The 141,735-nt window shown below is 49.1% G+C and overlaps 3 protein-coding genes across 6 annotated transcripts; 1 reads left to right on the top strand and 2 right to left on the bottom strand.

Annotated features, from left to right (window-relative positions):
- The first annotated feature begins 41,775 nt into the window (after positions 1 to 41,775).
- On the top strand, positions 41,776 to 74,736 carry PAFAH1B1 (platelet activating factor acetylhydrolase 1b regulatory subunit 1). Of its 3 annotated transcripts, none has more exons than XM_086624899.1 (11): positions 41,776 to 41,817; positions 58,178 to 58,389; positions 60,844 to 60,928; positions 64,154 to 64,228; positions 65,233 to 65,439; positions 67,379 to 67,547; positions 69,757 to 69,859; positions 70,633 to 70,861; positions 72,346 to 72,447; positions 73,064 to 73,220; positions 74,522 to 74,736. In XM_086624899.1, exons 2-11 carry the CDS (start codon positions 58,358 to 58,360, stop codon positions 74,593 to 74,595), a joined length of 1,233 nt encoding a protein of 410 aa, XP_086481025.1. In that variant the 5' UTR covers positions 41,776 to 41,817; positions 58,178 to 58,357; the 3' UTR covers positions 74,596 to 74,736. The 3 variants fall into 3 exon arrangements, with proteins under 3 accessions (XP_086481025.1, XP_086481026.1, XP_086481027.1); XM_086624900.1 differs by lacking the exon at positions 41,776 to 41,817 and adding an exon at positions 41,990 to 42,073; XM_086624901.1 differs by lacking the exon at positions 41,776 to 41,817 and adding an exon at positions 55,278 to 55,294.
- A 7,673-nt stretch (positions 74,737 to 82,409) lies between these two features.
- Positions 82,410 to 120,031, bottom strand: CLUH (CLUH binding protein of NUMT mRNA). 2 transcript variants are annotated; one of them, XM_086624723.1, is made up of 26 exons: positions 120,018 to 120,031; positions 106,206 to 106,402; positions 104,464 to 104,635; positions 104,159 to 104,302; positions 103,828 to 103,955; positions 103,041 to 103,195; positions 101,542 to 101,667; positions 99,682 to 99,829; positions 98,847 to 98,939; positions 97,599 to 98,293; positions 96,248 to 96,465; positions 95,493 to 95,597; positions 94,286 to 94,386; positions 92,211 to 92,363; positions 91,511 to 91,573; positions 90,581 to 90,825; positions 89,760 to 89,844; positions 88,934 to 89,087; positions 88,495 to 88,634; positions 88,307 to 88,387; positions 87,554 to 87,679; positions 86,938 to 87,059; positions 85,433 to 85,526; positions 84,549 to 84,683; positions 83,193 to 83,266; positions 82,410 to 82,763 (listed from the first exon to the last, which is right to left on the bottom strand). In XM_086624723.1, exons 2-26 carry the CDS (start codon positions 106,386 to 106,388, stop codon positions 82,595 to 82,597), a joined length of 3,909 nt encoding a protein of 1,302 aa, XP_086480849.1. In that variant the 5' UTR covers positions 106,389 to 106,402; positions 120,018 to 120,031; the 3' UTR covers positions 82,410 to 82,594. The 2 variants fall into 2 exon arrangements, with proteins under 2 accessions (XP_086480849.1, XP_009983526.2); XM_009985224.2 differs by lacking the exon at positions 120,018 to 120,031 and adding an exon at positions 111,748 to 112,636.
- A 7,029-nt stretch (positions 120,032 to 127,060) lies between these two features.
- On the bottom strand, positions 127,061 to 139,919 carry CCDC92B (coiled-coil domain containing 92B). The gene is made up of 4 exons (XM_086624819.1): positions 139,875 to 139,919; positions 133,819 to 133,972; positions 129,660 to 129,707; positions 127,061 to 127,728 (listed from the first exon to the last, which is right to left on the bottom strand). Exons 1-4 carry the CDS (start codon positions 139,917 to 139,919, stop codon positions 127,061 to 127,063), a joined length of 915 nt encoding a protein of 304 aa, XP_086480945.1.
- Between the last annotated feature and the right edge of the window lie 1,816 nt (positions 139,920 to 141,735).

Here is a 141,735-nt window from a genome sequence, read left to right as displayed (position 1 = left end):
TGTAGATTTTTAAGCAGGCAAAAACCTGACCCGTTGTTTACAACAGAACAAGGAAATGCCGTGTAGCAGCTGTGGACTGCAATGAGCTGCAGGAAGTGCTTCTGGAATTGTTGATAAACAGTGGGGGGAAAAAGGTCCATCCAAAGTCCATAGGCTATGTGCTAAGGTCTCCTGGGCCCGGAGAGAACTGAACACTGACCATTTCTTCCCAAACTATCATCTGTGATAAAATATCTGCTCAGGACGATAGAATTCCATCTACGAAACACACAGCGAAATCCAAGTGTTCTCCCCTGAGAGCTGGATTTGCCCCTACATTGCTTTGAGTCACCTCTTAAGGGTGTTAAAGTTGTGCCCAGTAAAAGGATTCTGGAGAAGAAAGCTGCAGAGCGACGTGGACACACCAAACCAGCCATGCTTTCCTGCCGAGGAACCGCGAGACCTCAAGAAAAGGGTTAACCCAGAATCGTGGCACAGTTTGGGTTGGGAGGGACCGTTCGAGTCATCTCGGCATCACCGCCCTGGTGCAAAGGCGCTTCCGTGGCAAAGAGAGGGGCAACCTCACGGTGCTCCGCAGCGCGGTGGCCCCGGGGAGCCCTGGGGAGCCCCGTGGGGAGCGCTGGGGACCCCCCTCCTCTCCCGGGCGGTGTTCCAGAGGGATGGCGTTCCCAGCGCTGGGACCCCCGCCCGCACCCGCAGGCCCCTCGCCAGCGGGGTCTCCGCAGTGCCGGGAGCCGCCGGCAGATGGACCCCCCCGCTGCCGCATCCCCCCGCTGCCGCATCCCCCCGCTGCCGCATCCCGCCGCCGCCGCCCCCGGGGTCGCGGGCCCGGCCAGCCCGCTCCAAACTGCCCGGGGGCGGGAGCGCGCCGCGTGTGCCCGGGCCCGGGCCGGGTGGTCCGAGGGTTCTCTACAAACAGCCGGTGTGGCACCTGCAGCCTGGCTGTGAGGCGGTAATTAGCGTCCAAAGCTAATGAGAAATAGCGCTGAGCGTAATGCGATAAAAGCTTTCTGTCGTCCTCTGTTCCAAAGCCATCACGACGGCAGCACCGCCGCACACTAATAATATTATTTCAACTCTGCAAACGTTTCCGGACCGATCAGCCGATCAGGTCACCATCTCCAATGCTGTATCGCCGTTCTGCAGGGATACAGGGGGGACAGTTCCTGTCTGAGGCTGCTAAATTCATATAGGAGAGATGGGTGCCTGTCACGTTAGCCCTTGTCTGTAATGCAAACCCACTAAAAGCTGTGTAAGGCTGTAAAATAAAACCAAACCAACCAAATTTGAAGGTCCCTTCCAGCCCTAACCATTCTATGATTCTATGATTCTATGAAAAGAGAATGTGTCAGAAAGGAGGATGCAAGAGTCAGGGTGAGTGAACCTCATCTGCTCAGGCAACGGAGAGGGACGTGTTGTGTAAAACAGGTCTTGACTCACTAAGGAAGGTATCCGCTCGCAGAGAGCCGGTGCCGCCATTGGAGAGGACACCGGGGCTCTCCCCGCCGGACGGAGCGGCTGAGCCCAGCTCTGGGTCCTGCCCTGCACAGCACTGGCCGCTGCCGTGGCCGTGCAACCCCTGCCTGGGAAGTGATCTCCACCCCCGTCTCTGCCAAGCTAAGGGTGGGCAGGCGCAGTCGGGCAGGACGCGAAGCGCCATGAGCAGCCATCTATGTCCTGCACCCAACAGTCACTGCCAATGACCCCAGGGTAAATGCCAGCCTCAGGCACGGTGTCAATGACTGCATGGTGTAGGGATAAAGGCTGGTGTAAAGCCCAGTTTGCCACCTGGCATGGTGCGACTGCAGTTACTGGGAGTTTTCACACCCCAGGTCAATCATTTGATGGATGGAAGCTGGTGTGTTTATGTGAGATTATTGCAGTGATGCTGAATAGCAGCACTGGGAGTTGTTCAGAGCAGCATTTCACAGACACCAGGCTCCTCTCTGGGGAGGCCACGACCTCTGAGGGACGCAGAAACTGGTCTAGAGAAAATGGGAGGAAAAATATTTGCTGCTCCCTGCAAGTTCATTTAAAGTGAGGACTCAGCAAAAGAACACTTAATAGATGTTTCTTGCTTTTGATGATTTAACCAAAGCTGACCCAGCACAAGAGGATCAACACATTCTGCCCTGTTTGCTACAGTCAGTAAAGATGCAGAATATTAAAAATATTAAAAATAAAATTAAGTTGTTAGAGAAATTACATACATATCATGAATGTCTGCACATGACTCGAACCCGTACAGCAGTGTGTTAAGCTCTCCTGAGACAGTCTCTGCACAATGACAGTGCAGACACCCAGTTAAATAACTTCTGTGCCAACATGCTATCTTATTTTTAAATATATTTCATAATATATGTTTGTGAAAACAGAAGTTTTTGAATGGCACAAGCCAATTCAATTTGATGAAAGTTCTGAAAAAGGATTTTATGTAGATTTATGATCAACATTTGCATGGTTCATAAAAATACAATTTTCCCTTTCTGTCTCTATGTACTCATGCTTGTGCGGAACATTTCTGTATTGGAATATATGGCCATATTAAAACAGAACAATAGCAAGAGCAGGTTTTAAGGAACAGCAGCTCTAAAAATCATGCTTTGTGCTTGGAGGAGGGTGACGCTATTGGACACTGTAAAATAAAACCTCAGCAACATGACATAATGTTAGAAAGCATTTTAAAGCAGACACTGAGAAGTAAGACAGTTCAGTTTGCCTGTATCTCAAACCAGCCGTTGTCTGCACCTGCTCCGAGCCCGGCCAGAGCAACCAAACTGCCACGATCTCGTTCAGGAAGCAACGTGCACAGAAATTATTCAACACTCCAAAATCGAAAAATCAGTGCTCTCCACTGCATAATCCAGCTTAATATAACAACTAGAAAACCAATTTATGAGCAATTTTAGATTAGGTTTTCCTACAAAACCTCAAGAACTGCAATTGCAACATGGAAGAAGAGGAAGAGCCTTTGCCTCCCGTTACACACGTATCCCACTCTGTAGGATACATGCTGAGCTGACAGCACACGCTGTAACCCCCAGCGTGGCTACGTCCTAACCCTCCTCCCCCTTGCAGTCTAATTAATAAGGAGCTCTACATAAAATGCTGACATAAGACTTTCGAAACGTTCTCACTCCCTGAAGTAGTAGCACTGTTGCTGCTCGAGCCCTCGCACACCTCGGCGGCATTTGTACATCTCAGGGGGATGGATCACAAAAAGGGGGAAGCAGAATGCCGTGTCTGCAAGCTCCAACCTGGGCGGTTTACTGACAGCTGCCTCACTGCAATCAGTGTGAACAGCAGACAGACAAGAACGGTAAATTCATCTGTGTTCCCTCCAGTACCACGCATACTAACAGGGCTTAAATAATTAATACTCTGGCTTATGATGTACCTTTCACCCCAGGATCTCAAAGCACTTTGCAGTGTGTGGGGATGGATTTTTATTTTGCTGGAGTAAATAGGGTAGGGAAAGATTAACTGATTGACCAAGGTCATGCTGTGTTAACATTTTCTTTCTGCTCTACCATCTCACTGGATAGCTGCTGTGACCTTGCAAAGCTAGAAGGCGGCTGCATTTTAAAGCTAACAATGTAAAGATAATCTCCCTTAAAGTGTACCCTATGTTTGTGATTAGGCAAAAGAAAAAGCTTCAGAAGAATTGCTGGCCCTGTGAGTGTTCACAGCGTTCTCCGCGGTATAATAGCTGGAATTTTCAGCAGGGCCTGAGAAGTAGATGCAAAGCTCCTCCTCTATTTCAAGGAAAGATGGTTACTCAGCATCCCTGGGCTCTGCTGAAAAATCAAGCTTGTGTACCTATGAAAGTTGCCCAGTTAGAAAAACTGGAGTCATCAGGTGAGGCCATGGAGGATATCCCAGCCCATTCCCATGGAGGTTTGATTCAGGAAACTCAAGATGCCACCACAAAGCCATGAATCAAGTATTTTAGCAATGGACACTGGTCTGTGGGAAGGAAGCCATTTGGGATATAGCTGTTAAATCCAGGCTGACGATCTAATTTGTCAGTAAAAGACAAAATGGACTAGTAGATTAAAAAAAAAAAAGGCTTATCACCACAAAGGCACTCAGGAGCACGTGTTCTGCGCTGGCTGGCTCTGGCCTCTGAACACGTCTTCTCCTTCCGCCGAGCCGTGCCCTTGCCAGCTCCGATTCCCTTACGACAACACGGCTGCTCTCAGCAGCGTCTCTTCCAGACCCCTCTGTCCAGTTTGTCCCATCAGCCCTCACAAGTGCATCTGGGCTGCGTGCCCTGGTCTGTGTGCGTGCCCTGGTCCACCCCGCGGCACGGGCACAGCAGCTCATGCCTTCCGCTGAGCAGGCGAGCCGCCGTGTGCCGGAGCTGCTGTGTTCTGGAGCCGCTGTGTTCCTCAGCTGCCGTGTTCCGGAGCCGCTGTGTTCTGGAGCCGCCATGTGCCATGTGCTGGAGCCACCATGTGCTGGAGCTGCCGTGTGCTGGAGCTGCCGTGTGCTGGAGCCGCCGTGTGCCGGAGCCACCGTGTGCCGGAGCCGCCGCGCTGCCCTCCTGCGCAGCCCAGCTCCGTGGCCAGAGCCGGCCCGATGCACGCCGTGTTTTAGCTGGGCTGACATCCCCTCATGAAGCAGATGATAAACTCAACTTATTGCCAAGGATTTTTCAAGGGGATGAGGATGTTGTGACGTTCGACTGTTTTTCCTTGTGGCCCTAAACCGATTCTGCAAAGCCGTGCTGGCCTCCAACGCCCACCCGATGAGCTCAGACGAGAGCAGTGGGCTGCCGAAAAGGAGCCACTTGACTTGGCAGGGAAAGAAAACAATCTTTTTTCTCTGCGCGGCTCCCCCAGAAGTGAGTCAGTAGGCCTGACGAACAGAAACACAAGTTGCCATAGAAACTCGCATGCCTTCCACCAGGAGGAGAAAAAAATGTAGGGCAATATTTCTGCTTAGCTGGCTCTTGCTCGTGTTCCTGCCTCGCTCCTCAGCCCGCCGCGGCCCAGGGCTGTGTGAGCGACTGGCGTTTGTTTTGCCCCCAGTTGAGAAGGGCCTTTGCCCCCAGCGCCTCAGGAAGCTGCAGCTTCGCGCGGGCACACACGTGTGCACAGCCGCACGCGGGCACACGCAGGGACAGGGACAGGGACAGGGACACGCATGTCGGCTGAGCTGGCGCCAGGGCTGTTGCTGGGTGGCTGCGAAGGAGCAGCCCTGCGGCTGCAGCAGGCGATGGGGAGGGCAGCGTGGGCAGGGCTGGGCACTGCCCCCGGCCCCGCACCACAGACCCTTCCCAGACAGCATCCTGGCACCGCACCGCCTTCACACCGCGAGCCTGGCAGGGAGGACGGGAAGAAGAGCAAGAGTTAACGGGTTTGAAATGAAATGTTTGTTCGGGTTATTCCAGCCCCCTTGATGTAAGCAAACCCCTCCCCTCTGTGCTGCAGGTTTCTCACCCGTGAAACACGGTGAGCCTCAGCGGGGGCAAACGCGCGCGGGAAGCGTGCGGAGCCCTCCGCGGCGCTCCGAGGGAAGGGGCTACGGGGCAGCTCAGGCGTACGTCTGCTCACCCACGCGTCTTCCCTTTAGGCAACCCCAGCAGGTACCACTGGAACTCCTAATGGCAAACCCAGAGGACCGAGCCGGTAGCTGCAGAGCCAGGCGCCGGCCCAGTGAGATGCGCCCTCCGTACGCGGGCCGTCGCCCACGAGTGTCTTTGCAAATGGTTTTTACAGTTGAATAGAAATGATCACTGCTGAACTATTATTTTGTTCCCTGAGTGTATGTTATTGTTAGGTTTTACTTTTAAATGGACACTGGGAAAGTTGCTTTACTTCCTCTCTTGCTCCTGTTCTTGCAGATTGCATAAAGGACAAATGGCTGCGATATATTCAGTGGGCTGTTACGCTTTAACTGGACTACAAATAAAAACAATTTATAAAAGGTAAGAAAATCCACTTTTCCCATATTTTTACCTGTAATCTTTTGTGACTCCCTTCTAACGTAAAAAACACAAACAAACAAACAGAAGAGACATTTGAAACTGCATTTGGACACAGCTGAGCGCACAGCCCAGACCAGTGTAAAACCCAGTGCACAGCTTTTGCCCAGACCAGTGTAAAACCCAGTGCACAGCTTTTGCCCACTGGATGTGACCCCGCAGCGGGTTCTCAGAGCTCAGGATAACGCAGCGCTGAGATGACAGACAGCTGCCAGTCCTGGCATCCATCAGGGGCAGTTGAAGGACAGTGATCAAAATGATGGGGAGAGCATATTTCTCCAAAGCAGGGCATGTCCCCCAGCCACCAGGAGCACAGAGAGGCTATTTTTCAGTTCAGTTCAATAGTCTCCAGAATATATATGATCAGGTGCCTAATTTAAAAAGCTGCACATTTTAAATGAACAGAGTCAGGATCTTGACAGCTGGAGAGGCAGGTGGCGGGTGGTAACACCTCTCCTTCTAAAAGGTCTTTTTGGCTTGGGGGGAGGAGGAGAGCATCTTAATCTGTAAGTGATCTATGTCATTTGAGCAGTGATGTGACTGTTGGGTTTAATATGATTTTCAAATCCCTTCAGGTAAAGACATCTTAATGCAATTACCTACTGATTGCAAATGAAGAAATATCCATAAAAACCAAATTCCTATGACACATTTACTTTGAGACATTCTAGCAGGAAAAGTTTTCTTTATGCTGTGAAATAATGAGTGAAACAAGAATAAAGAACTAATGGAACTGTTTTATTCTTCAAAAAACAGTAGTCTGCAATGGCACAGAGCCCTCCTACCCCAGTAAGAGCTATGTAAAATGATGGCTGCATGGATTTGATTCCTGATAAGGGTGTAAATGAAAGCAACGTTCTTATGATGCTGGTGTTACTGCCTGGGAAAGAGCCAGTGGTTCCCACTTCCAAATGTACTTGCTCATCCCCTGTAACCGACCTGCTTTGAGTACTCACCACACTATAAAAATCATGTAATTCATTTTTAAATGTAAAGATACAAGCCAAGTGCCAACATTGCCACCAGCATGGCAGCTGGCAGCTGTGGTTCACCCCAACAAAAGGATTGCCGTGGCCTGATAGCACAAGCACAGGCGTAGCTGCGATTGCTCAGGACATGAACACGACTTTTGAGTGTAGATTTCACAGCGAGTACAGCGTCAAGGGCCACTTCATGGGAGCGTAACTGCACATTCACACAACTCCACGGCTTGGAAACTCGACCAGTATGCCCCATCACACTGATGCTGCTCTGCTGGCAAAAGCGGGCAGCTCTGCCCCCTTGCTCTGCCAGGCTGCAGCAGCCCTGCTGCCCCTTGGAGCCCGGAGCCGCCCGCGTGCCGGCAGGCTGTCCGCACAGCTCCGCAGGGTTCCGTACTGGATCTGCTGCGGCCTTGGGAAAGGGACTTGTCACCCTCTCTGTACTCTGCCACCGTTTGTTTTGATGCTGTTCGTTTTTTTCTACCCCGAATGCTTGTTTTCTACGAGATCTGCCTGTTTTAGTGATACCCACACTAATGCCCTCCCCCATCTTTTTAATAGTCACTGTAATATAAATAGTTAACCATCACTGGGTCTTTTACATATCTGCTTTGGGAGTGGAAGAGTCAGAAAACTTATTTTAGAAAGAAACATCACTGTCTGGGTTTAACAAAAGTAGAACAAAATTCAAGAGAAACTTTGCCATGTTTTCACTGGGGAAGCGAGAGCCTAATTCTGTGGCTGCCACTCTGCTGGGTTCAGTATGTGGGACACTTCCCTCTGGAAGGAACAAGTAAGATAACGTAGAGTTAAAAAAATAAAAGGCCTAAATTTACTACAAGATAAGAACTTGAGAGTATGTTAAAACTCAACAATAGTTTGTAGAGGGAAGTTGTTTAAAAGTGTAAAATGTCAATATTGAAGAACAAATTTCTTCCAGTTTATATTGTCCTGTTAAATAATGTTTGAATGATGGGAGGTTTGATAACGTATGTGTAAATACAGCATGAACTAAAGCATGATGTAACACCAGCAGCTCCAGCACTGCTTTTCTCGCAGGCTGGACGTTTGCCAGTTCTCATTCCTTCCTCCCTGTGCGCTACAGCAGCTATTTCAGTGCCTGGGCCCTGGGCACTGGGGCACTAAGTCCCCCACGCCCAGGTGATGCCACCACGCCGTTCTCCCACAGCAATGCCAGCTGTGGCTTCCTGGCAGAGGAGAAGTGGCTCAGGGCCCTTCTCAGGATGCTCCTCACTCCACTCGAGAAGCTGGCTCAAGCAAAGCTGCCCCCCCGCCGGCAGCTACCGCTGATGAGGTGAGGTGGCGTGAATCCGCTGAACTCTTTTGACCTAAGAAGATCAAAATTTTGCCAACATAAAACCTAATCCTGTAAATAGCAACGTGTAGCGATTCGCTACCCTGGTTCATCTCTAGGGGCAACTCGCATGTGACTTCAGTCCCTTACGTTGAGTTGGCTGAATTCATACTGACATCTTAACCTTAAAAATGGAGCTTGCCATTTGGAAAGTATCAATAAATCTTAAAAAATATAAAAACCATGCAGAATTACAACTGAAAAATCTTTTGTTCAAAAGGAAAGCAAATCTTTCTCATCACGGTTCTAAAAGGTGAAGGAGGAATGTGATGTCTCCGAGAGCGCGGGCTCCAGCCAAGCAAGGAGCCCTCATTTCAAGCCCAGGACTATGACCGTGAGGTCAGTGGCAGTGCTAAAGCTGAGTCCATGCTCACTTGCTAAGCTGAGGTAGATCTTGATTATTTTATTGCTTCCCACCATCTTCCAGGAAAAAAAAGAAAAGTTTAAGGTAAGAAGTGAGAGTCCTCTCTCCATCTCAAGCTCTCTGCTTACATCAAGGTATTACTTCTCACCAAAATAACCCATGAAGTCCCAAGGTTTAAGTTTGGCTAGAAGGCTTTGCAACAGTAGATGTAGAAAGCAAGTAATGCTACTCAGGCATACAGACTAGGGTTGTGTTTGCACTCAAAGCAATAGCACAAAAGAAGAACCACGACAGAAAATTTCTGTTCAAGAATAAGTAAGAGGTAACCCACTTCCCAACGTGCTGATTTTAAATGCTGCTCTCTGTACTGAAGTTACCAGAGTTACCTCATATCCAGAGCTTTACATGTTGAAAGGAAGAGAGATAATTGGTGACTGATCAAAAATTTCTGCCTGGTAATTTACAATCATTTTGGGGCAGAATTCCTGTGGAGAGGAAAACCAGACATCGGTGGGATGATAAATGATAAAAAGCTCCTGTGGAGGCAGTTCTACATTCACCCAAATCTCCTGTAAAAATGCAGCAATCTCCAAAGACTCATAAACCTGCTTTTCTGTAACGGAGCCCCGGGGTCAGAAGTGTGCATCCTTTGTGTACCACAGAAAGAGACAGTAACACAGATTTTTGCCTCCTTTCCACGCTTTTACCGCCAGGCAGCCATTGCGTCCCTCCCACGTGCCGGCGTTTTAAAGCCGCTGCATTTGCCAGCAGTAGGTGATGGATTTTAATAGTGTGAGTCGCACGAGTAAAGCTGCTCACCTACAGAAACCTGTGCAGAACGACGAGGCCGTCATCACCGGGAGGAAGAGTCCTCCCGTGCCCAGGCAGGCACCGCGCGCTCACCAGCCTCCGCAGGGGCAAGGCAGACATGGCGGCAATACGGGTTGGAGGGATTGCACGGAAATACTCAGCATCGAGACGAGAGTATTTCAACTTACATTTTCTGTCAGCAGAGTTTGGATTTACACAGCAGCATTATTTCATAGTTATGTATCTTTCCAGGTGGCCTCATGCCCAACAGCCCCGCACACCTTCAAAAATCCAGAACTGGAAAAGAGCGTTTCTTCCACGCATGACTGTGGGACAGCGCTCAGAAAAGGCAACGTTAATCTCGCAGATACTGATTTCTCACCATGGCTATTTTTACAACAGCAATAAGATTAATGAAGATTGGTGATTAACCTAAATTGTTCCCACTGGAAGGATCAAATAAGCACTGCAAATATACGTGTCCCTCGCTAGAAGGTGATTTGTCCCCCCCAGCCACGCTGGCTGATGCTCCTGCCTGGCGTGAAGGGCAGGGAGGTGCCGCCCAGCAGCTGGTGTGCTGCGCCATTCCGCAGGTCTGATCCCACAGGTTAGCTCCTAAATCACCTTTCACTTGGGACAAAAGCAACAGACGGCACCCTCAAAGCTCTAACTGTGACTTTACGTTTACGTGTTTAGGTCAGGGAAAGGAGCCAGTCCTGCCTTCGTTGGCCAACACGGCCTGGGCCATCAAAGCACCGCCGAAGTTGAAACACAATGACTAACGAAGCTCACGCTTTGCTCCGGCTAACGAAAAAAAGGCATTCTGCACATAAATGATCTCTGCTACTGGCGTGGTGTCACAGCATCGATCCAGGGAGCCTGCGGCTGAACGGAGGCCCAGTTCTGCTGGGCACTGTCCAAACACTGCGGCAGCTTTTGCCAGCTGAGGGTTCCCAGCCCGCACAGACCACGCAGACCGAGGGAGTGATGCTCTTCCAGATTCACCACGCAGTGACTTGCCATGGTCAGAGACCTGAGCAGACCCAGAAATCCAGGTTTTTCCTGCACTCGCCTGCCCTGCGTGCCCGTGCTCTCCTGTGTACTGCCACACTGCGCTGAAAGCTCATGTCTCTGTGTGGTTGCATTTACTGGGCTGGATTTAACCATCAGTGTTCTGGGTACCCAAATGTCTTTATAATATTCAGAATTAACAGGAAATGTTTCCTGATAATGCAAGGCATGCTGAGCTAGTGATTTCAACTGTTTTTAATAACCCTAGATCAATTTTTTCTCCCACTTGCTCCAGATTTGAAAGCTCAATTAATTTTGCGCTACAACTCCGTCTATCATTTCAACCACATGTGGCAGAGCGAGATTTCATGCGAGACAATGGTTAATTTTTGGTATCTTCTGCTGCTTAATGACAGGTGTGCTGTCCTAAATAATTAGCTTTCAAAAAGGGATCCCCTTAACCCTTCTCTACAACTGGTTAGTGATCTCAGTTTTACTTCATTAAGCTCTTGACAGCTCAATGTACTCACATCTGTTACTGTTTGGTAGTTTGATTCCAAGAACACAAATCGCTTCAAGAACTGGCAACGAATTCATTCAGGCTCGGGGTGCTGATCAAAATCCATCTGTTTACTAATCAAAAGCCATATTTTAATCACAGAACAATAGTGGTGTCAGCAATATCGTAACTTAGACTTTCTCTCTGCCCTAGACACGATAGGTAGCACTCTTCGTTTAAGTTGCATTTATTTGCATTTGATATTTAAAATGCAAGTAGCCTGATAGTCAAGCACTTTAATACAGAATTTAATCACTCTGCTGGCGCTGGACTAGGTCATCAGGCATTTTTCACCTACAGGCTTAACCTGGAAGTTTATTACTTTTTTTTTTTTTAATTCCAGATAAAACCTTGGCCTAATAAATTATCCCACCTTATTCATCATTTACCAATAGCAATGAACTCAGCTCTGCACTCTCTGCAGATCCATGGCTATCTCCTCTTTACGCCTGGGATACAAACACGACTTCCAGGTGCCACAGAGACCGACTTCTCCGGCTGCGTGTACACGGGGTGAGTCACGAACACGCTGCGTTTCGTACACGTGTTTCTCCATGGACAGGAGGAACTGGACTAGGGTTAAGTCAGGTTTCCCGTATACAAACAGACTCCTGCCTGCAGGTCACATACTTTGTTTTGGAAGCTGGAAACTCTACAACGAGTAAAGCAGGAACAGAAAACGATCCTGAAGGACTGGACTCTATCCCTGGCAGCTTTTCTGTTCACTAGTGTGATGCAATTCTTTTTGCTCCCAGTGAAGTTTCAGGTCTTGCATTTTAACAGATGTACTCCCATTATAAGAAAAATAACAACAACAAAAAAGAAGAAATTAAATAGCTGTAGGATACCGAGCTGGGTGGTCTGATCCAGCACACTATCCAGTTTCTATTACATCAGTCACTTCTAATATGATTCTAAATTACATCAAGAGAGGAAAAGAATGTGATGAATCAAAATATGGCTTAAGTTTCTAATTATTTGTTTCTATGAAGTAAAATACTTTGCCTCCCTCAACAATGCTCCAGCTGACTCATGTCTGTGAGAGTTGCCTGTAAAGCTCAGGTGACCCAGGAGGGATTAACAGAGGAACTGCAGCTTCGTCGGATCCTGAAACTTGGGGAACAACCCACAGTAAATCTAGGCAAACACCACAAGATCCAGTCTGAGGGAAATGAGAGAGAATCTCAAATTTCAAGATGTTTGGCTTAGCCGAGGAGGGCTGAGGAGACACCGAATTATGGCGGGGAGGGTCGGGGTAGATAATATTTCATTTGAATTTGAAACAGGGAGGATGTTTTTTCTGTACAGGTATCACAACATCGAACCTCAGCGGACACCACAGGCAGTTTTACAGGTTCACAGCAACTCCAGAAGATTGCCAAAATGAGAAATAGTAGTTTGCACTGCGAGAGTACTCACCACTGCAGGCAATCGGGTGGATAACGCACATCACTGCAACATCGACTGGAAAACAGGCTGTGGCTGGGTCTCAGCAAAGCAGCAGCTGCATCGGACCCACCTCGGATTCAGAGCATCTCAAAAAAGGTCCTGCTGAGATGGACACCTGCACGGGAGTGGGTGAGGCAGGTGACAGCTTGTGTGGGAAACCCAGGCCCAGGGAGTGCTCTCGGCAAAGCTGCCCTCTGGTCCACTCGGGTTGGGGAGAGAAGGTAGATGAAATGCTGAGTATTCCAGTTTCTTTGGGACAACAGATGGATGTGACTACAACACAAGACAGTGACTTTTTGGCTCTTCATCTTCTCAGAAAAAATAAAACTGCAGACCACCAAAACTGATATGGCACCTCAGAAGAGAGACAGAAGAACAAATGGAAAAATAGTAAGTGAGACTGTGAGGACGTTACTGACTCGTCGCAGCCGCGCTGCAGAGAGTCAACTCAAATGAGGGGACCTGTAAATTTATTTTCCAAAATGCAAGTCCTAAAGAAGGACTTCTACTGCACTATGTGACAAATCAGCATAAGGCTGTATGTGTCAGCTTCTAATTGCAAGGGGCATTTTTATTTTAAAAGAGCGGGTGAGAGGACTGTAAAATTACACTGTGTCATTTCACTGTGATTCCTATAGCACCGTCAACGGGTGGCAAGAGTGGTCAGAGGCTATTATTACAGGATAATCACTTCTTCAAATGAGAAAATCTGCAGACGATAGGCAGCATAATTCCCCATGGAATTCATTCTTCTGGGCGGGCTGCTGTCCTTGCAGCAGCTTAGCTAATTAAGGGAGTTAAAAGTTACCCCAGAGGTCCTCTAGAAAGAAGACTTGGGGAAAGGCAAAGGGGAGGGAATAGTTCTAGACTAGAAGAAAACTAGGTCAGGTAGGTCAGAAGACACTGACAAAATCTTTGTTGATTTTTGGATGCATAAGAAAAATAAATAAGGATCTGCATTAAGTTTCTCCAGGTTTTTACATATTTGTTTATCATGTCTGCTATCTGGGCCGTTAGCACGTAAATGTGCTGATGTTCTCCGTTGTTAGTGTTTCAAAGAACACAGTGAAGCAGTGGGTGCACAGTTGTGAAATACTATGAGCGCATTCGATAGCTGTTATGAAAGATAAAGCAAGGACTAGTGATAGTGCCTAAACCACCAGATCGTGTAGCCGCGCTGCCAAAGTGGCATCAGAGACTTGGTTTGCATCTGGAGTGCACGCCGAGAGGCCCGGAGCCAGCCAGACGATGCTTCTGTGCAGGCTCAGCAAGCCAAGAACATGTGGGACACAAGGTCTAGACTGGATACAGCAGTTTAGTGAGCATCTGCTGGGAGGGAAGCTAATCCAGGATTATACCAGGCTGTTCAAATTGCACATGCTTTGAGAGCAAGAGAACACACTTGTAGCAGGTGTTGTCATGATGAAATTTTCTGTATGCACAGACTAGCTGAAAATGTTAAACAGAAACACGTGTGTGTGTGTGTGTGATGGTTGAGAAAAAGAGCATTTGCAGTTCAGAGAGAAAGTACAAAGGTATTTCAATTCATCCGAAAACACTTGCATTTTTCAAATGGTAAATTTGCATTTCTATGCAGAGCAAACACACAGGGAACTGCCAGGCAGGTTTAACTGCAGATTTAATTGGTTCGAAACCAAATTTGCTGATTTCTTGCCCTCATATTCTAGTTGTGGAGTAGCAGTTTCTCACTGACCTCACTCACAAACAGCTCCTATGCTTCAACTAAGGACACTTACTCTGGAATAGCTGTTCCTGAAGAAATGTACCCTTATTCCCGCCAAAAGCAGGACTTATAAGCTCTTATGATGTACGTTAGGTGACGTGAAGGGTTCTGGTGGGATTTTTGATTAAATTCACAATATCTAATTAGATCTACTATCTACTAGAAAATTTAGTCCTGAAGAGGACAGTAAGAATTATGCCTGTCCATAAATGTCCACCACATGTAAAATTCTTAATCATTATTAATAGGAAAAAATGTCAAGTAAGACAGCTGGTATCAAACACTGGGTCAGGAGTACTCTCTTACAAAAAAATACCAAATATTGAAAATAATACTTTGAACAAATTTGCTATAAGATTGAGGCAAACTATACTTTCCAGAATTTTCTAGCCAACACTACATAATTATTATCCCCTCGTATGCAGCATGAATATTTCAATGTGTATTAAGATGAATTGCATTGTACTGATTGAGCCTATGTTAGAATCAAACTCCATTCTTCCTGAGATGATTTCCAAATTGTTGGGTAACACTAAGCAGCTGCGAGTCAATGCCACAGCTATTTTTATGTGAATTACAATAAATGTTGCAGTTAAGGATACCTAAGATTATAAAAGTATAGTTTAAAAAAATCAGCGATTCAATAATTGTCTTAATTATGGGTATGATGTCTGAAAACACTTGACTACTGTATGGCCAAAACCAGCTGAACATATTTGTCAACTGAGATCATGAACCTGCAAATTGCAGTGCTGGACAGAGTTCTCTAAAGTTGGCACAGAGCTCCGTAGGTGCAATGAATTGCAGCACTGAAGCCATCAGTGAATTCTTGACCCTATGAAAATCCACAAAGTTTCGACACTAATTATAGATTTCACCCATTATTTTCCTTGATACCAAGTAAGTCAGTAAGACCCCAGTTTGTTCGTACCTGAAAAGAAAAGCCCAAGGGATTTTACAAGACGTTTAACCTCTGACCACTACGTTAAGGCTTCAAAACAAATGTAACTCATTTGCTCAGGGATGACAGATTAATAAATTGTTCCACCTCATTATCCCCGTAATACCTGACGGCAGAGCTTAGAGGAAGTCTGGCAAATGACACAGGCCAAAGGTCGGTGCTCCTTTTCAAAAACAAGATTACGAACCTTAATACAAATATAAATGATTCAGTGGATTTCGAAGAAGACGGTCGGAATCCTGGTTTGGGCTCAGACGACACTCGCCAATGTAAAAGCCGCCCATCCAGCTATAAGGCCTGGCGCCAGGGACAAGAAATGGAAACTGTGATTGATGCGACCGTCTTTCCCACTTCTGTCTCCGTGACCGTCACCCGCGGCCATGCCGGTGCTGCCAGGCAGCCCTGCGTGCCAAGGCCGGCCGGGGATCTGCACCACCGAGGCAGATTGTGTCCTGCTGGCAGTGAAGGTGCCACAGCTGGGCGACTCCAGGGCTACCAGCAACCACGACAGGGCGTCTCCTTGCTCTGGGCCGGAACATCAATATAAAATAATAGAGAGAACCAACAGTGGATGAGATACGGTCCTGCAATTCCAGAAGCGTGAGGCAGGATGAAGACTCTCCTGAGTTAAGCTTTAAAATAAACCTAATTTTAAATGGTTTGCTACTACAAAACATGTAAGGTAGGTAAAAATTTAAAAGTTTCTGTAAATAAAGATGTCATGTAGAAACAAACATTCTGTTCGACAGCAAACGCCTCTGTTATCCTTATCCAAGCACCTGGCATTTCCCAATGTTGCTATTTTGTTTCTCTCTCTGCTGAATCTTTTAAGCAGGAAGAACTGCTCTGGAGAAAGAATTACAGTAGGAAAGGAACACTATAACCATCACACTCAGTCATTAATTCATAATGTCACTTGCACTGAAATATTACTTGTATTTCGCCTCTTTTTTTCCAAAGGTCTTTAATTCTTCCTCGGCAAAGGGATGTTATTTTTGCTGTTCAATTACATTTTAACCATTCGATCAGATTGAGCTATATATAAACGTAGGGACCCTTATTTCAGATTCCCTTACTCAGCTTTTACTTCCTGAAGAGAAGAGCCGTGTTCCAAGGTCGCAACTGATCAGTCTTGACCTGTGAACCTTGAAAGTGTAAAGTCTTAATATAAATGTATTACTCTACATAGTCAAGTGAAATGAACTCTGAATCCACGACAAATAATGAACTGAATTTTTCTGATTTTACTCTTCAGTTGCTAATTAAGCACTTAACTGTGAGATCTGTTAACTCTTTGGTGCTCTTTGGATAAATTATGTGCCTATAAAACCAGTGAAATCACTCGGCCCTTTGAGCAGGTGTGATGGAAGTACCTTTTCATCAGGTATTTTGCAAAAGATTTTGTGCTAAACCTTGAGGGTGCTTGTGGCAGAGCTGCCACAGGCTTGCTCCAGCCTCACGGAGAGCATCTTCTTAACAAGCCTTAAGGCTTGTGCCTAACAAGCGTTTAAGGCTTCCCATAGCATTGTGGCAATATCTTTATATTACTGGTACCATTCTATATTTCTGGTAATATTTGTTAGGAATTAAGCCACAAGACAGAGGCAAGTGAAATAGAGTGATTTTAGAAGAAAAAGTTTTGCTAAATGGATAGTGCCATCGCAAATTCAATTACGCAACAAATAAACAAAATAAACCAAACTAAACACAAGTTTGAGGGGGAAAAAACTTATTTCCTTTCAGTGGCATCACATGAAGTTCAGCTTCTTAACAGAAGATACCTTTTTTTACATTCATTAATATGAACTTCTGGGCTGTGTCTCTCACGCGTCTTTCTGTAAGAAAGCCTGCTCTGCGCGGCGAGGGAAAGCCGGTGCGAGCGAGATGCTCATGGGGAGCAAAACCAAGTCGTGTTTCCAACGCCCGTTGCAGACAGGTGAGATGATCAAGCACCAGTTCACACTTCAAGTGCCTTCAGTACAGTCTCATTTAAGGGGGTTTCCACCATGTGACACCAATGCTGCTGGTGGAATTACCAGTGAGGGGAACTGGGCTTCCAGAGTCCAAGAGAGATTGGAAGGGAGAGGAGTGGCAATGGCTCTGCTATGGACAGTATGAACAAGAAAAGACAACATCTATGTTCGGGTCAGTCTTAGAAAGCAGATTTCTCATCATGTGTGCGGTTCACTGGCAGTCTCTTAGAAGAAAAGGAAGTGTATCACAAAATGGGACTTACATCACCTGGCACTTACAAGTTAACCCGAAGACAGTAAAGTCAAAACAAATTTACCAGGAACTTCTTGTGATTGCAACCAGGGCTGGACACGTTTACAGTTGTGACAATGCAATTAGTTGTGCTCAACAGACACCGCGAAATCATTTTCAGAATACATTAGGACAGTCTTGCACGGGTGTTTTCAGCAAGTAGATACCATATTTCCTGCAGATCTGAGGCCCGATGCAATTGAAAACATAATAAATCTATTTTATCCTTAATCATTCATTTTGAAGTACTGACAGGCACATTAGGCACTCCTGTCTAAAATTAGTTCTGTTCATGCTGGAAGCAACCATTTATTCTATCAAGCTATACGCATGCTTAATATCAGAAGACTTGTTCTGGGAGATGTTGCCATTGTTGCGTGACGTTTCTCTGAAATATCTTGTCCCATTCCTAGGACGCAGCATTGCTATCGTAATTAATGTCTTAAAGCCCTGTGAATGGTACGTCATTAAAATTTCCTTTAACCTGCAGACTGCCCTGGGAAACAAAACACAAATCCGCTCTCAAGAAACTAAGCAATGAAATGAAAGGGTGGGTGGTTTAGGAAATGCCAAACTTGGACCCCATCGTCGCATTTTACCGGTAGGAAGGGTGCTGCAGCCAGCACAAATGAGCAACGGATTCTTCGCCCATGGTGCCCCCACGGTTGCAGCAGCCAGTCTGCCCAACGGCGGCTCCAGCTGCCGTCTTTGGGCTCAAGGCCAGGAATAAACAACATCTCAGTAACAAATAAAATCCTCCTCTGTGCACCTAGTCTGATCGGATGCTCCAGGGGCACAGAGAAACCCTAACCCTGCTTATGACACTGCGCTACCAGTTCCACCAGTCACATTTTCTTAATGTGGTTTCCTTCTAAAGGTTTTGGAGGACTCATAAGGCCACGAAAAAACCTTCCACATTTTAAACCACTACTGCTCTTGCAGCCGGGCACATTCCCCAGTGCCTAGGCAGCTCTCAGAACAGCCATCAGCTCCGCTTATGTCCGAAGTGCTCACGTACTTCGTAAGACTCATTTAGAGAGATAAAGTGAGATTTTTAGACCAGGTGTCAGTTTGAGTCCAACGCTGCCCACCACCACAGGAGAACACACAGCGATTCCTCCTCTAGACACTGAGCAACTTCACTGCCATCTTCCCAGAAGAACAAGCATGAAGGTGGCAAGTTTTTGCCAGTCACAAAAATCTTGAAGGTGACATGTTACATATACTTACTATGAACTCCATCTGATCTAAACCAACATAAGCTCATCGCTTCTGGCTGCTCCATTTGAAATGATTGTTATTGTTCCTGTGGTTGGGTGGACCAGCCACTGGATGTCACCACTACTCTGAATACATAAACCCAAACAGCATTTGTTTGGCATTAGAAAATTTTTAAAGACAGGATGAATCTGAACACACTAATAGCAGTAGTATTTTCAGATGCTGAAAGTCTCACATTTCTGCCAAGTACATGGTATAAGAAGTGCCCGATTTTTTTTTTTTTTTCTTTTTTGGCAATTCATTCATGAATCTGATAGCAACTCATGTTCTCAATTTCACTCCTCTCCTGACATTAAATTATGTCCTCTGCCATGTGCTAATTTCTACAGAGAACCAGCACGCAGACCCCAGCACCCTGCCAAGTGTTCCCGAGTTAGCCCCTCTGCATTGCCATTGTTCCCAGGGATGAAAAGCCCTTTTCCACCCCCCCGGCACAGCTCACTGTCTCCCTCCCACGGACAGCCCATACAAAGACGTGTCAGAGCTGGGTGGCCTCCAGCTCAGACCACTGATGCCTTCAGAGCTTCACTTCCAAGTTTGATTCTCTCTGACCAAAATGTGTCCAGAGTCTCAGCTACAGAAAATGTCCCAAATCAGGAGCTGTCAAGATACACCACTGAATTAGGAGAGGAGAAAAGGAAACTTTAATTCTTTATCTCCTAAAACCTTGAAGTGTCAAGTATCAAAGTATGGAAAACTAAGATAAACTAAACTAATGTTCTTCTTTGTAGGATTAAAGGCCAGAAGATCTGGTTCTCCAAAGGGTGAGAAAAGTTGCACTGGCAAAGTGGTTGTAGGGTGTTAGCACAACCAGCCAGAATAAGCACAAAATCACTGAATAGGGTACAAGGTAATGGAGAATCTGAGCCAAGGAGCGTAGAACAAAAATGGAAAACACAGAAAAATAATAACAAAAATGATAATAAAAAATCTGACTGTACCAGTTAGATGATGTGAATCTTACTTTTATAAAACTCCATTCTGGCAAGGTTCCAACTATACTGCAAGGAGAGCCAGTCACAGGCAGCACAGAACAGAAACCTGAAACACCAGCCACTAACTCCTTTTCATATAGGGACAGAGTAGTTATCCTGGAGCAAAAATTGACTGTAATTCATTTTGCCTGGGGTGGAAATCTGCTGTGAGGACATACAGAAACACTCAATAATGATGCTTAGGACCAAAAAAACCTCTCTTGAACATCTCACCAAAGGCAACAAAACAGCCAGTGACAAAATCACATAAGAAAACTATCTAGACAAAGTTCTTTTTCACATAAAAACTAGGGTTTGTTTTGGAAATTAAGATGAACTGGTGATAACTGCTTTTAAGTCTCTGATACACAACTAGAATAAATGAAGGATGAGGATGAAGTGAGGATTGAGTCCATTTTCCTGTATTTCCGTGCATTTATTTCCTACTGTAAAATTAACAGCATGATTTTTCAATACTTCGTCAACCTAAAATACAAAACCATTTAATTACCCATCTGACATTCTATGAATCCACTTCACGATAAGCTCTTTATCTCACAGAACACCACCCTTCAAGAGCAGGGCTCATAAAAGGGACTGCCAGCCAGGGCAGGAGCCCCGCCGCTGCAAGGTCACCTTCCAGCCCTCACTGCGGCGACGGTCGGGTTTCTGCGCGGCCGCCGCGACGGCCGCCTCGCCGCCCTGCCACTCGCTCCGCTGCCAGCGGCCGCTGATGGCAGCTCAAAGCTCCTCGTGCTCCAGGAGCATCAAAGAGATCTCTCCCAGCAGCTCAGAGCAGATCGATGACAGCTCTGCTTAGCCAGATGTGCACAATGTGCCGTAACACCGAGCCGAGTCTGGCTGCGCGTGACAGGCACTGAGACAGAACAAGAGCAGCTTCACACCACCAGTACATCAGAGAGGTGAAGAGAGGTATTTGAAGAAAAGATATTTGAAGCCAGTTTACTAAAAAGGATGACTGAGTCATTTTACAATTATTTTAAATAATTATTTTAATTAATTAGATTGCTTAGAACCAATACTGGAATTTTAACACAGGTATAATCACTGTAAATGACATTAAGAGCTTGTCTACAGGCAAATTGCATTGCTCTGATTATAATGGGATTGTTAAAGCTCAGCAAATCCCCAAGTCCAGATAGAGTTGACATAACTGAAAAGGAAGGGAAAGAAGTTACACCAGAAAATCTAAACCATCTTGGATTTACACCGACACAGCTATTTCCGTCAAAAGAACTGCTAACTAACCAAAACAACCGGGCTTGAAGAGAAGCAAGGTGTACATCAGCCCCGAAACGTGAAGCTGCAATGAAATTTTGCTACGTTTAAGCTTGAAAGAGAAGCTGAGCAAGTGCCATTGACGTTGCCTTTTTGTGCCCCTGCAGGTTGCACAGCACCTTGGAACAGGAGATCTGAGCACATCCAAGTCCAAGGGGGCAGCTTTGCAGCGTGCAGACGTCCGACCTCTCCGGCCGGAGCTCCGAAGGGCGTCAGTGCTCAGCAGCACGGCCGCTGCTGCAGGGACCGAGAGCGGCGATTCTCCAGACACGCTGAAGACTTTTTAATAATAGCTTACAAAACATACAGAGATATTTCTCTCACCCCGAAAAGTCACAATAACTTCTAATCTGACAATCCAGTATCTGTTTTGGTTCCCCTCTGACTCCTAAAGGAAGCGAAAAATAACAAGCCCACAGCAAAAGGTACACATGAATCGGTCAAGAAAAGAAGAAATTACAGCACACCAATAGTTCCTAGAATCACGATCCCTTAGCCAGGGCTCTGTTTGCTCCTTTACAGGAATTGGAGCATGCTCCACTCGGCCTCTCCTCGTGACCCTCCAGTCCCGCAGGGACCCTCGGGCACGGTGAAAGACGTGAGCCTGAGCACCAGCAGGCGTGCGAGGAAAGCAGTGGCGAGTTGCCGGTAAGCACGCTGCCACCACGGGAAATCTCCCTTCTGCAAACGCTCCCCTAGAGTAGAGGAAACAGATTTACAAAGTAATTTTAGAGAAAGCCTTTACAAAAAGTCCTGGCCACTGGCGTTCACGGCAAAATTCACACTTCCTTAAGCGGAAACAGAAGCGAGTTCCAATCAGTAACTACCTGCACCAGGTTCTGTCTCAAAAGCTGAAAACCAGAACTGTCAAGAACAACTGACCTAAATATTCAGAAATTACTTAGTGACTGTTAGTGAATCTATTTTTGAGTGGTTAACTGCAGACTTCTCAAAGAAACTTGATCACCAGAGATAAAACTTTAACAAGACAGCACCTTGTAATGTATTTCAGTTTGAGGCATGTAGAACCACCAACCACTTCAGCGAAAAACTGGGTCAGAGTTATCCCCATCTTCCCCAAAGTGCTGTAAAACCAGATTTTAGTGTATATATACTTAAATTAATGTATAATTATACATTTATCTATAATTTTGTATTCTACTTAGCAGAGATGGCAAAATATAGTAAGTGCTGAAACCATTTTGGATGGTATTCGCAGAGAGACAACAGTAAAAACACCAACCACGGGGCATTTCTCAATAGATAAAAAATCTGTATTGATTAGTGAGTCAAAAAACCCTCTACAATTCCTAACGCACTAGGCAGAGACAGGGATACTTTGTACCTATTAATTAACAGGTACAAGATGCAATATGGATGTAAATAAATACATTTATCTGTTATTTATGGTTGCACAGATCTGTAAATAAGAAAATCGGGATAAGCAAAGGTGTATTATTTTCCACCAATATTTCCAAACTGCTTCATTGTATTTCTACCATATGTTCATATGTAGAATCTTAAATTAAGAAAATTTAAGCACAGCATGCCTTTAGTGGACTACATCCTCAGTAAGCACAACTCAGCAGGGAGTAAATCACGGCTATTTGTGCTGCCTGCCAATGGAGCCCTAGATTTGCTGTAAGCATTACGTGTGCTTTCATATTTCTTAGGCAGCAGCCTGTTAAGGTTCCATTTTCCAATGTTTTTCATCAATAATGCCTAAAGGTGGCATGCTCACTAAACAATCTTGCTAGGAACAACACAAGATAAGACATAAAAGACATATTAGATTACCCAGTCCATGTCTCCAAATGCAACACAAATAAAGGCGAAACGCTTTGGGGTTTGTCGCTTGCAGCACGCAACGGCTTTTCCATTACGCTTTGCCTGATCGTTTGCTGGATTTCTGCAGAAAAAACGAGCGCTAGGACGGACGGAAGGAGCTTGTCTGGAGGCCACACTGGGAGCTGGGAAGCAGCAGGCTGGTGTTCCGCTCCTGACTTGCTCCAGCACCGCACCGGGCCCTTCCTGCCGCCCTCCACCCAGCTATCACTACGGGCGGTTCAGCTGCCTTCTCGTGCAAGTCTTACAGAAACCAGCTATGACATCACTGCTACGACATGGAGTAACTCACGTTACTGCTGTAAGTAAATCCAGGGCCGCAAAACGGGATGGGGTCTTCTAATGTCCTACGACACAGCCGAAGCGCGTACATTCCTAAATAGGACAGTGGTTCCCACACAAATTACAGGACCCGAAGTCGCTTCACACTGCAATTTAAATTTTAAATGCATTAATAGCGATTGCTGCTGCCTCCCAGCTCCCCACCGGCAGGAGGGGACATGCTGGTTCTTACAGCCTGCGTTCTATTAGCCCTCCCAGCGACAGGCTCCATTACTGTGGCCCACCCCAAAAACCATGACTATAATAGGGTTTTTTCCACCCAAACTTGTCATATTTTTGCCGGTCTCTTCCTCGTAACTCAGAGTCACCTGGAGGGATTTCCTCCTGTCCTTCCGTGCTCCACAAGAAGTTTACTATTTATCCTTCAGCAAATCTGAGCTGCACTCCTTTCCCTATTTATCTCCCTCATTCCCCGCTCGCCGTGTTAGCAGCTGTAGTCCTACACACCTTCGTTTTTTTCTTTGTTCCTCTGTACTGTGCTCTCTACTTTCTGGAGCACGACTTTACGGTGGACACCGACCATGCCACTGAGTGCAGAACGAGTGAAGGCACCAGGGGCCTTGGAGGACATGGGAGTGCTGACAAGGAACAATCACAACATCAGGGCTTTGGACTGCAAGGTCCCCACGGCGAGACGCCTGTGCATCTGCGCACCTGATGTGCTACGCACCTCCAGATGTTACACGCGTACGGACAGAGAGGCTGGCTGCTCTCGGCTGTGCTGGGAAGAAGCATATACTAATATTTCCCAGATGATAAGTACTATTAAAATTATGATCACTGCCATTTCAGGAGTGCTGCAGAAATCATTTGATGCTACGAAAGTATTCTGAAGCGGAGAAGAGCTAGGTATTATAAATAAGAGTTCCCTAATTCCCAGTACGAGTATGTCAGTAATAGCACAACAAACAGCTGGGCTAGAAGAACATGGTGAAGCAAAACCAACTAGATGAGTTTCATTTTCTTTCGGTGAGGAATTACTCTTTACATTTCTACTACACGAGTCCACAGAGTTGGCTTTGAGCTGTGAGCTCCTCAGGGCAAGGTTTAAATTAAGTCCTCTTCTGCTTTTTTCTTTCCTTTTCTTTTTCCTTTTTTTTTTTAATCGGGAAACTATTTATATGAATTTCAGGCTTTATAATCTTCTCCAACCCACTGTTCAAAAATAACAAACAAACAAAAGAATACCCAAAGCTGAATGTTGACTCTAACCCCCCTTTTCCAGCTTCCTATTTAATCAGCCTTGTGGCATATTGGAAAATAGACCATTTAGTTCCACTTCATTATTTTGGGGGTAAAAATCTCTTACAGTCAGGCTTAAAGCATCTAAACACCTAAAGCCATATTCTAATCTGTAAAGCACATGGGTGTAAAACAGGCAGGCAATTTTTCATTTCCTTGGGGCAACATTGTTCATGGTGACTGGCAGAGGCTTTCTGTGTTTCATCAGGCCCTCACGAGCACAGTGCCAGGCGCATCCAGCCGCGCTCGCTGCATCAGGATCAGATTATGTGCAACGGAACGTCCATCCTGGCAGATAATGGATATGTGGCTGTCAAGGGGGGCAACGGAGGGACCAGTGCGAGGAAATCTGAAATGGCTGGCAGCACTCTGAGAATATACAGGGCTTAACATGTCAAACGTGCACTGAAATCAGCATGACTTTAGTAGTGCTGCCAGCGAAAGCCACCCGCAACCAAAGCAAATAGTTTTACCCTTAAAACACCTTGCAAAATACTCCCTACTGCCTGTCCAGGAGATAGTCGCCTGCCTGCAGTATGGATTTTGAACCACTAGAGAAGAGAGGTTCATGAGAGGTTCTTCTAACCTGGAGAAGACTCTCATCCTCTTGTGGTAAAAAGAACCCACAAAATTCTACGGTGTCTCAGACATTTAGGAACAGGATTATATGATCCCCTGTGATGGCAGCTGACTGGACTCAATTACAGACAGTCCATTCCAATGGTATGTTCCTTCAGCAGATTTTCAGTTGGCATCTGAGAATGTGAGATTGTTGATAAACAAGCCCCAAATTACATTAATGACAAAGTGATAATATCTTTGAACTTCTTTTGGTTTGGTTCTTTCACATGTTGTTCATCAACATTCTACTATCAAAACAAACAAATGTAGATATGCCTGATGATGCTGGTAAAAAACATCAATAGAGATTGAAGAATTAATTAAAATGGAAAATCATTCTCTAGAGAAGGATCTGTCTGGAACTATGACAATGAAACATGCAAAGCTGAGTACTCCTCCCTCTGCCCTTTTTCTCTGACTGTCCACTGCCTTTATCCATGCATGCTACTACATGAATTAACTGCCCTTAGGAAGCTGACATGAAAACAGCCTTCTGGTCCAAAATGATGGAGGTATTCTAAAAGCAGTTACATTAAAATATAAGAAAAAGGCATGAAGTCCTCATTCCTTTATATTTCATGAAAATTTGAAGACAAGACAAAGATTGTGAAGCATTTCTAGACCTAGCCAGCAGGCAAAAACTTGTTATTTTGTTTTTCAAAATCAATTTCAGGGACTAAAACTGCTCTGCTTGTTCATTGTGTACCAGCCAGAGATTATGGACATCCTTAGGCTTGCCGGCGTGGCTGCGGGAGCGTACCACGGGGCTCCGTGTGTTTGGTGACAGAGGCGAGCGGAGCCGGTTGGGAAATTATCATGCCCTCTATTGAGAGTCTGCGCCCTGCCACGGATAATCAACCCCTCCACCTAACAAAGCCTTTTCTCTCTCCAAGTCCTTTGCACTGAAAGACCATCTCCCTCCTGCTTGCGTCCGGCTGAAGGGCGGTCGGTCGGGGAAGAGGGGAGAGGTGGACAGCGGGGTGCTCTGGACGCCAGCAGGGTGTCCGGGCGGGTGATCTTTGCAAGCTGCATGCCGTTCGCAAGCCCCAAGTTGCTCTGATCTGCAGCAGACACGGTGCAGCGCATGGTGCAGCGCAGAGCCCGCCTGCTGCTCCGGCGGCTGCGGAGCAGCACCAGCGGGAGAGGCCGATTTCGAACCACGGACACGTCAGCAGGACACAAACCCCACCTCCGCGCGCGGCCCGCGCCGGATCCCACGGGCAGGAACGCCGCAGACACGCGCCTCAGCGTAATTGTTGCCATCGCAGCTGCGGCGGAGACAGGGGTGGGGAGCGGATGATGCAAGGAGCTTGGCTGGCATCGCGCGCAGCGATCGCCAGCCTGCACCCTCTCGTGAGAGGCGAGGAAGTGCTGGGATCCACCGGAGACAGCCCAGCTGTGTGCCATCCCAGCGTGCGCCCAGCTGGGAGCACGGAGCCACTGGGACACCCGCGGCCACCCCCGGGAGCGCGGAGCCACCGGGACACCCGTGGCCACCCCGCCGCTGCTGCACAGCCCTCCGGCCCCGCTCCGCCAGCCCACCCTGCCCACCCAAAGCTTATTTACTCCAACACCACTGGTCCTTAGTCACTGATTTTCAGAGCTCATTCCAAAGAGTAACTCGATGGCCATAACGTCCCTGGCCTTAACCCTCTTTAGCAGATAAAGTGGATAATTAAGCATTGTTAGCTCCGTTTTGCAACTATGGAAACTGGTGAGAGAGGCTAACACAAGGGCACAGGGCCACTCCGATTAAACCTGGGATCGTAATACATCAGTTACTAACTCTTCACATCCAAAAATGCCAGCAGGATAGTTCATTGCTTTTAAGGAGTTATGGATCAAAACTGCTATTCCTGTCTTATCACTGAGAAAACTAATACAGAGAAATATGACATGATTTAACCGAATCAAGTATCTGAGAACTGGAAACAAGCACTGATATTTTGTATTTCACGTCTCAGGTGAGATAACTACTCTCTCTTTCTAAACAACCTCTGTTTGATGTAGTTAATTGTTCCTATATGCACATCCTTGCACTAACGTATAATGAAGCAGCCAGAAGTGACAAATCTGACACCCTGCCTGTGGAACTGAGTTTTAAATGTCATTATTTGTAGCTGCCTGGGTACAACCACAAGACCCCAACACTCATTCTCCATCAGAGTTTACTTGTGTTAACTGCAGCGACGGCTCTGCGACGTGGGACGAGCCTCTCCCCGGAGAGCCCTTCCCTGTGATGATGGGGAGTCACTGGAGACCGTAGTCGGAACTGCTCTATCCTTCAGGCTATATATAGCTCTATTCCCATAAACGATTATCTCACTTTTGGCCAGTTGGCTTGCTTCATTCAAAAGTGTTTATCCTGCCCTAACTGCCAGCCTACAGGTGGAATGCTACTTTCAGACTAAGGGAGGCTTAAAGAGAGATGAATTTTTAAATGCTCGTTTTTGTCAATACCTTAGTACTCATGCAAGATACTAAAAACTGAAGACCTCTATTTATTCACAATATGGGTATAAAACTGACAAATTTTCTCTACTTACATGTCTCAACATGATTTCTAGGGAGTGGAAAAGACTTCAAACATTTGTGATTTTTGGTGTCACTTCTATGGCAGACCAGTAAGGCTCAAGAGAAGACTACGTGCACTTCAGGTAGGGACCTCCCGACAGTCACCAACGTGGACAACAATTCTGCCAACAAACATAGGATCATTTGAACTATCAGATTCACTGGGCCATCCCATCTTCCAAATGCTGGTTGTCTTCCAAAGCTTTCTTAGGAAATGCATGATTATACCCATATAATCACAACAAACGTCGAATTTCATAGTTCCACTTAAATCTAAGGAAAATCTGTGACAGATTTAAAGAGTGGAAAAAGTAGACGCCCTAAGTAAAGTGTATGTAACAGAAAGCATCTTACGAAATCCACTGAAGTGAAAAAGCCTTTAAAGGACAATTGTCTTTATTAAATGTTAAAACAGTATGAAAAACAGAGTTCCAAAACTGCCCTTCTATCTAAAATTCGTGTTGAGGACTGAGTGGAGGATCCTTTTTTGTCAAGTAATTCGGGTATAATCAGGTGAGATCCACCTGTGCCACGATACCCAGGACCAGACACGGACCAACATTCCCTAAATTGGGTTAACCCTCAAATACAGTTCGGAAATTAAAGGACTTTGGTAGTTTCTTTCCACTATGGACAGACCCACCACTGACAGTATGGCACAGTTCTGCTCTTAAGCACTGAGGAAGTGCTGCAAAAGAGACATCCTGGAGACATCCAAAAGATTTAGACAGCTTTATTGCTTAAAAAAACCCAAACCAACCAACCAAAACAACTCGAAGCAAAGACTCAAAACCAGAAAGCTTCCTAGAAAAATTAACGGCAGCTGGACCTGACACAGGGACTGGACTGGTGGTGCAGCGATGCTCCCTCTCCCTGTCTCAGAGCTGCCTTTCCACTTGGCTCCGAACCAGTGTCCTTGTTAATTGGATGCTGAGCAATGGAGCTGGCCACCTGGCACCCTGTCTGGCTCCAAGCTGATGATCAACTCACTTGGCAGGCGAAGTGGGGAACTGGCCACCTGGCTAATACGAGGGCCACAGCATCTCTGACGCGCTGACTGCCAACCTGCTAAGACATTTTTTTATTGTGAATACTGACAGTAACTTCTCTCTTCTGCTCTGTTCGTCTTTCTCATCACAACTCGTACGCCCACAAAGAAACACCCAACTCGTGATCCCCTCCTCTCTTTACTTGCCTCTGTCTGCTACAATGGATAAAGACAGACTCCTGCCTTAATTGCTAAATGAGAATAAAATGAGCTTCTCACCTTCTCCTCCAACTTCTTTACATTATTCCAAGTTCCCTACCCCCACTCTATCCTGTCGTGCTTCCCAACATCAATCTCAGTACTCCAGATTAAAATTTGTATTAGCTGATGAGTTTCACGATAATTTTTGAAAGGTGTAGTTTGTTGTGTATTTTTTCATTAGGAAAAATACTGGCAAAAATTAAGAACAACATCGAAACAAAGAACTGGACAAGAATAATGTGAAATCAGATTCATGCCCGAGGGCTAGATTCTGCACTTGCCTTGCACCCTGTTTTATTATTAGCACTTGCAAAACCTTAGTGAGAAAGGCCACAATTCTGATTTGATTTTTTTACATTCATTTTGCATATATGTAAATCACTCCACAAGGAGCAAGGCAATGAGAAATGAAGAATGAAGTGCACAAGAATACATCAGTAAAGAATTCCAGAGTACTGTCAGCGTCACACAGTGAAACATCCCAAGTTATGCTATGAAAATTAATTTTATTACTTCAAGATCTTAAAGAGAAAAGTATGACAAGTGCTGAGATTTTCTGCTCCATTTCAAATGTACTATGATGAGGTTCCACAATGTTTTAAGCTGGTCTTGGGATACAGTAAGTAGCTAATGCCAAGCTCTCACATCCATTAACGATCTGAAAATAATGTACTTTGTTAATTGCAATCACTGTACAAGAATTAGATCAGTGATTGGAATCGGGCTATATTCATTCTTGGTGGGACTTCGTTAATTGAAACAAAAGATTCATTTGCACCTTAAAGGGCCTGCTCCAGTCGACTTGAAGGGAGGGAGGGGACTTTCCCTAAGCTTAAAGAACTGGATCAGGCTCAGAAGAGGTAAGGTGTCCCAGGGAGTGGATCTTCTGAATTCTTCAACAGCCATAGTTCTACTGAAGTTAATAGAAACATTTTGGTTTATCCAAGTGGAGATTATGGAACTTTTTCTCTTTTCATTGCGTATTGCTTCAAGTATTGGAGGGCAGTAAACCATGGGTCTAATGCCACAGTTTAAGCCAGAATAGCTCGGCACTGGTGCTGAAAGAAGCAGCCACGTGCTTCTCCATCTGCTCATTTTTACGCTGATACAGCCCTTTGATTCGTCCTAGCCGAAGTTTTCATGACAGCTAGGTGACAGCTCACGGGCGCAGAGCTCCTTCCAGCGCACTCCGCTGGCTCGGCTCTCTCTGACCTGACAGTGCTTTCTGTTTTTCTGACTGGCAACGCATCTCATCGGCAAGGACCCATGTCATTTTTTAATCTTTAGCTGGCAGAGGGCTGCTGAGGCTGAGCAAGTATGACTGTTGTTGCCAAGTGTGACATTTAGCGTTGCCAGTGATTTATTTGCCCCATCTCAGGTGTTGGTGGGATACATGTTGCTGTTTGCTAACAGGCTTCGAAGACTTCTGGCTGTAGACAAGGATGATGGGAATTGGGTGGCAAGGGATTTATTACCAAACCTCAGCATTTGGTACTATCTTAGTAAAAGCCCTCTTTCTGTGACTTAGCTGTCGCAGCTAACACCAACGCGAACTGAAGCCGAGCGCTGCCTCGGCAGTTGCCCCCGCAACTTGCAAAAGCCACTGAGCTGCTCCTTTGCACCTCGCCAGTGCCCCCTCGGCTCTTCTTTGGTGCCCACAGAAAACAAAGCAGTCATTTCTTGGTTCTTGGTCACAGCACTGACCAATTAGTAGCCTGAAAGCAACTAAATTTTCCTTTCCTGTAAAAGGCTGTTTTTCTTTAACTGGTCTGGCGGTCCAGGAATAGCTCTGTGCTCTCCAATACATACAGCACTGTCAGTACTGACAGCTAATGCTATCAAGGTCTTTTCCTAGAATATAGGGATTAACTCACCTCATCAAAATGTACACGTTCTGCACAGCACAATGCAGTACTGCTTCAGGACAAATACTGAAGCCAGCCAAAAGATACTATGTTCTGTGAGCACCACGATGATCCCTAGCTGTCCTCTTACTTCCCTGTATCCAGATTTTTATAATCTTTTTAGATTGGTATGTAGATATCACAGCACTGAGCACTTTTTAAAACCTAAAATAGACTACATTAGCTTAAATTTCTAGGTAGTAAAGAAACTCAAGAGGAGAGAAACATAATTAACTTGGAGCATGGAAAGATTCCCTGGTGGGAAAAACACCCTGAACTAAAAAAAGTAGTTTGTACAAAGCACCTAGCAGTGAACGCAGAGAATCTGGCAGATGTACACTCTGAAGACTGATGTCTTAGGTTGAAGGTGGAAAGCTTTTTCTTTAATTTTCCCTTGAGCATTTGTTCTTAAACATTTCAAACTTATCTGATGATTTTTTATTTTTTTTTTTTTTATTAAAATGTAATCATTGCAGTTTTCAGTGCTTGGTCTCTTTCTATCAAGAAAATTAAAAGAAAAGCTGTGTTGCTGGAATAGCCTACAGGTATTTGTCTACATTCAAAGAATGCCTCTGAGAGCTGTGCTAGCACATGGAGCCAGTTCTGCTCACAGTAAAATAAAAGGTGAAAGCATCCTGAGCATCAGCAGACGGGGAAGGGAGGAGATGGAGAAAGCAGAAGTCCGTACAAGAACATCAGGCCCTCCAAAAACCAAACCACTTCTCCCAAATGATTCAGTGTTTTTCCCTCCTAACTTATTTTTTCTTTTCAACTCACTGAAGTAACTCTCAGCAGTTTCTGGGCTGCTTAATTTTTTTCTGCTTCTGCAACAGCCTCTGTGACTAATGGCAATTGCACATATATTTGCTTCAGAATCGAGCTCTTAGACTGGTATTTATCAGCTAAACCTGACAGTACTTAAACCAAAACAAAGGATATTTCTTTCAGCATCGGCCTGATGAATTCTAAGTCCTAAGAAATAAAAGTTCTAGGAAATACTGCTATGGCAAGAAACAACTTTGCAAACCCAAACTTCTTTTATTTATGCAATTCTCAGTCTCCTGCTGACTGGTCAACATATTTGGCTGGTTCACATCCTTCTGAATAAATCCTTAAAAGATGGAAATTGTGTGTTCGTTTTTGAAAAATTCCAGAGTAGCTCTGTAAATACAACATTTCGGAAGACTACTACAGCTTGGAAGTGTTAGATATAGTTTATGTCAATAAATTTTCTTTATCAGTATGTCTGAAATCTTAGGAGATACTTTGCATTGTCTTGTGCCACGAAATGACAGAACTGTTGTAACTAGCATATCCTTCACAGAGCCTGCCATGAAAGTGAAAAAGCTGCCATAAAAGATAAAGAGGTGAATACAGATAACACAATGAAGCCTGGAAATGGGACAGAGAAAATTCTCCAGGCCAAATGGAAATCTGCTGGGATTCTGTAAATGAACCAAAGAGGAGTTCATTCCCATTTCTTAAAGAATTAGTAAATCAGTCTCAATTAGAAATTCTTCTTAATTCCAAATAATAATTGTCATTATTTATTAACACTATTTCTAACCAAGGATGTCACTGTGCATTAAAATGGCAACAAACTGAACCTCCCAACTGCAATTTTTATAATTCCAGTCTCACATTTTGTTCCCAGTTAGACCTGTATATCATTACTGGATAAACCAAAAGGAGTAATGTAAATAATGTAAAATAAACGGTAAACACTCTGAAAATCATGTTCTGTCATCTGCTGACACCACTCTGTCCCAGGTCTCTTTCAGTCATACAATAATTTATTGAATTACAAAACTATTCAATAAAACATTCTATTTCCTAACTACAATCTGATCTGAGTGCAGCTCTAACAGAAACCAATGGAAGTTTTGCCTGCAAATTGTTATGTCAGGGTAGGATGCTAATATTTTTGTCTTCAGATAAAAGTTCTACTCCTTTTTTTCATAGAGAGCTCTTAAAATCATAGAACTCAGTCTTTATCAATTTTTTAGGTAACACAGTAATTTAGTGAAATTTAGAGTTTCCTATTTGGAATGAATACAGAAAATACAGCAGAGAGTCCGGGACAATTAATCCTTTCCAAAGCATTTTTAACTAATTGTGCTTTCTAATCTGGCCAAAAAAGTCACGTCCTGAAATTTATCTTTTTCTAATGATATATATGAACATAATAACGCCACTGAGGGCACTGACTTATGCTTGGAACAAATAACACAAGTGTGCCCAAGGTCTGAGAAAGCTCTTCAGCCAGTGGAGTGTGAATGCACGTTAACTTTCTGCTACAAACATTACGGACCAGTTAGATGATCGATTCCACCACAGTCACCTAGAGCTTTACCACTAGTTTTGAAATAGATTTTTTCCAATACTTGTTAATACTATTTTTGTGGTGACATTTATTGAAGCATAAACATTAACAGACTTCAAAAACATTAATTAAGAATGCTGGCATTTAAAGTATCTTAAGAAGCATTCAAAAGAGGTTAAATGACTTGCCCAAAAGGAGTTATTGAGCGAACAAAGCATGGGACATCACAGCGTATCAATGTTAATAGTTTGAAACTTTTCCAGAAACGAACAGATGTTTCTTCTTTCTACCATTTTCCTCACTATTCAGAATCACAGTTTCAGCTATAAGGGATTAACTAAAGAAACAAATGTATTCCTGTACTGCAGAATGAACCGTTTCACTACCGCCATTTACGGTTCTGCCCTTCCACACGGGGAGCAGCGTGGCACCCCAAGAGGAACGGCAAGCACTACCCCACTCTGTCTCCTTCCTGTCTGTTTGCTGTCTGACAAAAGTTTTAAATCTCAGATTTTTTCTTCCATTTACAATTTTCAGTACATTTGTTAGGAAATACCTACTACGACAGGCGAGACCCTAAGTGGTCCTTCTTCACAACCCATTTTAGGTGACATAACACGAACCACAGATGTTCTCCGGAGGAAACAGTGGTAAAAAGGCAAGCTAAGGCTACTGCTTCCTTAGGAGATATGCTGTGCAGAACAGCCGAATTCCACTGAAGTATTTCATTACCAGCTAGCACAATGCTGAATCACAGCACAACTAACGAGTCTAATTGCATTCAGAAAGTTTCCTTTGAAGAATGTGTCAAACATATAATTTGATTAGGGTGTGTGAGTATCTGTGCATGGGTTGCTCATGGTACATTCTTGTGTATGTGAATCACAAGGCATTGTGAGCCACCTACCTCTGGCAGTCGGGAAGCTGCAATACTCCTTCCCATTAGAAAGAAAAACAGCCCAGCTGGAGCATCTTTTTAAAAGTTGACAACAGCCTCAGCACGCATCTATTTTAATCCCTAAGCCTTCTAGTTAGACCACTAACATTCCTGACGTTACTGAGAAATGATAGTTACAAATCTGCCAATCTAAAGGAGAATTTTAATTTTCTGGCAATAATAAATATCCTAAAAGTTAAAAAACGAAGCATCAGTATGGCATTTAAAATTCTGAACCGCTCTAAATTTTGTAAAATATTGCTGATTTTAACAGGGGAATAGATTGTCAGTCTATTAAAGTTTGGAAAAGGTTTATAACAGATTGTACATCAGGAAAAGAGCATTAATTTTCCCTTTATGAGGTCAGTATTTCTGTTCAGGCTTATATTTTTCTTTAGAAGACATGTAAGTTTACAAATTATCTTTCAAGTAGCTACTGCCCAGGCTTCCTGCATACCTTAGCCTCTACGTTATAAACCTCCTCTGTTAGCTTGCTAATAACTTCAGCGGCGAAGTCCATCATCCTTCTGGAGAAGCATCAACTCAGTCTTCAGGCCAGCTCAGCGTCTGCTGCACCTGACTGGAACAGTAAGATGTTGTGTCAACAAGGCACACAAGGATTACTAAGTCAGTAACTGCTGATAAATTTCTTTACAACAGCCACAAGTTACAGTTCTATATAGCTCTTTCCATTTCCCACCTCTGGGATGGAAATGACTTTATGAGTAACATCTGTCTCTAGTTTTCATGACTCAGCTAAAGATACTTGTACCATTCAAGCTGTACTGGGAATGCTGCAGCATCCTCGGGGCAGGGGCTGTACTTCCCTCTTGTTCTACAATATCTTGAGCAACACATTTCTGCTGTAGCAGCAGAATCTGGTGATTCTGCAAAAACAAACTAATACATATGGCTGAAAATGATTTAGAGGAAGAAGCAAATCCCAGATTTCTGTGTGTTATGTATAAACAATAACATTACAAAAGCATGAAAAATAACACTATAACATCTTTGGATGTCAGGTTGAGTGCAATGAAACTACCCTTTGCTGTGTGACAATCATGCAACAGGCAAACTGGCATTCAGCTTTGCTGGCAGCGCATCATCATTTCAAGTGAAAAGGAATAAAGTGAAAGGAATTTAGAAGGGGGTGGATAGTGTCAGCAGTAACAACATACATGACTGCATATTACTATAATTAGCAATGGAATTCAAAGAATTAAAAAAGCAACATATTTGCTTTGTGTTTAACTGTGTTTTTGACTCAGCAGCAATCCCATTGATACACTTGGCAGAAAAGTTTACGTCAGTCTTTCTTAAAAGATAAACCCCTTGGAAGGAGAAATGCTGTGACCAAAGGTAAACACTTCAATATGAAAGGGGCCTTAAAAACCCTCCAGAAGGCAGTTTAATCCAAATCTGGATAACTATGGATTAAGAATACATTGATGTTAGTTTGTGCTCTCCTCCTTCAATGCTACTGCCTCATGCCAATGTGCTTTGGACCATGTTCCCAACCCCGACACTGACCGACTCTCACGTTACAGCAGCTTTTGGACTTCAGTACATTAATTTGTGAAGCAACCTCACTCGGTACGTCTGACAACTTGTATAGTTACTCCTGTTTCATTCTGAAGCGAGATTTCTAAAGGTTATGGGTGTGATGAAAAGTGATGCTGAGGTACAACAAAGGCTTGCGCCGACGGTACGTCAAACTTCGCTTAATTGCAGCTGCGATACGCTTAGAAATAGATCTGTATGATGGACGAATGATTTATCTGAGCCAAAACTTCTCCATGTGCATTTGCAGCAGTTTTCCGTGCAAACCAGGTACTTCTGCACACAAATTACCCTAGTTAGCTACAGGAGTCTATGATGACCTAATCTGCACGTTCAGCTGTAGTACACCTCTAAGTTAGCACGAAAACTGTGCATCTTTTGCAGCAGAAGTCCATGCCCAGTTAGACTGAAGGTGGATCTTTGACTCTCTTTGCATCGCTTTACTAGAGTTTGAATTGGGATGTACACGTTGCTGGCATTTACTTTAACTCATAAAAACATTTTGAAGATATATGCAATAATTTGCTGAAAATATTAAAGAAATATTTTAAAAATAAGTGTATCAATCTTTTGAATGAATGTAATTCTCATGTAATTTTTAAGAATTTGGGAACAGAAAACATCTTCTTGCATGGCAATAGATACCTGCAACTAACACTCTTGTGATAAAAACTTTGTCAAGGTTGTTATACGCAAAACTTGTTTGCAGAGTGTGACAAAAAAGGATGCTTTCAATATCTTACTGCATGGGACAGAGCAGGCACAGCAGACACTTATTCCCTCGCTGAAATGCAGAACAGGCAGCAGAGAAATTGTGACAACCAGCGAGCCAGGCTTACAGCTGTCAGACAAAGCTGTACTTCAGAGGTGGGCAATCAGGTTTAGATAAGGTCTCTGTCAGGGTACGGCCCATAAAACCAAAACTGGTAAGCTGCTGAAATGCTACTTGTACCTGGACTTTCATCCTGTGGCTCCAGGAAAAGGAGTTGCTGGGCTAACACGTGAGTTTAAAGAAGGAACCAGGTGAAAATAATATCCATAGGTACAGACTACTGAGTCAAGGTACAGAAAGATAACGTGGCTGTGGTTAGGGGCAAAAACTGTTCACAAACTACACGGGATGATCGGCTAAGTCGAGAAGCAAAACGGAATAAACACAGACATGTGAACTTCTGCTGGCAAAAATGGAAGATTTACTGAGAATTTCATTTTCTTCACAATAAATTTGAAAATGGGTTCACTTCAGTAAAAAATTCTACTGTGAAGGGTGACGACTTTGCATAAGGCCAAAGTTCTCAGTCCTGAAACACATCAGAGATGGGATTTGTTCATCTTCTCTTCTTCCTAGTGCTATTAAGAAGGTTGAGTAGAGAGGGAAACAGTTACACATGGCCCCTTCCTTGTGTAGGTGATGTACAGGCAAGGCCACAGGAACACTGGAAGTAGGATTTCTAAAATCAGAATATACACTCGAAAGGAATCTGAAAGCTTCTGTGCTATGCTTTGTGTTGGGAACACAACGTGTTCCCAGGTATAGGTATTTTCTCTCTGGTTTGGTTGCAAAAAATAGTATTTTTTTTCAGTATCTTTAGGTTAAACCCCAAGTAGTATTAAAATTCAAAACTATACAATGGCAGACACTTTTGCACGTGCTTCCATCTCTAAAACCAGCAAAGTGGGTGATTTTTCAGTTTTGGAGGCAAGTCTGGCTTGCGCCACAGAGAAGTCACTATTTACTAGTGAACAAGAAGATGAGGAAATTCTCGCCTCATGGGATTTATTCCAAGGACAGGGTTAATGACACAGGCAGACATGCCCACTGACTCACTAAATCGAATGGCAAGGCGCAGCCAGAATTTAATTCTCCTTTGGTACGTGCCCAGGCATCTTGTCACGATGGCATTTGTGTCACCAGAATTTCTTCCTGAGCTCAAACGGAGCTGATCTCCCAGTTCGGACCCGCGGAGGCGTTTCCACGCAACTCCCTCTCTGCAGGCCGGGCACCGCGACGCGCTCGCGACGTGTGGATGAGCCGATTACCGCGGTACGGGCGCTGCGGGTGTTCTGCTACATCCATACGCGCACGCGTGGAACATGAATGACAACTGTCACTCATGGGCAACACAGGCACGATCAGCACAGGGGGTTCCCGGTGTTTGGCGGAAAAACGCCTCCCAAGGCGTGATGTGACATTTCCAGATACGTTTGTCGTAGACACAGCTGCATGTGCCACCCCATATGTTGAAAACTAGGCTGAAGAAACCTGGCTTGCTCTGAAGCATGGCTGTGCAAGTTGTAAACATTTACTTCAGGAGTATCCTGAAGAAAAACTTGAACTTGGAATCAGAAGGAGCTACGCAATTTGGATCTGCACATCCCCACGGAGGCGGAGGGTATGTGTTTTCTGCTACCAAGGCGCACGATGGCAATCAAAGAAATTATCACAAAAATGGGCTCTGAAACTCCTCATAGCTCAGCTGTGCTGCGAGCTGGGATTTCTTTCCCATCCCAGTATCAAGCAATGATATTACCAGGCAGGGCAGCTGTAAAAGGAGAATGAAATACCTGTGTCATAAAAGCGTTGGGAAAATTCATTAATCTGTGAAACGGATTTTATTTCTTGGGTAGATGCTAATTATCACTTGGAGTATGCACCCCAAAATACTTGATATTTTAGAATTTTGAGAATGTCAAAGCAGTTTTGCCCGCTTTGCAAACAAACTGAAATAAAGCAAACATAACTTTAAAGTACTATTTTAAAGTCTTACCCTAAATTTCAGGCCCTGTTTAAGCAGATATCCTGCTCACTGGTGGCAGTTAAGGTAATGAGCACTTCTAGAGAACCACAGGAAGGCTGGCCTGCTCCTGGCTCCTGGGAAGGATGCGGAGCAGACCCTCTGGGATGCCATGTTCAGGCCCAGGAAGAAAGATGCCTGGAAGCAGCTGGCACTGACTGACCAAGGGCAGACTGGGCCTAAGGTGCCCAACCAGCCCGACGTTCTGCGTGCAACCATCGGCTCTACAGACACGGGGAGAGCTGTGGATGCTCTTTACTTCGACTTCAGCAAGGCTTTCGACATGGTCTCCCAGTACCGTTACGGCCAAACTGGTGAGACATGGACCGGACGAGTAGACTGTAGGGGTGTGGGGGAAACAGCTGCACCATCAGGCTGGAAGCCTTGGGATCAGCAGCTCCAAGTCCGTGGGCCTTCGGGATGGGAGCTGCATGCACAACAATGTACCTGAGCACACCTTTCTGAGTAATTAACCTGTGTGGGAAGGGGCTCACACCCTTTATTCCCAGCAGGAGTGGGAGGCTCTAAGCTACTTCCACGTCTGCCCGTTTATAACCAACACATTAAAAAACCCTGAGCCAATGACCATACGCCTCTTAGAAGAAAATGTACCGGGCACGTTTAAAAACTAAAAGTATGTTAATTGCCAGAGAACACTTTAAGAGGCTAAAATTGACCAATGGATAACATCCCCTAGGATTGAGAATGTGGGGAGTAAAAACCTTCAGTTGGACACATTATTTTTCCATGTACCTGAAGGGCACGAAGGATCCTGCAGACCGGCGATTTTGATCCACTGTGTTTCTCATGCTGGCATGTCCACGAAACACCACTGACACCTGCATCCCGTGGGAACTGGGAATGTTACCTCTGCCGTGGAATGAAAGTGCTATTGCCAGTGGTCAGCACAGAAAGTTAGAAATACTGGGTGGAAAAGAACCTGGTATGACCAGATCCAGTCCTTTTTTGGACAGTATCTGAATACTTCCTTGAAACGTTGGTATGGGATACTGACACATGTCCATGGGATATGGAGCACATGCTGCTCCATTTTGATTGTTTTTCATTAATGAAAGGATCAGATCCACACTGGAAATCCGGCCTACTGACTTACACAACTGTTTATCTCATCATTAATTCTATTAATCGGTATATTGAAACTTAATTACTCAAGACTTTTAGTCCATATTGAATGTCGCCAGTATATTTGGGAATGTCTGTGATTATCATCACCTCTGGATGTAAACGGTAAGAAATTTTCAAGTCTAAAACTTGTAATCTAGTCAATTGAAAAATAAGTTAAATGCAGGTTCATACTCGAAATTCGTCCTGGATGCATTTGCAGTTTTGCATTGTGAATCTGGCTTAAACAGCCTCCTCTTGCCTGCTGCTGTGTAAAACAGCAACACAAACAAGAGAGAGACGACAGAAGCCATCGCACAGCAGCGGAGCCCACCGGGAGCGCTGCCAAGCGCCCTCAGTGCACAAGTGCAGATTCCTTACACACATTTTAGAAATTAGTAATCTCTGTTGCTACTATAAAACTACATAAAAGCATATACAACTATACTGCTTTTGATTATGAAATTTTCAGTGTCCCTTGAAGTTTCTTAAAGTTTTTGCTGTATGCATAGTTTTACATGGGGAATTACTTATTTCCTTAAATTAAGATTTCGGACAACTTTATGGCCCACGTTAAGCATCGTGTAATGCTGTTACACCTGCCAACATCAGAGGTGACTTTGGTCACCGGTCTTGGATAGTAACACATGTAACTGTTTCCTGTAACAGCAGGACTCTCTGTTTTGCATCTGGATTGACTGCAAGTCAGCAGTTACACTGGCTGGGTCCATGGCCAGCTCTGGCAAACAGAGCGTGTTGCGGAGCACCTGGGTGAGGGCTGCTGTCACTGGTACTCACAAACCACCGAGGACCACAAGATCGCAAAAGCAAAAACTGAGGAGAGAATTTGGCTTCTGATGTACACGGCTGCTTGACTGCGTTTGCCAAATGGCAACCGAGGGAGGTGGCAGCCCATTTCTCCAGGACTCCGTTGTCTTCTGTCAGCCACTTCTTTTGAGCATGTGGATTAAATCGTCAGCGGTCTGTGCCTCAGTTTACCATTAAGATATATTAAACCAAAGATATTTTGAGATTTGACTAATTGGAGTTCGCAGATTCTGATAACATTCTACTCCAAATGTATAGCACGATTTTTTCATGCTGATATTGTGAATGTGCACGGGGATGCACAGGGACATGCCGCGTTCCTGGCTCCCCAGGCATCTGGAGATAAAGTCACAACGATACGTATGCTTCTTTCAGATCTGGTAACGCCAGGTCTGTGGGACAAGTTACTCACTAAGAACAGTGCTGTGTCAGGAGCAGATTCCACACAAGCCAGAACACGCTGGAGCAGCGTATCTGTGCGGCAAGACCAAACGCAACAGCCCACAGAAAGGAGCAGCGTAACTCCACTGGAAGCCTTTTCCTGGCAGTTGCACCGGTTTGGCTGGAACGAAGCCGGATCAGCTCGCTCACAGGTATCCGGAGCGGAAGGCTGTGTGGTGCTCAGCGTAGGCTCTGGCTCACTGCTTGCTGCATCGCTTTGTGCAGCACCAACGCAGATTGTGACACGTTCCGTGTGCTGCGAGCACCGCTGGCGTGTGATGTGCGCGGCCTGAGGAGCGCTCACAGACCAACCGCAGTAACACCTATTTACTCTGCCTTTTCTTTCGCCTCAGGGCTCCTCCAGCGTTAGTCCCTTCACTGATACTCGCAGCGGGATTTCTGCCTTTCACAGCCATCACCAACGCAGCTTTGCCGCTAATTAAAGCGCTGACGACGAGAAGGGCAGCGCCGCTGACGGGAGCGCGCGCTGGGACAGGGGCAGGCTGCGGCGGGAGGCGCACGGGCGGCCGGGCGGGCACGCTCGCATGAAGCTACAGCGCCTGGCGCCACAGGGAGGCCGGGGGGCCCGGCGGAGCGCCGGGGCCGGCATGCCCGGGGCCGGGGCCCGGTGCCGCGGGCCGCGCGCGGGGCAGGGCGGGAGGCGGCGGGCGCGGGGCACGCCGGGACACGCTCCCTGCGCCTCGGCCTGCCAAGATGGCGGCCGGCCGCTGTCCCCGCCCCCGCCGCGCGCATGCGCCGTGGCGCGCCGGGCCGCGCCGCTCCCTCCCTCCCTCCTGGCGGCCGGGGCGGCACTGACAGAGCAGAGCGGCGCGGTGCGCGCGGCGCGAGCCTCCGGGAGCCCCCGGACCCCCCCCCTCCTCCGCGCCCCGCCCCGCCGCACCGGTGAATGGGAGAGGCGGGCGGCGCCGGCCCCACGGAGCAGAGCGAAGCGGCGGCGCTGGCGGCGGTTCGGGTAAGGCCGGGGCCGCGCCTCCCCTCCCCGCCTGCCTCCCTCCCCTCCCCCGGCCGCCGCCGCTCTCCGCGGCAGGCTGTCCCGGCCGGCGGCGGAGCCCGGCTGACCGTGCGGCCGGCGCGGCTCGGCTCTCCTCTGCTCTGCTCTGCTCTCCTCTCTCCCCCCTCCTCTCCCCTTCTGCTCCCGCCCTCCGCTCCTCTCCTGCCCCCTCCCTCCTTCTCTCCGCTCGCTCTCAAAATGGCGGCCGCGCCCGTTGGTGAGGAGGCAGCGGGGCGGAGGCGGGGGAGGCAGGGCGGCGGGGCGGGCGGGGGGCGAGGCGGGGACGGGCCCCGCGCCCCGGCGGGGTGGGGTGGGGTGCGGTGGGGTGGGGGCCGCCGGGCGCCGTTCCCTCCCCTCTGCGCTGGCCCTTCCCGGGCTTCGGCGGCGCCCTCGCTGCCGGTGACTTAGCAGGAAAGCGGGGCGCGGGGGGGGAGCGGGCCAGACAAGGGAGCGGGGCGGGGGGGGAGAGAAGCCCCCGCGGTGGGCTCCGGCCCTCCTGGCCCCCGCGTCCTCCCCCCGCCTCCAGGCCGCTTCGTTCCTTCTGGTGACTTAGCAAGATGACGGGGGGGAGGCGATGGGCCCGACGCGAATAATGATCAGAAAATAGTCTGGGGCCAGGAGTGGGGTGCGTGTGCGCCGGAGAGGACGCGAGCATCCCTTCCCGAATCCCTGCTGGGGGGTCTCTCCTGCTCGCCTCTCCCCCGTCCCCTCCGAGGGCCCGGCGGGCGCTTGGCGGGGGGCGGCCCGCATCGCCGGGGTCGGCCGCAGCACGGGAAACAAAACGGGAATCGGTCACACGGGGGAGAGGAGCCGGTGTTGTTTCGAGAATTTGTTTCACATCCAGCCCGTTTCCCTGCAGTGCTCCAGCAGGCAGAGCGCCGGTAGGAGGTGGCTCAGACCTTCAGAGCCAGCTGCAGTGAAAATGGGGGAGGGAGGTCTGGTCTCTCCTTCTTGGGGTCATATCGCTGCCTGGCTGTCTGCAGCCGTGCAGGCTTTACGCGAAAACCTTTCCGTAGCAATGGAGTTTGCGAAAACGCTCTCTTTATTGCTGTTCGTGAGGTTTTGTTTCGGCAGGAGGTTATACGCAGGCAGGGCTTTTGATGGGAGCTGGGGGGTGGGAGTGGTGCCTCCCTTAAAAAGTTCGGGGTTTACTCAGGTCTGTGGGTGTGAAATTTTGTTGTTGTTTCAGGTGGGTGCAGTTCAACTTGACCTTTAATATCAATAATAATGTGGCACCTTCCCTTTCTTTGCCATAGTGTCAGTGGTGAAATTTTCTTGCTGGTGGTGCTGCAGCAGAGGGCTTGGTTATTGCAGGTCAAGTCAATTCGTAATGAATTACTTAACCAGGGATGGTGGCAGGTTAATCTGAGCTCTATTAAAAATCTTTAATAAATACCATGTTGCTGTGAATAAATGCTTGGGCATACTGACCTGGCTGAATTAGGTATTTATGTGGAAATACTTTTAAGTATATATTCCTATGGCAGTATTGTTTATATAGTATTAGGAGATGGGGGCTAAAGAGCCTGTGTGTTCAGTGGTGATCGTTTCATAAATGATTGTGCAGCATTCAGCTGGTTTTCAGAAGAGGGAGGGTCTGCTATCAAAATGTTATTTTCCCTTAGAGTAATTTTGTTAAATGGGAAAATTATGTCAGGGAACTAAACAAAGAAAATATTTTTAAACAGAAAGATTTTTTGCAAATTTCTAGCTTGTTCTCAAGGATCTAATTTTTGTGTGTTTCTTTTGCTATTGCCATGTTTATGGATGCTGCGTGCAGCCATTGAGCAGAGAAGAGACTGGGTGGAGTAAGGAGGCAAAGCTGCGAAATGGCTAGATTACCCTTTCATAGCTTCTTTTTTTTTTTTTTCCTTTGCTTGCGTTTTGCTGGGGTGGAGGAATACTAATTGCCGTAACAATGAAGTCTCTTCTTTAGGAAAGAATCTAATGGTGCAGGAACCTTCTGAAATGAAACAAATCTCGCATTCTGTTTTGAGGCTTATTTTTCTGCAGGGTGGATCTTGATTTGTCTGACAGTGAGAAGTGACCAGTCGCTGTTGCAAAGCCAGATTTTTTTTTGTCTGATAACCATTTCAATTTATTGACTTAGATATTCACTTGTTGAATTTATTTTATTTACACTTTGGATAAGAATTACGATTTTTTCTGCAGGCATTTTACATGCAAGATTCTCTGAAATATAGAGAACTCCCTGTATTGTTGGTTAGTGCTATTATTTGTGCATATAACTTCTTGGTTAGAGTGTCTTTTGGATGGACACACAAGAAAAGAACATCCCTTCTTTCTCTGCCCACAGTAGAGTAACTCCTATTAGTATATGGACTTAATTGCATTACTCGTCTTCATGTGCTGAGTTAATATAATATCTCAAGATTTTTGGAAGCTCTTTTGAACAACATGGCTCTAAGAGCATTACTGTACCACTGGGATACTGCTGCATCGTGGGGGTGATAGTGATGCCGAAAGTTGTGTAGGAAAGGCCTCAGAACAAAGGATTTGGGGTGTACAAAGGGGATCAGATGAAGCACCTTGGAAGGGTGGCTCGTAGAACTGCTCTCCTGTTCCAGATGTGGCTCATGGCATTCCCACCTGAATTCAGTGTTGAGCAGAGCAAGTACGACACGGAACAGGACTGGTTCTGAAGCAGATTGAGGTTTTGCTTTTACTGGGGCCTGTCTCAGTTCTGGAGTCCAGTTTTTGATGGTAGATGGCCACGGATGAGACTGCGCTTGGTTTTAATTTGCCCAAAATTAAATTAAAGGGTAGTGGCTTTTTCGTAAGATGTAGTTCATTCACTTAGAGTAGATGTTAAAGGGTTCAGTGGATGTGTTCACTAAATGCCTGTGTCTAATAATGAATCCAGGCTAAAAGCAGTGAACTGCCCAGTAAAACACTTGCCGCCTCCTAACTAACTTTTGTTGATTTTATCCTATAAACGATGTCAGTTACTTTCTGTACAGAAGTGACTTGTTAATTTCTGTTCTACAAAAGAAAAAGGCATTAATACTTCCCTTTATGACTGGATGCCCGGTCTGGCTTGCTGACTCTCCTGCCTCTGCTGTTCCCTGTGCTCCACCCAGCCTGGAGCGCTCAGGTTGTGTTCTTTGTCTGCTTTCAACTTTGTCCATCCAACTTGCTATCCATGGGACAGCTGTTGGATTAACATCTGCTGACCATCTTGCCCAACACTCCAGCCTTGTCTGTCTTCAAGAACTCTGTCACCAGCTTCCATCAGTGCTAATTATAGTGTGTTTGTACCTTCTTGTAAAATATTCTTGGCAAACAATAGCTGGAAAGCCCCTGCCTCTCTATAGCTCAGAAATGTACTGTATGTTTGTTACAAAGTTTATTTACAACCCCTTGTAGCTGCTTCTGCTGTCCATGAGCTAGAGTGGTTGACACTACTGCAGCAGGAAGGGGAGAAGCTTCTCAACAGTTTTGTTTCCGTCAGCTTTCCCCTACTTTTGTCAACTTCAGGCCCGTTTTCTAAACTGAAGGCAAAGACTGTGGGAGGGCTACTGAAACCTCCATGACTGAAATACTTGTCATCCTGAAAATAAGAGCTGCTTGGGCCCAAATTTAGAAAATCAAGAGGACAATAAAAATCAGTAATTATTACTAATAAATAATAATTTCAGACTTAGGGTGTAGGGGGAGTTTCCAGCATATAACATGTAATTTCTGGTGGCAGTTGAAGATATTTCCCAAGTATCAGAGCCATGTGTGTTAATCAAGCTCGGTCTGGGTTTCTTCTCTGAGGTTTATTACAGAGAAGTGGTAAGTTATGTACTGTCTATACATGCAGATCTGTTGATGAAGTTGCTACTGATCTCTGCTTTCTCCTTATTATAAGAGCTTAAATATCATTGGCAAAACAGCCTGTCTGCTAAAAATGTGGTCGGTTGATGAAGCCATGCCTGGGTTGAATGGCTTTCTCGAACTACTTTATTACCTGGCACAAGGGAAATGGGGCTCCTAATGTGGCTTTTGGGTGTTGTGAGCAGAGGTGTTTATTAATGGGTGATGTTGCTTTGTCTTTTGATCTGCCTGACAGAGCAGGTTACACTTCAATTTAAGTTTTTAGAAACAGGCATTTACACTGAGACATAATCCTGACCTGTTTAAAGCTAGTTTTCAAGTATGTAAAGTTCGTTCTTCAGAATTCTTACTCTAGATGCTGCCCAGATCAGCAGGAGTGCTCAGGTGGTCACCCTCTGCATGGGAGCCTTGTGCCACTGCTGCAAGTGCAGTGGTGTGATTTGAGCTGGAGGTGCATTATGTGAGCTCCACCGTGGTGCCCTTAGCCTAGGCTGAGTTAAATGTCCGTTTTTCTTGTATTACAGTTCTTTTAGAACAATGCTTTTCCTCATTCCTACCATGCTTTGAGACCTGCTGATGAGTATTGCATATTAGAAACATTTGAAAGAAGCATTATCTTTATCTACTGAATAATTTAGTTCCAGTTTTAACCCGCTGGGTACTGCAGCCAGCCCCAACAAATGTGTGTATCTAACTTACATCTTACCTTAGTTGCTTACGGAAGGGCCTTTTCTTCTTAATGCTCATTGAGGGAGGACGTGAATGAGGCAATGCTTGTCTCATTCAGCATGTTCAGAAGCTCATTCTCTTTTCTTTTTTTTCTGTTTTTTTAACCTCATGCTCTCTGTTTAGGGGATTAGATAGGTGTGAGTTAGGCTATCTTGCTTTTAGCTCGCTGTCATGGAAGCCACCTATCATATTGTTTCATGCTGGCATGTACTTCTAAGGAAATTTCAAAGAAAAATGTTACTTACAAAATCGGTGTATGCTGTGATCTACTTCATCAGTACTATAAACATACAGTCCTCTTCAAAGCAAATCATGTGTGCACAGCATTGTCGTACTAAGCAGTATCAAGTGCACTGATGCATGCATGACTACAAAAAAAATCAACATTATGAATTCAAAGTACTTGCTAGTTAATGCATTTAAAAGTACTTTTGCCATTTCCTCCTTATTGGCACTGTGTCTGAGAGCGCCCGGCAGTTTGACTTGGCTACTCATGGACTTTTGGATAAGGATTGTGACTGAATAAATACAATAAATACATCTTTGTGGTTGTGATTCCATTGATTCTGGAAGACTTGCCTGGTATTTTTAACCAGTAACTAGTTGCTGCAGTCTTGAAAAGGTATTTCCAGTTATGGGACAATCCATCATGGTTGAGGTTTATAGGTGGTGCTGCCGCAAATTTCTGTCCTGTAATTTTCTCTGATCTGTTGTTAAATAGGTCCCTGTTGAGTGAGTTCGTAGGCACAATTTCCTGAAGCACCTCTTGTTCTCCAGTGCTGCTCGGTGAGTCAGCTGCCAGCCGTCCTTTGAGGCAGGGCTAAAGGTGACAGGTTTTATGGCATGATGCCGTACCAGTTTGCATCTGAGATGGCCCAGTGGCCTTCCCGATTGAGATTATTTCTACCTTCCTTCTCGTATCAATGTTAATTGTTCCTATTGTGCTCCACAAATCTTAAGTTCTTTTGGTTTAATTAGACAAGTCTCTCCCCCCACTCCCCCCTTCCTCCAGATTGCCTCTGCCTTGTTTTCCTGCACGGAGGTAGCTTAGTGCTAAAGCAAAGGTGTTAAGTTTATCCTTCTTTAAGACTGGAGGAAAATCAGTTCGAAACATCCAGCCTGTTTACCTGTAGATAATGACTGTTTCTTCCTTAAAGAAACAACGTTGGCCGTTTGTCTTACGCTTGATTCTCCTGGGTTTTGGGGTGAAGGTGATGGATAAATAGTTTGGTTTATTTAAATGCTAGTGTCTTAACAATCTATTAAGCGGATGAGGTCATTAATGTTAGTGTTATATGTATTTTGAGACAGATGGTGTCTATTAAATCAGTAATGGTGGAAGTTTTTCGTTCTCATTCAGCTGGATTTGTAGGCAGCAAGCACAAACTAGGTTGAGGGAAGCTTAATGGAGGAGCTCGGAGCCTGGTGTTCAGCCGCAGCAGGCAGTGAGGACGAGGTGAAGTTTCTAACATAATGCATGCCATTTGTGAATAGCCAACACTATTCCAGCAGGCTTGGAATTTATCTTGTTCATGTTTGTCCCACTACGAAGGTTGGATTGAGTACTAGTGAGAGATAATTTCCAGTACCACAGCATACCACAACCAACAAAATGAGAACTGAGATGGTTGTGAATATCGTGGCCTGCTGCCTAGTGTTGGGTCTGTCTTGGCCCTGCTTTGTGCTGCCTGCCATCGCTTCCACATGAGAAGGTGTTTTCTGTTTCTGCAGTTAAAGAAGTAATTCTGTGTTTGTCTTCTGCTCCCTTGGCTTAGGTGAGGGACCTTCCTCCAGGGAGAGCCGTTACTCCCTTCAGCAGGAGAGTTACTGCGTGTGCGAGTAAACGGGAGATGTAGGGATTCTGAGAAGGGATGCTGGTGAAGTTGGGAAGAAGAGGGCCAGTATTTCTTAGGGACTGGTTCCCACAACTTCAGATCTGCTTCAGAGACAGTAGTGTGGTAGGTCATAAGGGAGATGAGGCACCTTCTACAAGAACTCTGAGTTCATTACTTTTGGTACCGGTGTCAGGAAAGATTAAAATCTGTTCCCTGTAATAGGATAAGATCCATGTATGACAATTAGGGTGTTTTCTCCCACCCACTCTCCCCCTTAGTTGTTGAGTGAAGCCATTTTTGGTCAGCAAGCTTTGAAAATGGCTAAAGAACTAACAGCATTCTCATGATTTGAAGAGTGGAAGTTCTGTTTGAATTTTTGTTCAGATTTCTTTGTGGTTTTGACCTTCTGTTTCTAAAGCTTTAACGTAAGTGTTCCTTCAAGTTTCCTTCCAAATGTTTTTCATATATAAATTAAATCAATTTGCAATCATTTTTGTTAACATCACATTTCCAATATAACAGGCAGTTTAATAATTTAAATATTTGAATTTGGATACAATCCTCTGCCCTGCTTGAGATTTGCGAGTCTACTACTTCATTCTTCAAGCCAGGAGAGGATGGGAGGAAGAGCTGAAAAGATCCAAGATCAAATGCAGTGCATGACTGCGGACCAACCGTAAGAAACTACTCTGAGTACATGCACTCTTTATTTTTTTTTTTACTCTTTTTCTAAGAAAGTAACTTAAATACAGTGTTCTAGAATTGCTATCGCAAAATGTGCATGTATTCTTTGACTCAGCAAAAATATTTTTGACAAATGTCTTTGCTGAAGTCATCCAGGTAAACCGTGATGCGTGTTGCATGTTTCTCCGAGCGAGTTTAGAGTAGCAGGTCACAATGCTTCAGCCTCCTATGACACTAACCCTCACTAACCCTCCTCCTCCTCTCTCCCGCAGGCCTGTCCTGCTGCCGCCTCCCCGTTTACTAACCAGTGTCTGACCAAAAAGCCATTCAGATTTCCAGTGAAGCTCAATGAAAACCCAGTGGGGGTTATTATGAATGTGAAACTAATTTTGTGAAGTAATTCATTGCTATCATCACTATCACAACGTACTAAACAGCATAAAGAGTTCTAAGTCCAAAACTTTTGCACTGTTTTAAAGGTTTATTTTCTAGTGCAGCCTGTTTTTTTCCAGGTTGTTCATTTATTGGTGGTTAAATTTACCTGTGTTTTCACACAAACTGAACAGGCAGGTTAGAAGCAGGATGTTTTCACTTGTTTTCTACCAAAGTCTACACGCAGACTCTAGACTCGAGCTCTGACCTGGGAGAAGCTTAAAGCACTAAAATTATATGTAATGACTTATGTGCTTGGAATGTTTCTCCTGAGAGTTAATTGTATCATGCTTTTATCAGAATTGCAAAACTCAAGTGATAGGGGGAGGATAAATGTCAAGATCGAATTAATTTAAAGACTTCTTTTCCCCAAAAAATATTTTCCTATCGAATTTGGTCCAGACGACTCAAAGTCACACAGTGTTGGTGCTTGGGAAGGTAACAAGACTAAAAATGTCTTTTGTTGGTTTACAGTCCTAAAGGTGGGTAGTGACTGCCAGTGATCTGCAGAGTGATTGTAACTCGAAATAAGACAGAAAAGTAGGTGGGCCTGTAAGTTTATTTCAAAATGCACAGCTCTAATTAGGACAAATGCATTTATTTAGGGAGCATGCAGTGCAGAGGAGTTAACTTGCTCCTGTTTTATAGCATCTTGATGACATTTCTTAGCTGTATTTTTTAGATGTGAATGCAACTTGCATTCCAAGCCTTTGGAACGTAGGCACTCTATCTGATCTGCTGTAGATTACTTTCTAGTTCCCCATGGATTTGTTGTTGAATTATTTTCAGAAGTAAACTGCAATATCAGGTTTTTAGCAAAGTCAATTCAATTAACCTGTAAAAGTAGGTGGAATGGATAAATAAAAGAGGCATAGGACTTTTCAATTTTTTGTGTTAAAAATACGTTTGCTTTGATAAACCTTTAACTGAACTGAAATGGAAAATATTTTTGGTAACTTAATGCAAAATGTGAACCAACACTGCACAAAATGCTATATTATGTGTAATACTATATTGATATACTTGGCAAAGCGTTTGTGTTTAAGACCTCCAGGCATTTTAAGACCACTTAATTGCAGAATAACAGGCTTACTAAACATGTGAATTAAAAATAAGTCTCGGAGTTGTAATTCACATCAGATTTGCTTTTTGTTTTGTCTTCTAAGATCAGAGAGTTGTTGGAGCTCAGTTGTTCATAATCCTTCAGCCAGCTTTACTGATGGAGGCTGAAAAGTGGAAAAAAGATTAGACCAGCTCATAAATGAGTAGCTTGCTTGTGTTCTTCGACTCATCCCTGCTGACTTAGCCCGAGATGAATTCCAACATTTTCTGGGATAAGGTGTTCGCCGCGCTGTGAGAGCTGTGTGGCTGTGCTCTTGTGGTTGTACTGCGGGTGAGCTTCTCTGCTGTCCTGGGCTGACATGAGGGAGGGTGAAGGGAATGTTGTTTTATTTTACTTATTACCATTTTTTCTTTCCTGTGCACAGTTGGAGACAGATTCTGAAGAAACTTTTTCAGGTCATAGTAGTTACACCCAAGAAATAGGGATGTTACTTCACTTCCAGTTAGATTCGTATTTAAACGGCAGCTTCTGTGGGATCTGTTTCAGTAGTACATCTGTGGGAAGAGTTGTCCTGTTCTGTGCCCTGAGTTTGATAAAGCAGCTTTTTGCTTACTGGGTTTGAAACAAAATCAGGCCAATAAAAATTAGTCTAGATTAAAAGGAAACGTTCTTCTATACTTGCTAGGATTTCGGAGTATAATCTAGAGGTACAAGAGAACAATTCATTTAACCTAGTTCTGCCATAAAGGGCTGTTGCTCTAATTGCCTGCAAATACAAATAACTGCTCTAAGCCCTCTTTTAACATGATATAAAACAAGATACGCTGTTGAAAAAACTTTGTAAGGATGTAATATGTCAGCCATGCAGCCAGTGACAATGCAACAAGAGTTTCTGCTTCATTAATGCGTAAATAGATGATCTCAACTTTAAAGTAGTGGAATTTAGTTCTGATTATATCAATTCAATTAGTCTTTCGGTGGCTCTGTCTCTGCTGCCACTTCATAAGTGACTTGCCTTTCACTGGGATTGAAAAGTCACCTGAAGAGAGGAAGCCAACCAGACGAGGATTTCAGAAACATTAACAAACTCTGAAGAAAACATAAGGAATTTTCTTCCAGGTAAAACGTTTTTAACAACAGTAGAACATGTTAGAGAAGCTGCGTGAAAGTCAGTAGCATGTAGCTGGACACTCAAAACTATTTTGAGTTTTACACAGGTTGTTGAAACTTTAAATGGTTGCAAATTAAGATTTACATTTGAAGCTAAAAGTGAGGAATCTAAAACTTTGTAATTAGTTTCATAATGTGAAATTGCGTGTTCCTTGTGTGTGTAATGGCTTATGTGCCTTTTTAACACGCAGGTACTTGGTGTTGGGCATGCCTAACCTGACAAACAAAATGTGATCTCAGGTTTTATCTCCTTCAAAGAAACATTCTTGTAGAATGTTATTAAATACACAATTTTGTTGTAATAACACTTAGAAAACAAACGATCTTGTAGTTGAGTTTATTAGGGTATTAGGATTCTGCAAAAAATCAAAAATTGACTTTTTAAAGTACAGCAGTGCACAGATCGTTGATAAGCTTTCAGAGGTGAACGGTGTTGGTCTGTTCTGTGTCTACTGATACATTTGCTCTGTAATTTATGCCATCAATCTCGTCTAATTTCAGCTCTAATGAGCTACAGTAATATGCTTAGTGTATCTAGCTTGTGTTTTTGTGGGCAAGACTGTTTATGGGAGCCTAAGCAACAGTCATTAAAACTGCAGAAATGTAATTAATTTATTTTTAAGTTCCTGGGGGAGCTATGGCCGTGTATTCCAAGACCTGCAGTGACAGATTGGTCAGCAGTGGTTGTCAGGTTGCTGGACAGCAGCAGGGTGAACTTGAGGCGGTGCTGATCTATTTAACTGGTTGCTGCGGCTGTTGTGAACCAAGGAATGATGTTGAAAGTGATTTTCTTGGTTTGACTCATAAAAACTCAAAAGTTGAGAGAAAATGTAAAACACAGGAGGGACAAATGTGCCTGTGGGAGTTATGGTAGCTAGGAAAAGTGCTCAAGAATGTATTAAGGCTGGCTGACTGCTTTCTGTAGTAGCCAGTAAGCCAGTGTTTCTGTGGGCTTGAGGACTTAAATTACCAGAATGACAGAGATTTTGAGCCCGGAGTTCCAGTGGGTGAGACTGGCTTTCATCGTGGTGCTGATGAGGATTTTCTTGATGACAGGAGCCCTGGCTTAAGTAATCAGAATAATTTGGGCTGTGAAAGAAGCCTGTAAAATTGAATTTCTGAAACTTGTGAAGGCCTTATGATGTAACACATCTTTCTTAGGTTACTCTCTGCACCTTTATTGAGGGGACTTTAAAAATCTGGTTAGAACCTGAAAATGTCTGCAAGGAACACTGGTTCACGGTGAACTTGGAGTAGCTTTCTTCTCTCTGTATGTCACTACTTGCTGTTGGTAAAGATTTTCTTAAACCTTCCTGCCGTGGTGGCAGAGCGTTGCCAGTCAACAAGGCACTGATACAGGTTTTGCTGCGTAGCATAGATACTTGCAGTGGAGGGAGAGCGCCAATTAACACGTGCTTGCTAATTGGGTCTTGCTCATGCCACAGAGGCATGCGCTCCTGAGTCTGGCAAAGCAGGCGTACGTCCAGAATGAAGGAGGAGTTCAACAAACGTTACTTCCCATTTAAACATTTTATGTTTACTGGTGTATGTGATGTTTCTAATAAAATACGTAATTATTTTAACTTGCGAACTGCAATTTCGATGAATCGTATCTCAATTGGGAGTGATTTTTACTATAACTTTTTCTGGAGAGCAGAAATGGGTATTGTTAGTTGAACCATTTCAGTGGTTTGTTTATGGTGTTGATCCGTAAGCGGTATTTTTTGACGCACTTCATAGGAGTAAAGGAAAGACAGTGGAGAACCTTGAACTGATGTTGCTGATAAAATAATGAGGAATATGATAAGGTTGGTTACGATGGCACAGTTTGGTATCTCAGGGTGTTTGTGAAAATGCTTGGATGTGGAAGGGCTTCGTAAGAACTTAATGCGAAACCCGCTGTTGATGGCAGCCCTGGTGGAGCAGTTGGTGAGCTCGGTTGTGTGCCGGCAGCTGTAGGCACCCACTGCAGTTCCTTCTGTGGCCTGATTCCCATGAAGCACTTTAAAGGACAAAAGCCCCCATTCTTGCTGGGATGGTGGTTCCCTGGCTGAACTAATACCTTGCAGGACCAGTGTAGCATCTCACTGGAGGGATAAATTACATCAGGAGTTAGTAGCTAGTAGCTAATGGTTTCTTTGACCTCCGTATTTATGGCTACAGTTTTGTCACGGTAGAATAAATGTGTTCCTTTGGAAGAGTTGAATGGTACCCTGCCACACGCAGGTAAAACCTTCCCGTTAAAGCTGTAGCAATGAGTCATTACAATTGCTGAGCAAAGTAATAACAGAAGTAGGTGAAACAGGAAAACATAACAAAACTTTCATCCTGCTCTTAAATACTCGAGTGAGCTGTATCTATGGGTAGCTGTGCAAGAATTAACAGCAGTAATCAGTAAGTGAAGGAGTAGGTCCAGAAACACTATTTTAGTAGTTAAAACCAAGAAAGCAGGCTGGGTTTGGGTTTAAAAACTTCTGTCTTCAAATGTGTTTGAAAACAGTTGTGAAGTTTTCCAGCAATCTCGGGAACACTTGCACCACACTGATATGCACTGGTGTAAGGACCTGCTGTTTAAAGTTGGGAAGAAGAAATTAGAATTGTTAGGATGTCATAGTCACCCTCCGGAAGAGGGTGATTCCCACGCAGTATCAGATCTGTGATGGCCTTCAAGTGAGGTGGCACCTTGGCAGTCACCAGTTGCCAAAGGGGTGTGTGTAGTTGCCACCAGGGTGGGGCGGTGTTCAAGTGCGTGCCGGGCAGCGTGGCGGAGCCATCACACCAGGAGTGAGGGTGTCCTGAGCCCAGTGGGGCAAGTCCTGCGGGGAGCGCAGCTGGCTCCAGCAAAAGGCTGAGCAGTCTCTGAGTACCGGCTTGGGAAAATGGGAGGCAGTTCTTAGAGACATGAAGAGACAGAGGGTTTTCCACGTGTTTTTTTATATGAGAAAGTCAGAAGAACCTATACTGTGCTGTTTCTGCCTTCCCATACAAGGAAGGAGTCTTCTGCTTTTCAGGTTTTTCTACCCAATTTGTTGCTCTTTATCAATACTTCTGTATGTTTTAGTAGGTTTTGTAGGGAAAAAATTCAGACTTGTGCTGATTCTTGGCTTTTCATTTATTTATTTATTTTTGAAAGATTATGCTTTAGTATGCCACTCTAGTCGGACAGCATTTAGGATTGAATTAGATCTTTTATCCTCATTGCTCAGGCATTTCTACCAGTCCTAACTGTAAAAGCTGCTTTTCAGGGAAGTGAAAAAGTTAGCAGTTGAGATGAGGTGGAGTTGTCTGTTGATGGAGCCAAGGAGGATGTTACGTGCAGTTTTCGAATGGTTTGTGTTGTTGCCTAAAGAAGTAGCCTACGGAAACTGCCGTGGGTGATGTCTGTGTCTTGCTTCCCACCAGGTACCTGTACATCCTAGAAAACCGAGCAGATGCTGGACTGCCGGGAGGAGTAAGAGGCAAACATTTGATGTCATACCTGTTCCAATCCTATGCGTTCAGCCAGGCCTAGCTCCCAGTTTTAAAATGCTGATAAAGACAACTGACCTTGTGGAAAACACTTACAGCCCACTTCTGTTGCGAGATTGCACGTGTGCAGAGGTTTGCCACTCCGTGCTTTCTTAGATGCAGACTATTGATGCTGAATCAAACAGGTCTTAAGTTAGACACTAAAACTTCCTGCAACGTAAGTGGGGCTATTAATAAAAGACACATCCTGTTTTACATTTATTAGTAGCTGTTACTCCATGAATGGCTCTGTTTAGAGTCAGTCTTTTTTTTTCCTGTACTTTACACAGAACAAACTAAAATTTTCATACAAAGGCATCTTTTCTTTCAGAAAAGATCTAGCTCTGTCATGACACCACCTTATTCATAGTAAGTTGCTGATATTAGTAATGACTGATTTCAGGCAAGATGTAATGAACAGGTGTGGGTTTTTGTGGGTGTTTTTTTCCCAAGGGTTGCCTTTGAACACTTGCTTCCTCTCATTATGGAGGTTGTTTGCGGTGTGTGTAACGCAGTGGTGGCCATAAGCCTCGACAGGCGATGGAGGAGGGCTGGAGGAGGGCTGGTTAGCTGTGCCCCACGGAGTTGTGTATGTCACAAAGCCTTCTGGAGCTAGAGAAGCGCAGTGAACAATATTCATCCGTTCTGTGTTGTTTCTAAAGGTGGCACAGGTGTGTAATTAAAGTTGGGTCCTTTTGGCTTTTTGGTTTTGGACCTTCGTGCTTGGGTGGGGTTTTTTTGTTTGTTTGTGGGGTTTTGTGGTTTTTTTTCTGTTTGTTTTCATTCTTTCTGTATTGTTTTGTCTTTTGATAAAGGATGTATGTGAAGGAAGCTGTCCTAAAAATACTTTGCCTTATATTCAGCCTTTGTAGTTACAAAGTCAGGAGTTGGGGGAATAGTGCTTGGAACAGATGCTTTTCAGAGAAGCGAGATACTGTAGACTGGTTGATTGGTAACTTATTGTGCATCAGCTGTAACTTGCTAATTGCAGAAATAGCTGGTTTGCCCTGTAGCTGCTGTAATTTATCTAGTACTGAGATCGTTTCCGACTAACAATTCAGAGTTAGAGCAATGGAGCAAGCCAGGTGGTGTTGAGTGTTGGGGATACAGGAGGAGAAGTTTGGGATTACTTGACATTGGAGGGGGAAGAAATGCCTTTCTAACATGTTAAAGATCGCCTCATGAACACAGTTGCTATGATTTTTAGGCAAGTGCTATAGTTGCCTCTCCTAGGTGCAGTGACAAAATTGACTTAAGTATTGGAGCATGGTTCGTACTGGAGTCACTTCACTGATGCTGGATTTAAAAGGCATTCACTGCTTAGTGGTAGTTCCTAATACAAAAACCACTTTCTGGTTTTAATGCTGTGAGTTTTACCTTGGTAGTCCTACAGGCAGATTTTGGGAGTTTATATCTTTGTGCTCTGCTATTCGGTGCTTCAAACAGTGCCTCCGTGTGTGACAAAGTGCCTTGTTCTGCCCTCGGCAGGGTTTGTGGCTCCGGACAGCGTTGCTGTGCTCCTGCTCCAGAGCTGAGGTTCAGCCATTAGGAGCCTCTTTCTGTCCTTAGAGCTACAGCAGCGTTGCCCTGTAGAGGGCCCTTCTTCATCATTGCAGGGGATTGTTTTTTTATATTAACTACATTTCCATTAATTTGTATATGATACTCCTACTGTGTAGTGAACAAGATGCATCTATTGAAAACCAGTGATCTCTTTCCTGTGAGAAAGGGAGTTATGGGACCAGAATAAGTGAAATGTTTGTTTCTGTTCTTGGAAAGAATGCAGCCTGTGTTATCAGTTTTCAGCTGAATTGTTTCTGAAATAGCTATTAGGGAAGAGGTAAAACTAAGTAAATAATGTCTTGTCTGTTCAGAGTGCTCCTGTCCTAAACAGCTTGCAGTGCAGGATGATGGTGTACAGCGTTTGATGTGGGAAATCCACCAGCAGAGTGAAATACGAGCAACTTGTGGCTTAAGCTTATTTCGAAGCAGACAGCAGAGCCCAGATAGGTTTAGAAACAAGCTCCTGATCCTCTGTGGTGGATAAGTAGACGTTAATGATACGAGCTTAGTATTATCGTAATTTTTTTCACATAAAGGTTTTTCATTTAAAACGAACTCCTTACCAAAATTGTTATCCATGTTTTCTAGTGAAGCTTGTGTACCTGTGTGTCTAGGGAGAAAGTCCTGGAGTGGGAACACGTGTTTCCTGAAGTAGTTGGTAGAAGGTTTACAAACACAACCTTCCTCAGTCTTTGTGTATTGTCATGTTCGGTTCATCGTGTTGCTAAAAGCCAGTTGGTCAAACTTGCTTAACAGCTTAAGTAAATCATGTGTTGCACACAGCCTCTTGTCAGGAACGTGAGAAATGCCAACTTGAGCGTTTTTCATATTCGTGTTGCCTACAAAAGAGTACCTGCAGTGCAGAAATCAAAAGGCAGCGCTGCAGAAATTATTTTGGTGATGTCATCTTGACTAAGATTAAAACTGTCCAGTTGAAGTCGATCATACGCTAAGAAAGCCGAAGTTCATATTACTTCATAAGATGTTAAATAGTGTTGTGGGGGGAAATAAGGAATCTGTGAAAGGTGTGATTCTGACTGACTTGAGCACTATCTTGAATACATCAAATTTCACCTATATTTGTGTTCTGAATTAGCTTACACTATCAGATGTGTAGTGATCGAGGCAGAGGCTGAATCCCACTGAAGTAACGGGCTTGTGGCAGCTCTGCACCATGGTGGTTGTTTAAAAATTTGCGATATCCCGAATATGGATGTGATGAAAGATGAACTGTAGGCAAATATTGTCCTTTAGAACATGATTCTTCAAAACTTCTTCAGGTAGTGTTACTAGAGTAGAAAAAGTAATTTGTCTAATATAATTGTGCAATAATCTACCTGTAAAGTTCACGTGCTGAATTAATTGCATTTACAGTTCTAGTCAGCTTGTTCCGTCCAGGGTGGTGTTGCAGGCTGAGTACAGAAATCTTCATGTCACTCTGGAGTGACCAAATGCTTATTTAAAGGTAATTAATGGTGTCTCTTTCTCTACCTTCTAGATGGATTGAGTCTTCTGTGTTGAATGCCTCCAGATTTCGTATTGGATTTCACGTCTGGAAAAACATTTTTGCTTTAAGCCACTCGGTGGCAGACTGAGTTGTGGATCCAGAGTTCTGAAGACTTTAGATCTTGAGGAGACAGCCACTGCTGAATCACGTTAACCTGACATCGCAGCCACAATGGTGCTGTCACAAAGGCAACGAGATGAACTGTAAGGAATGGCTGTCTTTAAGTTTGTGTCACATTTTCATTGCACTTTAAATACTAACTTTTGTTTCCAAGTTGATTTCACAGAGTGGCTCTGCTCCCATGCCTATCAAGTACCGTGGGTTATGGTTCAGATTTCTGTACTGCTATTTTTGGTACAGCCGCTGATACTTGGTAATAGAATTGTGAAAGGGTGAACATATTTCAAAGTTATGGCATAAAAAATGGATTCTTAAACTTTCTATAATTTATTATTCTCTATTTTGTTTTGACTCCAGTCACCAAGTTGTGAAAGGGTTATAGTCAGCAGCAAGCACATTGCAGTAGATGCTCCAAACTGATTCGCGAATCCTACTTTTATTTTATCTTGAGTAATTTCTGACAATTTTTTTGCTCTTCCGAATGTAGATGAGGATCTGATCAGAATGTGCTACATTGTGGTTACAATCTTTGACTCCTGAAGTTGTATTTTAAATGGAGAGTGTATTTAAAGGGAAAAAAAAAAAGGCAAAACCCAACCAAACTAACTAATAAAAAACTCCACTGCACCGAAAACCCCCACTTTAATTCAATTTAAGATATGGAATACTTTCCAGATTTTAAGGCTAGGAATAGACTGTGAAGCTCCATGCTTTGGTTTACTTTCTCTTCTGTAATAAATCATGATAGAGCGGGTGGTTGGTACCAGTCAGGATGGCAATGTCTCACCCGATACACGGTTTCATAAACTTAGAGTTTGTGGTTTGCTTTTCGTTTTTTATTCCTTTTAAAAGTATGGACCAAGTATAATTTAGCATTTGGTGTTTCTCTTGTCCATGTTAAGTTCTCAATTTTTTTTTTAATACAGCTTCCTTTTTTCCCAGTAATGATTCAACTCCCTTTATATTAAATAGAGCATGCGTTTGACTGTTTTGTGTACTTAAATACAGTTGTTTTGCTTCTTGAAGTAGAGTAGAAGCTATCTTAAAATTTTGATTTTTACAACTATTCATTAGATTTGGAGAAGCTCTGGGGTTTAAACACGTTCAGGATGACAATTTTTAGCAATTCTCTGAAGGTTTGTTTCTGGTAAAAACTTCAAATAGTACATGTGTTAATGGGGAGATGGAAGTAATGAACTGTTATGAATGGAAATGGGAAATGACCAGAGACTTAGATTTTCTTTAGAGGAGTGATGAGGAGGTAATCCTTTGTCTTGGTATATATTGTTTATGGGGAGAAACTTCAAACTTCTGCTTGAATGCAGAGTTATATTTAGAGTTGAGTGTCTGAGGAGAGATTAAACACATGTAAAAGGTGGGAAAGAAGAACGTGATGAAAGCTGCAGGAAGAATTTTCATGTGAAAAAGAAATTCTTTTCAGAACAAAAAGTCATTATTCCTTCGTCCTTCAGCTACCAAGGGGTATTAATTTTCTCTTGAATGCCTTGTGTAGATGACTTTCTGATTTTTGTTTTAAAAAGTATCTGTGCATCAGTTTACTTAAATATTATAGTACGTGTATGTCTTCTGCCTCCCTCCCCGGATATGTGTGTATACACACACATCCCTTCCCAAGAAAGTACGGGATAACAAGAAAACAAAACTAGACTTCCTTCTGGAAGCTGATAAAGTAACTGAAAGTAATTTTACCTTTAAATCTGTTTAGAACATTGAGCCTACTTCTCTTAAGCAGACTTTTTGGTGTGTAACTGGAAAATATTTATCCATTTGAAGTAAATTTTGAAAACACAGGGTTTCCTTAGTGGTGTTCTCTGAAACAAAAGGTGCTGACTGCTTGTTAGAAGTCTTAGAATAATACTGAATCTTTATGAGTGGGTCCAAAAAAATGCATGCCATCCTGAGAGAGAGGTTCAAGACAGATTAATTTGCTAATTATTTTGTGTCAAAGGGTGGAATATTCTGAAGAATAATTTAAAATTTTAAGCACTGTACATTCTGGTCACAGGCAGTAATCTAACCAAAAGTTATTGTACCATTCTGAAAAACAAAGCTAAGGTTCACTGTCTTAAACTGGGCATTTTATTCAAGTTCAACTGAAGTAAGATTTTTACCTTAAACTGTTCTACCCCAAATAGTTTTCCTTCAAAGATAAAGCCACAACTTTAGTATGTAGATATGTTTGTCACTTTTGTATCCACTCTGTTTTTTATGTAGGATACAGCTTGACAAGTGTATGCATGCTGCTGCAATGTTTGGTAACTTGGAAAAAAAAAAACCTCTTCACCAAACCTGAAATAAAAAGTGTATCCTGCTGTTGACATCTTGAAGCAAAATCTACTTTCCAAATGTATTTATAAAATTTGCTTGGGCTTTTAACAAACCTCATAATCGTAGGTGTTGTACTGCATTGAAGACTTAGGTGTTAGTTGTGCTTCTTTAAAAATAAAAAAAAATCTGACCCAGTTCTGCTCTTTTATTCAGAATTGTGTCTGAAGATACTGTTGTTTGTCTTTTAGAAATCGAGCGATAGCAGATTACCTTCGTTCTCATGGCTATGAAGAGGCATATTCGGTTTTTAAAAAGGAAGCTGAGTTAGATGTGGTGAGTTCAAGCAAGATTCTTCATCTATATTTTAAGTAGAGAGTTTATAATTTTATGGCATTTGCATCCATTCTGAACATGTGTATCTATTATCTACCTGTTAGCTCATGCAGTTTCAGAACCAGACGTGATATACAGCTTATTGCCTTGCCATAAAATTAAAAAATATTCATTGGATGACTTAATGATTTCAGAGCAAAACTCCTACCTTTGTCTTCGGCTAATGACTTCAGCATATTTTTGATGTATTCATTGTTTTTTGTCTAGCTACCACTCAGCTATATGATGCTGAATTTTTCCTGTAATGGCCTTGTAAGGATCCGGGTCCTGAGAGGGCCTAGATGCTTCCAGATGAAAGGTGCTAGAGAACAAAGCTAACAAAAGGCAACGCGAATGTGTAAGAATGGCAATAGAAGATGGTATTAAAAAAAAAAAAGGACAAAACCCCTATGGCCCTTCAGTGGACTAACTCCAGCAACTCCATATAGGACCAGAGCATCTCTCGTATGCGGAGAGACTGAGCGCTGGCACTCTTTAGCCTGGAGAAGAGATTTAGGGGGATCTTATCGTTGTTCCTAAATATCTTATGGGAGGGTGTGAAGATGACAGAGCCAGACTTTTCTCAGTGCTGCAAGTGACAGGATAAGAGCCAGCAGGCAGAAAGTGAAACACAGGAAACTCCATCTGAACATACCATAAAACTTTTTAACTATGAGGGTGATTGAACACTGGAATGGGATACTCAGAGGTTGTGGGATCTCTGTCCCTAGGGATATTCACAACCTCACTGGACACAGTTCTGGGCAGTCTGCTCCAGCTGAGCTTGCTTTGAGCAGGGAGTTTGGCCGTAGTGATCTCAAGAGGTTCTTCCCAACCTGGGCTAGTCACTGCTTAATATTCAGCAGAAGGTGTCTAATTTTAACACATTTAATTTTTGCTTCCTGCGATTGTGTCCATCTCCCCCAGCCCTCCCTTGTAACTAATTTCCTTAACTGTGCTTATTCTTATCACAGAGTTCTGCAGAAAAGCATAAACTTTCTGCAATACAAAACTAGAAAACTAAAGACTCTTCTCTTGTACCAGACTTGAGATGGTGTAGGACTGTGCAGCTTTGGAGGCTGACTTCACATGGCAATGTTTGAGAAACAGGAAGCTTTTATCCTCTCTTTACCATAAAGAGCAAATGGTGGAAGTCTGTTTTGTGGTCGGAATTGGTCGGTAGTTAAATCATTGCCTGAAACTCTTGCATACCAGTTGGTTAACCGTGTAGGAGCAGGGCAAGCCTAAGTAGTTCATATAAGTTGATCAGCTCTGGTAAGCAACTCTGTGTTGTCAGACTGTATGGATGCCAGTGACTTAGTCATTTCTCGAAAATTAATTCTGTCGATTTGCCTTTGTAACAGGTGACTCTTGGCATTGTTTTTAAACTTGCCACTTACTAGCATAGGTGGTGTGCATTTCATCTGAGTTGAAGTTTCTCTGGAGACACCTGGATTAAGTAGTAAACTTCTGTGTGCTGACTTTTGATAAATCCTTGCCTTTCCTTTATTATAAATCTTACGTTGTTCTTTTTCCAAAATGCTTGGTCGAAGTTTGACTTAATTTCTTCAGTCTGCTTCCAGAATCTAATAAATAAGTAGAAATGACAAATTGGAATACCATACTTATAATTGAAAATCCTAATACTGTTCCCTTATCTGCTTTATCCATCAACCTAATTAAGTCTTTTCTTCCCAAAGGTTAAAAAGGTGATCTAAATAGGCTAGATGGTCCCGAAGGAAATAGAAAATGCAGTTGCTGAAAGTTCCACATGACTTTCTTGCAAGAAAATCTGAATTGGATGGAGCTATACTAAAATGAAAAAAAAAAAGTAAAAGGCAGAAATTATTTCAGTAAATTGGAAGGATTCAAGTGTAGCTCTACAAAGAAGGTTTTTCATTTTTTTGTATTAATTATTCCTGCAGATAACTCCAGCTTTTACAAATGCCCCTGAAGTAGTAGGTTAACGTGTGGTCTCTGACCGAGGTAGCCACTGCTCACAGCTTTTATGGAGTAAGCTATGCCACTGTTGTTTTCCCCATGGCTTTGTTAGTCTAATTTAGAATTATTCTTGATGGGATTGTCATTTTATACATGGAAAGAAAGTGTGAAGCATTTAATTACTCTTTTGTGCCTCTGATGTTTGTTCTTCTGTGTTGCTTTTCTTCCTCTTTCTTCTGTTAGTAGGTGGGAGGGGAGAAGAAAAGAGTGCTCCTCTGCCTTTTACAATAACATCAGCTATTCCTTAGACCCCAAATGAGAAAGATATTTAGTAGAAGAAAATTATTCTTCATTAAAATTTCCTTAGAGCTGCAAAATGGGTGCTGATTTCTCCAATAACTGAGGTGGTGTTCAGTAGGGCAGGTGTAGTAGTCTGCTTTCGGGTTCAGTTCCTGAAGTAAAGGTGCAGGGAGAGTGTTCTTCAACCTTGTCTTTGAGAAGGTAACACAGAATAATGCAGTATTATGGTGATAATTCGAAGTTTAATCAATTTTAAAAATGAAAATAAAATCAGAGATAGTTTGGGCTGACTGGTTTTCAAGTGAGATGCAGCGTATGTAATCCTGCTGTGACAGCTGAGTGCAACTTTCAAACAGCGTGTGCTTCCACGAGAGGAAAAGCGCTACCAAGGAGCAGAGCCAGCAGAGCCTGAGCTCCGCAGGTAGGAGCACGTTAGTTCCTGGTGCTCTGCTCAGAGGGTATGAAGAAGGCGGCCGGCTGAGAAACAGTTCCCAGTTCTGTGTGCCTTGGTCCTTGCAGTTGATGTGTGCTGTCTGCTGGGCGGAGGGGTGGGGGGAATCCTGTAACAAAATATGACACAGCGTTCTCGGATATGCAGAGCACTTAAAAAGCTTTCAAGTGATGAAGGTAGAAAACCTGTAAATAACAGTTTAGTTCTAGTTTGGGGGTTTTATTTGCAGAATCTAGCATCATTAATCTGCACTGCTGCAGTAGTTTTAATTAAAAATTATATTTTAAAATGTTTTCCTCTTTTCTGTGTATGTAAATTGTAGCTATTAAAATTTGGAGTGTGCTTTTTCTGTTTAGTAAAACTGATAATAATCTTCTTCTGGAATTCCTTTTTCCGTGGTCAAGAGATTTTTATTAAAATAAGCTGCAGTGAAGAACCATTTCTACAGGCTTTAGAACTAGAATTTATTAATTTATTTAAATTCTTCTCCTCAGAATGAAGAGTTAGATAAGAAGTACGCTGGACTTCTGGAAAAAAAATGGACATCTGTTATAAGATTACAAAAGAAGGTAAGTAGAGATCTGATGGATTTACTTGTATAAAAAGTTACGACCGAAAGCAAATGTTCATCACTGAACAGAATGTTGCACGTTTTCCTTGTCAGACAAATGCAGGGTTTAGAAAATGGTGCCTCAAAGACGAATTTTGAGGACTTGAGTAGGGAAAATAACTAAATCCATGTTGTAGAAAATGTTTTGTCTATCTCGGTGCTAGCAGAGACATCCTCTCAGTTCCTTTTTAAAAATGTCTTGACTTGGGTTTATGGATTGCGTGGGAAGGAAAGAGGTGCCTTAAGGCAGTTTGTGAGTGGAAAGATTGAATAGCTGTCTCCAGAAGGCTTGACTGGTTCAGAAAAAAGGTAAAAACCTGTGCTGCCAGTTGTCTTTGGCCATTATGTTAACGGGAGGAAACCATTAACTCCAGTGCATTAGTGCAAGTGATTCTACTGCAAGTGGACAGTACAAAACTCTTTTTAGTAATGCTTAAATAGATCCAGAGTGTATTAAAAGAAAAAAAGAAAACAAAAACCAGTGTGCTGACAAGAAAGATCTATTGTGAAGGCTAATGTACCTAGGGTTTTATTGTACCTTCAGTTTCTCTGATGTTGGCTCACATGCATGTCATCTCAGGGATACAAAAAATTCTTGCAGAAGTAGCATTCCTTTTTGTTAACACAACCTCCTTCAGTAGTTGGTCAAAGCTCAAGCATACTTGTGCAGTATTTGAGTGGATGCGATTTTGTAGAACTGTTTTTTCCTGACAAAATATTTGGGAAGTTGGAGAATAATAAATTATTAATGATTGCATTATTAAAGAATAAATGATTAATTTATGTTTGATTTTTAGAAATACTAACACTATTGAATGTTGGTAATCAGTGTGGATCCATGCAATCTTTGCTTCACTGTGACTTTGGGAGCCAGTTGGTGTTTGGATTATTAATGAGTGAAGGTGAATTAGATCTTGGTGTAAAACTAGAAATAAACAGTCTCTTTAAAATTCATAAACGTAGGTAATGGAATTAGAATCGAAGCTGAACGAAGCTAAGGAAGAATTTACATCAGGTGGACCTCTTGGTCAGAAACGAGACCCTAAAGAGTGGATTCCTCGTCCTCCAGAGAAGTATGCGTTGAGTGGACATAGGAGTCCTGTCACTCGAGTAATTTTCCATCCAGTTTTCAGTGTTATGGTCTCTGCTTCAGAGGATGCCACAATAAAGGTATGTGTTTGCTACAGAAAAGTAAACTAAGCAAGTCAGAGGAGTGTGATATCAAACCTCACTACTCCAAGCTGGATGTGCATTGTACTGGTGGGAGATTGCTGTAGGTTCTGCTTCAGCTTCAGTAGGGACTGCTCTTTCAAGTATGATGTCCTGAGTAATCTACAAACTTTAGTTGTTTGCTGGTCCAATTAATATCTACAAGAGTATTTTACTCTCCTTTGACTTGAGGAAAAAATAATTAAGCTAGTATCGATTTAGGGACTAGAGAAATAGATAAAGGATTGCTTTTGGGGGAGAAGGGGGAAGAATGTGTTTGCTCAGTAGAGGAGCAGTGGCGTAGTGTACAGAGTGGCGACGTGAGGAGGAGGAAGACAGTTGCCTCAAGTCATCTGAAGGGATTATTTTTTAAGCTGAGTGAAAGTGGTTATGCAGCTGTATTCTTAACTGAAAACTAGTTCTTCCTGTTTATTCTAGATGGGATATGTGAGCCTTGTCAAGTCCCTGTGACTCTCAGTAACTTAAATGGGCTTCATAGGCCTTTATTGCTGGGTACAGTGGCATGAGGAGATCTGTTGTAGAAGGCAAGCAGTTCCTCATTTTAGCGTCCCATGAAGGCATGATCGTGCGTTTTGGTTTGTGCGTTTGAGCGTCGCGGTTTAAGGGAGTTGCCCTGATAAAGGATACGTCTTGTCCTTCTGCGCTGGTTTGGACGTGGTTTGGAAAAGCACTGCTCTGCACACATCGAGTAGCGTATTCAGCAACGTGCCTAAAAATGCAGGATGTCCTACTAGTGGCTGCTGGTTGGAGAAGATGAAAATAAAAAGTGTCACCCAGGTCTAGCTCATGAAAAGCTTCTAGCTGTTCTTGTTTCTGCAGCAGACTGGAGCATAGAGGGTTGGTGGGTTTTGTTCTTCAGGCAGGCAGGGCCCGCTCTGTGTTTGGTGGGTGCTATGGAGGAGCCTAATTCGCTTGGGTTTTGCTCCCTCTTATGGATGCACTGGATGAATTTCCTGATTCTTGGAGCCAAGCTGTGTAGCTTAATTGCTCCCAATGATTGCAGTCTATTGGGATGATGGATTCTTTTTGTTGTTGGGTGGGTTTTGAGTTTGTTTTGTTTAGCATATAATGTAAAATGAAATGTCTAGTTTTGTGCTTGAGACACAAGCTAAAATCTGTAGGAGCCTGTTTTATTTCAAAGGCTTGTTTGCCATTAGATGATAGAAGACTGACTTAATTAGGAGGTGAGAAATGGGGGCTCCGTGCTGTCTTGCAGTTATTAACTGCAAACGTTTATTTAATCTCTGACAAATTCTATAATTAGTAATACGTGCATATCAAACTCTTCAGAGCAGTTTGGATTATCATCTTTAAACCCGTGCATCCTGAATATTGCTCTTCAGTATGCAGAATATTTGCTGTTTGGTTCTGGAGCAGCAGCTGAGTTCTGGAGCCACAGTAAAGCTTGGGAAAGGTGGGGCGGGAGGATTGTTAAAGGTGATGCTTTCCCCACCAGCTGAAAACGGACTGGATTTTTGGAATTAAGGAACTAGCATAGAAAGGGATGGAGAAAAACAGTCTGTACAAGGTGGGCTTGTTCTGTCTAGTGCTTTCTAACTTGATTTTATTTATCTTTAAGAGTATTGGATGTTAAGACTTCTAGATACAATGGAACTTATTTTCCTGCTGTGTTTATAATGCTTTACAGTAGCTGAAAAACAGATTTCAAGATGCATGAATTCAGTTAATTTATAAATAACAAAATCATATTAAAATAATGCTTATTTTTCTGTTAGGCTTTTGAGGGCTGTCTGTCTTTGTCTCTTACTCAATTAATTATTGAATAAGGTGCCAGACTGGCCTGCAGAGTGCAAATGTAAGGCTGTAGAATACAAAGAGTAATAGGCTGCTGTTAACAGATTTTCTGTTCACTTGTCAGGTGTGGGATTATGAGACAGGAGACTTTGAACGAACCCTTAAGGGACATACAGACTCTGTGCAAGATATTTCCTTTGACCACACTGGCAAACTATTGGCCTCCTGTTCTGCTGATATGACCATTAAGCTATGGGATTTCCAGGGCTTTGAGTGCATCAGAACTATGCATGGTAAGGTACAAAGGGAATTGATGTAGCAGTCTGTAAAGTGAAGGGATTTTTTAAATTATTTTTTTTCATCCAGGAAAACTGCTGTTGTGGAAAGGGGGAGTAAACAAGAGTATTGTCCAAAAGAAAGTGGGGGGATATTTTGATGCTTTGAGTGCTTTGTAAATAAGGTATATGTTTAGTGTCTATGGGATGAAATAGCATCTCAGATCTGCTATGCATGATGCTGTGGGAAGCATCCCATAATGATATTGAAACGGAATGGCAGTTAGAGGGCTTTAGTGTCAGAAATTAAATGCTTACTAAACAATGGATCAGTAAAAAATTACCACCTTCTTCACCCTTCCGTTTCCCTGAGGTCCTGCTTCAGGAGGGAAGGAGTTGGTGCGAAAGGTGTTCTGTGCTGTGCCGCGTTCTGCTCCGTGTTTGTCTGGTTGCAGATGAATGTGCCCCTCGCATCCGGCTCAAAAGCCGTGGGGAAAGATGGAAAGTACAACCACCACGGCTATGAGAGTCTAATATTGACAGCAACTATTTTATTTTGTAGTCTTGATGTAAAAGCATTTTTATACTGCTGCTTGTCTTACTTTTAATATCTTCTTGTAGAAGTGGTGAGTATGGAATAGAGAATGTTTGGGACTTAGGAAAATAAACACACACACATACCCCAAAGAAAACTGAAAGCTGTTGACTTTTGTGCCTACAGTTCTTTAGATACCACAGAACACTGTTGTAGAGGAAGAAGAGATGGTGCAGCTGGCTGATAGCAAGAAAATAAAGTAGTGCTGCAGGGGGATTTTTTGGTCTTTAAAGATTTCTGTACAAACACACATGCACTATATGTGTTGTTATGGGCTGGGTGTTGTAACGTGAGCACAGGTGAACCAGCTTCACATGTGCTGCCGGTTACTTCCCTTCAACTCAGTTTCAAGTACAAAGAAAGAAATAGCCTTTTCAGTGAGGAGCTGTGAAGTACCATGCTTGCACTGAAGCTGGTGTTGTCTGACACTTCAGATTCTTGATCAATGGTGTGATTACTTTTTAGTAGGAGTTCACCAGGGGCTTTGAGTTCTTAATGGAAAAAATGGAAATTAAAATTGTAAAGTTGTACATTGTAGGTGCATGGCTTGTGAGATGCAATGTAGCTGCCAATAGGAAAAAAAGAGACAATTTATTAGTGAACTTAATGACTCTAACTTTTTGGAAAAAAGAACATCAGACCTCCAGATAAAAAAAAGGAATCTGTTTAATGCCTCTAATTGGTTGAGAAATTGTATCTACTCTAAACTAGTGATCTTGGAAGATTCATTTCTAGTCCTGACAGTTTAAGTAGGGACAATTGCAGAGCTTAACGACAAGCGTATGAGTTGTATGCAAACTGTTACAGTCAGCCTTGTGCACTGGACTTGTCAAAGAAAGCCTACCCAACAGTGTGTTCTGGATAATGCTGACATTTCCGAAGAGGTAATTCTGGTGTCTGCCAGCCACTTCGGAAAGCTTAAGTTGTAATTTTTTGTAATACTGGAAATGGACAGTCTTTACAGAGCGTGTTATCTCCCTTTGCTTGTGGGGTGAGTAAAATAGGAGCTGAAGCCACACACACGAGCTTGTGAGGAGTTTGTTAAGAAAATGATTCGGATGCTGTTTCCTGACGCAGCATTGTCTTCCTCTCGGATCTCTCGACGGTAGTAGAAGTTGCTGTTGTGTATAGACAGTTGGTTCTTGAATCTGTGCAGTACAGTGTTTTGTTAAAACTGGTATCAGGTGTCTGGAAACATTCAGTTGTTCAGCATCAAGCTTCTGCAGTGAGGTTTGGCATGCTTCTCAAAGCCCTGTTTTCTGCTCAAACATCTGTAGAGTGCATCAGCACGCTGTCATCAGACCTGGCTGACAAGTTGAAAGGCAGTCACTGTAGCAGCTCTCTTCTAAACTACCAGCTTTGTAGCTGTGTAGAAGTGTTGCTTGCAGTGGTGCGTGTCTGGTTTTAAAACACCCTAAAGAAATTTTAAAGGATGCTTAATGTCTGGACTCTGTGGTTTCTAAAAATAGAAATGGTTGTTTCATAAAACCTCAAGTTTACGTGTAAAGATTGTTCCATAAAACATGCACTACTGCTATAGCTACGTGCCCAGGATAAATGAATAGCCAGTCCTGTGTACTCTGTAAAAACTGTTACATTACCACTTAATAAAGGTTTGATTTTTGGTTTCAGGTCATGATCATAATGTTTCTTCAGTAGCCATCATGCCCAATGGAGATCATATAGTTTCTGCCTCAAGGGATAAAAGTATCAAAATGTGGGAAGTCCAGACAGGGTAAGTGCACTTGTGGCTACACGTCAGTGCCTGTACAAACGGAGCGGCAGCCACTGCTCGTGGGAACGTGGGCCACGGCACTCTTGAACGCCAGCAAACATGATTGGAATGGAGGGGTGACACTGTGCCTTTCGGAGTAATTCACTTCAGGATTCTGCCTTCAGTCCTTAAGCACAGGGTTGCAGGGTTTTGTACCAGCTAATTAAAGCTGACTGGCATTATCTTTCTGGGAGCTATTGAGGGCAGAATACTGTAACTCAGGGCCAGGTAGGAATATAAATTCAGTGGTTAACCACAAGTTTAAAGGCAGCATGAGAGGAGGGAAGAGAAATCTCTTACCTGTCTTGACACAGCTCAAGGTGTCTCCTGATTATTATTTTGTTATCTTGCTTGTTTCATTCATCAGTTGTCTCTCAAATCCGTCCATATGCTAAAAGTTGTCGGTGAAGGCTATCTAAATGGCCTGTAAATCTCTACTTGTTCTTAAAATACCTATTTAATGCAAGCTGTCGTGTCAGCTTCATTTTTTTCCCTAAGCTCCCTGCTTTCTACCTTTTGCCAATTCTTAGCTGTCACTTCTTTCTCACTTTGACTTCTTTCCATGGACTCTTCTATGGCCTTGTACATCACCATCTAGGATGGACACGTGCATGCTGAAATATTGTATCTTAACTTGTAAGAGTAGGTCAAGCATCCTTAGATTTCCAAGGCAATGCACGGTGGTTTTATTGCAGTGTTAATTGACTTGTGCTGTATTTCTCTTTTTTGAACAGTTACTGTGTGAAGACTTTCACGGGTCACAGAGAATGGGTGCGCATGGTGCGGCCTAACCAGGATGGCACCTTAATTGCCAGTTGTTCTAATGACCAGACAGTTCGTGTTTGGGTGGTAGCAACAAAGGAATGCAAAGCTGAGCTCCGAGAACATGAGCACGTGGTAGAATGCATTTCCTGGGCTCCCGAGAGCTCGTACTCCACCATATCAGAAGCTACGGGATCAGAGGTAATGCTTCCAATGCTAATAAGTAAGCACATGCAGTAAGATTTTTGACTGTGCTCTCTGTAGAACTTATGGATAGTATTTAGAACAACTAGGCTTTGTTCTCAAAGTGCTTGGCAGATATAGCGGGTGTAAAGAGTGTTTTTTGTTGAGCAGACTTGGTGTACTATTAATCCTCCATCTTGGCTTCACAGGATCCATGCTTTTGTGGTTTTTAATGGTAGGACCCTACCTTTGCACTAATGAAAGTGAGCTTTGGAGAGATGCTCTATTTCTGAGAAGGTTGAGCGTGGGACCACTTTCACATATTTCAGCAAAGAAATGTGGAAGGTAGCTTACTTGGCATAATGTGAAGATTAAAGGATGCTGAGCAATTGCAAGGTGTGAGGGGGAAGCATTGAGTCAGGAATGCAGAAGTGAAGCTGCCTTGGGCGTGTGGCGCTGGAATTAAGCTTTGACTGCCATCTCCTAGTGTACAAAGTTAATGATACGAGAAAACGTTCTTTAAGAAAAATAAATCCCTATTTGTGTGATCACAGATACATCTTCTCTGGTTCGGTTACTAAATCTTTAAGAAATGCTTACTAAAGGTCAGCAAAAATTTCCTTTTAAGGATGACCAAGTGTAGAAGAAATGAACTAGAAATTAATGTCTTAGCTAAAAACCCCCAAGCGTTTCTGCCTTGCCCTTTTCCTCAAAAAGGACACAAATACCCAAGGGGACAAGTAGACACAGTGAAGACAGGGATCTGTCTAGTGATGAATTTGACAGATTATTTCAGTCAAACTTTACTTGCATCCTTATGTGAGACCCTTATAATCTCTTAATGAAAAGTAATTAGAACCCACTTCCAGCTGTTCTCTTCCTCTCCAGTGGTAACTGGGAAGTGGTGTCCCCCTGCCCTCTGCTGGTCTGACACCGGGGAGCATCACTGCGGTGCTCAGTGCTGAGCAGGCGGCCAGTTTGTGTTGACTTCGCAGTGGAAACATTTCGAGTTGAGAACTAAGTCTTTCTTTCATACTTTCATGATTAAAACCAGGAGTGAGTTCAGAATAGGAACCTTTCAAAAATTCTTAAACTTGCTTCGTTACTTTGTATGAAGAATGAGAACACAGAGGTATGTCTGCACTCCCTACTCTTCTGTGCTGCCATGTCTGACTGTACTTGAACTCTGTCTGCTATTAAAAGAGGATGTCTTGCAGTAGGCAAGTGTGGATTCAGAGCATTACTTGACTTGGTTCATCCGCAGGATGTGCAACCATTTCTTTCAACAGATTGTTTTAATTCCTTCTGTTTTTTGTTTGTTTCTCCTGGCGTTGGTAACAAAATGCCCGTGACTCAGCTTTGGCACTGCGTGTTTATTAACTGTAAGCTGTCATACCATCTAATTTTTCTACTGAGAAATAGCACTCAGACCTGGTCTGCTTCTTCCCTCCTCTTCCCCCCTGCCACATATATGCCGTAACCTGAAACATAATTTTCTGTAGACTAAGAAGAGTGGCAAGCCTGGGCCTTTTCTGCTGTCTGGATCCAGAGACAAGACCATTAAGATGTGGGACATCAGCACTGGCATGTGCCTTATGACACTTGTAAGTTCGTTGGTGTTTTTCTCATGGTCATGGCTGCCTGTATAAAACCAGTTTTAATGGAATGCCTTACCTGACATGTTTATGTTTTCAAGAGAAGTTATCGAAAATACACGGTTTTAATGACTTCTGTTTCAGATCCTGTCATTGCTAAGAAATACTAAGAATCTCAAAATATACAGTATAAATGCAGGAGTACTGCAGTGTAGTTTTTGTGATGAGAAGCTTGGTTTGCGTACAAAAACGCTGATAATCATCTGAATTCTGTAAAACGTCGTGTTTGTCCAACGCCTTGTCTTCCCACAGGCTGGGGACTGCCGTTCTCCGGCCTGCGGTCGGGCTGGGCTGCATGGTGGTGCTGGGGTGGGGAGCAGAGTCGGTGCAGATCACATGAGAACTTGTTTGTTTGCCCTCAAGGACAGGAACTGGCGTTGTTGGTGCTGCTGATATAGATGTAATAATAGAAACTGAAGATAAACTTTGAGTTCTAGTAGGCTTTAGAAAGCTAAATGCTGTCCCTGCAGGAACTCAAGGAGTCACTCTGTTTGCCATAGCATGAATTTCAGGATGCTTAGCCGTAACACACGCATCTGCTCACTGATTTCTCCTTGTGCACAAGGTGGGCCATGATAACTGGGTACGTGGCGTTCTGTTCCATTCTGGGGGAAAGTTTATTTTGAGCTGTGCTGATGACAAGACTCTCCGTGTCTGGGACTTCAAGAACAAACGGTGCATGAAAACCCTCAATGCGCACGAACACTTTGTTACCTCTTTGGGTAGGTATTGCTCGGCAGTGCTTACTGCAAGGTACAGAGCCAGAGAGACAGATTTTTCTCCATCTTCACCAGCTGAATTTGAGCACCAAGCTAGACAGACGTTTACGTTTTGGATTCCAGTGAAGTTTTGTGCTATATGTATTTTAATCAAATAAGGACAGACGTGAATTTCGTGTGCTGGATTTTTCCACCCTGTTGCCAGTGTTGCACACTGGATAAAGACATTAACTGCCAGGGTGCTCTGGAACCTTTCATCACAGAGTGTGTAGACATTTGGGGAGTGCTGTATTGCAAACGCCTGCCCAGCAAAAAAAAAAAGGGGGGCGGGGGGGGGTGAAAGCAAAACGGTCAGACAAAAATATACTTTGAATTCCTAGGCATTCCTTTTTGGTATTAGCAGATCTTGGTGGGTGTTAGTTCCCTCCTGCCCTGACAAAACCAAAGCAAACCAACTCCTCCCTATTCAACAAAGCGTGCTGTACTCTGGCATCTTTGCTGTTTCTTCCTCTGCTCCTCTGGCGTTCTGTAGGTGCTTCAGTAGAGCTCTGTAAGCTGGTTTAGCAGCGGGTCTGGAGTTGGCTGCTAAGATTTCCATCAAAACGCAGTGTTTCTGACTTCGCTCTGAAATTGAAGACAGCTGATCAGAAAGGAGCAAAGCAAAGTTAGGAGTTGAAGAGCATTACACTGTTAGCATAGGTTGGCAACTTTAGAATTGGCTGCTGCAGTTGGCAGATTGCTTTGCTGAACCCTTTCTACACCAGGAGGCTTTTTGATTCCTCTTGGTTAAACCTCCCAGTACTGTCTGCTGGCCTGGTGCAAAATTGATTTGGGTATATGAAATACTTGGGGGTCTCCTGAGACACAGTACACTTTACTACTTTTTTTTTTTTTAAATGCTCGCTCACAGCCTGTACTGTCTACAGCAAAAAGAAAAAGTCAAGTTCTTGACTTCTGGTTCTTGAATACCTCTTATGTAAATACACGAAGTTCTGTCTTCTGGTAGTGTTCAAGGGTTTTATCAGTTTGAGATGTTCTGGACTGCTCTCTGCTATAACTTTATTTAAATTTTAGATTTCTCTGCCACGGAAGCCCCTTTATAACTGAACTGAAAGCAGATTTTTCACACTTTACAAAATTGTAGCATGAGAGAATTTGCCTTCAGAACCTACAGGCATGATGAGCTTTGAAATGTAGTTTCTGAGCTGGTATCAAGTTTTTTGAAAGCATAATGATGTGCAGTGAGAGTGGAAAATAGGGAAGTTTTGGATTCATTCTTAACATAAGCTTTTCTTTCCTCGCAGATTTCCACAAGACGGCACCGTATGTGGTTACTGGAAGTGTAGATCAAACAGTAAAAGTGTGGGAGTGCCGTTGATTGAATTCACATTGACCCCCTTTCCTCTGGATGCACTCAGATACCATGGTTACCCATTGAGCTCTGTTTAAATAAATATTGTCCTTTCATGTAAATTATTCTGGATGTAGATTGAGCTTATTAAATGTTACACACAAAGTATTCATGCATGGTGAATCCAAATTGTATACTGTAAATTTACATACGTTGTCTAGAAGTACCATAGGTTTAAGAACATGGGCTGGCATTGGTCACATCAGACCGAGGAAGGCAGAAGCTGGATAATTGAAATAGGGCACTTAACTGAATAGTTGACAGTGTCGTTCTACGTCGGATAATTATACCTGTTTTTCTTTCTGCTGTCTGTTGGTGCCTGAATTGGTGACCTCATTTGGGAAAAGTTTTGTAGGGCTCTTTCAGAAATGTGTATCTATGTAACATCACTTAAGTGTGCTTAATAAATCTTCTCTAAGAATACTAGATAATAAGGCTGCGATTCAGAATCTTCTGAACCTTATATGTAATTAATGGAAATTAATTAAACTCTGGAATACTTGTCATGAAACATTTGCCAAATCAACAGAATACACTTGTTTTGGCCTCCTATCACACAAGGGTTGGTATATTTATATAACTAACTGTAAACCTGAAATAAGACAACAAATCTTAGTAGCAGCTGATGTGATAAATGTATTTATTTTTTATTTGGTCATTCAGTGGCTAAGCTGTGCTGTTAAACTAAGTTTAAGTGTTTTTTTGTTTGTGTTTTTTTTGTTTGTTTTATTTTGTTTTATTTTTTTTTTAAATGCTAGACGAACTTCCAGGAGGAGTTGTCCATCCATCCCACTAGAATTTAGTGATCTAATTTCCACTAGAGCTTAATCTCCCAAATGACTGCCATGGTACAGCTTGCTGTTTGCTTTCAATGTTTGTTAGAGATGTGCAGTTCCTCTTACACAACAGTATCAAAGTACACTTCCCTCTTACTCACTTGCAGGAGGTCGGGGTATATAAAGGTTTCTTCATTTCTTTAGTGCCTCCTTGAAAACCCTTTTGAAAATGAGGTTGTGCTTACCTTGGCAAGACACGTGGCTTGAACAAAAACTGCCGTGGTTTGCGTATTGAGAAGTCTTGGGATACAGTATTTAAATGCTTTAAAGCACTAAATACCTTGAGAATCAGATGATAATGGCAGATACAGATTGATACAGACTTCTACAAGAAAAACAAAACACCATCAACAAAACGAAGTCTCTTGATGGGAATGATGCTATCAAGTAAACATTTAAAACCAAAACCAATCCGTAAAACTAGCCCAGCTTGGTTATTGGTATGTATGTTGTTTGGTGTATACAATTTTTAATTTGCATATCCCTAAAGTTACATATTTTGATCTGAAGTGAATGAAAATATTATAAATTAGTATTTTAATCAGCATTTTTGTGACAAATTCCATTGTAGATAACTAAGAGTTACAATGCTTATCGAACTAACCAGGTCTTTTTAAAAATCCACTTTAGAATTTCCGATATAATGAAGTACCAGTCTGATGTTTTAACAGGTGAATTTGTGCTTTATTTTATTCATTTACATGGCTTTTAAAACTGTCCCTTTTAAAAATAAGAATCCTTGACCAACAGAGGGCCGGCTGGAGGGTGTACACACTAAAACGGTGAGGGGTACGGTGGTTAATGTCCTACAGTCACCCATCGGAGGAGCCATCGTTCTTCGGGGTGGAGGAGATGGATCCTGGGATTGGATCCTGGCATAGAGTTGCCTCTGGGAAGGGGTGGAGGAAATGGAGTTCTGATGTGGAGGTTTTTTGGAGCCAGTTTAAGATTCAGGCTGATATCTTAGATCCAGTGGTTTATGTAATTTTCAGTGTGTGTTTCTGCAGTTAAGCATGCACAAATAAAGGTTTTTTGTTTTTTGTTAGCTGCTTGGACTGGAAAAGTTTGCTGCTTTTTGTCCTATTTGAGAATTCCAGATACACAAGTAGTGCATCTTAAAATTCCTCAGTGCATCTGCAACTGTAATATGGCTCTTTAATTCCTGATAGGACCTATAAACTTTATTTAAGTATAAAGTAAACCACAGTCATGTACATAATTCATAAACTCGAATGAGAAATTAAAGGTACCTATTAAGTGGAAGTTGTCTACTGCATTTTTTCCCTTCAGCATACGACTATTTCAAAAGGACAGACAACTGAAGCCACGTAGGCAGCAGCTAATAGCTGGTGTGAAAGGCTCTGTAAGTACCTGTGCGATGCGGTGCGCAGCCTCCTCCTTTGACAAGCAGTGAATAATCTCAGGGACGGTCCCGGCCGGATCAGAAGTTCCAGCTCTGCTCAGCCAGAGCCGCAAAAGCCACAACACAGGAGTGGGTCCGCCAGGGTTTCCCGCAGCGTCGCTCCGTGGCGTGACAGTGGTGAACGTGTTCCACTGGTCGCATGTTTTCGGTCAGCTAATCCTGTGCCTTTCCTGTGATAGTAAGTCCAATAATGAGGTTACTGGTTTGGATTGCAAAATGAATTTATTAGAGGCTTTAAGAGGTTCACTGCTGCTTTGTCACTTTCCTTACTAAAATTGGCATTGCTTAAAAAATAACTGTATTAGACTGTGTTACCAAATAGACAATACAGACTTTTTGGCTTAAGACCAGACAGACATTCCAGTGCCACACTAACGGAACGTGCCCAGGAAGTCTTAGATGCATTCTAAAAAGTGCAACATTTATTGTTGGTTTAGACGTAATCTGGAAGTTGATGTTTTATAGCATCTTGCACTTTAGAAGATTAAAAAAAAAAGTCCTGCTTTTGTGTATGGTGTGACCAATGATGTGCCCGGGGCACTAATTAAAAAGAAAAAAAAAAGTAATCTAGTTGCTAGCAAGTTGTCCGAGGGCTGTGGAGCACTGTAGTATTTTGAAAGCTTTGGCTATAGCCTCACCGAGCCCAGTCTACTTATACTGTCAGTACCCTGCTTCTCCTGTTTGCCTCCTCCTGTTTTATGTGAACTGCCTGGTAATATCACTCTTAAATAGCTTTTGACTCGCATGAAAGCTATTTAAAAGAAAAAGATTCTACTTTGTTTTTGTAGACAGTGGTGGCTTGATAATCCTTTTAATGATTTGAATATTGAAAAAAATATCCTGAGTTGAGTGAAGGAAAAACGCACTTAGAATGAGTTATTTGCTGTCCAGCTGTACATAAAGCCCAGTGTATTTAAAAAAAGTCAATACCGAGAATCTTCTAGCAAGAGTACGTGCATAAAGTGGTAGGGATGAACACGTTGGGAACGGGGAAGGTTGGATTTACAAGTCACAACTGGATTTAACTGGCCTTTTTATCTTTCCACTGTGTCATGTAAGTAGCTGCTTTCTTGTCCTACCCATCCCTCAGGCTTCCCCGAGTTCGGTCTGAAGATAAGTTAGCAAAATCTTCGCGTTTTAGAAGTTGATCCTGACATTGACATGAAGGCAAACGTCAAATTTTTTCATGAGAACGATGTTAGAGGTTGCAATTGGAGAAAACAGTTCCCAGACTGTAGGAGTTAACGGAAACTATTGACACAATTTAAAAAAAAAAAAAAAAAAATCAGTAAAGGAATGTATATAATACCGCTCTGTGTTTTACAGTAAGATTTGTTGCTCTCAGACTGTGTAAAACAAAATTTATTCATGTTTTCTGCATATTAAAAAAATCTTATTGTACCAATTGGTAACTATTAAATGCATATAAAACTAGATGTGGTTTTGTTTCCTTGGATGCAAGAATTAAAACTATTTTTAAAAAGTTATTGGTGTTTCACCCTTCAGATTTTGCTCCACACCTGCTTTCTGTTCTGATTTTAATCCCCAGTGTGCTTGGCTGAGGAAAGGCAAAGCGTTCTTAAGGCAGTTGGTCAGAGTTGCGATAGTCGGAGGTTTTACTGGTTAATATGGTGAGGTGAGATCTTGCAGGAGCCGCGGGCTGTTGGTGAAGCTGATCTCCCGTGCGGTCTGGAGGAGCTCTGCCCGCAGCGCTGTGCGGGGCGCGGGTGCTGCGCCTCTCGCTGCCAGGGCAGCCGTGGCACTGCTGTGGCACCGTGGCTGGTGGCCATGCGGTGGGGCTGCTTGGGAGGGTTTCCCTGAGGAAGAGTGGCTGCCCAGGATGGATTTTGGGCGCTGGGTAGCGATGCCAGTGGCTGGTACTGCAGCAGCCACTGGTGCTGTGCAGGAGGGGTTCCTGCCACGCGTGGAGACCAAGTGATGTCTGTGGTCTGTGACCAGGGGTGTGAGGGCAGCTCCCCCCTTACTGGCCCTGTCCCAGGGCCGTGGTTTTTTTTCATTGTGTTTTGGGTTTTTGTGGGTTTTTTTTTTCTCCTTACCCTGAGCCTTTAATGTTAGAGCAGACCCAGTAAGAACCAGCTCTTGTTGGGGAAAGCTGAGGCACCAAAGGGTTCTTGGCGGGTTTGTTTTCATACTGGTGTCTTGCAGATGGTGTGTAGTTTGTTTGGCTTCTTCCTGTGGTCTGCCCTTAACTGCCATGAGTGCTGCTGAGAAATGGGTCGGGGAACTGAAGTGGAAATGTGCTTTTGTTGATGGAAGAGCAAGGACGTGACCTTGACCATGATGCGAGGGAGAGAATGAGCCAAAGCTCCTGCCAGTTACGCTCCACGTGCGTCTGGCACGGTGTAACTTGGTACCAGGAACAGACCTGGGAGGCTTCTGGGGAGGCTGGCTCTGTCGGGGAGGAACAACTGAATGTCCTGCTCGGCCGAGTCAGCCGTCCCAGCGGAGGCGAAGGGTTTCGGCCGGAGGCGGCGTTGGGATGCAGGCTGGAAAGGGAATATGATATGTTTGTGAACAGCTTGTCAAATGGAGAGATAAGGGAAGTTGCTAAGAGCAACTGGGGCAGCTGAATTTTATTTTCCCTTCAACTTGGTGACTTGTAGCTTTATGCAGCGAGTGGCTCATTGAAAGCAGCTTTTTAAGTGTATGAGACCAGTTTCCACCAGTTGTTTCCTGTTTTGACACAACACTGATGGGTATTTAAATGTTTTTCAGCAGACAGGGTTGAATATGGAATGGAGCTACACATGTATAGGACTTTTATGGTGGGAAGCTAATGTGTTCAGTCGCGTGGGCTTCTCCCTGAACAGCGTGACCAGTGAAGGTTTAACTGGGGAGTTTCTCTTGAAAGTGAGTTGTAGCTTTTATGGTACGTGCTGTGTGTGATGGCGTGAATCCCTGGCTGGAAAGCAAGCAAGGAGGATGAAAATAGCCTGTTTCTGTGGGTCTGCTGCAGGATTGCTGATGTTTCACACCTTTCTCTGAAATAATTTCATTTTGCTGCAGCTGTTTTTCTGGCACACGGTTACCTGCCCGCTCTGGGACAGCGGAGGGTCGGTGCCTCTGCGGGACACTTGCACATGGGGGGTTTGGCTTGGACATGGCTTGATTCCACCAATGACAGGGTGGGGCGCGTGTAACGGGATGAACAAAGTTGGCCTCTCAGGCCCCTTGTTCTGGGCTGGGAGAGCTGCGTTCGATTGCTGAACACCCACCCTGGTGTATCCTCAGGGCTGGTTGGAGTCAGTTCTTGCACGTTCGTTTTGCTTGTAGAACTGGGAACGCTCAGACCCCAGCAGAGGCAGAGAGCCTTACGGAACGTTTGTTGTTAAACGCAGCTGATTAACAACCAATGATGGCAGCCAGGCTGCTCAGCTGGGATTTGCATCCTGCAGCTTCATTTCACGTGTGTACAAAACCCCACGGAGCCCTGTGCCCCCTCCAGCCCTGTCTCTCCTTGAGCAAGATGCAGAAGTAGCTCCTCTCCCTCGAGGCAAAGGTGATTCCGAAGTGTCCTGCCGGAGCGGGCAGTGCCGTGCGTTTTGCTGCGCTTCTGGCTTGCCGGGGTCGTGGTTCTGGCACGGGTTTTATCGCTGCTCCTTCGGAGTCGCTGCCTTTGTCCACAGGCCACCTCGTTAGAGGAAAAGGGCGCCGAGCGCAGCGGCAGCGTTAACCTCCGCAGGGAAACAACCCACTGCGCCTCACTGAGGGAGGTCAGCCGGGGGAAGTGGATACTGGATGCAGAGAACAAACACTTGCAGGCAGAGGAGTGCGTAATGGGCACTGAACCCTGCGCTGTGGCAGCAGCAGTTACGGGGTTCAAAGCCTCCAGCTGCTCAGTGCCGGTTCTCTCCGACTGGCTCCCGCTCAGCAGCGGCTCCACTGACGCTATTTGGCTTAATGGGATTCAACACCTTGCACCAAATTGTAAAGAAACCAATAAATGAAGTACCTAAAATAGTTTAAAAAGCTTTTAATGGACTGAAAAGACACTAGTAAAAGAAAAAATCCTGTAGGAAAGATGCACTGTAGTCATTTATTGATTGCTTTCCAGGAAATTCAGAATTTTTCTAATAGGAGCAAGACTCCTCCTGCTTTGTCACCTCTAACAACTCGGAGGCTGCTCCCCCCCGTCCCTCTCCCCCCACCAAGAGTTACAACACCCGTAACGCAGCACAGGACCCCGCGGGCACCGACCTCAGGGACAGCACTTGTTCTGCGGACGGTCGGGAACAGAAGCAACGCGCGAGCACAGGGCACCATCCGTGACAGACGACACGAGGGAGGGGGCGGCTGGCCTGGGTCAGCACGGGGGCTGCGGGCTGGCACTGGGGTGTTCCACAGCTCCATGTTGGGATCAAAGGACATTCAGCTCTGTCGGCGCCTGCGGCTCACCTGCTCCGGCACTGGGCACTGCCAACCACCATGGGACTCGTGGCTGGTGGGGATGTGTCCAGTGGCCTCTGCCATTTCAGTGCCATCCATTGCCAGCAATGGACGCTGCCCTGGCAACAATCTCAGAACCAGTGTGCAAAATGTTAGTTTAGAAGCGATTAGCCATAGGGCTCAGTGCTGGGGGAATTTTTATTTAACCCCTTCCTGAAGCCCGGTGATTTCAGGTTGTGGGAAACACGATTCCAATCTGGCTCAGCGTTCCTATCAGGTTAACATCTGTTTGCTGCTGCAAACCAGACCAAGTTCCTGCTGCTGCCTGTTCCTCCCCTCGTCCCGCTCCTCCTGTCAACAGGGCCACAATTTCCTGCAAAAACCACTGTAGTTCAGCCCTCGTTCGCTGCCGTTACCAGTCCCTCCCAGGCACTGGGGGTTCCATCGTAATGGAAGTTTGTGCGCTTTTTTAAACATCCAGCCCTGACTCTTTGGATACAGTATCCCAAGTTACTCAGCTGCGAGCAGAGCAGAGGTGGAACTGTGAGTATCATATATATATATATATATATTTATTTCTCATCTCTATCTATATCTTTACCTTGAAAATTAGAATGTGAATGTTACAAAACCCCACTGAATTGCCAAACTGCCAACCAAAAGTAGAAAAAATGGTTAAAGGAATCCAATGGCTATATCCTGATGTAGAAAACGCTGTACATTCCCCCACTTCCACATACGTTACAAGCTTCAGTCATCTGAGCGGTACAAATATGGCTGCTTAGTTTTTCCTTAGCACAAACTGGGACAGTGACTGGGGGGGAAAATAAATCTTTTGGCTTGCAATCCACGTTTTACACGAACGCCGAGCAGTGAGTGGGGCTGGTTTTGTACTGTTTTAGCAAAGCAGTGTCCTTAGTCAACATAAAAATGACCTGAGAAATGTTACATACCTCAAGACAGTTCATTTGGAATCCGTATGTACAGAGTAGAAACGGGGGATGCTCTGCGCACACACACGACACGGACACACACGCGCAGTGGCGGCCTCGGCCGCGCTCGCCGCCGCTGCCTCGTGCGCTGCTGCATCCGGCCACCTCCCGGCGCGCGGCGGACACGAGCCCGGGCAGACAGATTACATTTCTCAGATTAGTTCTTTGCATTGTGTATTAATTGTACCAGTGCAATAACATTGTCAAAGAAGGAGGCGCTGCTCCAGGGGAGGCCGAGGCCCCGGGTCAGCTTCAGAAAAGGGTGGTTTAAACTTTTTTTTTTTTTTTTTTTTTAAGCGAGGTACACATTAAGCAGAGCTCTGTGTTAAGGGGATCTCAGCAGAAGGCATGCTTGGCTCAGCCACTTTCTCCTCCACAGCTTTGTCCTCTGGTTCCAGCTGTTCGCCACTTTTTAGGCTTTCTTGGAGCTGCTGGCGCCGCTGCACCTCTGCTTTAAGGTTCTCCAAGTCTTTTTGGCTGAAGGGGAAACGAGGAAGGGGAGCAAACATTAGCGTAGCTTTAGGAACTTGAGCTACAGGCTCAAGGTTACAGTTTTGAACGAGACATCTGACATTTCATGGAATGTTCCTCCAGCCAGGAGCTTTTTTAGTGCCACTAAGGATTGCCCAGGGATCCTGCAGAGCATCCCTTTGCAAGTGTTCAGGAGTGCCTTCAGGGGACCCAGCACCTTCAAAAGGAGTTTTCATGCAGAAGTGACAATTTCTGCCATTATTTGCCTAGCTCTGCCTGAAGAGAAGCGGCGCACCCAAGATCACCAGAAACCACGTTTGGGCCAGTGACTCAGAATGCAAAGGGAAGCACTGGGCTTATGCTCTCTCAGGAACAAAGATAATAAAAAAGACTGCTTGATTTCTAAATGTGCAACACACAGAGGTATCACTCTACCTTAGTGGAATGAAGAGAATTCCATTGATAATGTTGAGCTGCTCCAGGACACTGGCCATACTGGGAGCTGTGAACTACAGAATAAGAGAAAAAAAAAAGAGTTTTAAAAGTCAAAACCCAGACAGAAGAACTCAGAGCTCCTGAGCAAGTCCAGACACCATTTACCAACAGCTGAGAAAAACCTAGGGCTCATATGGCACGCTACCAGCTGTAAAGTGGCTTAATTTATATTTTCTACCTCTTCATATCCAGAAATTGAAAAGCAGCATCTAGAGGTTCCCAGCCACTGTGGGCAACCTCCCCTCTGAGCTCTGAAGGCCTTAAATGCGGGGTGTCAGTTCAAAAATGTGTGGGTTTGGTTTTTTTTTTGTTCCCTCCTTCAAGCGTTTTAACAAGGGTAAAACTTGACAGGTTTGAGCCTCTTGGCTGGACACTATTTTCTGTACTTGACCATTTACTCGATTCGAGGCCCTCACGCTCCAATTGCTCTGCCATAAACTCCCCGGGTTCGGCACCCAGTTCTTTGCAGTGAGAAGAAAACCCAACCGCTCCCACAGAGCACCGTCCTGCTCTGCCCTTTCCACTGGGAGGGAGCCTCTGCCACTGGGAGCCTCTTCCCAGCCCACCGGCTCACAGTCCTCTGGCAGCCACTGCTGCCCAGCACGGCAGGGCCAGCACCCACCACACCAGTTAGTGCATGCTCCTCCTGATATGCCACAGCTGGGCTGGTGTCATCTGCCAGCTGCAGGGGCAGATAAGAGCAGCTGGGTTTGGCCCAAGAGGGCCAATCCATTCCTGCTCCATGTAAGGCAAGGCAAGGCAGGCCCCTCCCGTGCTCCGCTCGGCTGCCCTGCCTCCCCACACCACAAAATCCTTGGAAGGAGAACAAAGCACCTGGTGCAAGATGACAGCAGTTCCTAGGATGACGAAACTGAAGTACTTTTGGATTGAGCAACCTGCCTACAGCCAGTGAGTCAGCGGAGGGGCAGGTTTGCGCGTAGGCGTCCCCGGCTCCCGCACCGCGAGCTGCCCAGCGCCTCCTCACCCCCTTCTCTGGGTGTCCTGCAACGCCGTCAGCTGCCGGAGCTCAGGAGGAACAGCCGGAGCCCAGAACCACTCCGTTGAGCCACGGAGTGGACAGATGCTCAGTCCGTGTCACCAACACTGCCCTGTGTGTCTGAGCCTTTCCAGGGACCTCCCGCCCATGAACTGGCACAGCCGTTACCACCTGTCGTGGTGTAGCCTCCTGCACAGGCGACGGCGGCGTGCGCAGACTGCCGTGTCCTTCAGGAGCAGCTAAAGACCCATCTGCCTTCGTGGCAAGGGCTCCCGGCTGCTCTCGCTGCACAAGGTTACCTTAAGTGGCATGATGTTCGCGTTGGAGCCGTTCTTGTAGATCTCGTTCATTGTGCGTTGAAGAGCAACTGCTTGCTGAGTCAGGTATTTCAAGTACTCGGAGCTCTCTTTGGTCTTTTCATGGTGTTCTCCAAGCTAATCAGAAAGAGGAAGGAAAAAAAAAAAAGGTACAACATCACAAATCAGAAGAGGACCCAAACTCGGGTGCACTCCTAGTCTCTGCGAGCTCAACATCCTTACAGAAACTCCTCCGAACGGGATTTTACCTGCCTTGGCATTCAGAGAACAAACAAACAACAATTCCTCTAGGAGCCTTATTATCAACATTACACATTTCCATCAAGTAGGAGCACGTCTGGCGGGTGAGCAGCCTTCCCCTCACCGGGCTGTGCTCTCAGCCAGTGGGACGGCGCCGAATCACCGCGTACAACTGCGGGCGTGTTCAGACAGCCCCTGGGCTGATGCAGAAGTTTCACTGTGCATCAACGCGGGCTGCGAGCGGGAGAAGGTGCTGCCCACGAAACAGCCCAACTACCAAACGAGTTTGGATCTGGTATTTAAAAGACAGATGGTGCCAAAAGTGGAAAGAACAGACCAGTTCTGTCGGTGCCCTGCCAGAACGTGGGGCCACACCACCAACGAGTTTCTGTCCAGCAACAGGGGTACAGCAAGAACAAACTTGCAGGAAGTCATTCAAAGAGCGGTCAGTTATTGTAGAGGGCAGCAATTCTGCCCCATCCCTACAAAGAAGACTCCCTGGAGCTGCTCAGAGCTGTTTGTGAGAAAGGCCCCCCAGTTCCACGTCGTGGCACTGCTCTGCAGTGGTGCTGCTCGTTTCTGGCAGGACAGTGATGACACAAGCCAGCAGCACACCTGCTCCTTACCTGGTTTTTGTAGATGGTGTAGCCTTCCTTCTCGTGCTGCAGAGCTGACCGGAATTCTGCTTTGCTCTCGTACACTCGGGCTACCAAGTGGTGGCTGAGGGAGGAAAAAGGTTCTTCTTTCATGAAGAAGAAACATTTCTGCACCACAGGGAGCACAACCATGTTTAGGCTGGAAGTCTTAACTCCAGTGCCAAAGGAGGCAGACACCCGACCCTGAATGCAGAACCCTGGGAGTTACTCCTCCCACCCTGTTTGGGGATTCATGTACTACACTGATTTGGGTTGGATTTTTGTTGAAATGCTGACAGAGACCTACAGAAGTCAAGACTGCACTGAGGATTTTTCCCTCCTGCACCCAGGAAAGCTGAAGGCCACAGAGGTGAACTGAACGGAGGCAGCACATCGCCAGGAACATCTCGGCGCTGGATGTGTTAATGGGAGAAGGAAGCAGCCGTAAGCCCCTACGCTTCAAAAAGGGTCTTTGCGTTTCTTAGAAAGCAAACATGAAAATTACTTGATTATTCACAGCCAAAAGTACAAAAAAAAAAAAAAATTAAAATCTTCCAGCACAGAAACAACCAGCCAAAGCGCAGCAGAGCTGGGACCCAAGTCACTCGGGCTCTCTCTGGTCAGGAGAGCTGACTTGGCCTGGACTTTGCTTCCTTAGTCTCTGGAATGAAAAAAAGATTTCTGGTTTTGGCAGCATTACTCTGTGGGAGGTGATGAACCTCATCAAGCATCCTGATGCTACTAAGGGAAGGCAAGATGCTTTCTGCAGAATGCATATCCATCAACTGCTGGAAGACAAATCCGACTCTTGTGGGTGCTTAATAAGATTTATTTTCACCCTGATGAAGAACAGATGGGCTGCAATGTGGTAGCAGTAATTACGAGTGGGCCACGGCTTGGCTGACAGTGAGCCAGTTTTGCCTTCAAGGACGGCACGTACGGCACTGGAGGGATGATCCTAAAGGTGCCGACCACTCATTGTGGAAACACAAGGAAGCCGCTCGGTATTTTATTCAAATACGAGGCTTTATGGTAAAGGACAAAAGCAAATTACACGCTTCTCAAAGATAGCTCCCTGAGGGCTGCAATAATTAAATACGAGTGTTTACGTATCTTCCCAGTCTCCCAGTATAATTACACTAGCCTTGCTCTCCAACCTTCACTTGCCACATACGTTTTTCTACTGAGAGTCCACAAGGACCAGGGTCATCCTGACAGATTTTTGGGGCAACCAGCATTACAGCAGATCCTACAATTAACTGAGAACAGGGGATTTCTGTCTTTTGAGACAACAAAGTTGGACGCTGCACCACGACCTTGACTCACGCAGCCCAGCAGTCCCAGGAGTCTGGCAGCTGGGACTAGACTGAATCTCTGCTTTAACTGGATACAGCTGGACGTAGCCAGATCAGATCCCTCCCGTATGAGCGCACAGTGAGTGTTCTCACCCTCTCTAACAGCACCGTGACCCAGCCCAGCACTCCACCCGGCCTCACCTTAGTGCAACTTTCAAAGACTTGGAGCCGTGATACTTGGAGCTGATGGCCAGCGCGTTCTCCAGGAACCGGAGGGACAGGTCATACTCCATAACCCCGTGGAGCACCAAACCGATGTTGTTCTGCACAAAGAAGCCAGGCAGGCATTCAGAAAGGCAATTTCAAACTAGGCGTTTATTGCTCCGTAAACACCAAGAGCACAGAGGTGTCTCACTGTTGAAGAGGCTGTAGCAGCCACACGTCCCGTGCAAAACCCCTGGAGCACGAAACACATGACGGGAGACCGTTCTCTGCCATGACTGCCAGACAAAGAGAAGGAAGTCTCTCCGTTTTATGCGAGGGCAACAAGAACAGAATAAATTATGGAATTTGCCCAAGGATGTGCTCGAACCCACACCTCCAGCGTCCCAGTGCAGAGCTCCAGCCAGAAAAGGCCCTCCCAGCTAAAGAGTCAAACTCCTTTTTTCCCCCTTCTTCTAAGGGCACCAACCAGTAGTAACCCAGGGAGGCACAGCAGTGTCTAAACCCGTATTTTACGTAGCCACCAATACAGGCGTTGTAAAGGCCAAGAGGTTTCTTAGAGATTAGAAACTCGGAGACTCTAGAAGATACTTACATCTAAGAGTGCCATTTCTGGGTGATCCTCCCCAAATACCAGCAGCATGAGGTAGCGCGCACGGTACAGTAAGTTCAATGCTGTCGAGAGCTGGCTGTTGGCGAAGCAGTACAAAGCGAGGTGCATCTGCAACAAAAGAGGTAACCCAGTGTTAGTCGGTTTTACTCGCCACTCTGCAAAGCAAACTAATCTCTCCCTTCTACCCTTCTCCTCAGCTGCACACAAATAAAAGGTCTTCCTTGATGGTTAACAAGGATTTCAGCCACTCAGAAAAGTCCAGGTCCACTGGCTGATTTGCAGCTCCGCTGAGGTGTCACGTAAGATGCAGTACTGAGGAAGCCGAAGTGTTTCACTTCAGTTTCTCTTACACACCTCAAGAAATATTTCAAAATTGACCTGCACGTGTATGATATTCTGATTGTGCTTTTGGGGGGGATTCTTGCTCTGTTTTGACATAAGCCCAGGGCAAAAGGCAGCAGAATTAATGAATATAAATAAACATTTAGCAGACAAAACCCCACAATTCTAAACTAAGTAGGATAAACACTGACCAGACCATGCAGGACACTTATGATTTTGTAAACTGCATATCTACAAGATACCAAACTTATGATGAAAGTTGAGGATTCTGGGAAGAAGACTGCAGAAGGAAGGAGAACTGCAACTGTGATCTAGATGCAGACAAGAATTAAGGCTCACGGACTCCAGGTGGACACGCGAGGTGCTGCTGCTCCCCCAGCACCCTGTACTTACGTATTCTTGAATCGTGTTGGGATGTTCAATACCCAGGACCCTCTCGCTCATTAGCACCGCTTTCTGCTGATTACTTAAGGCCTAAACAGAAGATCCAAGAGCAAGTCACACAGTGCTGTGCACTTGAGCAAGCAAGCACAGGGATGGAACGAGAGGACTAAACAGAGCCTGTCCGAGCCCTTGCTCACCTCTGAATAATCTCCCATGATATAGTTGAGACGAGCTAGCAGCCTCAGGCAGGCACAGATTTCTACATGCATAGCACCATACACATTGTTGAACAAGTTTAAGGCTTCATTGATGAGCTCACATCCCTCCTTCAAGAAACCTGCAAAAAAGTTATATTCATATTTGTATGGATGTTAAATAACCCCTAATTACTGGAGAAGCACGCTGCCCATGAAGCGAAAACCATAGTGGGATACGTAGCCATAGGTCAGTGCCTTGCATAAGGAGAATGAACTTTATAGCAGGTGTGTGTTTCAGATGGTCTTGGAGACCACCATTCTCTACCAAAACAGCGTGGGTGGGGTGTATTGGCAGAGGGCAGCGGGCCGTGCCACACATACCCTGCTCTTCCTTTTATCAGCAGTCGCCTCAAGAGGCAGAGGCATGTTGGGTCTGTACCTTGCTGAACCTTTGCTTGCCCGCTCTGGAAGAAGTGGAAAGCATCTGAGGCTTTGGGGTTTACGTGCTTCACTACAGGGAAGATGTTGAGAATATCCTCTTCTGTGAAGGTGGGTTTGTGCCTGTTGTCAAAGTTGTACTCCTTCAGCAGTATCTAGAGGAACCGAAAAGACCTGAGGTCATGGTCACCACTTTCATAGGTACTTGGCAAGAAAAGAGGGGAAAACGAGCCTTGAATTCTGCATGTGGATTCACAGTCAAAACATCTCCAGTATCACTGCCTGGGGACGGTTTTGAAAGATCACACGTAGGTGATGCGTGCGTGGCGAAATCGCACCGCAGTGCCGTGGCACGGTCGTGCCGGTACTGGAGCCCCTGCCAGGGGAACCTCATCCAGCCAAACACCCACACCCCCCAGAGGAGCGAGAAGGCAGTGCTGCAGGGAAGGAAACCCCCTGATTCTTCAGGCAAGGACAACCCCAAAGTCCTGCTCTGCTCAGCCAGAGAACTGCTTCTCTTTGGATGGGGAGCACGCGTGTGCACGAACTTCAGACACGGGTTTGGTTTGTCAGAGCCAGCTATGGCCACCGTGCTCCGGCCGGCTGATCTTCCAAGGGAGACGCAGGCCAAGTTTCCCCTAAAAGGGAACTGGATTAGAAATCTCTTTCCCCAGGGCTGCAACCTGTAATCCCATATTAACACCACGAAGACCGTCGGAGGCTCCCACTGTCTGTCGGGGAGGCTGTCCCCCGCAGCAGCCTGCGCTTGCTCTTCGTGTTTCTCAGTCTAGAGCATGGCGGGGAGGGAGGGAAGACGCGGATCTTACTTGGATTCCAGTTTTGAGGGAGATTTCACGAAGCAGGGTGATTTTCTGTAGATTATACACTTCGGCTGCCTGGTCAGCATTCTCACTGCAAAAAGCACACACAAGCTTCAGCTCTCAGGTACGTTTCTGCTCCAGGACACCCCTCGCTGCGGTGCAGCTGGAGCACAGGTCCCTGTACCAGTAGGTGCCAGCTGGAACCAGTGACTAACGTTACAGCGGCTGCTAACGGGCTATTAAAGCTTACAGGGATTGCACAACAGCACCGAAATCCTACGTGAGTTCTCTTCAAAGCTCCCTGCAGAGCTTAGGTGAGAGCCTGAATGCCTTCAGCTCTCGGGGAAGAGTGACCTGTCCCTGACGTGAAGGATGATCAACTGATTTAGCCAACTAGTCACAGTCTGTCTCTTGGGCCACTTTGCTTGTACTTCCAGTTTAAACACTCACTGTCCTTGTGCTTGGAACATAAGCTCCCTTCAGCCTAAATCATCGTCCACATTGACAAATATCTTTTGATACATTCCTTCAGCTTCTTGCCTTCTGCTCCCCTCTGCACCACTAAAAAGATGTTTCCCTTCCTGCTCTGGTTGTCCTGGCTGCCTTTGCCTCACAGGTTTCACCTCATTTCAAATTTCAGTTACACTGCTCCCTTCTGTCCTTTGCCTGATTTCTTTCTAGTTTAAGCCTGTAAAACTCCCTCAAAAGTACAAATTTTTCTTCAAACAGAAAACAAGCCAAAAAGGCAGGTACTATTGAAGAACAGTAAGAGCTACAGACATCTGGTGAGAGTCCAGCCACGAGCGAGGGCGATTCGGTCTGCTTACCATTCAAGGCTAAAATCGAAGTAGTTCTTTGCTTCTGAACAAATATTCTTCCAAAGTTCCTGAGGGGTCATGCTGGCCCATGCAGTGTTATCAGCATTTCCAAGGTTCCTGTTTTTCCTTTTCTTATTCTTTTTCTTGGAGACCAGCTCATCAGCTGGAAGATGGGCAATGGGATTTGGAAAGGAGCTTAGAAAGCAATTGAGGAAGTGGCTGATGGCTGCTGATAAACCTGACAGCTCCACGCCCTACAGCGAGACACCGAAATCAGTCGTGGAAGACACCTGCCATCACACAGGCACTACTCCGACCCCGAGTCTCACACAAGCCCCGTCCTACCAGAAACAGGAAGATCTTCCAGGAGAGGGAGAGGAAGGCAATATTTGCAAGTGGAACTAGCACAGACAGAATCATGTAGATACAAGAGATAAATATATACCCCCACACACAAATATATAGTTCCATGTCAGGCTGCTACCTGGGACAGAGAAACTAGAGAGTGTAAAGCAGACTTTGACGCTGGAATAAAGCCAGAGAGATTGCTGTGCGATGTACGGACAGCAGTAAGGATGCACTAATGTTCATGCAATGAAAAAAGCTGCTCAGACGGGCAAAAGCAAGACTGTTTAAGAGCAAAAGGTATTACAGGAGAACAAGCTGTGATTTCACTTTTAAAAGCCTTCAACATAATGAGTGAGAATCTGGGGAAGAAAAGCATGAATGATTACTGCCGGGAAAGCTATCTTCAAGTGGGAACTTGTTTTCCCTTACACACAGGCCTGTACCTATTTTAGCGCTAATGAGATTGTACTTCCCATTGCTAGGCAACCCCCGTGACCTGCCTAACGAGCGAGAGACTCAAACAGCTCTCTGTTTGTGGGAAAGAGTCATTAGAGAGGACACACAAGGCAAGGGTCAGACTGCAGGTCATACCTGGAGGTACGTCTTGAAGATGTGTTTAGCCGATCGAGTGATCAATTCCCCGATTCCTATTTTCTACCCAAAGAAACAAAGAACAGAGATGAAGAGTCAGTCGGCAACAACAATGAAAAATACGCTTTGCTTTTGAAGTGGGCTTTTATCCAGACCTGCAGAAGATGAGTTCTCCAGTCCTTACCCTGCAGCTCAGAACTGGTTTGCATTTGACAATGCTCCTGGAGCTGGGGAAGAGCCCCCTGCACACCCGTGCACGGTGACCACGAGCCACCCCGTGCGGCACAGCTCAGCTCCAACGGTGCACCCCGGAGCCGCCGCAGCACTGGCCCTGCGTGTGCTCGTGGCAGCTGTGCTCACAACACTTTCCCATTTGATTCAAAGCCCTGATAGATCTTAGAGGCTTAAAAAATGCATGGCTTAAAATCCAACTGTGTGTTACTTGCTAAAATGCTTGGGAATCCCCAATGCAGATCTCTATCCCAAGGGACATTCAAACTGTCTAACATTAGAAAAGCCATTAAGGATTTGGGAGCAAAACTCTCCATCCACCACTTACAGGGCCTTCTCCCTCCTCCCCTGTTTTAGAAGCTGTTTATTTTCACACAGAGAAAACAACTGGCCACGCTGCAATCTGTACAGGGCAAATCACACCAGAGGTGGTTTTAATTATCAGTCTGAAGTTAAGCCCGATGCTTACAAAAATGTGATCCAGCTGAGCGCGGCCAGGGGTCTTGGTGATGAAGTTGATCACTTTGCCCAGGTAGCGCATGTTGATGCCCCTCTGGTGCATGGCCTCTGCTAAGGTAGCCCCATCCATCGGGAGCACCGTGTGATCCAGGCAGTCTTTGACCTGCAGGGTATACACAAACTTCAGTTACAGAGAGCAAACACAAAGGAAATCATTTCAATGTTAAAACAATTTGAAACTTACAAAAGAAAATTAAAAAATCCAACTGAGGATGGAAAAAGGGGTTGCCTGACACAGAAGGCAATTTCCAGGATGACATTTAAGTTACAAGCACAGCAAGAACAGGCAACTACAGAGCACTGATCAGCCGGAGCCAGGGCTGCTGCGAGCTCCCTGCCTCGGGCCACAGGCTCCATCGCCAGCAAAGCGGATAAACTGAGCCCGGAGAGGCTCCTGGAGCTCTGGCTAGTGCCTCCCGCCCCGCTGCTCTGGGATCCGGCACACGGGAAGCCCCAAGCGGCCACGGCCGAGTGCCCCATGCAGCTGCAGGGCTGCGAGCAGGAGCGGTGCTGTGCCAGCGGCAGGAGGGAGAGTGGTTTCTCCAAAATATAAAAATATTATATTGTTATATATTTTACTCATTCTCAGGGGAGAATGAGCAGCACTACGCGCTCCCAATAAGCACTGGGCAACTGAGGTGCAGAGAGAACAACTGTCCCAGTAAAACAGCTCGGGCTTGATCCGATTCCCTGTGCAAGACAAGCAGAGGCACAGGTGCCACGGAGCTGCGCAGAGGGTGGGAACCACGTGCTGGCCACGCCGGGTCTCGAGCGGCCGTGGAGACAGCGCCAGCGCTCAGCGTAGTTCAGCACTCGGCTCCCAGCGGTTTGCCCGAGGCCACGCAGGAGCTCGGTGGCAGAGCAGGGACTCAGGACTCCTGTGGCTCAGGCAAAGAGAACGGCGTTCCCTTTGGCATGGCTTGTTTAAACATGGCTTGTGGACCCAGCAGGCCAACCCTCACAGTCACGAACTGAAAACGTTTCCAGCTGAAGGCTACGAGCAGTTGTGCCCATTAGAGAAGTTGTGCCCATTAGCTGATAAGGGGCAACGGCTCCTGCGTTTGCATTTTCCCTTGTGTTGCAGCGCTGATAAAGTCACTCAGTTCACGTCACCGAGTGACACCAGTGACTGACAGGCAGAGCACGGAGGACTGCCTGCTTGCAGCAGCTGGCCTGCAACCTGCCCTCACACACGTTTGTGCAGCATTTTGGGTTCACACACTGGTGTATCAACTATCTTGTAAAACAACAGTCACTGAGCCCGTTTCTGATTCACTCCCTCCCCTTTTTATTTAAAAAATGAATAGCTGGTCTGAAAGGTTATGCTGATTACACAACTTGTGAATTTAGAGTTCAGAAGAAGCTTTCCAGCAAGAAGATCCTCTCCTACACAAGACCAACAGCTCCTGACCCTCCTGGAGTGGAGAGCATCAACTCTACTCTCCCAGTGACAATGCCTGCTGTAACACACGCCTCAGCAGTCAACTTAGGGAGCGTCTTGAGAAGGGAAAAGCTGGTATTTCTTATCTAGCCAGGTGCATGGGTAAGCATCCAAAATGCTTAAGACTCTTAGAGGGAGTTTCTACAACAGATATTACTAAGAACAATTTCCCAGTTCACTCCAAATTATTAGTCACCAATTGAGTCACAATCAGGGTCACACAATACGCTAAGCTGTGCGGGATGCCCAGGGCTAGGGAGGGTGACTTACGTGGTCTTTATTGTCCCAAACACTTAGCAATAGCTGTTAATTACTAGTGCCAAAAATTCTATGTTGGAGGGAGGTGGGAAAACTGTGCCATGATGTAAGATGGGAAATGGAAAAGCCCTTTTGTGCCTGCTCCAGAGACGCCTGCACTGTTCATCGTACTTCATCGCCGGTGCCAGGACTCGGCTGCCAGCCGGAGAACACAGCGTTTCCTCGGGGGGCAAAGGTGGCGTGCCGCTGTGCCAGTGCTTGCTCCGAGTGGCCAGGCTTGAGGCAAGCTTTCAGAGGGGACATTACTGCTGGTCTCGGTTCCTTACCAAACCCGGGATCTGGCACGACAGCAAGAACGCAGCAGCATCCTTCAGCAACTGCTTCTGATCCTGCACCTCCTCCTTGCTTGACTCGGGAAAACGAACGCCTACGAGTGAAAGGAGAAAAACATAAACCACATCATCTCAGAAGAAACAAGTCATATGCAGAAAGTGTATAGTAAGAGCAGGTAAAATGTTAAAAGTGATTCTGTCACCCTGGAATTAAAGAAGCTTCTTCAAAAACTCATCTACTCTACAACATGTTTCAACGGAAAGAGCAGTAGCTGCTCTGCCTGGTTAGCAGCTGTGCTGCTCCTGCCCACCCGTTCGTTCTTAACGCAGCTATTTAAAGCTCAAACTCAGCTCTTTATCTGGTCCATTCTACCTACTGCAAAGTGCTGTGTACGTTTCCAGTGCAAGAAAGTCAACTGGCTCGACTGGAGCGGGAACGTTTCAGCAGATGGGCCAGCAAATACCTCAAGTGCTAGAAACTCAGAGCCTTTGCTTTTGCACACCAAAATTAAAATAAGGTTTTAAGTTCTAGGTGCAAAGTCAGTGCCAAAGCACTAATCCTCACCAGCCTTAGAAGATGCTTGGGCATTTCAAAACACATGCTGCTTCTGCCACGTTCATTCCAAGCTAAATTCAACTAGATGGCCATTCCCCCGCAGCCTGTGTGCACACAGCCTCAGTGCTCACCCCCATGAACACTCTGGGAGCTGCTTCTGTGTTTGCTGCGACTGCTGCATGCATCTGACAGGGCACTGCGACCTGCTTACCATGATGTTACTAAAACAAACCCTGCCCTTCACTGAGCATGCAACGTCAGTCGTTCAACTACAACTGTTGGGTTTTGTGTAAACTACTACATTAGGATCCAATTTAATTGTTTCCCTCCCTCTGCTTCTTTTCATGCGGTCTAGCAGCTGGGATGCTGGAGAATCACAAGACGACTCTTGGCAACAATCTGCAGACCTCCCCCGAGCATAGCAGTGGGAGACAGCTCACTGCCTGCATTTGGTAGCTGGAGCACTGCAATCAATTACTTATTTCTCTTTTCTGTATCTTTGTGCCTCACGGAGAATCCTGCACCGTGCCCAGCCAGCCAAAGGCCAGCGATATTCTCAGCTACGGAACACGACTGTTTGTCCGTAGCTGGCTGGACACAGCAATCCTCTGAAGGAGGACTAAAACCAGCTCCTTGTACACATACCTGGTGAGAAAATATCTGGGTTAAACCGAATGTCAAACGATGTGTCGCTAATGGAGCCTACAGCCTTGCAAGCATTTCGAATCACTTCTCTGCTTTTGGGATCCACTGGAGCAGGAAGACAAACAGAATACAAATGAATGTGGATTTCAGGAAACGACAAGCCTAGCTATTAAATTAAGAGAAAAGTTTTGTTACTAAAAGCAGCAACGATGGCACATTCTGCAGAAATCCTTTATAAAAACAATCAACTGTAAGACAGTTGGAAAGGAGGAAGGCTGCAAAACGCAAAGTCTGAACAAGAGCACGTAAAACGACCCAGAAAACCCAAGGACACCTCCCATCAAACACAGATACTCAGAAATCCAAGCCTGGGATTCCCAAAGGTGTCTGCTCGTGCCATTCCCAGCCCTGCCACAGCCCCTCCACCTGCACTAAGCCCCCGGCAGCCCAGGCCCGGCCGCCGACCCTGCGGGTGTTTGCTGGCCAGGCTCTGCTCCCATGGCAGAGCTGATGGGCTTGCTGCGTTCGGAGACACTCGCCCACCTACCCAACCGGCCCCCAGGTGATCAATTCACTGGTGTGCGAACAGGTCTCTGCACAGAGCTCAGGCAATACTGACAGAAGCCAGTGCTTGTCCTATTTAACAACAAACAACCATCCCGACCACCCCCAGCCTGGCACAGCTCCCACCAGTGCCGCAGCCCACCGGCGAGGGCAGGAGGCCTGGGCTGCTTCTGGTGCTGAGGATGAAATACCTGTTCCATCATCAGATGCAATGGTCTCAGCAAGCTCTTTCACCTGATCAAGTCCAGTCACGTTATCATCTATTTTACCATCCTCTGACTCAGACTTCTCGCTGTCTGCAGTACCGTTCTCTGGAGAGGCACCATTTTCCAGAGCACCTGAGCTCTCCTGCTTGTTGGCTTTCTGCTGCATCAGCTGCAGCGCGGCCAGCTTCATGAATAAGAGATACCTACAGTAAAGGAAAAGTGGAATTCAGCACAGCAGGAAAGTCCAAAAGGATCACCACTGCTCTGCGAGGAAAAACCTCACAAAGTTGGCATTACAGACCATAGAGTTTCCCTGTGGAAAGACAGGATGTATATCCTCTTCTCATGAGCTTCTCAAAACCAAAGGAGCTCACATTAGTTTATTGGAAGAAGAAAAAAAAAGAAAAAAAAAAGGTGAGTTTTCATTAACCATCGCAATGGGAAACTCATCTCATTGCAGTGGTTACAAATTGCTTTCCACATGCAGCGGCAGACAGCTCGGGACGACTCACTGCCAGATGCACAGGACCAGTCAAACACAAACCAGCAGCAAGTTGCCAGGAGACCTTAGCCAGGGAGGAGCAGCAGCACCCGACAGCCACAGTCCTGCAGGCTGCTGTCTGGAAGCTCTCCCGGGGAGCAGCAAAGCCTGCCCGCAGGCACGTGGCAGGACTGGGAGGGTGCTGGCTGCAGAACGGGCTGCTCAGCAAGCAGCGCTCCTCGGTCAGCTGCTGGAGGGCACGGGTCCGACCATCTGTGAGAGCAGAGCACCTGCAGCCCTTGGCACAGGCAGCAGGAGCACCCACAGCACCACGCAGCTGCACCGCACGACTTGGACTTCTCCTGCTCCCAGAGCTCCCACTTCCTCGCCTGCACTGCGTGAGCCCGAACGCCCACACGTCCCACCACAAAAGTGCCTGCAGCAGTTCCCAAAGATAATTCTTCTTCAGCCTCTAGGAAAAAAATGTAGCATTCAAGACATGTGGAGAGTCTTAAGAAGAAGCATAAATCTTTTCCACTCCTTGCCATCAGGTGCACAGAGTATCCTGCAGGGAAAGACGACTTCCAAACGTTTGGACAGGAAACAACAAAAACAGATCTGGAGAGTAAACAGCAAACCACCTCTTTCCATGGCTCCCTGTGACCCTGTCAGAATCCCTACTCTTTTCACCTCTCGTTAATCAAATTTCTGTAATTGCACCTGCAGGGCCAAGCACTGGGGAAGTGAGCTGCCCGCTTCTGGAAGCTCTGTTGGGATGTCCCTGGGACAACACAGCGTGGTCCTGACTTGGACCGTTACCAGCTGCAGGTGGAGGGAGGGGGGAGCTCAGCTCACCTGTGTTCTACAAAGGCATCAACAAGCTCCTGCCGGAGACAGCAAAGCTTGTGTCTGTGCTGCTTGGGGAACCCCATTTTCTTACATTCCTCTGGCATCTCCTCCCCTTCAACAGGCAGGAAGTTTAGATCTGGAGGGAAAGTGCGGAGCAGGTCCAGGATATAATGACGCCCATCGTTGCCAATAATGCCTTTGCACTCCACTGAGGAGCACAGCTCCACCTCTTCATTCTTGTCATTGAGGACTTTGTGCTTCTGGATCTTAAGCGGCCTGCTGGTCTTCTCCAGCAGCTCCAGATACTTCTGCTGCGAGACAACTGTCTTGCCAAAGTCTATTGACCCATAGATGACACTCTGTTCCTGCTCCCGTTCCAAGATGCCAGGAATAATAGACTGAGCTGTCACCCTGTAACCTCTGTAATCCACCACTACAGTCCCCAGCGTGTACAGCCCTTCTACATCCACAGCATTGTAGGTCCGCACACCATTGAGATCATTGGTAGGAGCTACGTAAGCAGCAACATCTCCACCAAAGTCCTTGTAGTGGTCACGGACATCAAAGCCCAGGCTGAAGAAAATGTTGTTCCAGATGAACATCTGCATCTTGGTCTCTTCACTGGGGTTGATGGCCATGACATTGCCATCAATGACAGCCATAGCACCTCTTGTTGCTGCTGCAGTGAAGTCACTGTGAACCTGTAGGAAGGTGGACAGAAAGCTGGGTAAGGAAGGGGGCTCCCACCCTCCCGGCACCCCACTCTCAAAGCTCCCTGCAAATTTCTCCTTCACTCCTCTCCTCCTGATAGCCTTCCAGCAGGCCAGCATGTCAGCTGGCTTTTACTTTTGTGAGCCTGGCTAGTGGCTTGGATACAAGCTCCAGGAGCCAGAACATTAGGGATCAGCATGGCTCAGACTCATTAAATCTCTGCAGAGGAGGGCTTTGGTGTAAGCGTGTCTCCCCTCCCCCTATTCCTCCACCCACTCAAAGGAGGCATGGATCAGACAGAGCAGAGGACTCAGAGGAGGCTGTCTTGGGTCAGCAGGGAGACAGAGGGCTGAGGAACGCAGTTCTGCCAGGTGGGGCTGGGAGCAGAAGGCAGACGTGCGAGAGAGAACAAGAGCCCTCAGTTTACCAATGGGGCTCCTCCTCTCGCGGCTTCCAAAGGGCAGCCCAGCTGAAGTGTCCAGATGCGACACGGGCAGCAGAGAAGGGGCTGCATGAGGAGCTGCCTGCACACCCCAAAGTTACCTTGAAAATGGCTCGTTCTCTCAGCAGTCTCTCGGGCAGGTTCTTGCGCGGCAGCTCTCGCGTGGTCTGCAACTCCTCGTTCCAGTCTCTGGTCTGAAAGAGTCAAAAGCCTCGTGGGAAGCAGTGCACTGTGTAGGAAGGGGCTGGCAAGTCAGCGTTTCTGCTTTACGAGGCATTTTGCAAGAGAAGGGAGGGGAAGGGGCAAGAATTTGGGCTGCCTGGAGTTCAGAGGAAGTGAATTAGCAGCAGGAACGAACACTCCTCGTGAGTGGACTTTATCCGACAGCAGTTTGGGACAGATCTTACATTAGCTCAGCTCATGCGGTGCAGTTTACCCGAAATAGCAGCTCGCTAGCTCTGGAGGTGCTGGTTCCATCAGCCTGCACGCAGCCACGCCGCAGGCAGCCAGGCGCCCACGGGTGGCCGGCACAGCCCTGCACCACTCACAGCCTGCACGATTTCATGCTACGAAGCTGCAGCTGAAGCGTCTGGAAGAGTTTGCTCAGACACAAGAGCCGCTCCAGGCCTGACCGGCATGGAAGAGCGCTCCACCTTCCATGCAGGTACGCTTGTCGGAGCAGGGACATGGGATTTTTAAACACTTAAGCAGAAGTTGCTCCTCTCAGACCTTCAGGTGTTCAGGGAGTTGCAGCCTGAGCAGCACAGCCCCTGTGCTCAAGGGCACTGTCAACAACAAGGACTCCCGCAAGTTTTCCCTTGATGAGCAAAACCCTTCCACAAATACCAGAGGTCTACTTGTTAAAAGTTAACTGGATCCCAGCACGGCTGGCAGTAACGCACTTGCCGGCGCTCTCAGGCAAAGCAAGACCAGTACCTGCCCAGGTATGTGCTCTTCATAGCCCAGTCTGGAAGTGTAAGCGTCCTCCGCCCGGACACAGTCCATAGCATGTTCTGCTTGCGGGGCCGTCCAGCTGTACACTTGGAAAGGGGTGGCTATCCTTTCAAAGGGGTGTCTCTGAACCCTAGTTTGGGAGTGAAAACAATTAGACATTTTCCAAAGGAAGACTTCTTTCTATTCTAAGAGAAGTTTCCCTCTGACGCAACATTAGCTTCTGACAAACACCAGAGCAAGACCAGGCCTCATGAGCAGCACAAGGGACTTTCACCGAATTATACCCCATGACTGACCGGCACGGGCAGCACCTCCCAACAGCGGCCTGCAGAATTACCTGGGCTCTCCCATCCCCTCTTCCCCCGTTTTATCCTCAGTTCTACCAGAGATCCTCATCGCCCTCTGCATTCAGAGGCAGAGGATGCCCATTCCCACCTTGTCACCCATCTCAGACCGGCCCTCAGCTTTCACACCAGCCAGGGGCTGCGCTACCAAACCAGCCCACCGCACACATCCGCTAACGAAGTGAAAAAGCAAGCTTCACCCAACGGGCTCTGGTGTAATCTGTCTGCTCTCAGTGGGTGCTGGAGTCTCATCTGTATTTACTCCTGGCCCAAGCAGCAATACGGTGTAATAATTTTCAAATGGCCAGATAGTCACAGTGGTGGCTGGAGGCCACTGCTAATTTCCAGCCCTTGTCTAGAGTCACTTTCATCTTCTTAATGAGAGCAGAAGCAGAGCTCCTGAAAGCCACACAATGTGCCTGTCAATTGGCACCCTGCTGAGCTGAGGCAGTTCATTAAGTGGACAATAAAGAATGACAGGCTTTTGCACAGGACCCACCGTCCTGGAGCAGAATAAATGGTCCCTGCAGCAAAGACCGGAGAACAAAACAATACGTTATTGTTTCTTTATTATTATTATTATAGGAGCGAGAGGGAATCAGAGAAAATGAACATGCACAGACATGTTTAAAATAATTGTCCTCTCTCCACCGTAAGCCTACACGAAGCCCTGATGTGTTACTTTCCCTGATATTTTATGTTTCAGTCTCTTTTTTGGATTCAGAGAAGAAGCACCTACTGATCAGGTTACCAGCCCAGTCCCTACTGCAGCATGTGGCCATGCTTCACATTAGCTCTTTGCTGCCTGGCTAGCTAGGACACCATCAAGTCTCCCACAAGGCTTGTAGCCGGCACAGACTCAGCAAGGAGACCCACATCTCAGGAGCTGGTCAACACGTCAGCAGGTTGCCTTGTATGAACACTTCTATCCATCTCTGGGCTTTCTCTCCCACCACACAAAAAGCCCTACATGTTCAGCTTCTCAGCAGGGACAGAGGGAGTTGAATTCCAGGTACGCCCTGTATCCGATACTCCCACGGCAATGGAAAGCTCTTGTCCCCTCGCCCTTTGCTTTCGGCAGAACCAAAATCTGTAAATCTATATGCTCTAAGCAAGAGTCATCGGGGAGCTACAGCCAAGAGAAACCATCCAGTAGATAAGGATCGGGACCCCGACCTTCCACCGGCCTCTGCTACTGTCAGGCTGAACAGCAGCAGACACGTCACACCGGCTCTGACAGCTCCGTGTTTCGAGCACGGGAAAGCCAGATACACCAGGGTGCTGCATGACATTTGGTCAGGCGTTCGGTGGCCCTTGCTTCACAGACTCTCCTGTCCCAACCGCCCCACCGCTACACGAGCTCAGAGAAGGCGAGCACTACAATCCTGGCTGTGCCAGTGGCTTTGAGCTCCCACAGAACCAGCCCCACAGCCGAGTCTCACCAAGGAACTTCCCAACAGACTACTCAATGCAACTAGAGAGGAAAAAGTGCTGCTACCGTTTCTTCTGCAGAGCAGAAAAGTTTTTTTTGAAGGTAGGGCTGATCTGGTTAAGTAGTTCCACCAAGGAATGACTGAGAAAACTGGGGTTTGCAGGTTTAGGATTGAAGTTGTATGCAGTAGACCTGCAAGGGGAAAAAGACAGAGACACATAAGTGAGAGCTTTCCATACGTGTGCTACATAAAAGGCCTGCACAACGTGCCCTTGCCGGCAAAACGGAGACAACATGGCAAGCGCGCAGACGGGCTGCAAGGGCCCTCTCCAGCCTCTCCACGTGAGATACAGTCAGTAACTCCGTACCTGGGACCTGATGGATTGCACAGAAAATGAATTTAGATCTCCTTCAGCTACCACCAGGTTCAAGAGAGGCTTCTGGTTTTGTAGCTGGAAAGGATTGATTGCACAGAGCTTCCCAAACCCACCAGAAGGGCCTTTGCGCAACAGAAAACCCAACGGTAATGTCACAAACTACACCAAACAGTTGGTGCCCTCTCAAGATAGCACTTCTCCTGGCTGGAAAGCTGAGCACCAGACCTGCCAGGAGCACACCCACAGGTCCCCCTCTCCAGCTCATGTTTTGCCAAACCGAAAAGGGCCCCTTGTTTCATGTTCATTGTGCCACTTGGTCTCCTGGGACCCGCACTCAGATGTGTTCCCTGAGACTTATTACTTTTAACACTTGTTTTCACAGATCTGGGGGAAAACAATGGACTACAAATTATTTCTTTCACGAGCCAGTTTAACACAGAGCACTCCCTCTTCATAATGGGACAGAAGGTAGAAGCGTGCTCGAATTTTCTCTTCTGTATTTTAAGCCCTCCTTCTCTTCAGGCAGCTTCGTTCTCCATCTGTGAATTATAACCTTGTATCTCAAACGGGCAGTTATGGTTGCCCAGGCAATTATCTGGACTGCAGGATCGAGGCCACCCAGACATGTTTCTGAGCTGATGGTTGCGCAGGTACAGCAGGGTTTGTTGCTCTGAAGTTGTCTCCTGTCCACCCTCAACTCAGCAGGTCTCAGCTACAGCTACGGTGCTGGACGGACCCTGGAGCTCCCTGAATGTAGCCACAGCACAGCCACTTTACAGCCTCTCACAGTCACTATTTACAAATAAAATAAAGCTAGTCAAATCTGTGCCCAACTTAGGAAGTTCTGACAGGCTGTGCTTTTGCTTTAGGGCAAAATGAGATAGTTGCAATGGTCGGGAAGGAATTCCCTTCCAACTCAAAATGCTCTAATTAGCTGATGACATTATGGGATGTTTAAACTTTCCCTAAAGCATCAGGCATTTATCCACTGTGGAGAAATGGTACCAGGCATAACTGAACAGCCCAATCCAGTAGAGCAACTCCTACAAACCCATGTAAGCGGCAAATTAAAACAGGCTATTTTCTGCCAAAAAAAGAGCAGTAATTGTTTGTTTGTGGGTTCTTTTCCAGTTGGCTACTGGAAGCTCCCTGCTGAAGGGCAGGACAGGAAGAATCTCAGTTACTCACTGATTCAAGTAAAATCCTCGAGTGGATGCAGTGATACTGATGTGCCGATCCTCCACCGTGATGACATATAAATACATGAGGTCTCCGTGCATTTTCCGGTTACCAGGTGGAGGGTTCCAGCCACTCATCGTCAATACCTTTAGGCACTGCAAAGGCTACAGAAGAACACAACAGAAGCAACTCCTGTCAGCAGGAATTAATTCCCTTGAGTTAGAGCCATCGATGTACATGCCAGATTCTTTTTACTGCTTGGTTCCAGAAACTGAGCTTACAAAAAACCAAAACGGTCTCAGGACCACAGCCTTCCTCAAGCCGTTTGCAGCCCACTAATTTGCCTCAGTTTGCTGCTTTTCACACCGTAAGACACAGGTAAAAACAGACACCCTGGGCCTTTGGGCTGCACAAGGCATGGATTTCTTGCTGTACTGGTTTTCAAATGGCAGCTTCTAAACTGGAATCCAAGTGGGAGGGTATGGGAATGCTACGGGTAATTTGTAGTGATCTGCAGATCTTGTCTCCAGGACTTTGCAGAGTTCTCCCTTCCCTGCCACCCCTCCCAACAAGACCAGCTATTTTACACTCTGCAGATGTCCACACTCGGTGACCAGTGTTTTGCACACAAGCTCTTGGACTTTATTCTTTTGGCTGAGCAGTGCTATTCCACCACTCATTAAGCATCAAGCACAGCAAACCCCAAAGTCCACTTCAGTGCAGCTTTCAATCCCTAAACACCAGTTTGCTGCAAGGAATGTGCCAATAGGTGTTTTATGACACAGGAGAACTCTACCTTCCAGTCTCTGTTCTGGGGCTGAAGGGCACACAGGGGTCTCTCTTTGCTACCTGGCAGGATATGTTCAGGAGGGGTGCAGTCAATTTGTTCCATTTCGGTACCTTTCTTCTTCCGTTTTCCACTGTCTAGAACGGACAGAGATAGAAAGTCAGTGCTGAAAAACACAGCGTTCCCTCCTCCAGTAATTATTCAAGGAGGAATGCAGAAGTGCTCCGAGTGCTTCTCTGCACTCCTAAATGATGTGGGACTGCTGACTGTGTTTTACTGAAGCAAGGAGTCAGGAGGATGAAAACACTGACCACACCAGAGAAGACTTTTTGGCCCATACCTCCCAGGTCTCCTTCAGTGAAGACACTCAGAAAGGACAGCGAATTACAGTCCACACCATTGAAAGCATCTGATGGGTCAAGACTCTTCAGAAGGTCCCGAATGTGACGCACGTGTATCCTGGCTTCTCGCACTGTGTACGGCTCTGATGAGCAAAAGGGAGGAAAGAAACTGGCGTTACACAGTTGCTCACTCCTTCGGCACATAGATCTCCGAAAGGAACCACAGGAAAGGGCTGCTGAGTGGCCAAAACCACTCTCTGTGAAAACCCTCACACGTTCCCTCCCGAAGCCTGAAGGAACTTGCCTTCCACCACCTTCAGCAGCGAGCCTTCCTGCAGTCCTTCAATAGTTTTCAGCTCAGCAAAGTTATCGAGGACATTGCCATCCAGCTGCAGAGAGAAGCAAGTCCGATGGCAGGTATCCTCACGGTCCATCAAAACTTGGTGGATCTCTTGCACCATCTCTTGAGGAGAGACCTTAAGACAGGAAGAACCCAGACAATTATTCTCAGTCCTCATCAAACTTTGTCTCTCTGCTGCAGAATCAAACACCTCTTGTACCTCTCCAGGCTTGGAAAGGCAGATTCTAGCTCTCCCTCCCAGAAGATCACTTCTGCCCCTCCTGGGAGGGAACGGCCACATCTGGCAGTGTTGGCCACCCCAGCTCCATCCCACAGGGCTTGGCGCCCAGAGGTGAAACAGCGTGGCACTGTGCCAAGCACTAGGCATGGGACAGAGGTGACAGAGGTAGCAGAGAAGGCAGCGAAGGAATAGAAGGTGGTGGTGGAAAACAGGGGCTCTTCCCTTATCCACTCACACCGTGCATTTGTGGCAAGGTTTGCACATGGATGCACATGGAAAACAGACCATTTCCTCCACTCGATCTGCCACGGTACCCACAGCGTGGTGTGGCATGTCCGTGCCAGTGCCACCCCTCCAAGGCACACTGCCTGCAAGTGCACAGCTCCCATGGCGTAAGAAACCGCCCCGACTCGTGCACCACAGCTGCTCTCCCATCTCCTGCTCTGGCTCCAGCACCACTGGCACTGCGCGCAGGCTAGGAGGGCTCAGGGCAGTTTACATAAGCTGCTGCAAACAACATCCCCTGCTATTATTAGCCCATTAAAACTCACAGCCAAGGGGATTTAAAGGAGAGAAAAAAGCTAGGCTGAGATACAGCTAGTTCCATGGGGGATGGAACCCACTGCACTCTCTGCTGGTCAGGGGGAGGTAAGACTTCCCACTGGGTTTAGACTCCAGGTACCTCTCCCCAGAATGAGAGATACTTCATTCAAATGGTTTTCGGTGAAGTATGAGGCTAAGTCAGAGTATCAGCTAGGCATGTCAAAGCCCGTCCGGATCTGGCAGCGCACGTCACTGTCCACATGACACATGCAGAGCTCTCCGTGCAGAGGCGAAGCGGAGACTGCATCATTCCCTTCATCTTCAGGGTGATGCCTGAGCCCCCTGCGCTGTGCGAGCGACTGTCGCTGTCCCCAACCCAGGTTAGCCCCAAGGAGTACCACACCAAAACTGCCGGGAAAGCGAGGGATTTTCCCTTCCTGAGAGTCAGGCCCAGAAATCATGTTTTCACATCCCTCCTTTAGAACTGCCCAGAGCGGGAATGCCATTTCCCCCGTGCTCAGCTCCATGCCTGAGCCTGTCTGCGACGGACAAGGAGGAGCTACACTTCAGCTGATTCTTCCCCCTCTTGCCCCACATCTGGGATCCAGAACAAAACACCCTCCCCATCCTCGCAAACCCTAGGCAGGCCTGTGCCAGACAGCTGGTTGCTCACATCTCCTCTTCCTCCCTTCCTTCTTCTCTAGAAGCCACTGGTCAGGCTGCTTCTCTCCTGCACCCTCCATGCTTTGCTGTCTCCTTTCCCACGAGGGCTAACAGGGACCTTCCTGGGAACAGTCCCCTGTCCCTTTCCCTGCCTGAAGGGACTGTGCTGTGTGTGCCCTGGCGCAACCACCTCCCTCCTCCTCTTCCTCCTCCTCGTGTGCCACCTCCATTCCCCTCCCCAGCCAGTAAAGGGAGGTACCTGCAGCGAAAAGGGCTCTATCCCTGGAGCACAGATCTTGACGGTAAATCCCGTGTCCTGTATGACAATGACCTCCTGGTCATTCCCATCTTCTCCTGGGTCAGCCTCCTCATGGCCATTCTGCCTGGCATCCTTCTCTCCCTTGAGGCTCTCATGCGGGCCGCTGCCATTCATCAGTGCCATGCCAGACGTGTGCTCTGGGCAAGAGGAGAAGGGATTAGACAAGGTAGGAGCAAATGGATGGTCCTCTCCGAGTGGCTGGAGAGACTAGTTCGGACAACACCACCGTCTCCTGGCCAACCCAAGCGAACCAGGGGTTAAAAAGGTAGCATTTTATTCTGCACTCGGTGTTTACTAGACATAGGTGTGCCAGGCCCTTCCCTCCCTTGGCCTCACAGCATAATTAACACGCTCTTGCTCGCCCGTGGGGTTCACATCTTCCACAAACCGTGTGCGGAGAGGGGAGGGAAGGGGAAGCAGGAAGGATGGGTCAGTGTACAACACATTCAGCTTAGTCTTAAGAAGCCTCTTAATTAAAAGAAATGGGTGTGTGGTGCTTTGCGGCCCGGAGGCAGCTGTAACCTCTGCACCAACATGTTACGCAGCTCCTAACATACCTCCTGGTACGCCACTGTGCAGCCAGGAGAGCGGGGAGGGGACGGGACGGCAGCTGCATTGCCAAGCTGCGCGTCATGTGGCAGCCAGGTTACTCCACCAGCACACCAGCAGCTCCCACGGCCCTGCCTGCATCTGGCCGCCCTTGGCATTTCCAAAATACTTTGCCGAAGTCCCATGGTGCCAGGGCGAGGCTTTGCCTAAGCAATTTTACTCAAGAAAAAGGTGACGACATTTTAAGTGCTCGTTTAGACAGATGCGTCACAGGGACAGGGAGCTCTGCACCTACTTCACTGCTCCCGCGATGCTTTGTTTTCTTTTCCAATAAGGTGGATGGTGTCAGCAAGCTGATAAGATCTAGGAAGCTGCAGGTCTCCTAGAGCAGCCTACACCCAACAAACCAGGCTGGGGATCAGGCTAAAGAGGACTGAGGTGCCACCGGGGTAAGCTGGAGTCATGGGAAGAGCTGCTGACAACAGTCTTTGAGAGAAGGAAGAGACCCCCTTGCCCCCAGCCTGGGAGCAGGGCACCGCTCTGACCCACCAGGCAGCCAATGCTGGAAGGGAGCGGGCACCGTGACCCACAGGGTGCCATCGGAGCATGGCTGTCCTGGCCCAGCCACGCACAGCCAGCATACCCAGCTGCAGGACCCCCAAAGTCACACGTGGTGGTTCCAGCTTGGTGCTCCCAGGTGGCACAGAGCGGGCTGGGGCCTTTCCCAGGCACTGGTAACAGCCTTTCCGAAAGGCTGCACGGGGCTGGGGTGGCTGAAAGCCAGGTTAATGTCCTGGGGCTGCTGAGCACCGAGCTGCAGTCCTCCAGCCAGCTCCATCTGGCAGGTCTCTCTCCTCCTTCTCACCTCCCAGCAAGGCACTGGTCCCAGCCCCAGCTGCGCTCCGGGGGATGCCTCCTCCTCAACCGCCGTCATTTCTGAACGCGGACTGGCACTGCAGCATAAAGACCTAAAGCCATCATGGCCAGTTCTCGCCTGGCAGCCCCAACTGCTCTGGCAGCCCACAAAAGACACCCAACATTCACTCTGATAAGAACAGGGATGGAAACAGCACATTCCCTTGCACGCCTCTGGAGCCCAGCACGAGGCTGCAGCACCAAGCCTTGCTGAAGGGTCCCCGGTGCTCCAGACTACGACTGCCAACAGCAAACCCGCCCCAGAGACGACTGTCAGGGCTGAACCAGGACATGGTGACGGAGCAAGGAACACAAAGCAAGCACACCCATTCCAAAAGGCAGCAGGTGGCAGCTACCTGAAACAGCCTCTGCTGCCTTCAGCATCTCGGCAGCTGCTGCTCATGGTCCCCGTCACTCTGCGTACGTGCCCGACGCGAGCTGTTCATTTCTTTGACAGATAGAACCACGGGCAAGGCAGATGAGCAGCCTGGCTCCGGCTCCGGCGAGCTGCAGTCATGCTGGAAAGGAGGAAGAACAGCTCCACACAAGAATGCCCCGAGAGACGTGGTTTCAGAAGAGCCGTGCCGTGCCCAGAGGGCTGGAGACAGCCCCCAGTCACACCCTACAGCCACGCTCCCTCTGGACTGCCTGGACACGTGGGGACGAGGAAGAACAGAAAAGCTGTCGCAGAAACGCCACACCTGGGGCTACTCGCACCGCGGACAGGATGGCTGCCAGGCTCCGAGCCGGGCGTGCTCCAGCCCCTGCCCACCCAAGCAGGGCAGGATCCCTGAGCTTTCGCTCCTGCAGCAGCCAGAAAGGGGAGGCAGAATTTGGCTATGAGGAAGGCTGTAGCACCAACCGAAGACCCAACAGCCCATCTCCAAGTGCTGTGGCAGCAGCCAAGGGCAAAATCCAGGCACAGCTGCAGCACTGCTGACCACCGCCCTGAGACGCCCAGTCTCCACCTGTCCATGATGAAGGACCTTTTCTAACAGCCTCACAGATGCCAAGCTCGAGGTGTGGAAGGAGCCTTGACCAAGGATGCTTTCCAACCAACAGACTTATCAGCAGTAGCAAGGTGGGTGCTGAAGCAACTTCTGTGCCACAACGGTTGGCAGGATATTCCTGAAAGCGACACTGTGGTACCTGAGCAAACATGGCTTTGTCTTATCTTCTTTCTAAGCAAGGCCCAGCAGAGAAGGTGTCTCCTTAGCAAGCAGAAATCAATTGGAAAGCAGCGCACAGAGACTAACCAAACCAGGAGGAGGCAGGATTCACACGAGAGCCGAGAACCCGTGCGCACCCTGCTCTCCAGCACAGCAAACACCCCCAGCTGCACAGCAAGGCAAGGCAGGGAAAGCCGCCTTCAGCAAGGAAAAGTTACCGACCACGACCACGCTTCTGCTTTTCACTACTCCCTGTTATCAGCTCCCCAAGCTACCCATTGTTTCGGAAATCAGAAGACTGTTTCTTGCGTGCAGCAATACAACACACTCGCGCTTTCTGCCCCTTTCTCTACTTGAGGGAAGCCCAGGCTGGTACAGCTCTGCACTTTGCGACACAGGAGACATGTAGAGGCAACACCTTCACATCTCCTTACGCCAGAAAATCCAGCTCCAGCCAGCACTGTCTCGAGTTTAGAAACAAAACTGAAGCCTGGACTGAGAAAGACGGGCTGTCCTGCAGGTTAAGCCTCTGGTTTAAGGCCAGCAAAGGCTTTTCAGTAGGGGTTTTTAGGGAATGGTACGTTTGGACGCAAACTGTGTTTTGTTTCCAGCCCAGCCGGGGCAGCACAGGTGGGCTCGCCTGGAGGACGCTGCCTGCCGGGTGCTGACTCACGGCGTGCGCTCTGCCCGCGGCAAGTGGAGCTGCACTGGCCTGCCTTAAAGTGGGTCACCGGTTCTCACCACCGGCTGCAGAGCGGCTGTGCCACGGCCTCGTCGGAGAGAGCGGGGCGAAGGCACGGGGCACCTGCTCCTCCTGCCATCCTGAGCATGCTGGAATTGACAGGGACACAGAGAGACCTGCAGAGCCCTCTCTCCTGTTACCCACGCTCGGCTCGAGCCCCGGACAGGCAGCAGCCACGCTCAGCCGCGAGCCCTCGCCGCAGAAGGCGCTGCACGATCGCCCCGCACGGTCCCGCGGAAGGCGGTTGAGTCACAGGGAAGCGGTCGCACCCGCTCCAGGGGCACTACTGGCCGCTCCTCCCGCTCCCACTGCTGGAGATGAGCAGGAGATCCCTCCCAGTATGCGCTGGTGTCCCAGCGAGGACCCTCCTCCCGTCAGCCCTCAGTTTGTACCCACAGGCGCGTCTGAGGCTGCTGATCTCCGGCCTGTGCTGGCTGGCAGCCGAGCCGTAACACCATGTTCTCATTGCTACTCGGAGCACGGCGTGAGCAAACCCCGGGCGCACGCAGGAGCAGAGCGTCATGAGAACGGGCAAAGCACAATGGCGAAGAGGGGGGGCGGCGGCACAGGCACCATCGCTCCGGGAGGAACTGCCTGACCGCAGCCCGCAACTGGTAGAGGGGTTCTGCAAAAGGATGGAGTTTCATCCGTTCACCTGGACAAGGAGCACAGACGACAGCAAAGCTCCTACTGACAGCCACCCTGCAGAGGAGGGGGCACCTCCCGAACCCGACCAGGCAGGACCCCACCACGAAAGAGGGTGCGCACCTGACCACGAGTACCACTGGCTGCCTACAGCAACAGCCGGCACAGATCATGGGAAGTGTCAGTTAACAACTAACTCATGTTCAAACAAATCTTCTAAACTAAAGTCAATCACTAAGCCTTTTTGAAACAATTAGGTCAAAAAGATGGTAATATTATGTTCCTGCAAGTTCGCCTGGTCTGCAGAGCGGGAGAAGCAGCAGCACCAAACCTTGGGCTGCTCTGCAGAGATGTTTCCTTCCCAACGTTCAGTAACAGCTATCAGAGACACAACACCTGAAAATTAAAACCCCATCTTTTTCATCACTGAGTTTCAGAGGGCGTTTCTTATTACTGGCTCAAAATTCTGCCTTTCCCTCCTCACAGGTATTTGTAATTCTGAGCAGCACAGGGCAGTTTCTGCCAAGTCTCCCAACCGGCTGTGCCTGCAGCCTCAGCACCCGCCAGCACGTCGACAGGCACATGGGAAGCAAGCAAGGCACTAAACCAGAAACCAGCAACCAGCTCGGGTTGGTCCCACTGCACAGCCCCTCAGGCCACCGGGTGCACCAAAAGACACCACTTGAGACCAAAATTCAGCCACTGCACAGGGACTGAACAAAACCAAAACGCAGCAATAGGCAAAATTTGACCTTGAGACTTGACAAATAATAATTCAAGCTTCTCATATCCTAGAAGTCCTGGCAAGGACAAAAGCCACTCTGGTGCTCATTTACCATTTGGTGCCACATCGTGCCATGCTGCGCCAGCTCGTGGAGAAGCAGGAGAGGAGGAAAGCAGGATGAGGCCGAGCGGCTGCCCCGCTCCGACGCTGCAGCAGCTGGCGGGGACCTTGCTGTCCCCACAGCACTGGGCAGACGCACCAGGTGATGGAGGAGAAGGAACACCCCATCCCCGCGCTCCAAGCGGCCAAGGAGCTGCCTCATCCCTGCAGCTCCCACATCTCCTCCCACCCGCATGCGGCTGAAGGGAGACAAAGGCTCTGAGCCAATGCAGCTCTGGGCCACCATGGCCCCACGCTCCCATCCTTTACACGGACCATGTCTGCAGTCACAAACAACAGAAGGATTTGCCTTATGAATTCAGAAAAAAAAACACAAGCAAAACCCTCTATGTTTGTTTTACTAACATGAACGAGGCCCAGACAGGTCTCTGTGGTACACACCCCAGGTGGAACATCTCACCACCTTCCTCCTTTTCCTTCTGCTATGAAGTTCAAACCTCACCTCATCTCCCCTCTCCTCCATCCTGACCCATCCCACGGGCACACACAGCCACCCACCCCCGTTACAGGCACACGGTGGTTTAGCTACACGAAGCAGAGTGCCATGCTGCTGAGCACCTAGAAATGTGAGCTTCTTTTTCTTCCTCTTCTTCTTCTGCTGCTGTTTTGAGGGCAGCACCTGCACCCAGGAGTCAGGATCACAGCTCGACCCACCGCCGAGGCAGGCAGCGGGGTCCATCACGGCAAAACCAGTACTCGCCTCCCGAGCCTTGGACATCTCCTCGCCAGGAAGGACGGGCAGCATGGCTGTCCTTTGGGCTGGTGGGGTGTTCCCTGCGCTTGCCAGCAGAGCAGAGGAAGGTATCCCAGGGCTCCCCAGGGAGGGAGAGGTACCTCTGCGTTCCGGCACACTGTCCAGGCTCCCTACAGCTGTGTCCGAACACAAGGCTGCTCGCCGCTCGCCGTGGCCCCGGCCAGCGGGACACGCTCCAGGGGCCACATCCCCCCTGTCAGCCGCGGCCACGTGCTCCTGCCGGCGGCAGGATCTAGGGGCTAAGCCGCTGTCCTCAAGTTTCACGCAGCTCTGGCAGGCCTCGAGCGACTGAGCATGATCGCCCAGCCCTGCCGGCCCTTCCCCAAGGTCGGCTGGAAGGACAGCCACCGCGCGGGATGCCTCTGCCTGCCGGAGCGGCCCAGCAGCGCCAACGCCGGCTCTCAAACAGCTCTTATCGCAGACCGTCACCGTTCCTTCTTCGTCCTTGGCCTTGGATAAGTCTTGGATGTACTCAGTGCACTTCTGCAGGCTTCCAGTCACCGCCTCGCTGGGGATGATATCCGGATACAGCCCAGCACACCGGGCAGCCTCTGGCACCTCTGGGCAGGCGCCGCAGCTCGTGGGAGGCTTTGGTAGGAGGGGGGACCTCTCGTCGGGCGAGTTAAAGCTGCGCGTCTGGAAGATGAGATCGGTGACGTGCCTGCAGCAGTTTGCAAAAAGGCCGTTCCCCATGATCACAAGCAGCCTGGCTCACACGGCTCCGGATTAGGAAAGTTAGCCTTGTTTGCAAGTCTCTTGTTTCCACGCATGGACTGAAGTCCCCACGAGGCACACTGCCCCACAGCAGCCCTCGCTCCCCGCAGCCGCTGCTCGCCTCCTCGCAGAGCCGGCGCCTTCTCCAGAGAAAATTCCTTCTCGGCCTCAGGGCGGTGGGAGGCAGAGGACCGGCCGCTCGCTGCACGCGGGGCCCTGCACACCCCGAGCTCACGTCCCGTGCGCTCGCCACGACGGCACGCTGGGCTCACAGCAGTTCTCCCAAAGCGCTGCCCGGTGACCTTCCCCCACCGCGCGCCTTCGCCCCTCTCCCCACCGCCACGCTCACACCGGCGCGATAGCCGAAGCCCAAGAGCAGCTCCTGGCAGCTGAAGCTCTCCTCTCCCCGCCGCGCCGGAACAAAACCAGGCACGTCTCTGACGGGCTCCTCGGGCACAATCGCGGAGGGATGCCAGTCCCAGCGCCCGGCCCGGGGTGGTTATAAATAGCCCGATCTCGGTGCTGCACCAGTGCAGCATGGGATGAGTGCTGGAACGCTTTGGTGTGCCAAACCTGTGAGCAAGTGAGATGCACTGAATGACACGGCGAGGGCAGTTACTATGGCACGCCGGGGCCGGGCACAGCCATCCATACTGAGCAGGCGAGCACAAAACAGCCCGGCACAGAACCAGCACAGAGCTTCCAGACGGATTTTCTGTCCTCTCACCCTGCTCTGCCGTATCAAACACAAACAAACCACAAAACCACACACACAACCCCCTAACACCACTCCTCTCTCCATGCTAATTTAAAAAATCCTGGCAACTGAAGCAGGGATTATGGAGCTGGAGATGTCTGCAAGCACCAGGCAGCCCGGGGAGGCTGGAGCCCAGGGAAAGCCTCTAGCAAACCTGGCAACCCCCCATCCTGGGCAGCCCAAGCCTCGGCACAGCTTTCCCACCGAGTCTCCCGAGCGCTGCACGTACAGGAAGGGGCCCAACTCTGCCCTGAGCAGAAGAAAACACGTGCCATGTCCCTAGCACAAAAATCTCAAAACCAGAGCAAAGCCAAGACCACACAGTTCACATGATCACTTGCCCAAGGCCAACACAACACACGCACACAGAGGAAGGACAATCCCTTCTCCAAAGGAGGCCCTGGGAAGGCCAGGAGCAGCCGCCAGAGCCCCCGGGCCAGCAAGCCATCTGCCAAACCACCTGAAAACCAGAGCAAAAGCTCTCCACGGAAAACTCTGGCTAGCTCCTGTCGTGCTTTGAAAGAGAAGAAGAATCGGAAGTCTCTCCCACTCCAGATGGTTTGAGCTCCTGCCCCAACAAGCAAGGAGCCCCGGGCACCCCACAGCTGCCCATGGGGGCCCCGAGACACAGCACCCCTTGGCCTTGGGAGCCAGCACCAACTTTCAGATCACATCACCACCGGTAATCCATGTTTTTCTGATGATTTTTGAAGGGGTTTAGACATACTGACAGCTTCAACTCTTCCTTCTGATCAAGAGACCCCTGGGAAGAGGCGAAATCTCCTCCTGGAGAAGCACCTGGTCAGGAGGTCTCACGAAGCTGATCAGCATTTCTGCAGCTCAAGCTAGAGCAAGCTCAGAGCAGTGCAGTGAAGCTTTAACACATGAAGGCTTGTGTCAGTATAGCAAATGCAAAGCAAATTTTAGCTAAATAATACATTAAAATAAATAGTTTAATGAATGTAAAGAAACTGACTAAATGAACAGGCATTAGCTCCAGAGGTGGCCCTGGTGGAAACGCTTCTGCGGGACGACTCATCAGGGCAGGTGGGAGACAGCATGGACAAGCCTCCCTCCACCTCACCAGCGGAAACCACAGCTTCCCAGAAACTTCCCGCACTTTAGGTGCAACAAGCACTTCTTTTAGTAAGGGCCCACAGCGAAACGTCGGAGCTGCTCCACTGCCATCATTAAACCCAAAGTGGTTATAACCCTTCTGTGGGCAGAGGCACACTACCAGCACTGCATTTATGTTCCAGTGGCTTCACAAAGCCGTGGCCTGGCGCGCACGGAGAGAGCAGCAGGGCTGCAGCACGCGGCACTCTCGACAACGGCCCCAGGCTCGGTGCTCTGGACATCTCTCCGGTGGCACTAGCAAACCATGGATGGCAAGTGGGGAAATTATTCATTCCTTGCTCTTGTGCATCTGCAGCAAAATTTGGCTGGACAGACCTAAACAACTCAAGCCACATTCCAGCCTACTGAGAAGTTTGTGGCTTTCCTGTATTCACGTTGATGCTGGGACATTTGCATTGCAGCTGTGCCCTGGGGTGTTCACGGGGTCCCACAGCTGCTGGCTCCAGCACTCAGCACCCTGAGTTACTCAGGCTGCGCTCTCCACACCTGGGAACTACGTTTGAACCTGTTTGTAAACTTTCTATATGGCCAAAACTTTGGAAACTTAGTCCTGAAACTAGCTGGCTGAGTGGCCCTGCTACAACAACACGCAATTCAAACATCACAGAAATCAGGAGCAAAGACTAGGAGCTAAGGCAAAGTGCAAAGAGCAGCACCAACAAAAACATCAACTATGTTAGGAAGTGCATGTTTCTCAAATTTCAAGAGAACAGAGCCAGATGAAGGAATCGCATTTCAGACAGATACCGAGAATGAATCAATAATTCTCCAAGCACGTGTATTTTATTCTGGCACATACCTTAGTTTCAGAAAGCTACTTAGTCGGCGAGAGCCCAAGACATGAACTATCCCGTTCGGCTCTGTGTGCAGTGGGACCAGCAGAACATCAGGCCTGCAGACAGAGGCGGCCGTGCTGAGAGGCCACAGCCACAGCTCCACAGCGTCGCAGAGAAGACTCCAGCTTCACCCCACGCTACCACTGATGCCTGTCACCATAACCAGAACAGCTCTGGAGAAAACTCCACGCAGCACAAGCCTGGAAAGACCTACTTTGCTGGTCCTGAGAGCCCTATATAAATCTTAGTGTGGCTGAGAGCCCCAAGACCCACCAAGCTGACAGCACGGAGCTCTGGGAAGAGTTTGCAGAGGAGATCCAACGGCTGCAATGTTGTCCTCAGAAGCTCCCACTGTCTTCCTGCATCCTGCGGCACAAATATGCCGATTAGCCCGCAGCCTCCCACCCGGCCAGTCCTGTGCCAGCCACCCGCGGCTGCCGCGGGCCAGCTCAGGGCCGCACACAGCCCCAGGGAAACCGGCTGGGCGGCTGCTCCCAGCAGCGTGCAGCAGCCTGGGAAAATCACCGGTCCCACAGAAATCCCTCAGCCAGGCACATCAAGCACCTCGTCCTACCTTGCATGGTGCCACAACCTGAGCTGGCACCAGAGCCCACCTTAACCCCAGCCGAACCTGCACGCTGAGCTTCCAGGCTGGTGGAGGCTCCGCAGGCTTCAGAGCTGCCAACAGTAAAGACGGAGTCTCCCCCAGCCCGTGCTCACAGGGCACTTGGCACGACACGGCTTGCTAACCGGCAACGTCCATGCTACCCTTCCCAGCCTCACCCAACCACAACGGCGGAGGTGAGCTAGCGGAGAGCCTGGGAAGGAGGGCTGGTGTCAGGCTAATCCGACCCGCAGGAGCTCTGGGCAAGCAGGGCAAGAGTCACAATCCTGCGGTTTAATGTTGTTGGGCAGTAACCACCTAAACCTCCCCGGAGCCTGCAGCTTCGTCAACAGGTTGCAGCAGAACTTTTCTCTTTAAAGCGAGAGAGAAGGACAAACTGAGGAAACGCTGTAAGACGTGTGCCACTACTCTGATGTCCCTTAGCAGTAGGGAACCTCGCTCAGTGCCTGCTTCATGGGACTTCTCCTTCAGGAGAACTGCACCACAGCAGTTATTTCTTCAGCCTGAGAAGACAGCTTACTTCTGCAAGCGTAGATCTATCTTCCCAGCCAAAGAGGGAAGGTTTGTCACCTGTGCAAGTGTCTCTGTGCCGAATTGTCAAGGAAATGCCAGATCACCACTTGTCCCAGACTCACTGACATTTAAGAGGTAGAATACAACAGAAAGCTCAAATGGGTATGTGTGAGCTCCACTACATCCACCACACACTGGCAGGGGGTAAGACCCAAATGCTAACCCTTGGACAACCTTGCTACTACTGGCAAAAAACTGCCCTGCTTCCAAAAAGCAACAGCCGCCACAACCACCACGTGAGCAGCCACACTTTGGTTTTCATCACTCACACTCTGTCCAAGCACTGCCCCTTGGACTGGTTTTACTGCTCAAATGCAAATAAAAAGAGGTATGAACTTCAGACCTTTAAAGCCTCTAGAAATAACAACTTTCTAGTACAACCAACAGAGCGAGAAAGCACAGCGAGCACGGCAACGTGCGGCAGGAGAGAGGTGCGCTGCCAAGTTTAGTCATTTACAGACAACGAAGACAAACACAGGACTCTGCAACACGATGCTGTTTTTACTGTGCATGAGGCAGGCCTGCGTTTGCGGGTGGATTTATCTAGGTGCATGTTCCTGACCTACTTACTTCCACTTTTCAGCTGGGAAACCCACGAGCAAGGCTGCTCAGGCAGAGCAGTGAGCTTCCAGCCAGAGCTCAACTCTGTTATCCCACCGGCAGAACCGCTCCCAACATGATCCTCTCGGGTTCCCACCCCCCATCTCGCCATGCGGATGCTGTGTTATCACACTTCTTTCCCCTTCTTAACCTTGTGGCAATGATCAGATTTCTCTTCCACAATACTCCTCCGATTCTCCCCCGCAGTCTGTCACAACTGCATATTAAAAACCCCTCAGCTGCCAGCAATTCAGCCCTTTCCAAAACACCAGCGAACCCCCAAGGTCGGGTGACAGACAGCGATAGCAGATCCGAGATTAAGAATCAGTCTTCTGACCTTGTTACTGATGCACAGCTACACTTGCCTCCACAGCAATTTTCCATTAACACCTGCATCCTCTGCTGTTTTCAAACAGAAGACATGGCTGAAGATACGGGGGCCAGGACGAAGAGGGATGGAGGGACCTAGCTAGAGAAAGGTCTAGGCTTTATGGCGGCTAGAAGCACTCCTCAACTTGCATGTCAGACAAACTCGTTCTAAGGCAGCGACAACTGTAGGAACAAAAATAATTCAAGAAACGCTGCAGACAATGGCTGTCTCCTGATCTCGTGCTAGCTAGTAAGAAAGGCAACTTAATCCATAACTGCCTCCATCAGAAATTGTTATGGGAACCCCAACTGTTCACGTGCTCGTGTGTTTCTGCACCCAGAAAGATGGAGTGGCCTGAACAGTTTTGTCCAGCTTGGAAGCAGAGAGAAGCAATCACCAGCCCTCTCGCCCTTTAGAGGCGGAGAACGCAGCCCGCAGGTGGTACTTCCTCAGCGAGAAGCCCACTCGGGGTCTGCCCACTGCCCAGTGGTACCGACAGTCTCCTTCAGAGCAAACAGACCTGCCCTCTGCGAGCCGTGCGGGCAGCGGCAGGTACGCCAGAGCGGAGGCCCGTTTTCCCTGGCAGAGAGAGAGGCCTGAGGAGCAGCGCCTGTGTGGCTGATGCCAACGCAGACAGGCTGCCCCCACTGCAGCACAGCACCTCTGCCTCAGCCCCAGCCTCCCAGGCAGACAAAGAGCCTTCCTCCCTTCCTCGCCTGAGCAACTGTACAATGCTAAAACACCGGCAGGATTTTTCCATCTCCTTTCCTCTGGCAACCAGCTTGCACCCAGAGAGGCAGGGATTACAGAGCGTAACTTTTTAACCCAGTTGCTGGCACGGCAGGCGTGCCGCCTGCTTTAAAACTGGGGGGGAAGAGGAGGCTTTCGCCACCGCACTCCCCACCCTCGAACTGCGTCCAGCCCACTCCAGCGCCAAACGCTGATGAACTTTGCTTTAAGTGACAAACTTCACAAATTCACCTCGCCACCAGGAAATCAGGGGAAGGAGGAAGTGGTGGGTCACTCACTCAGCGGATCCCAGCACCTCAGGATGAAGGCACCACAAACCACGCTGCTTCTCCCTTTTTTTCTCATGCACTAAAGATCAGAGGACAAGGCTGAGGCTGAGACCAGCACTCAAGACCACAACCTCTCGAAGATGCGACGCGCCAAACTCAGCCAAACCCAGAGCAGGAGGCAGCCTGACGGGGCCTGTGCCCAGAGCCCTGGCACGGGCACTGCGGCTGGTCAGGACGTGGGGATGCGCCTCGTCCCAGGCCTGAGCCACTCAGGCTCTGATTTAAAGCAAGAGCAGCCGGCAAACAACTAGTTAAAACGCGTACTTTTCAGCTGAGATCTCGCACAAGCCACCTGCCCTTCCCAGGAAAACCCGAGTTCTTCCTTTTGAGCGTTTCCGAACGTGTCAATGGCTCCTGCATCCCAAACTTCCAGGATAACCCATCCCTCTCCTACCTACCGCAACACCCACAGCGCGGGCACCGCCGGCACCCTGCGCGGGGCTGCACACAACGCGCGCGGTGCCCGGTGCCCGTCCCCGTCCCCACCCCCGCAGCGGGAGCGGCCGCCGCAGCCCGCCCCGCGCCTGGCGCTACCAGCGCCGGTGGGACGCACCGGGCGAGCCCGGCCCCGCGGCTCCCCCGCCCCGGCCCGCACCCTCGAGGGGGCCGCGCCGCCGCTCCTCGCCGCCGCCGGCGGGGCCCGGGCCCGAGCAGCCGCGGGGACGCTGGGAGAGTGCGCGGGGCCCCGGAGCGGCCGCTCCCCCCCGGCGGCCGCGCGGTGGTGCGGCCCGGTGAAGGTGACCTTCACCGGGGCCCGGGGCTCCCCGCTTAGCCGGGACAGGCCTGGCCGGGACGGGACGGGCCACCGCACGGCGCGGCCGGTCCCCCGCCGCTTCCCCGGGCCCCTTCCCCCGGATCGGCCTCGTCGGGCCGGGACCGAGCCGCGGGAATCACGCGTCTCGGCCTCGCTGCGAGCGTCGCGGCCTCCAGCCCCGGCAGCCATCGCCTCCCTGGGGACGCGGCGGCCCCGGCGCGGGCTGCGCGGAGCCCCCTCGAGCCGCGGAGCGGGCGCCGGGCCCCGGCACGGCTTCCCCGCAAGAAACGGGGGGCCGCTGGGCCGGGGGCCTGACCGCGCAGCGGGGCCGGCGGGTCGGGCCCGGGCCGAGCCGGCGCGGTCTCTCCCGGCGGGACGAGCAGCCGGAGTTGGCCGAAGCACCCCGGTTCCCCGTCGCAGCCTCAGCGCCCGCTTCCCCGGCACCCCGCGACCGCCCCGGCGGGCCCCGCGCGCCCCGGCACCGGGAAAGGGGTGGCGGGCCGGTACCCCCGGGGTGGGCACCCCCGGGGCGGGCAGGCACCCCCCCCCTGGCGCCCGCAGGCCCGGCCCGGCCCGGCCCGGCCCAGCCCGCGCCCCCGCCGGAGGCCCCGGCCCCGCCGCCCCCTTACCGGAGCGCTGCTGCGTCTCCGCCGGCCTCCTGCCGCGCGGGCCCGGCTCCCGCTGCTCGCCGCCCTGCGCGGCGGCCGGCACGGCGGCCGGCGGCATCTCGTCCGCTTTGATGACCATGGGGCCGCCCGAGCCCCGCGCCCGCCCGCCAGCCGCGAAGGACAGCGCCGCTCCGGCCCCACGTGGTGCCGCGACCCCGCGCGCCGCTACGGCGCGCCGCCCGGGACCAACCTCCGCGCGGCGGCAACGCCTTAAAGGGGCAGCGCCGCGCAGCCGCCTCGCCCCGCGCGAACCGCCCCTGCAGGCGGCCGCCATGGGGCCGCGGGCAGGCCCCGCACCGGCCACGGGGGCGGGCTGCCGGCTCCCGGCTCGGCACGGCGCCAGGCGGGGGCACGGCCTGGGGAGGCCCCGCGGGCCCGGCGAAGGTCACCGGCTGCCGCAGCCGCTCGGTCCCGCCCGGCTGCCTGCGACCTTCCCGGAGGCCGCAAGGTCGCCCGGCCTGCCTCGGCCGCGGGCCCGGCACCCCCCTCGCGGCCCCGGGAGCCGGGGAGACCCGGCGGGGAAGGGCCGAGCCGGGGGCGCGGGGCCTTTGCACCCTGTCCCGCTGCCGCCGGAGCGCCGGGCCTGGCCCCGGCCCGCTGGGGTGTTCCCCAGAGCAGCGGGGAGCCGGGAAAGGCGGGCAGAAGACTGTAAAACCAGCCGTGCTCCCGAAGCTGGGGTCCCGGGGACGGGGGGCTGCAGGCGGAGGGGGGGCGGCGGGGTGAGCCCAGCTGTCGCGGGTGCGGGACGCGTGGAGGCTCCGGACACGCTCCGGAGCAGGGCCAGGCTGTGCACCCCTCGCTCCGGGACGGGGACGGCACCCGAGGCCCGGCAGCACTGGGAGACAAGGGATCCCGCCGGCCCCACGGGAGGCTCCGGGCGGTGGAGCAGGAGCCGGTCCTGGGGACGGAGGCAGAGGGGTTCGTGGTGTGGCTGGAGGTCCGGGGTGCCGGGGCAGGACAGGGCGACCCTCTGCAGGTTTCAATCTCTTTATTAAGAAAAAGGCAAGTTACGACGACTCCTAAAGTACAGCTCCGTACTCTGCTCTCTGGGCATTAACACGTCTGGAAAAGCACTTGGTTAAAAAGCAAAGTCGACATTAACATGGTCGCGGCGAATAATGGTGCCGTGTAGTAAAATGAACATTCAGATAAAGCAGAGCAGTGTCAAACCTTTGGCATCTGTCCCACCGCAGTGGCTCTCCCAGCACCAGCCACAGGCTTTTATTGTTCTCAGCTGAGCTTCGCAGACCCAGCCAAGGAGAATAGTTTTGCTCCGACAAAACCGCAGCTGCTCCAGGACTGGGGGGCTGTACCCAAGGGTGCTTCCCTCCCGTTCCCTCTGCCAGAGCCCTCCCTGGGGTCCCAGGCAGAGGTGTTGTCCCCACCGAGGGAGGCCTGTTACACCCTCAGCAAGGGCTGGGATGACGGTGACCTTCTGCGTGACCTTGAAACACCCAAGCAAATACAGATGGTGCCCGTCCCTGCAGGGCTGAGGTGCTGTGGCTTAGCACCTTACCTGCGTCCCCTGTTTTTCAGACATAGAAAGATTTGAGGGATTCCCATGGCCTGATAGTCTCATTCCTGCTCTAATTGCAAGGACAAGAAAGGGGATCTTTCGTGGAAGCCACAAGATCCATGAAATCTATCGGAGGACCAGGTGCCACTTGGGTCGGTGTTGGGTGCACCTCTCACACTCACACTGGCGCCTTTGCGACCCCGTTCCTGCCCGAGGGCGCGAGGGGAGGGAGGCTGGAATGAAGGGATCTGGTGCAGCGACACTGTCGCACTCCATGCCCCCCTGCCCACATGTGCCAGCCCTTCGTGCGGCTGCAGCGGCGTCACTGCAGGGCCAGCCCCGGGCAGCGCCGGCAGGGAGGGGAGAGGCAGAAGCCTGGCCTCCGGGAGCAACGGCAGCCTTGCCCAGCGAGGAGACGCGGCACTTCTGCCCTTGTGCTTTTATGGGCCGCGCTTGTCGATCCCAGGTTCCTCTTGCTCGCCCGGCCCTGGCACGCTGGCATTGCTGATCTTATCCACAGCGTGAGGCAGCCTACGGACGAAAGGGAGTTTTCTCTCCCCTCCTATCACGTTCCCCAGAGGAGTTGGCAGCCAGGCGCCGACAGTGCAAGAGGGCGACAAGAACAGACGTGCACCGAGGCGGCTGCAGCATCACTGCAGCGAGACTGGCTCGTCGGGGCGGCCACGAAGCGAGGGCTGGTGTTCCTGAAGAAGGGCAGGACGTCACGGTTTCACTGGGGCAGCAGGAGGCAGGGCACGAGGCTGCACATGGGGACCCCAACGTGTTTGCCTACGTCCCAAAAATGAAAGAATCCATCGGCATGCTGCTGATGGCTTCCCAGCAGGAGAGCGAGCCAGGCAGCGCTGCAGTGCTGCCACTCCTCTGCCTCCTGAGAGCTTGTTTTGGGGAACTCGTGCACGGAGACGCTCTGTGCAGAGCAGAGCAACCCCTGACCACTGCTGGCTCCTGCTCTCCAGCCATGTCAGGTGGGACATTTCTTGCTGCATCGCTTTCAGCTTTCCTGGGCATCCAGGAGAGACCACCCCTCCATGGCAGCTGCTCCTGTGTAATGCCCATCAGCTGTGCCCTGCGCCCAACCGCTGGCGCCATAAGGTGCTTTACAGAAAGCCTTGGGCTCTGCCTCAGGCAAAGCATCCCCAGGGCAGCTGGATGAGGCCTCGCTGGGCACAGGTCTCTGCGCAGTGCCGTGCAGCAGTGGGGAAGGTCGTGCAGCCTCCCAAGGGGGTTTTGGGAGCAGCTGCACTATTCAGGCCCTCGCAACGGCACCCTCGCAGCAGGGACGGGAAGGTGCAGCCGGGAGTGCTTACATTAGCCCCAGCAAACACATTCAGAAAATATGGCTTTTTAATTAACAGGGTCAAGAAGGAGAACTTCCCAACCGTTCTGCCCCGGGTTAAAGTAAGTCCAGGGGAGCGTGTGCCAAGTCGCCAGGACTGGCTCTGCTTCCCGGTGCCACTGGCTCTGGCACAGGTGCAGCCACAGCGAGTGGCGCAAACACATCTCCTTGCGACTCGCCGCTCACCCCGCGCCTGCTGCGAGGTTGGACAATTTGAGACATCGCTTTCTCAGGGACCATTAGGAAAAATAATAATAATAAGGAAACGAGAGAATAGGAAACCCAACACATCAAATCCATCAGCCTCTGCAGAGCTGCGGAACGAAGGGGGTGCAGAGGAGAGGTGCCCGGCTGCTGGTCTGTAGGTAGAAAGCTCTCAGCACGTTGTGTTTTGCTCACGTAAGACATTGTTTAACAGCCGAGCGTTATTGCTATGCATCCGCTTCCAGCCTAAGCACGAAGCTTTACGAGCCGACATTAAACATCGCTTGTTCCATACAAAGCACGTAGGTGTCGGCAGCCACACTCCGTGGTCTGCGCGTGCCAGGGATCCGGCGCAGGTCCAAGTTGTGTGCACCCTCCAGCCCTGGCACCCACAGACCCCTGTTACACCTTACAGGCTAAGGGGGGGGCTGTATGAGCCCCCCGCCCAGGGAGAGGGGGGCAGGCACTGCCCGGGCTCCTGCCGCTCCCCGGGGCTCGCCGTGGCTAACAGCAGCCTACTCATTAAAAAATAGGAACGCTGTCTTTTTGTCCTTTTTTTTTTTGATCACTTCGATCTCTTCGATCATTTTATATAAATACAAAGATTAAAATAATTTATCTCAACATCATTTCTATTACAATCATACAGTGTTTTCCCTTCAAAACAAGTGCATGTGTGTATATATATATATATAAGTGTATATATAGTATCTCTAGAGCTTCCCTCCCCCCCAAGAAAAGCAGCAGTGACTGAAGCAGGTACAGCGCGCAGGAGCTGATCCTTCCCGCTCCAAGGCAAGGGTGCCCAGGGAAAAGCACAGGGCTCGCCCCGACAGCTCATTTCCAAGCACACTGCACTGGCACGAAGGGGAAGCCCGGGGTGCTCCCTCTCCATCCCTTTGGGAACAACCCCCCTCGCCGCCGGCAGCTCTGCCTGCACAGCCAAGGGCTGCGGGGCTCAGGGCCTGCCCAGCTGCCCGCAAACCCCAGGGAGCACCAGGAGGAGGGAGACGCAATCAGGGGACCGGAAATGAGACCAACTCCTTGAGCAAGCTGCTAATTAGTGGTGAAGGGGAAAGGATCCTGCAGCTCAGACAGGGTTGCTTCATTTACATACTAGGCACTAAAAATGATGATTGCTAGGAAGGTATTTACACAGAAAAAGGGTCATACCTCTCCCTCCCCTTCTCAATGCTCACGTCAGTCTTGAACATCATGATGTTATCAAGCATTTTGTAATAAAAATGCAACATACTCTATCGGGATTGTCTGGGAGGGAGAGGGGAGAGCAGCTGTGCACGCCACAGCTAAAGGAACGCCCGAACAGCGCAGAGACACGTGTCACCCTCGTTCATGCCAAAAGAGAACAGAGACAAATCCTCAGCAGAACCTCTCTGAACCTGTGAGAAACAGCGATTTCCAAAGGCCAAATGGCACCTTGCCTGCGTGACACCACCGGGAACCGGGCGGCCGCGACGCTGCACCCCCTGGTGCTGCCTGTGCGACGCAGCACAAGCTGCCCCGTGCTGCCCCGGGGGTGGGCGACAGCAGGACCCGAAGCACCCCCTTCCCACCCCCAAGCCAGGGTCTGGGCAGAGCCTGCCCCAAACCCCTTTGCAATGGGAAACAGGTGGAAAGCATCCCATAGCCCTACCAAGAGCCAGACTCAGGGCTTTTCTCCCTTGTGCAACTGTACCCCAGTGCTCATACCCAGCCCGGCGCTGCCAACGCACCACATGCTGCCCCTGCACCCCCATCTGCCCTGGGAAGGCAGTTCGGGCACGCAATGCTTTGCAGCTTTGCAGACAGGGCATGTGAGTGCCCCGTCCAGGCTCTTTGCAGCTTTCCACAGGTGGATCGGAGCTGCCGCAGGCTCTGCCGGGCTCTGCACTCCTGAGGCAGTGGCTCCCAACGTGTCTGGGGCTGCAAAAACTTCCCCTTAGGGCTTTGCCTTCGCCCCAGGAGCCGCACACCTCTGCAGGGTGCCAGCCAAGTGCCCGCTCCCCTGCTTGGGGATCCTGCCCAGGCACAGTTTTGCTGCACTTCCCAAACTTCAGTATGTGTTAGAGACCACGGTAGCAGCTGGGGAGTGGGGGGCCCCAGCCCTCGGGGGTGTCCTGGGGAGCAGGAGGGGTCTTGCCCTCCAAAGCCTGACTATTCACATCACAGAAAAGGTACAAAAGCTGCTAATTTCTGTCCTGCTAGTGCAGCTCATACGCTTGGGGTTTGTTTTCACTGAAGGGCTGGCCTGGGGGCTGCTGCTGAGAATCTCGTAAAAGCATTTTAATATAGTATATAAATACTGAACTACAAAAATAGACACCTCTGACTGCATGGGCACGCTGCGGCTGAGCTTGGGCAGGCTAAGCCCAACTGGTCTACGAGGGCGACATTTCGGAAGAGGTTTCAAATTGAATTGGAAGGAAACAGGATCTGATCGCAGCCCACGGCTTCCTCCCGCCCGCGCCAGCCACGGAGGCAGCGGGGGTCCTGCCGGAGGTGGCCGGGCAGGACAGTGACCGCGGGCAGCAGCCAGGGCTTCTGGCTGGACATCGGTGCCCCAGGACACCCACACGGCTGGGCCAGCCAGGGCTGGTGGCCAAACCACCGGGGCGAGACCTGCCCCTCTGCACTGCCCAGAGCAGCACAGGTCCCACCAGCACCCGAGCAACGAGATTTTCCCCCTGCCGGCCGTGGGAGCCTTTCTCTCCTCTCCATTTCTGCTGTTTCAAAACACCCAGGGAACAGATGTGTAAAGCTGCTGGTTTGGTTTGAAGACTGGGCACGGCTGCCCTGGCGGGGCAAGGGCTGCATGCTGTACGGCCGCTGTGCCAGGAGTGACTGGGAGGTGGCAGGAGAGGATGGAGGGCCCAGCGGCGGCGCAGCCCTGGGGGATGCGGCAAGGGACATGGATGAAGTGGCTTTTCCAGCTTCTGCTCCTCGTGGAAGCTAAGCCTGGGGCTGGTTTGGCCCCAGCAGGGTTGCTGTGCATGGTGGTGCACCATCGCTCGCCGTCAGCGCCGCGCTCCTGACGTGGCTGCTCAAGTCGTCCGGCAGAAACCCAGACATGGCTGTGGACGTGACCGAGAACTGAAATGCTGGTGCCAAGATGAGACCTGCCCAGTGCAGGGGCCGCGCGTCGCAGCCCTGCTCCAGCGGCACGGCGAGCAAGGCTGCAGCACGCAGGGCACGGCTGCGGCGGGCGAGGAGCCACGTGGGGGGCCCGGCAGGGCTGGCACTCGAGGCTCACAGCCAGCTGCCTTGTCCAAATCCAGCCTGTAAATGTCACGGGGGGAAATCTGTGTTAGAGACAGCCGAACCGCAGGGCAGAGCGGGCCTGGGACCTGGCTGGCACAGCTGCACCGTCCCCGTGGACCGGGGATCCCTCCTGAATCCCTGGGACCGACCGTCATTCAGCCACCTGCGCCCCGGAGGACCTTCCTGCTGATGCCTGGGACCCTCCAGCCCAGTCCCGGTACCGGCGATGCCCAGGGCTGGAGGCTCAGCTGAGCTCATCCCGCTGTGCCGAGCCGTGTGCCGCACGGCCATCGCTTGCTGCTGCACACCCACCTTTGGCCAGGGCAGCAGCAAGAGGAAGATCTTCTCATCCCAGGAATGCTAATTTTCTTATTCTCTCTTTTCTTCACTCCTTGGAAGCTCTGGACTCAGCCGTTTCCCCTCCACAGACCCCGTGCTGGGTTGCCCGCCTGCCCCGCGGCGCTGCCAACGGCACCCCCGGCTCAGACCCTTTGGGCAAGGGGGATCCTCCCCGGCTGCCTGCGGGCAGGAGGTGCGAGCAGGGCATCCGCTTTCCTCTGCCCCTTCCCCTCCGAGGGGACCAGGGAAAGCAGCCTCGGCCGGCGCCCACCCCGGTGTCACGGGGCTCAGGCCCTCCCAGCCAGACAGGCCATGCCGCCCCCTCACCACCTACTCCCGTGCCCAGGGAGCACCTTGGGGGCCAGACCCCTGCCTCTTGCCGGGCTCACTCTTGGCTGACCTGGCCCTGGCCACTGGCTCCTGTGTGGGTTGCCGAGGGGCCCTCTGTGCCCGGGGGGTCGTGGTGGCACCAGCTGTGCCGCGGGCCTGGGCAGGGGGCTCCGGTGGCGGGTGCTGCGGGGCGTGCGGCCGCGCCGCATAGAGGAAGAGAGCCGGGTCGGGCATGGCATCGTGCTCGTCCTGCGCGGGGTCCCTGGGGTGGGCGCCGTCCCCGGGTGGGCGCCGGGGGTGCGCCCTGTGGCCGCGGCGCCGGGGCCTGCCCTCGGCCGGGGTGCCGGGGGGGGGCTGCTCCGGGGGCGGCCGCCCACTCGCCCGGGGGCCCGGCAGCCGCTGGGCAGTGGCGTGCAGCTGGAGGGAGAGGTAGGCGGCCGCCTCCGTCTGCTTCTGCAGCTCGGTGTCGAGGATGGTGACGCGGTGGCTCCGCCGCTTCAGCTCCTCCAGGAACCGGCGCTCCTTGTTGCGGAGGCTGGACCGCAGCGCGGCCACCAGCGTCTCCTTGTGCCGCAGCTCCTTGCGCAGCTCCAGGTTGTCCTTCTCCTTCTCCTGCAGCTGGGCCTCCATCGCCCGGCACTTCTCCTCCAGCTCCCGGTCCAGGACGTCTGTGGGGGGGAAGGCACAGAAAACAGTCGGAGGGGGCAGCAGGGGCTCAGCCCACCGCTCCCGGCAGGTCCCCGCGCGCTCCTGATGCGATGGTGAGGGCATGTGGATGCGGCTGCCAGCTGCTCCGTGGGCCAGTGGGTCCCGGCAGTGCCCCCAAGGCTGCTCAGGTGCCTTTGGGAGCTGGGGGTGCCAAACTGCTCCCTGCCAGCACGGGAGCCCGTCCGCACTCAGCACAGGCTGGGAACCCCGCCAGCCCCACGCTGCGGTGCTGCGCGCACGGCGCGATGCGTAACACCCCAACGCGCGGCTGGAAGCAAAGGCGGTTTTGGAGGAGGGTGTCGTTGCCATGGAATCTGCTGCCTCTGCCTCGCTGCAGCCTCCAGCTGCAGTTTTAAGGTTTCCCTTACGAACTAGTTCTTCACCCTAAAAGTGACTCTGAGCGCGTGCAGAGGGCACGGGGGAGCAGACGGGCTGGGAGAGAAAAGGACATGTCGGCAGAGAAACCCTCAGCCCAATTTAGTGGGGACCGTTGACCTCAAGCCATGCGACTCCCCAGCCTGATTAGTGAGGATGGAGATGCTAATCCAGGATTACGGAGGAGCCGGGCTCTGCTCAGCACGGAAGGAACATCCACTCCAGCCCGGGGAGCGAGGAGGGGGCTCTGGGGGAGCCCTGCCCTGGCTGCCGGCTCCTGCACCCCGACCTCGGTGCCGCCCACCCAGGCGCGCTCCCGCTGCAATCACCTCCGTGTCTCACCCTGCCATTTGTGACTGCTCTACAGCCTCAGCTCCTCCACGGCTTCTGCAGGGGAAAAATCCTTCATAACGACATCGTAAGGCAGGCGGTTGCACCCACTAATTATTACATGAGCGGCATTTGACGAGCAATCATATGACGGCATCTTAAATTAGGTGGTTGCCCCATAAACATGGCAAATGTGATCGGGCTCTTCGTAGGCTGTTAAAAGGATGAAGGATGGGCAGAGACCCATGGGTGGGATTCGCTGCAAACTGGGAGCACCACATTACCCCGGAGCTGCCCATGGCACCGAGTGACGAGCACCCTGACGGCCCCGGTGAGAGCGGCCCTGCCCTGCCCTGGCACCACCAGCCCCGGCTCTGGTGCCCTTAGCCATCAGGTCACCGCCATGTGCCAGCACCGAGAGATGCCAGAGCCCTGTGCCATGCTGGTCTGGCAGATGTCCCGCCGGTGCTGCAGCCCCGGGACGGGGGAATTGCTGTCTGTTTCCAGGTACCTCCAGCACCGTCTGCCCATCCCGGGGGGATGAGGCGGCTTTTGGGCTCTCCAGCTGGGCAGGGCCGCCTGTCCCAGCCCCAGGGCTGCCCAGGAGGGGCTGCGGGACACGGGCCGGTGGCCGAGGGGACAGTGCGTTGTGAAATGCCTTTGGAGCAGCTCCCTGCTGCTGGGCCCAGGTCTGGGATGGTGCCTACAGCTTGTAGGCATTTTTCATGCACCAAGACTTTTCTCCTTCTTATTTTGGAAAGTGAAAGACTATTTTGTGGGTGAAACTGGCTGTTTGATGAACCAAAGGTGCTGGGAGATTTGCTGAATCAGGGTCTGAATTGCAATCGGTTAGGGGGGCTGGGGGGGGCTGGTAACATCCTCCTGGCTTTTCCCTGGGCTGTGGGGTTCATGGGCTTCGCGACCCACCCCGGGGTCTGTGAGCGGCTCCGGGGTCTGTGTCAGGGCTTTAGCGCAGCCACCCAGCGGTGCCGGCTTCCACGCACCAAACCGCCCTCGGTGGATGTGCCGGCCGGCTTCCCCCACAGCCCTGCCCTCAGCCCGGCTGTCCCCGGCAGACAAAGTCCACATCCCCCCCCGGGTGCCCCGACGGGCCCCTCCAGCTGCAGCCTCATCGGGCAGTGTCCCCCCTCCTTATCTTATCTCGTACACAAACCCGTGCTCTTACCTTGCTGGCGGGCTTCCAGCTCTTTTATTTCCAGGTCATGGGTGAGCTCTGGAAGAGAAACCAAACAGGCGTGAGAAGGAGCGTCCCACCCGCCCCGCGCTCCCTGGGCCTCCCCCCACGCCCTGGCGGGGCTGCCGGGCACTGGCAATCACCGTAGCACTGCCGCTGCCCGGCCCGCGGCGCCAGCGTGGCCATCGCGGAGCACCAGCTGAGCCAGAACCAGATGATTCTGGCAACTTGTATGTTACGAAGCAGCCCCGAGGTCTGACATCTGCCACGGTGCTTGTCCCTGCGACGCGGCCAAGGGGGTGCTGGCAGATCCTGCCCCATGGCACGGGGAGAGCCGCCGTTTCTCCAGCAATGCTTTTTCTTTTTCCCAGAGAGTTGCTGAACCATTTTTGGTGCTTTAAATCAGGACAAAGAGCAGAGCAACAGACTGAAAAGAGACCAAAGTGTAAGCTGCCACCCAAAGTATTTCATAATTTACAGCTTCCAGGCTGACCTCTGCCTCTGCACGTGATGCGAGCAGGACGGCCGCATCCCTGCATGACGTGCCCACCGAAGGATGCTGCCCTGCTCTGGGAACGATGGGTGCCTTCAGAATCCTCTCTCAGCCTGCCACCCAGCGCAGCCTGGTGCTGCACGTATCTCCCTGCGCAGAGCGGGGCAAGGCAGCAGCAGCGCTGGAGAGGAGCTGCTGTTTGCAGGATGTGGCCCCAGCCTCCCAAGGCCGGCTCCACAGGGCTGCTGGATACAGACGTCCCACCGCGGGACATGGGCTGCAGAACTCAGGCACCGCAAAGTGCCCCTGCAACTGTCCCATCTCCCACTGCTGCGGGCCCAGGACAGGGTGGCAGTGCAGTGTGTCCGGGGTCCGGTGCAGGCAGCCGTGGGCAGAGCTGCCCCATGCCAATGCTGCACCAGGAGCAGCAGCAGCATGGGCAGCGTCCCGCGGGGATGAGCCCACTGCGGGGCTGCATCTCCTGCCTGCTCAGCCCCAACATGCTGCCCGCTCTCTGCCCAGCCCTGGGCTACAAAACCAGCTGACACAGGGCAGCGAGGGAGGGAGCTCAGGGACTTTCTGGAGTTCACTCTACCCTGCACACCTTTACAATCTCTTCTGAGTTCATTATCACAGCCCACCAAACCGACAGCACCTCTGGAGACGGCAGCAGCAGCATTTAGTTGTTTTGGGGCTTTTTTTTATCTGAAAATGAGTTCAAATGGTTAATCTTTGCCCTACATTTTTCTTTTAATCTGCTTTCATGTTGACTCTAATCCTCATCACTGCCATCCTTCTGAAACGAAACGCTTGGCTCAGGCTGCGCTGCCCGTCTGTCTTGGAAAACAAATCTGTAGTGAGAAGGCAGAAGTAACCGAGAACGTAATGCAGTTTCTGGAAAGCTTTCAGCGCTCCCGACTGCCCCATTGGAAATCAATGGCAACTGTGTTATTTTTCTGAAGCTGAAATAATAGGTTTGGAGTCTCAGATATATTCCAAATGAAAGCTAAAGCAGTCACCCATTTCCAAAGAAGGCATGCCCTGCTGAGGGAGTGCAGGGCTGGAGGGGGATGCATGACCCAGGGTCCCTGCGTCTGCGCTGGAGCCACAGGGCTTGGTGGGAACCTGTCCTGGTACCGTCCCCATGACCCCCCGAGGGGCAAACCCAGGGAAGAGCACCCCGCAGGGCCCTCGGGCACCCCTGGCCTCTGCAAGACGGATCCAGCCACTCGCACTTCTGTACCTGCCTTCCCTGCTGCCCGCCCGGCTGCAGCCAGCTCCCAGCAGCTCTGCTGCTCAGCCCCGCTGCGTCCGGGGGTCCCTGCGCACGGCAGGGACGGGGCCCCGCCGGGCCATGCACTCCAACATGCCTGGTGCAGGATGCAGCTGAGGGGGGGCTTTGTATTCCCTGCCGTGGGCTGGGACATGCTGGTCTGTATTCCCTGCCATGCGCTGGGACACACTGGTCTGTATTCCCTGCCATGGGCAAGGGCAGCAAAACTGGGGATTTAGTTACTTGAAGAAGGGCCCTTCTGAACATGGCTGTTCCGCTGTTGGATCCAGCCTGGATCCGAAGGCACTGGGCTGCTGCGTGCCCCCCCTGCGATTCCCCTGGCTCGGCTCCCCCTGGGATCAGACATTCCCTCCGTCCGTGCAGGTTCTGGCACCTGGAAAGTGCCGCGGCTGCTGCTGCTGCGAGCGGATGGAGCTTCTCAGGCTGGGTAGGCGGCAGCTGAGAAAGAGCTGTGCAGGAGGGTGGGCACTGCCAACGGGGATGTCTCGGGGAGACGAGTCTAAGGTCTGGAACAGCAGCTCCAGGGCAGCCGGCGCAGCTCCGCAGGGCCACGACAGGACAGGGCTGACTTACCAACCCCACATGCCTCCCGCAAACAGCCCACCAGACTGTGCCCACCACCACTGCACTCGAACCACCAGCAAAGTCTCCTTACAACCAGTCAGGGGGTTTGCCCCCGGCGCTGCAACAGGAAAGGCATTGCACCATCACACACCTCGCAGACCAGGACGTGACTTGTCCGGTCAAACAGCGCTGGCGCTTGGTGGTGCTGGGAAGAGGAGATCACTGATAACCAACTGTGCCACGGGCTCATTTCTGCCCCTGGGGGCTCAGAACCCCCCAGCCTGAACTAGGCACGAGAACTCCTCTGTCTCACCTACCTGGAGAGGCCGTAGATGAAGCCACTAAAACAATGAAACAGAAAAGCAAAAGCTCGGAAAGGGTAGGGAAAAACAGAGACTCCCACCAATGCAGACATGTCTTTGTTTCCCAGGAATCAGGGAGCACGAGGAGGCTGGAAGACAAGGAGTAATTAGCTGTGGCTGAATTATTGATGAGAGCGATGGGACAAGTCGGAGCGAGTTTCAGCGGCGGGCAGGAGGCTGGGGAGCCACCGCTCCTGCGGGACTGGCTGAAGGGGAGGGCGGCATTGCCGCGGCGGGGCCACGGGCTGGGGCTGGTGGCTGTGTGCCCCACAGCCAGGCAGGTCCCCAAGCCCCACACCGGGCTCGTGGCTGCGCTTCCCAGGGACTGGAGTGGGGCAGACCCCAGCTGGGTGCAGCAGGGGCTGCCATGACCCTGGGAGCTGCGTGGCCCCTTCCCGAGGGGCTCCTGGTGATGGCCCCGAGCTCCAGCAAGGCTGGGAGGCTGTGGTCTCTGTGCCAGCGGCTGCCGAGGATGCCGGGCAGGACCCTCCCCAGAGCAGGGAGCAGCCTGGGCCGGGGGAATGAGGCGCTGCCGCTGCCGGCATTAGCGCTCATCCAGCACCGCCGCGGTAAGGCACGGTAAGGGGTTACCAACGCCTGTGCCAGTGCCAGGCTGCTCTGGGCCGCAGGAAGGGACAGATTTCATCACTCTGTGTGCAAGAGAATAGAGAGTAACAAAATATGAACAAGAAAATGACATTTCCTCCTATTCTCAAAGTGGTCTCACACGTCCCATTACTGACGGCGTTCAGCTCTCTTCTTTCCCACTGGCATCTGGGAGAAATGACGGACTACTTTCACATTTTAATGATCAAAATACCTTCGCAGACACAGAACACAGGAGGAAAAGGCAGGACAACCTTGCTGGCTAATGCTGGGTTTTTCCTTTTCCTTACACCAGTGAATCCCTCAGGCAGCGACTTCTGCAGCCAAACTACTGCACGGTGCGGGAACACGCAGCCGCGGAGAGTGCTGAGCTACCGGGGCTAATCCTCGTCCAGAAAAACACACGGAGAGGGTTTTAATGATGGATTATCACACAGACTCCTGTCTTATCACCCACCCGGCCAGCTGATGCCCAGAAAAAAAATCACTCTGGTTCTTCAGTGTTGCAGCTGGAGGAAGCTGCTGGCAGCCATTCGCAGAGGAGCGATTTCAGAGCGTTCGACCTGCATCAGATTTGGCGGCCACACAGCATGGTCCAGGGAGAGGCTGGTGGCACCGGGGCCAGGGGTGCAAGCGGGAGGCTGAAGGGGATGGAGATGCCCCGATCTCACACCAAGCAGGGCTCCCTGCAGCTCAGCGCTCGCCTCCTCTGCGTCCTGCCGAACGCCAGCGCGACTGGCCCCAAGCCCCAGGGTGCCAGCAGGAGCTTTCCTGCCCAAGGTGCTCCGTGGGCACACAGCTCCCACACGCCACGGCCACCCCAGCGCTCACCTGAGCAGTGCTTCTGCAGGCGGAGGATCTCCAGGTGCAGGTCATGGAGCAGCTCCATCTGCTCCTTCTTCAGGAAAGCGATGTGCCGCTGCACGCTCTGGATCTGGTGCTCCAGGGACACGGTCTCCATCGCAACCAAATTCACGGTCCAGGCCTGCAGGGAGCAGAGGTGGCTCGTGATCAGACACGCGGCAGCACGCCGGGCTGCTGCGCCCGGTCCCCAGCGCCCTTGCGAGGGGCAGAACCTGCCGGGTGCCAAGCAGGTGCTGGCTCTCGCCTACCCGTTCCGCGGGGACGTGGCTGCAGGTGAAGCAGCTCTGCTCAGCAGATCCCCGGGGAACGGCCCCCAGTCATCCTGCCGGCTCCCATCCTGCCTGCGCGGGGCCGGGAGGCTGAGGGGCTGCACGCGCAGACAACGCTGCCGCATGGGCCCTGGCATCGGAACGGCTCGTTTCTATTTTGGATTCGGCCCTAGGAAATGTTCTGTCGCTGAGCAGGATTACATCTGGGACAGGATCGCTCCCCGCAGTCCCCAGGTGGGAGTTGCACCAGAGACGATTTTGGCTCTCGCTCGACGAGCCACGTATTACGAAACAGCAACTGCAGCGAGAGATCTAACACAGAAAAACCCAGTATGCTCCATGGAACTCGACCGGTGTTACGTGGCGAGGGGAGTCATGTTGTCTTCCGGAAGGAGAACCGTTTTCCCTGGGAATTCGCCTGGCAGACAAGAGCCGCTGTCAGCGCTGCGCCGGGCGGCCCTGCCCGCGCTGGGGTCCATCGCCTGCCTGTGCCACTGCACCGGGGGGATAAAAATAAACCCCTGAAAGAACCTTAATCCTGGGAAATACCATTCCGTACGAACGTGGAATCCATCCTTGCTCCCTGCACACAGGCCAGGAGGAGGGGAAGCTACGGCAAACCGCGGTGACGGCGGGGAGATGTTGTGCCCACAAGCCTGAGGGATGGCGTGCGCCGTCCTGTCCCTGGGAAGCTGCTTCTGTTCCCTCCTCTGTTCACGTACGACTTCAGTTTTCCTTCTGTAGAAACTTCAAAACTGAGTGCGCGTGTTGGCTGACGCCTGCCGCGCGCTCGGCTCGGTAACGTAGTGCATTTTGAGATAATTCCCGCAACCTAAATCGAACCGAACCGCATTTCAGCTCGATTCCACAGTAAGCAATCTTGGCAGTGCCCGAGTTCAAAGCTTTGCTCTTGCCAACCCTGCTCTAGATTCGTGAAATCCTTAAAGTCAGGTCTCCTGTTTCATGAAAGGGGAGGGGGGTGCAGCGAGGCTCCAGCAGTAATGGGTTCGGGGGTTCCTGCCGTGCCCCGCTGCTGTGGCATCGCCCCACAGCTGGCCCCAGCCCACCCCCACTGGGGTAACGGGGAATGGCTTTGGCCTATATGGTGGATTGTCACTGGATTTTTTCACGTCCCAGGGAGCCAAAATGATGGCAAAATAATGAAATTATTGCCAGAGAGGCCAAAATAATGACATTTTGAGTTTCAGGATGGCTCTGCTATTCAGGGAATGAAATGCTCCGAACATTCACCCCTGAATGCAATGCGAAAGCCGGTGTGGTACATAGAAACAACAAATACAAAGGTCCTGCTTCTCATCTAAGGTGCTCTTTGTGGGAGGGATGATTTATCCCAGCTTAAAGCTTCCCTGTGGAGCAATGTCACACCAGCGAGAACGGCCCTGGCTCAGCCTAGTCCTGCCTGGCAGAACGTGAGGGGGGTACGCTCCGTGCAGAGAAACCACGGGCATTCCCAGGAGCCCCAGGGATTTGTAGTCTCTCAATGTTTGGCATTTTAAAATGGAACCAGGGAAAAAAAATAATAATCTAGCTCTAGACTTGACTTCCCCATTGTTCCTATTCTTCCAAGTGGCAAGGTGATGATTTTTAAGTCTTGTAAGTCACCCAGCCTTTCCTGGCGGCACCATCATTAATAGACGAGAGCGGGCAGTGATGGGCATTCGTTAAAGGTGAGGAGGGTAATTTGCTTGTGCCAGTGCAACACCTGTGGAAGTTATCTGGCATCTGCCATAGGCTATGAACACAAATCCTACTACAGCATATACCCTCCTGCCAGCCCTGGCTGGCAGCGGGGAGAACGCGATGTGCCGGGCACTGGAGCAGCTTCTTGACGGGAGTTGTGGCACCTCATCTCGGGAAACGGCAGAAAGTAGGTTGGACGAAGCCCGGGGGATACGTAGTGCTATTTTCAAGCACTTTGTTCTGTCTAGTTGAAATGTCTTTAGTAGAACTGGCTGCAAATTTTCCATTGAACTTTCCCTCCTCCCTTTAAGTGGGAAATTACCCTTTTTTACCAATGAAAATGTTTTCCTTTAAAAATAAATAGTTGATAAATATCAAGCTGTAAAGAAAGTCAAAGCAAAAAATTCTGGAATTGAGATCTGTTTGTTGTCTCTGATTTGGAAGGTTAAAAGCCTGAATGACTTACTGGGGGGAGGAGGTCTGTTTTCGGCATTGCTATGGGAAATCCTTAGTGGGTTTGGACCAGCTTTGCCTATCCAACCTGACTTCCACCGTGTTCCTTGAGAAACAGCTCTCAGCTTGTGGCAGGAACGTCAGAGGTATCGTGTCTGGGGGACAGCTTCTCCTTTTGCCCATGGATGAAACTCCTGTCAGCACTACCGACACCACGGTGGGCAGGGGCAGGGTCTGGGTCTGAGGCAGGGGCTGCCTTCGCAGGCGAACGGGGACATCGCTGGTGCCTGAGAGCAGAGACGGGGGGATCTCTCCCGGGGCTCTTGTGCCCCTTGCAACGGGAGCCTGGGGGTGGCACCAGCCCCACATGTGAAGGGAGGAAGGAGCCATTCCACTGTGCAGCCAACACACAGCTCGGTGTCACAGGTGTTGATGCAAGAGCCAAGAGCTGCTAACGAAGCTGCAGTTTGGTCATGAGGTTTCAGCAGCATCTGTAAGCGGCCGGAGAGTCTCTGATGCGACCAGAAGGCAGCGGATGGAGCCTTTGCCGCGGCTGTGTCCATCCGTTACCCTAATGGGTTTCAGAACTGAACTCTCAACAACTGGTATCTTCCTTCCTTTGCTTCTGAAGTCAAGTGGAGATGGCAACAGCATTTTGAGCCTTTATTTTGATGCCTTCGGTCATTTCACACAGCAAAATCGCTTGGGAGGTGCTGGGAGTTAATACGGATTAGCTGCCGGTGCTGGCTGACTTAACGCTTTCTGGGGCCGTTGCATCTCCCAGCTGGTGACACCAAAGCTCCCAATGTCGAGGGCTTCAAAGCACCCAGCAAGTGCTGATGACTGTACTTCTATGGGGTGAAGGACAGTGGGAACCTTCAGCCTGTGTCAGAGGCACGAGAGCCAAGGCAGAGTGCTGAGGGCTGTCCCTCCCAGGGGTGCTAAGCACCAGCTCCCCTCGCCCCGGCCTCAGGAGCGCAGCTCCCAAAGGACGGTTGGACTGTGGCGAGCAGCCATGGCGCTGGAAGTGACCCTACCCCAATCCCTCCCTTGCTGCTGTAGTGGTCACTTTGCTTTTCCAGACTAGTTTGGACTTGCCAAAGCAAGTGGTGGTGGAAGCCTCCACAGTGACCACATACTCTGTGGTGTTGAGGAGTCATGTACAAGGTTACAACTCTAGAAAACAACATCATTCAGAATAAAAGCCAGCCAAGGGTAAGTGATAGTCCCCTTCAGCTTGAAGGATGCTCTGTGCCCTTGTGCTTCTGGTACCTGTACACACACACACGCTCAGAGAGCTGGAACGGCGGCGGCAATCGGCTGGACAGGGATTCTTGCCCCTATTCAAAGGTGACACAGTGCGAGCCGGCCCCTTCTCCCTGCAGAGCTGCGGCTGAACGCTGCCTCCAGCTTGGGAGACTGGACATCCAAGGGGCTTTGCTCCACCACCAAGAGCTTTCCAGGAACAAGTTTCCCCTGCTGACGGTGCAAGGTTTTGAGCACAGGACTCCCAGGCCTCTTCTCGGAGGGGTAGGACAGCCCTTAGCAGCGCACTTGGGACCAGAGCTTTAGCTTTAAAAACGCACTTTTAATATCTTAATCCTGAACTGCAAATTTACTCAGAGAGACCGCGAAAGCTGAGCTGGTAAAGTGCTGGATAAGTAAGAGGAGGTTTCTGGACTGCTGAGCACAAGCAGTTCATGGGAGTCCCTGTGAGCGCAACCCACCAATGTGAACATGGAAGGGTTATTCACCAGGAATAGGTGAGCATGCTCCGGAACAGGCCTTGGAGAGCTGCTCCCCACAGAAAAAGCTTCCCTGCTGTGCTCGGCCACCCTCTGCCCACGCTGCCCCTGCCCGGTCCCTCGGCAGAGGCTCTCCAAGCCCGGGCCATGGGCTGGCTCCTGGCCATGGCACTGGCGTGGGGTGCAGTGGCGCTGGGCTCCGTCCCCTACAGTTCCCCGCGCTGGTGATGGTGGGCACAGCCTCGACTGCTGAGCCTTCCTGTGGGCCTGCCCCCACCTCTGCAACATTTTTTTTCCCCTCGCTCCTTATCGTTCCATCATGCGACTGTAGTCTGTGGGACAAACACGTTGGGAGTCCTGATCTCAGCTGAGTGTTCCAAAGTGCTGTCAGGAGACCTCAGTGAGATTTGCAATTTTATCTCCATTTATCAGAATTCTTCTTTCTCCCAGAACAAAATGACTGAAGCAACCTCTTGCAGTAGCTACAATGACCGATTTAGTTGCAAGTCTACCAAGAACTGATTTCCTTTGCACAGGCAGCTTGTTTGAGAATGTGCTTCCAAGGCGAAACTACTGAAGTCTGTTAATTAATGCCAATCAGAATCCCGAAATTTTGACCTCAGTTCCTGATGATGCACTTCAAAGGCAGATACAGTATTGCATGTACACATCTCAGCACAAACACCGTCGCATCGAGATCCAGCCCTTATTCGCGTAATCATCTTTCCCCATAAATGGCAAATTAACCGGGAGTCAGAGGGCACAAACAAGGTTTGCAGGAACAGGTCAATAATTTGTCCTGCTGTGGTTGCCAGCAACCCCCTCTCCATCACATTAAAACATACGCAGGAATAAACACTGGCACATATTAGAAATCTATACTGCTTAGCATTTACGATCTCAGAGAACACCAGCACAAACTTTGCAACAATGCCACGAAGCAAGTACGTCTTCAAATGCAAGGAAAATAAGGCAGCAGGAAGCTGAGGAACTTGCAGAAGGTCACAGAGTTGTGTCAATGCCAGGAATAGAAACTAGAGGTGAAATCCAGGCCTTGGGAAAGTCAGTGGGAAACCTTCCTTGATCTCAGCAGCGGGAGAATTACACTCCGAGTCCTATTTGCTACTCATTGTCTACCAGTATCTATTTAAAGATAAAATCAATACAAACGCTGATCATAAATGATTGTGTTTTCTCGCAATTCTCTAAACACAACTGCCCGACTAACAGCCAAAGCTGAAGCTTGTCATTTGGTTGCAGATGCTGAAAGCAAGACCGTGTTTTCTCCTGCTGGCTCCGGGGGAATTAGCTACGGATTCAGCTCTCCATCGGGAGCAAAATTCAGCCCACCATCAACGGATTGAATCAACCATCATCTTAAGTGGGTGATCCCCGTGGTGCCATCCTGCACTTCGGGAATTTCGGAGCAACGCTTTCTGGTCCCCAGCTGAGTCCTTCTACAGACACTTAACTCTGTAGCTGCCAGCGCAACCAGGCAGAGCCTCGCCGTGCTCGGAACCGCTCTCTGCAGCAGGAGGAGAAACGAGCCTGCGGTGGTTGCACCGGGCGAAGCAAGTCCCGGGACAGGCAGGAGAAGGGCTGCGGGCAACTTCGGGAGGGCCAGTCCCCGCGCAGCGCCGGAGACCCTTCCCGGGGCCGGTCCCTGCTCGCTCCGCCGCCCGGCTGCGCGTCCCCTCGGGTCCCCGCGCCAGCGCCCGCACCCCCGCAGGCAGCTCCGCGTTGCCGCCCCGGGCGCCGCCGCCCGCCGGGGCCGCTCTCCCGGCCCGGGGGCGCCGCCGAGCCCGCGCCGCGGCCGCCGCCCCCCGCGCCTCGCCCCGCCGCCCCGGTCCCTTACCTCGGGGGAGCGGCGGGGCCCCGCGGGGCGCCCGCTGGGCGTCATGGGGCGGCGGCGGCGGCGGGGCCGGGGCCGGGGCCGGGGCCGCGCCGGGCTCCCGCGCTGCCCGCGCTGCCTGCGGCGGCCCCGCCTCGCCCGGCCCGGCCCGGCCCCGCCGCCCGCCGGCAGCCGCGCCGTAAACAGGCGGCAACGTGACCGGAACTGGGGAGCTCCGCCGGGGCGAGGCGCGGGCGGGCGGGGAGCGGGGCCGCGCCGGGAGCCGGGCCGAGGCGGGCGCCTGCGGGGCGCGGCGGCTGCGGCAGCAGCGGGGCGCGGCGGGGCCCCGGGGGACCGACCCCCGCGCCGGAGCCATCCCCCTGCAGCCGGGCCGGGGCTCCGCTGCCCTGGGGGGAGCCGCAGTGGGGTCAGAGCTCCGCTCCCCGGGGACCCCCATCAGACCGGGGCTCCGCTCCCGAGGACCCCCTAACCAGACCGGGCTCCGCTCCCCGGGGACCCCCATCAGACCGGGGCTCCGCTCCCCAGGGGACCCCCATCAGACCGGGCTCCGCTCCCCGGGGACCCCCATCAGGCCGGGGCTCCGCTCTCCGGGGGACCCCCATCAGGCCGGGCTCCGCTCCCTGGGGACCCCCATCAGGCCGGGGCCCCCATCAGACCGGGCTCCGCTCCCCGGGACCCCCGTCGGGCCGGGGCTCGGCGCCGGCTCCCCCGCCGCTGTCCGCGGTGCTGACGCCGCCCGGCCGGAGCTGCCGCCTCCAGCCCGGCCCCGGGCGCGGGGAGCCGGCGCGCAGGAGCCCGGGCAGCCGGGGGGCCTCGGGATGTGCTGGGGAACCAGCACCGTTCGCGTCCCCGGCGGGGTTTTTACCGCGAACGCGGCTGGAGGGGCGACATGTGGGTGGAATCCCCTCCAGCGAGGAAATTGGTGGGAAGAATGAGTCAAAAAAGGGCTTCCCAGAAGCTGTGGCCAGAGACATAGTGAGAAAAGGCTATTTAGTCGTGTGGTTACTAACTCTTCGTGCCCTTTTGTTTGCGATATCCAGAGCAGCTGGGGCTCCGCTTCCAAAGATGACTAAATTCATTGCGCCTCTTTTACAGCAGGGAAGCTCAGATGCGGTGGCCTGTTCCATGTCGCATGGCAGTGAAGGAGCAGAGAAATGGTAGCGTCCTCCCCGTCAGCTGACAGTCTGCTGATTCCTGTGCCCTTAAAACAAAATCTGCTATAGAGAGCGCAGTGTTCCTGGTCTGATGCTCAGCTGGATTGAGCTGCCGTCCTCTTATTAAAAATGCTGCTATTCTGCATATATCAGCCTTTAGCGCACAAACATCATGTGAATGTGTTGCAGGGCAGCTCACGAGGTGTGGTTTATGGTATCATTTTGTCATCTCACCTCTCCTTTGTTCTGCTTCGATGTTTCCAATCTCTGACCGAGTGCCTGTGCTACACAAAGCGATGGAGGGTGTGCTGGGGAAGTATCTCTGCCTTGTGCCTGCCGGAGGGCAGGTGGAGAAGAGAATAATCCAGGTGTAACACAGTGGGTTTGTAACATCCCTGCGCTTTAACAGGCGAAGACTGGATCCTTTCCTGATGCAAAGTGCTGTGGGACAGCCCGGCTTGGTGCTGGCTGATAGCGGAGGAAGGCTGGGCTTGGGATTAGGGCTCTTCTATGGAGGGTGAGTTTAATTCACGCTAAAAGACAAATTATTAAGTCAGGAGAAAAGGTGACTGGTGAGGTCTGAAGGTCTGCACATGCACACACAAGCTTCTGATATGCAATGAATTATTCAGATATTTCTGCTGAAGGCCCCAGCCAGTGCAATCAAGAGCTGCTGTGCTTCCTAATGCTCACCCAGTCACGCTGACTCC

Source organism: Tauraco erythrolophus, chromosome 21, assembly GCF_009769465.1.
Source record: "Tauraco erythrolophus isolate bTauEry1 chromosome 21, bTauEry1.pri, whole genome shotgun sequence".
Classification (NCBI taxonomy): Eukaryota; Metazoa; Chordata; class Aves; order Musophagiformes; family Musophagidae; genus Tauraco; species Tauraco erythrolophus.
Note: the sequence above shows the minus strand (reverse complement) of the source record. Positions and strands in the feature narration are given on the sequence as shown.

Bases quoted from the DNA above. Each gene is read 5' to 3' on its own strand.
- PAFAH1B1 (XM_086624899.1), top strand. From the start codon at position 58,358: ATGGTGCTGTCACAAAGGCAACGAGATGAACT. The intron at 64,229-65,232 runs GTAAGTAGAGAT...TCATAAACGTAG, and splicing joins TTATAAGATTACAAAAGAAG to GTAATGGAATTAGAATCGAA. The intron at 70,862-72,345 runs GTAATGCTTCCA...AATTTTCTGTAG, and splicing joins CAGAAGCTACGGGATCAGAG to ACTAAGAAGAGTGGCAAGCC.
- CCDC92B (XM_086624819.1), bottom strand. From the start codon at position 139,919: ATGACGCCCAGCGGGCGCCCCGCGGGGCCCCGCCGCTCCCCCGAG. The intron at 133,973-139,874 runs GTAAGGGACCGG...TGCTCCCTGCAG, and splicing joins GGCCCCGCCGCTCCCCCGAG to GCCTGGACCGTGAATTTGGT. The intron at 129,708-133,818 runs GTGAGCGCTGGG...TTTCTCTTCCAG, and splicing joins CCTGCAGAAGCACTGCTCAG to AGCTCACCCATGACCTGGAA.
- CLUH (XM_009985224.2), bottom strand. From the start codon at position 112,636: ATGGGGAACGGCCTTTTTGCAAACTGCTGCAGGCACGTCACCGATCTC. The intron at 106,403-111,747 runs GTGCTCAGCAGC...CCTCTTGCCCAG, and splicing joins AAAGAAGCTCACATTTCTAG to AGCACACGTCTGGCATGGCA. The intron at 103,956-104,158 runs GTATGGGCCAAA...TGTCCGTTCTAG, and splicing joins CACTGAAGGAGACCTGGGAG to ACAGTGGAAAACGGAAGAAG.